The 137,149-nt window shown below is 45.3% G+C and overlaps 2 protein-coding genes and 1 long non-coding RNA gene across 3 annotated transcripts; 1 reads left to right on the top strand and 2 right to left on the bottom strand.

Annotated features, from left to right (window-relative positions):
- Positions 1-8,912: 8,912 nt before the first annotated feature.
- On the bottom strand, positions 8,913-57,917 carry Oprd1 (opioid receptor delta 1). The gene is made up of 3 exons (XM_003471096.5): positions 57,361-57,917; positions 18,859-19,208; positions 8,913-15,533 (listed from the first exon to the last, which is right to left on the bottom strand). Exons 1-3 carry the CDS (start codon positions 57,585-57,587, stop codon positions 15,010-15,012), a joined length of 1,101 nt encoding a protein of 366 aa, XP_003471144.1. The 5' UTR covers positions 57,588-57,917; the 3' UTR covers positions 8,913-15,009.
- Positions 57,918-74,216: 16,299 nt separating this feature from the next.
- On the top strand, positions 74,217-93,746 carry LOC134472977 (uncharacterized). The gene is made up of 3 exons (XR_010043041.1): positions 74,217-74,340; positions 75,280-75,445; positions 92,953-93,746. It is a non-coding gene; the product is annotated as an uncharacterized LOC134472977 (long non-coding RNA).
- Positions 93,747-100,813: 7,067 nt separating this feature from the next.
- Positions 100,814-134,580, bottom strand: Ythdf2 (YTH N6-methyladenosine RNA binding protein F2). Its single transcript, XM_013154154.3, has 5 exons — positions 134,256-134,580; positions 133,740-133,764; positions 133,104-133,183; positions 127,047-128,630; positions 100,814-101,660 (listed from the first exon to the last, which is right to left on the bottom strand). The coding sequence occupies exons 1-5, from the start codon at positions 134,280-134,282 to the stop codon at positions 101,637-101,639; spliced, it is 1,740 nt and encodes a 579-aa protein (XP_013009608.2). The 5' UTR covers positions 134,283-134,580; the 3' UTR covers positions 100,814-101,636.
- Between the last annotated feature and the right edge of the window lie 2,569 nt (positions 134,581-137,149).

Here is a 137,149-nt window from a genome sequence, read left to right as displayed (position 1 = left end):
TACCAGCTTCATGCTTTCAGACAAGCCATTTCCCCTCCAGAGTAAAATGGAATTATTAATAGTACCAACTTTATGTAGCACAGTCATGATGATTAAGTGATAGTATGTAAAAATATATATGCAAATTTTCAATAATGGCTGTTGTAGCATTTTTTAAAATTGTTCCCACAAGTATTCATGCACCCAAGAGATAGCAGGTTGTGAACTCTGGCTTGGCCTCTGCAAACAGAGGCTTCTGCCATGGTCCCCACCTCCATCCCTGAGTCAGTGAAAGGGTGGAGGAGAGGAGAGTCCTGCAGCAAAGGGGTGGCCAGTGTTATTCTAAAGAGCTGCGCAGGCCCCGCCCCCTCTCCGCCTGGCCAGGAGCACGGCTCCATCTCTGATGGGCTGAGCTGAGCTGCCTATGGTGACTCAGCAGTGCCAGCGCCTGCCCCAGTCTGATAAATGTGCAATGATGTGTGTGTGTGTGTGTGTGTGTGTGTGTGTGTGTGTGTGTGTTTGGTGTGTGTGTGCGCGCGCGCACGCGCGGCGCACATATGTGAGTACACGTGTTGGGATGACCAGAGAGGTCTCTGTGTTCCTGACCTTGTGCATGCACCTCTGGGAATGCGTTTGTGATCTTGTGTCTCCAGTCTCTGGATTTTGGGGGATGGGGTGTGTGGTTTGAATCAGTGCCTGTGAGGGTGTGCCCATGTTTGTGAATTTGTGTAGTGGGTGTGACTTTATGTGACCCATAAACAGTGGTCTCCCCACCCACACAGCCCATAGGTCCTGGAACTGGAGAGCTCTGCTGTGCCCAGCCTCTCCCACCCGCACCGCTTGCCTCTGTTTAGACACCTGAGTGTGCTTCCTGTTGAGATGACTTTTGCTGTTCTGTGGGCAAACAGGTCCTTGTGAATCATCTTGTGGCAGTAGGTGGGTTATCACTGTCAAGACTTCAGGCTCGTGTCCCACTGCCTCTGCCAAGGAATTCTTAACGCTCAGAGGGGCTTATTTGGTCATTCCCCAGAGCCTACCTGAGATGCTTCCAGAGAAAGGTGGCCCCTTGAAGAGGCTACTCACATTTAATCATTGGTATTGTGTATTTTAAGTGCATCCTCTCATTTTATCTCATTCCAACCCAAAACATTCTGAAGAGAGTCTGAGGCTCAGAGAACTGCAGCAGTGACACAAGGTCACACAGCCTGTGGAAGACTGATAAGCCTGGGGGCAGGGGAAGGAACCTGTTTGTGTCTCTTTCTCCTTAGAAAAGTTCTGGGCTTCCAGCCGACATCTTATCATGCCAGAGTCTAGGTACGGTCACCAGGGTCAAATGAGCTTGTGTTGCGTGATAAAGAGGCCAGGAGACAGGTGAGAGTGAAGAAGTGGGTATATGCATATATGGGAGCAGCTGTTATTTCATGAGAACTTTATTGAACACATTATTAAAGTTAGACTACAAAATAATATAAAAATAAATGTCTGTAGTTCCAGCTACTCAGGAAGGCTGAAGCAGGAGCATTACTTGAACCCATCAGCTCTTGAAGCCAGCCTGGCAACATAGAAATACCCTGTATTAAAAAGTAAATAAATAAAAATTGACCAGTATCTTCTCGGTCCAAAAGGGGAAGGTCTCAAGCAGGAAAAGGGAAGAAAAACTGGGGCCTGAGGCAGGGGTGTGTGTGAATATCGCCTCTGCATTCAGGCTCAGGCCATTCCTGGGGCGTCTGAGTTCCCCATCTCCTCAGCAGTCAGATGAGGTAATGGCTGGAGCCCTCCCTGCCTTTCCCAACCCTACACACCGAGAGGGAGTTTGTGAAGTATGAGTTGCTGTCCATTGATGATGACCATTTCTACTGTGATTCCCAGCCTGCTTTGAAAAGGCCTTCAAGCTGCCCAGAGAGGCCAATGCTGTTCTACCTGAGGGATAAGCAGAGTCTGCCTGGAGGAGGTGACCTTCCAGCTAGACATTGCAGCATGAATGCACTGCATGGGAAGGGGACAGGTATTTCAGGTGGAGGAATAGCCAGCACAAAGTCTTGGAGGTAGGATCCAAAAGTATGCTCTAGGAACAGAAAACCGGCTAGTATACATGAAGCACAGGCCAAATCACGAGGCCAAACTATAGAAAGCCTCAAAAGCCAGATAAAGCCCCAAAGGCCAGATTTAGGTATAGCCCAAGGACCTTGACAAGGTAGAGCCAGCTATGCTTTAGCTGAGCTGTGGCAGTCATGGAGGTGGGAATTCCTCCCCAGGAAGATCCATTTGGAAGTCTGATTCCCAGGATGGCATCAAATTTGGCAGGAAGCTTCAGACCCTCCTCAAGGAGGAGGATGACTTGGCAGGAAAGGTTAAAAAATTGAGTTTAATATCATAGTCCAACTGGGCATGGTGGTGCACACCTGTGATCCCAGCACTCACAAGACTGAGGCAGGGAGGATCATCAAGCCCAAGCTGGGCAACATAGTGAATTCAAGGCCACCCTGGACTACATAGTGAGACCCCCTATGTCAAAAAAAGAGACAAAACTCAGAAACCAAACAAACCACACATAGTCCAAGGCTGCACTTAGGCACAGAGGGTGCCCACCATCAAACATGGAAGGACTCTGCTAGGCCCACTGTGCAGGATATCCTCTGGCTTATTGCCTCTGTGGGGCAGTGGCCAAGCCCACCAAGAGAAGCCCTTCCCACGGGAGGTGCCTTCTCCAGAGCCCCTGATGTAACAGTGATGGACAGTCCTGTTCCCTGGAGATACCTCACTTCATGGCCAAGTAAAATGAGACTGAGAAAGCTTCAATGTGTGTGGGGAGGTGACCTGCTCACTGTCACAGTCAGTAAGCAGCAAGGCCAGGGCTTGAAAGCAGCACTGCCTGGTGCTAGGAGGGGAGAAAAGAGCTACTAGAGGTGTTTGAGGCTGGTTGGGATTCTGGCTCCTGGAGACCACAACGAAGCGGAAACAGATGCCAAGGAAGAGGGAACAATGGTGTCTGCTGCCACCTCGTGGGCAGAGAGCAGCTCTGGTCAAGGCCCTGAACCCAGCTGTCCAGGCTCCAGGAAGGGGCTGCCCAGGCCTCAGGGCAGAGCGGGAAACTCTGAGCTCCTGGAGGCAGCTATGAGTGCTAGTATTGTAGGAACAGCACCCTAATTTAGCTATCTGTAATTCTAGAGTAGCATATGTAAGGCCCTGGATTCTACCTGTAGTTTAATAAAGGAAAAAGCAAAAGTCTTTTCTGTGAACCCTTCCAAGCTGAAAAAACTAGACCCAATGAGCAGATCCCAGACTGTACGACCAGCAATTTGGGGAACTTCTTGAAAAAGATTATGAAGTTAACATTACCAAATATGCTGGGCATGATATAATCCCAGCTACTCAAAAGGTTGAGGCAAAAGAATTGCAAATTCCAAGCCGTCTGGGCAACTTGGTGAGACTCTGTCAAAAATTTTTTTGAGGGCTGGAGATGAAGCTCATTGATAGAGTGCTTTGGATTCAATCTCCAAACAGGAAAACAAACAAACAAACAAACAAAAACCAAAAAACTGCCTATGGCCACTTGAAGCTGGAGAACGCAATTGGAAAGGAGGGAAAGTCTGAATGGAAAGAGAAAGTAGTCTTGATTCTTAAGTAAAAACATATTCTGCTTCTCCAATCTAGGCAAAAGCAGATGACTTTGGAAGCACAGACCCCTTCCAGGACCCATGCAAGTGTGAGGCCACCTTTGGCCTTTTTTTTTTTTTTTGTCTTTTTGAGGCAGGGTCTCACTATGCAGTTCAGGCTGGCCTTGAGCTCATTTTGTAGCCTAGGTTGGCCTGGACCTCGCAGCAGTCTCTCTGCCTCAGCCTCTGGGAGGGCTAGGATGATGGTATGCACCACCTGGTTCATACCTGGTTCGCCTTTAGCCTATTAGAATCAAGTATGAAGTCTCTAGTAGGAGATTGGGGGCTCACGCCTGTAATCCCAGCACTCAGGAGGCTGAGTTAGGAGAATTGCCATGAGCTCAAGCCTGAGCTACACAAGCAAGATTAAGGCCTGCCTATGCAACATAGTGAGGAATAAGTCTCCAGCAGGAGATCTGGGGACTCAGAAGAAGAGCAAAGCAAACCATGGGTTCATGTCTCCCAGCTCCTGCCCGGACAAGCCTTTCACCCAGATCTCCCAGTGCTTCTGAGCTAGAACTGAATCAAGGCTCCCTGTACCTTCCATGTGGCCACATCCTAAGAGCCAGGCTCCTTGGTTCCACCCTGTTGAAACCTTTGCCTTTTAAGGTTTGGAGGGCCAACCTCTTAAGCTTCAGGCAGATTTTTTTTTTTTTTTTGTAATTTTTTTTTTGTTTTTGTTGTTTTTATCGGTACCGGGGATCGAACTCACGACTGCCTGCTTGCAAGGCAGGCACTTATGCCACTGAGCTAAATCCCCAGCCCCAAGCCTCAGGCAGATTTGGCTGCTTTCCTTTGCCTCCTGAGGCAGTGCCAGTGCTGTGCAGGCCACCCACAGGCCTTTGGCCAGTGTAGAGTTTCAGCCTGAGCTTCTGTAGTCAGCATATGTCACCTGGCTGTAGTCAGAGCAGGTAGTCACCTCCTGAGTCCAGCTCTGAGAGCAGCCAGGCCTGTGCTGGGTACTGTGGGACGTGAGTGGGAGATAGAGCCAGATGCAGTCCCAGCCTTCACTAGGTCAATCTGGGGGGTTAGTGAGACATGGACCAAGACATTTTCACTTTCAAACTCTCACAGATGCCCAGTATGAGGCAGGAAGGAAGCAGGGCAGTTCTGAGTGAAGCAGTGGATGTGGGGCACACAGGGGTGGGTGGTGGAGAGGCCACAGTCCTGTCTCCCCCTTCCCCTCTCCCTGGTTGTCTTCTCCTGAGGAAATGTGAATTGGAGCCCCTGCTCTGTTTTGCTTTAGCAATTGAGAGAACTTGAGAGCTAGCAAGAATGAAAGCCATGGCCCAGGTCATAAGCCAGCGGTGAGGCTGAAGTCTGAGGGTTCCAGACTTCATGCTGAACGGTGGGGGTAAACCAACCCTTCCCACACCTTCCTGCTTCATCGCTGGGATCCTCCATCCACTCAGGAGAGCTGTGGGGACGGGGAGAAGGTCAGATGTGTTCCTGAAGCCCTTAGGTGTGAGACAGCAAAGAAGGAGCCCACGTGCCCCTCCTCGCAATAAGGACTAGGACTAGGCTTTTGTGTGTTTGGTTCACTGCTGATCTTCAGTCTGCACATGCGGCCCGGCACACTAAGCCGCAAGTAGAGTGGAATCAGTGAATCTGAGGCAGAATGTCAGGGAAGGGCAATCCTATCGGGACGCAGGTCCCCTTGCTGCACGGCTGGTATCACCTGAGCCTTGAGGGTGGAGGTCTGGGCTTCCTTGGGTCCCTGTAAATGCGGGCATTAGCTTGGCTGTTTCTTTCTCTTTCTCTTCAGAGCACTTTCCTATCAAAAGGACAGTGCTTCCCTTCTCTGAGCTTTCATTTCCTCAAGTGTAAAAATTACTTGCCAGAGACGCAGGGGCACAGCTACTCAAGAGGCTGAGGCCAGGGGTCCCTCGAACCCACGAGTTTCGGGCCAGCCTGAGCAACTTAGCAAGATCTGATTTTTTTTTTTTTTTTTTTTTTGGTACCAGGATCAAACTCATAACTATGTGCTTGCAAGGCAGGCATTTATGCTGCTGTGCTAATCCCCCAGCCTCAAGAAATCTGATTCTTTTAAAAAAGTGTTTTAAAAATATTTACTTTAAAAGTCTTTTTCTTTTTTTTACCGGTACCAGGGATTAAACTCAAGACCATGCGCTTGCAAGGCAGGTGCTTATGCTGCTGAGCTAAATCCACAGCCCCTTTAAAAGTCTTTTTAAATCCATTTAATTAAAATGGTTATTGGGACTTACCATAAGACACATGGGATTGAAGAAACAAATAAGATAATACTTGGGAAGGACAGCAGTGCATAACACATCATCAGTGACTGTCCCTGGCCCCCACCCAACTCATGTCCCTCTTTCCGGAATCAGCTCCAGGGCACGGCGTTAGGGAAGTTGGGCAAATGAGTGAACCACTGTGAAGATGGTGAAAGAGCAGAAACCAAGTCAGAGTGCTAGTACACAATGTGGCCGGTAGGTGGCGGCAGTGCCCGTGAAATCAGACTGGTCTCTAGACAACCTAAATTTCTTCAGGCAGCGCAAACTGTTCATGTTAATAAAAAAAAAAAAAAAAAAAAAAAAATACACGTGTAAACAAGCATGTGCCCGGGTAGGAAGTCTGCACAGAAAGCGCACCTCAACGCCTGTGTGTGAACACATGTGTGCGTGTATATGTGAACAATGAGCCTGTGTGATAACAGAATATACTATACATATGCAGCTTGTGTGTGGATGTCCTCACACAGTCCTGTGGGTGTCCGTGTGGTCTCCCGGAAAGTGTGGGCCTATTTGCATCTGACCTTGCGGAGCATGTGGACCCAATCACCTCTTTCTTTTCTCAGTACTTGGAACTGAACCCAGGGCTTTTGCACTGAGCTACGATCTGCACACATTTTTTAGTTCTTATTTTTAGATAAGATCTTACTAAGTTGCCCAGGGTAGATTCAGATTCGATATCTTCCTGTCTCAGCCTCCCAGAGTGCTGCGATTACAAATGTTTGCCACCATACCCAAAAAGGACATTTCTTTGAACCTTTGGGGACTAGAGCCCTAGTCCCAAGAAATCCTGACCCTGCAGCAAGGGGCTCAGTTCAGAGGCTCTAAAATCATCTGATAAAGAAGTAACCTGGTTGTTAATAAAGTGCACATATGAGTGTTCTTTTTCCTCCATTTGTCTTTCTTTGGTTTTTATTTTGTTTTATTTGTGATTTGTTTTCTTTTGTTGTTTTTGAGATAGAGTCTCATCGTACAGTGCAGGCTGGCCTTGAACTCACTTGTATAGCACAGGCTGGCCTCATGAGTCCTGGGACTCTAGGTGCGTGCCACCATGCCCAGCTTTTTTCCTTTTCTCTGTGTTTATCAGGTTTCTCAATTCCTATACATTGAGACCAAGAAACCCCACAAACATTATTGAACTTTTAAAAACTCTAATGTTTGTGGGGTCCCATTGTTACAGCAAATAGAAACACCAAAACAATACCCAAGACTTAGAAGCAGATTTATTTTATGTTAAAAGGTACTGATTGGAATCGTTTCCTATATATCAGGCCCTGATCTCTGGTGGGCTCGGGCTTTTATACGATGCACAAGCAGGAGATACAAAGGTGAGACAGAAGAGCTTGGCAGTTCATCTGATTCGCTGGCAGGGTGAGATCATCAGTTACAAGGCTAGATTAACAGTCATGAAGCTTGTACAATCAGGCATCCTTCATGTTCACTAATGCTCTTGGGTTATAGGGGTCAAGAAAGTAATTACAAAGCCATGAAGCAGTTACAGAGCTTGGCAATTTCAAAAGAACAAAGTTTTTATTTGTTTATTTATTGTGTGTGTGTGTGTGGCACCTGGGGTGGAACTCAGGACCTCACGCTTGCCAGGCGGGCATTGTGCCACTGAGCTATATCCCCTGCCTCAGAACAAAGTTTTTAAAAGAACAGTTTCTCTTGTAGTTTTTCCATTTCGTCATAGCCCTGGTGATGTCCTCAGTAGCTGGCTGAGAGAGCAGGTTTTGTTCTGGTAGCGCCCTCTAGCAGTGGGGCCGGTCCTCAGAGGGAGGCAGCTTGCAGCTGAAGCCATCAAGAAGACTTTGCCAGGCAGAGGGAGTTCGGTGATGTTGAAGGGTCATGGAGTAGGCACAGGGCCCTTCTGTCCACCTCTCTGAGGGCCCAGCCTGCACTGGGCTTTGGCGTTCCTCCTCCTGTAGTTTGTCCCTTCATCCTTGAAGGGAGCTTTAGGTAGCAGGCAAGTCTGAACATGGAATGCCCCCATTGGGAAGGGGGCCTGGGGCCATCTGGATTTTGTAGGCAATTGGGAGCTACTGAAGGTTAAAGATAGTGTTTTCCTGTTGATGATAATGTGCCCATTACTGTGCACAGCTGTTGTTTCACTAGATTCTCAGGAACGTGCTGGTTATAACAATTACTTATCCTGTTTTACAAAAGGGGAAGTGAGCCCCAGGGTGGTAGTGCAGATATTATTTTCCTCAGAGTACACACAAAACTGAGTAGAAAAAAAATCTTCACTCTGCAGACATTCACATGCAAACCTGTGTGCACCCATGCACACTCATCTTCACAGCCATTCTTTCCAGCCTCGGTGGGGCTCTGGGAGGAGCTGTGATGTGTGTGACATCTTGACCCAAGCCTGTCTTGAGCAGGGGAAGCTGGGCTGTCAACCCTCCTCTCGACCTAGGGAGCCTGTGGGCCTGCCCACCCTGCTCCCTGCCCATGGTCTGCACTGCACTCGGTGTGTGTGGGGGCAGCTGGGTGTTGTGTCTTCCAGGTCACCTCGGGCCCAGGGTGGGCCCAGGCTTGGGGCTTTGCAGAGGCTGAGGGTGGGGACAAAGAGGGGCCCCGATCCCTGGTGGCCTCTTAAGGATGAGTCACACATGCCATGGAGGGAGAGCCAATCAGAAAACTACTCTCCAGGAAGTTGAAGTAGAGAAGGTCTCCCAGGGAAGATGTCCCAACTCCCACCCTAAAGCCATCTTGATTCTGGGGCCAAAATAAAGGGCATGGAGGAGCTAGGGTAAAAGGAGGGGGATAGGGAAGCAGTGCGGGCCCCACGGATACGTGAGCTGGGAAGCCTGGTTTGGCCAGGGAAGGCTTGGAGCCTGTGGCTCCAAAGGACAAAGCTGCACATGTGTGCGTGCACATGCACGCACGCACACACACACACACACACACGCACACACACGCATGCATGCATGCTCGTACACACTGAGGTCGTGAGCCTCTGCTTCCCTCATGTCTGTCACCTTTCAGGCTCTCTCACTAAGGGACCCAAAAAGATGAACAAAACAGATAAGAATGTGGATGCTTATTTTATTGGGAAAGCAGAGGAAGTAGCACGATGACACCCGGGAGGGGTAAAGCCTGGTGTGTGAGGCAAGCCCAAAGCAGGGCGGTGCCTTGACAGGTGGCAGCTCTTAGGCATACTTTTCCCTATTTCTGGACTAATGCCCAGGGATTTTACCACCAGATGTCAGTTTCTGTGATCAAGGAACATGAGGGGAAAGTCTCAGTTCTCTCCCAGAATGGCACAGCACTCAGAATCCATCATGTACATGGACTTAAAATGTTAGACGACAGTAAAAGGCTCCATTTCTTGAGTATTTGCTGTGCAGTAGGCGTATTGTTCACCTGTGTGGTGTCCACTTGCATTTGCTGGGATCTTTTTTGGGGAAGGAGGATTTCTCCTGACTCAGCTTCCCAAGGGCTGTGATTATTGGTGTGCACCACCATGCCCAGATATTTTCTTTTTTGGTTTTTTGAGACAGAATTTTACTATGTAGTTCATGCTAGCCTTGAACTCATGTAGCCCAGGCTGGCCTTGAACTCACAACAATCCTCCTGCCCTGGCCTCCTAAGTGCAGGAATTACAGACATGCACCACAATGCCCATCATTTCTGGGAATGTCTGTGACCAGAGCAGACAAGGCCCATCCCTCAAAGCCTCCTTCTAAGTCTTAACTTTTTACCAGCTAAGTGTCATCATCCATGCAGGGGAAATGGGCCCAGAGAGTGAAGTGTCTTGCCTAGGGTCACACAGATGACATGGCAGGAAGTCAAAAGTTACGGAACAAACACACTTCCAAAGGAGGGAGAGAAGGATGGGGAGAGGGACCTGCCAAGGTCACAGCAGTGATTTGGGTGGCTAGCATGGAAGCAATGGCAGTGTCTGTGGCCAAGGCACTGAGGCATAGGACCTGGCACAGGAAATGTTCAGTCTGTGGCCTCGAGTTGCATGGGACGGTCTTGCTGGGGCCTTCCACATAATCAGAATGCTTCCCCGTGGGAGGCCAAAGGAGGCAGCGGAGGAAGTGGACTTGACCAACCTTTGACCTTGACGAAGTGGACTTGACCAACCTTTGACCTTGACCAAGCCACTCCCTTCCCTGAGCTTCAGTTTCCTCATCTGCAAAATGGAGGCAATAAAAATAAAGTCTATTTCATACTCTGGCTGGGAAGATTAAAGGGCTCCTCCATGTAATTTGGTACAGGTGAATGCTGTAGGTCACCTGCTGGTAGATGACAGCCTGTCATGAACGCAAAATGTGTGAAAGTGCTGGGCACTTTGGGTAAGCTCATCTCTGGCATGGCAGTGGCGCTGGGGCTGCACCCAAGACGATCCTCCAGCCATGCGCTCCACGGCATCAGCCTGCTGCCCTAGAAGGACCTCAGCAGCTCTCTGGAAGATTGGCTTTGAATTCTCAAGCTGCCTGCAGCCAGAGTCCCAGAGCCACCCAGTCAGCGTCCCGACCTGACCCCCATCAGTAAGCTCTGAGTGGTCTGGCCTCTCCCACTATCCCTGCCAGCTCCCAGCATTACCTGCCTGTTGTGCAGAAGTGAAATAAAGGAATAAATAATAACAAATACATAAATGGTGAAAGAAAGCTCTGTGTGTTTCCTGTTGGAGCTGTGGGACCAGGATCTGTAGGTAGCTGTCACCTCCCAGCATTTCTAGGTCTGATTCCCACTCTAGATCTGTAGTCCCCAGTTCAGGATCTGTCACTGATGCAAAGAAGGGGGGACTGGGCTGGGGGTTTAGCTCAGCGGCACAAGTGCCTGCCTGGCAAGCGCAAGGTCTTGGGTTCGATCAGGAGTTCAAACCCCGGTACCAAAAGAAAAGTGGGGGGGACTGAGACCCAGCAGATGCCTACTCAGGACTCTTGCTGCTCCCAGAACGCTGGCTAAACTTCAGATCCTATTCACCCCCCTCCACCTGGGGGACATTTCAAATTCCAAGCCAAGCACCCTTCCTTCCAGGAGCTCCCTCTGGCATTTGCACAATTATCAGAGATTAACTTTGTACTGGAGCCTACCAGGTGCCAGCATTTTGGCAGGCAGTTGCTGCTTGCTGCTACCAAGTGGCCAAGAATTCATCAACCCCAGGAATCTTATTAGAGACTGTCATTGGAGACTAACCCAGTCCTTTGCGTTAGATCCAGTAGCAAACGATAGGTCACAGAGGGCAAATCCCCTGGCCTGGTTCATGCAGCCACTTAGTTTCAGGTTTGAAATTTGAAATTCGGGAGTTTCCCAGGCCATGCAGGAGACTGAAGTTGAGGAGTTTTATGCCATGGGTTCCTCCCCACCCCCATTCTCTTCTGACACTTGACATTCTCCATCACTCCCTCCTCCTGGCAACGCCCTCCTCCTCCTGTTTCCATGGCAGCACATTCTACCCGGCTGTCCTCCTCCTGCCTCTGCCATGGCTTCTCACTCTCCACCGGGGCTCCTGAGCCTAGGAAGCAGGGGGATCCCCAGGCAGGGTCCCATACTCTTCTCTTTCTGGCTCCCCCTGTGAGCTCACCACTTTGCCTGTGGGTCTGTAGCCCTACTTCGTGTTCCAGCTTAGTAACACTTGCTTAGTATGTGCTAGACCATCCTTACGTGATGGGCCTATAGCTATACACACATTATCTCATTTAATCTGCACAACTACTCCTGAAGGTAGTTCACGCTACCACTGAGGATGCAGAGACCCAGGGAGGGTAAGCCAAGATCTGAGGCTAGCCCTACCTGCTACTTCAAGAACAGACAGGAAAATGTAGGGCATTCTTAAACCAGGGGCAAAAACTTCCCTCCCACTCCTAAAGAGAGGGAGAGAAATGGAAATTATGGAGGAAAGAGCCCTACTCCGCAGTTTTCAGAACCTAGTGATGATCTAGAATTACACTGTCAATTTGGAGCGTTAAAAATGCATCACACACAGTACATTTTGAAATGTGAAGATTTGGAGAGCTTCAAGAGGAACAAAAGTTCATGGAAAATTGGCCCTTTTCCTTCAAATTGCTCTAATTTGTCTTAAATCTTCAAAACCCTCACCCCAGGGTTTCGGCTACTAATGTCTTTCTACTTCACCGATGTCTGGAATTTCCTGCAAACTTGGACTGCAGAATTTCCCCTGGAAATTCACTGACCTCTGTCACTGCCAGCAGGGTTGTGACCCAGAGGCAAGTGGCTCAACCTCTCAGACCCTCAGCGTTCTTGTCCGAAATCGGGATACCACTACTTACCCACGTGGCTGCCACGAGACTCCACTGGGATAATGTACATAACACCTGGCATCCAGCCTGGCACACAGAAGTACTCAGTTAAATCCTCTGTTCTCGCATATAATTTCTTGGATTTGGACATCTCATGCTTTTGCACACACTGTTCCCTCCTGTTGGTGACCAACCTCTGTTTGTACTTTAAGAACACTTGAACATTTCCCACCTCTCATGAAATTGCTACACATGTGTTTTTAGTAAAAAGATAACAAAAGGCTCTTCCTATGACATACTCCCTAGGGCTCTCTGTCCCCGCACTCATCACACTGGGATGCAATCATCTATCTATCCACTGACTGTCTCAGACATTCTGAGGGCAGGGCCATGTGTGCCAGGTGGGTAGAAAGTAGATTTCAAGGACCAGGGATATAGCTCAGCAGTACAAGTGCCTGCCTGGCAAGTGTGAGGTTGTGAGATCGATCTCTAGTAAAAAAAAAAAGAAAAAGGTAGATTTCAATGCAAAATCGCTTTACCTTACATGCATGTGGTTGGGATCCAGGCCCTGCCAAACTCAGGACAACCTTAAATATCTGCTAGCAGGAGCAAGAAGCAGCCAGATGGCAGTGAGTGGGCTTAGAGCGGCTTAAGGACAGGTCTGTGGTGTGTGTATGCGTGTGCGTGTGTGGTGACACAGCGCTTACAAGAATAAACAGTCTCAGGCTGGGGATTTAGCTCAGTGGCATAAGCACCTGCCTTGCAAGCAGGGAATCGTGAGTTGGATCCCCGGTACCGATAAAAAGAAAAAAAAAAAAAAAAAAGGAAAAAAGAATAAACAGTCTTGCTCCCAATTACTTCAAGATTCTCTGGTTCCTAAATTGTCTTCTTTCTCTGCGTTGTCCCCAGAGCATTAGCAGGAGGGCTCCCAGTCCAGGACGTCCTCCTGCCTTGCTGAGGCCCCCTCCACACAGAAGTCTCTATGATTGCTGGGCCCGTCTGGGTGGTGATGACTGAGATATGAGCGGACTGAGCCTCTGGGTCACCATATCTTGGGAGCTGGATCTGAGTGGTGGTCACTGCTGTACATCCGAGGTCCCAGAGGAGGCACTTCCTCGAAGAAAGTCCCCAGGTCCAGGAGAGGGCTGTGCTTTGCCTTTGAAAGGACTCTCACCCCTTAAAATGTGCACGAAGCCCATCTTGGTGCCCCCCTCCCCACTAGTTCAGTCCCTGCTGGAGTGACAGCTCCCAGCTTTTGTTCCCAAAAAATGGCTGTCAAAGGGAAAAGAGGTATATTGTTTCTTTTTTCTTTTTTGGTTTGAGACAAAGGCGTCAATTTCTTCCCCTCTGTCCCAAAAAAGGAAGAAAATTAAATTTGTTTTTACAGGGATGTCAGCACTTGCTTCAATAGGGAGTCAGGGGTGTCTTGCTGAGGCAGGATGGGGGGAGGGTGGGGAGAGGAGCCTGCGAGGAGGGGCTCAGGGGACTAGGACAGACCCTGACACCAAGGGAAGCAAAGATCTGGCTTCTACGCCTGGCTTTGGGTGGACCCCAGAACTCAGCAGCCTGAAGGAGCTGGGCAGGCTGGAGCCGAGGACCTCAGGAGAGGGGAGCACACACCATCTTCCCTCAGTTCCACCAAAATCAGGCTCCACATGGACAGTTTGAGTTTATCCGAGGTAGACACACATGCATGGGGCACAGATGGGTATTGGGAGGAGAGACAATTCTGAGGTTCTTATCAGGGGTCTGGAAATCTGCATGGGTATCTTGGCACCCCCCCTCCCCCAGTTCACTCGCCAAGCATGGGGCTCCATGTAGGTGATTCTCTCTGTGCTCTGATAGCTGAGTACCACAGACACCAGGACCCTGGGGACTCCCCAGAAGTGTCCCTCCTCAGGATGGAGGACCTAACCTCAGAGCAGAAGCATGCTTCCCCGCCTTAGCCCACTACCACCACCTCCACCCCCTGGCACGAAGCCCATGCAGCTGGGGTTTTGGAGCCCCAGGACCTCCTTGCTCCTTCTCGAGCCTCAAGCGCTTGGTTGTAGCGACCCTATTTCAACTGAAGCCTGTCAACCTCCCCACTGGCCCTACTCACTGTCCTGTACCAGGATTCACTGGATACTGCTGTGGACTGTGGACATTGATTCCAATCTTAGGCATCACTTTCCATTCCAAAGAAACGGTTGGAGTGAAAAGATATGCTGTTTCTCTTCCTCTTTTCTGTTTCTTTTGTATTCACTTTACTTATGAAGATGTCAAATTGTACCTAGATTTCAGGGAGTTTCCATATGCTGCTAGAACTCGGGCTGGGACTCTCCCCCAAACATGAGGCCCCACCTCCTGCACACAGCCCCTCTGTCTACTGACAAACCTGAGCCGTCACCAGCCTGCCTGTCCTGATTCTCCATCTTACCCCGGAGGAGGCTCCTCTCCTCCACGCCCGGTCTTGCAGCTCAGTCTTAAGCCACTGCGCACCCCTGCCCCTCCTCGGCCCCCTCCTCAGTGCAGAATCATCAGATTCTAGACCAGATCTTGATGCCTCAAAGCCCTATGGGGTTTAGAACTCAAGGCGGCACCAAGTCGAACTTCTGCCCACTGCACAGGTCCCATTAAGGAGCCCGGTTCTGGTGCTGCAGGTCCCACACCCCTGCAGTCGCTAGCTGTCCCTGCCCAGCCTAGGGCCTTGCTCAGGTACTCTTCCCCCACTGGATCCAGAGCCACCCCACTGCACAGGCCTCATCTCGTGACCACTACCTGGTCCCAAGTACCCAGCTCTTCTCCAAAACAGAGGCCTCATCCAGCGGCCCATGCCTCCTCATCCTTGACTGCCCCTTCCCGGATCGTGGCTCCACCTCCCGGGGGCCTCCGTGGTCACCTTGGAGGTGCCCGGGGGGAGGAGCGTGGTCAGGGGCCATCGGAGGGGGTGCAGGCGGTGACCCGCTCGCGGGCTGTGGCCTCGCGCGCCCGGCTGAAGCTGCTGGGCTCCGGACGGCCGCACGGCGAGCGGCAGAGCTGGCGGAAGCAGCGCTTGAAATTCTCGTCCAGGAAGGCGTAGAGCACTGGGTTGAGGCTGCTGTTGGCGTAGCCCAGGGCGATGCACAGATGCAGCGCCGCCACCACGAATGGGTCGTGCCGGTCGATGTCCACCAGGGTCCAGACGATGACGAAGATGTGAATGGGCGCCCAGCACACCACGAAGGCTCCCACCACCACCAGCACCATGCGCGTGATGCGCCGCAGGCTGCGGTCCTTCTCCTTGGAGCCCGACAGCAGGCGCACACTGCGCAGGCGCAGCAGCATGAGGCCGTAGCACACCGTGATGATGAGGATGGGCACCACGAAGGCGAAGAGGAACACGCAGATCTTGGTCACTGTGTCCCAGTACCAGCTGGGGCTGGGGAACTGGAGCATGCACACCACTGCCCCATCTGGGGAGGGGAGATAAGGAAAGAAGGATGAGAGGCCTGGCCTCTGTGCCTGAGGTCCTGCCTGCTCGGCTCCATCTTGGTGTGGGCCCTTAATTCTTCTGCCTTGAACACCCCCTCACTTTGCACTTGATGAACTCTTGCTCATCCTTAAAAACCCCAGAAGCAAAAACAAAACAAAATAAAAATCAGGACTGACCCTCATCTGAGAAGTCCCCTTTCTGAGTTCTCTCCTAAGCCCTTCATAAGCTTCTGTGTCCATGGGTAATAGTAATAAATCACTTAAAATTAATTTATCCCAGGGTACTAAGTGTGATAACGCACCATTTCCAAACTTATTCCAATGGGATAACACTGCTAAGACGGATTTAAAGAGTGTGACTGGATGGGCATGGTGGTTCACACCTGTAATCCTAGCACTCAGGAGGCTGAGGCAGGAGGATCACACGAGTTGAAGATTAGCTGGGCTATATAGTGAGTTCAAGGCCAGTCTGAACTGCATAGTAAGATCTCATTTCTTTTCTTTTCTTTTCTTTTTTTTTCTTTTTTTTTTTTTTTTTTGTCTTTTTCGTTTTTATCTGTACTAGGGATCGAACTCACGACTGCCTGCTTGCAAGGCAGGTGCTTATGCCGCTGAGCTAAATCCCCAGCCCCAAGATCTCATTTCTTTAAAAAAAAAAGGGGGGGGGGTCACTCAAATTTGGCTTGGTGGCATACTCACTCTGGGAGCCTGAGGCAGGAAGTTCACAAGTCTGAGGCCTGGCTAGGCAACTTAGTGACTTAGCAATGTCTTAAAATTTTAAAAACGGCTGGGTATGTACTAGGTCTTGGATTCAGTTTCCAATCCCAGGAAAGAAAAACAAATAAACTTGATTCAACAGCAGACTCAGACTGTAACTACTGTACATGGTGTGAGTTGGCCAAATCATACCCACTTCAATTCAAGCTTTAAAAAGGTGGGACTCATAACGTACCCACATCCCCAGGGATTGCTGCAAAGACTAAATAGGCCTGGGGGTAGTAAGGCATTTAGCATGGTAAGAGTCAAGGACTTGGTGCACACACAGAAAGAGGAGCCGATACTTAGAAGAATCTAGGTCCCAGGGTTAACCCAGCCTCCCTGGAGGAAGGCTAATGTTGGCCAATATCAAGATCTTTTCAGCTGGAGGAGGTGAGCATGCTGTAATCCCAGCTAATTGGGAGGCTGATGCAGGATGATCCAAGTTCAAATCCAGCCTAGTCAATTTAGTAAGAGGTTGGCTCAAAATAAAAAATAAAAAGAGCAGGGAATGTAGCTCAGTAAGAGAGCACCTCAGGGTTTGAACCCCAATACTGGGGGGAAAAAACAAAAACCTTTTAGTAGCCAGGAGTGGTGGCTCACGCCTGTAATCCCAGCACTTGGGAGGCTGAGGCAGGAGGATCATTGCGAGTTTGAGACCAGCCTGGGCTACAAAGTGAGCTCAAGGCCAGCCTGAACTGCACAGAGAGATCCTGTCTCAAAAAGACAAAAAAAAAAAGCCCTTTTGACAGAGTAGAAGGGTACCCAGGAGAAAATAAGGTCCCCATTCCTGGAATGAAGGCTTGGGCTAGACCAGCACTTTGGGAGGATGTTGTGAGCTTCTTATGCAGGACTGAGGCTGGCCCAGGTGAGTCCTAAGATCTAGAGCCACACAGCAGGCTTGGGGGCCTAGAGTTATGAGAGGAAGCTGGGACCCCACAGACAAGGTGGATTCCAGGACATCAGGCTGGCAGGACTCTTGGGGTTCACTGAGTCCAAGACCTTTGTCCTACAGATGGCAAATAAGGTCACACAGGAAGTAGCACACAGAACAACCAATCTGGAGGTGTGTGTGTGTGTGTGTGTGTGTGTGTGTGTGTGTGTGACAGAGACAGAGACAGAGAGAGAGAGAGAGAGAGAGAGAGAGAGAGAGAGAGAGGAGTGAGGAGCCCATCTGGTCCAGCCCCAGCAGGGCTGCAGCTAATGGTGTGGAAACTGAAGCTGACAGTGAGGAACGGAGCCCTGCTGCTGAGTCAAAACCAAGTGTTCCGCGGCTGCTTAAGGGCACCAGGGATGCTGTCCTTGTGAGAGTCAGAGGTGACCAAGAGGCCTCCCATCAGGCCTGTTCCGGGCTCCACTCGCAGCATCCAGCCTCTGTAGAACTCCTCCCAAAGGGCCAAAAAGAACAACAGATCTGAGGGCAGGAACCTCGGTTTGTAAGCCAGTTGCCACCCACTGCCCAGCTATGTGACGCAGGTAAATCACATGGCCTTTCTGATTCTCGGTTTTCTCATAGTCAAACAGAGGAAGGAGTCATCACCTTTGTCTACCCCACAGGCTTAATTATTTAGCAGCTGCATTTATTAGGCCTTGGCAATGAGCCAGGCCTTTTCCTAAGTGTTTTACACATATCACCTCATTTAACCTTCTCTAGCGTGGCTCCAAGAACTTAATTGTTTCCTCGTGTCTTTGGTGCTCTTCTAGACTATCTTGCCCACTTCCTCACATCAAGGCAGGGCCATGTGAGCAATTATCACTAGGAAGGGATGGACCAGGATATTTAAACGTGGTCATGAAGCTAGGTCTTTAGCTCAGTGGTGGACCATTTTGCCTAGTGTGAGCAAGACCCCGGGTTTGATCCCCAGCATTGCAAAAAAGAAAAGAAAAGAAGCATTATCTGTGCATCCTCCCACTCTCTCTCTATGTTCACACAGGCAGATTCCGGCAGTGAAAGGTTCAGGAACAGTCAGTTGGAGCCTGGGTCCCTAAATGACTGTGCTGTTTGCAATATACATGAGAAATAAACCTTTACCATGTTAATCCCTGGGCTTTGGAGATTGTTATAGCTGCTACAGCACCAAATACATGAAGTCACTAAAATGATTATAGCTTTATTCCAAGGAAATACACCTTTCATTCTCTAAGCTTTGCTTTTGTCATCTGACCAGTGGTTTTCAAAATCTGGTAAAGAAAGTTTGGGGTAGCCATCTTCCAGCCTCCATTTCTCATTGGTCAGTGACACTTTTACCCTGCTGCCTCTCTGTCCATCTCCCTAGAGGTCAGTCAATCCACAGTCCTGGCCAACCATCTACAGGGGCCCAGGCCAGCCACCCATAGTCCACTGACAACTCACGCATCATCATGCAGACTCCCACCCACATCCCCCAGTGGCCAAACATTCCCATCCTGCTGGCTGAACTTCCACACTCTCAGGGGCTCCACCAGTGGACAGCTGCCTCCACGCACCCTGGGAAGTGCCCTGCAAACCCAGAGAGGCTCATGTGCTGCCCGTGGCCTGAGACCTAAGTCATCACCCCTTCTCTCACTCACCCCGGGGACGGGTCACAGCCATGACCATGATAGGGACACCAACACCTGAGGCCAAGACCCAGATGCAGATGTTGATCAGCTTGGCCTTGGCAGGTGTGCGGAAGTCCAGGGCCTTGACAGGGTGGCAGACGGCGATGTAGCGATCAACACTCATCATGGTGAGCGTGAAGATGCTGGTGAACATGTTGTAGTAGTCGATGGAGAGCACAGCCTTGCATAGCAGCTCCCCGAAGGGCCATGTCTCCATCAGGTACTTGGCGCTCTGGAAGGGCAGTGTGCTGGTGGCCAGCGCATCGGCCAAGGCCAGGTTGAAGATGTAGATGTTGGTTGCTGTCTTCAACTTAGTGTACCTTAGAAGGAAGTACATGGGTCATTATCCTATTTTACAGATTTCAGTTTTCATTAAACACAGAGGGTACAGTGACTTGCCTAAGGTCACACAGAAGGTCAAGGGCAGGTCCTGAACCATCTGATTCAGCATCACTCCTGTCCACTACAACAGAGGCAGAAGTATGTCTCTGGTTGTGGGTGACTTTGGCTGAAGGTATTTTAGGAAAAGCCATATAGTCTGAGAGGTACTAAGCAATTGGGTTTAAGAAAAAACTGACTCCAGAGGGAAACAAGTTGGGGTTCTAACCCTGCCTCTACTGTATATTGGCTGAGTGACTCTGGGCTAGTAGTTCGAGGTCTCTGAGCTTCAGCAACTTTAACTATAGAAAGAAGGTTAATACTTGCACCAGCCTCTTGGGATGGGTATGAAAATTTAATGAGGTAATACAGGACTTAGCACTGAGCCCAGCAGTTGGTGAATGTGCAGGACAGGGGTGTAGCTCTGTGGGTGAGCACTTGCCAGCATGGGTGCTGCCCTGGCTTTGATCCCAGAACTGCAAAAGAAAAAACCAAACATGCAGGCCAGTATAACTGTTATTCTTCATCTGTTGGAGAATGAGGCTGGGGGCTAGCCCAGAGTGGTCAGATTCTCCAGCTTCTACCACTGACCTGGCCTTCCGGGAATACAATTGGCCATATCTGAAGAAGGGGCTCTGCCTGGGGCTGTAGACCCTTCGGGTGTCCTCTGTGGCCTTCCTTGGCCCATCCAGACCTTCTGGTCCCTGCAAGCTGGAATCCACTGTCCGGCAGCCTGGGTGCATGCCTCTTCCCACCCCTAGTTGTGTGGGAAAGATGAGCCACTGACAGCGTCACATAGAAACCCCGGGTATGGGCCAGGTATCAAGCCAGATGGGTGTGCCCAAACTGTACCCCACCCTCCCAGCATGCCCCGTGCTCTGTGCTGCACACAGCTGTCTCCATCACAACTGGCCCTTGTTTAGCCAGTATTTACAGTCACGGTCCCTTTTGCAGCAGGGCCTGGGCTGGGCACTGGAAAGCTGGAGAAACTGCCCTGTCCAGTATACTCGTCACGGGAACACAGGTCCACTGAGGCGGGGCTAAGGACTTCCTTCTGGCCTGGACTGATCTGAGAAACCCAGGGAAAGGCCCCACCATATGAGCAATTCCTTGCTTTCCAGAACAGGAAGAGCCTTGGAAGACTGCAGGGAAGCAATTGTTTATTGTTGTTCTGGTGCTGAGAATCGAAGTCACAACCTTGCACTTGCCAGGCAGGTGCTGTGCCACTGAGCTATATCCTCAACCTGGGAAGTGATCTCCTGAGGCGGGATCTGAGGGCTCCCTTCACAATTACTAGCAGAGCCTGTGAAAAATGCAGACACCTGGAACCCAGATCTCCTAACCTATAGATTATGAATCTCTAGAACTGGGCCAAGGAATTTCCATCTTTAGCAAGCATGCCTTCGCCCTAAGTGAGTCTTACCAACTCTAGAGGTTAGAGAATCACTACTCAGAGTGAGGCCCTTACTGGGAAGAGACAGGAAATTGGAAGCCCGAGAGGCTGCACAACCCACCCAAGGTCACATAGCAAAGGTGGCAAAGCCAAGGTGAGAACTTGGACCTCCTGACTCCCCATGTACGCTCTCTACTCTAGCCAACGGGTGATGTCACACTGTGTGCTTCTCTTTACTTCCTTAGAATGCCTCTGATGCTACCCAGGAAGAGGGTACAGTATAGTACTTAATGTTTTTGAAACCACTGAACAATCTCACATCTGCTAAAGCTGTTTCTTCAAGAAGCCATGAGGCTTTTTTTGGTTTAAAACAAATGGACTCACTCATTGTCCTTCACGGCCAGCATCTGTCCCACTCCCTCCCAAAATAGCTGCTATTTGCTCTGGGGCTGGAAAAGCAAAAAGTTTTGCTGGGAGACAGCACAATCACAAGTCTCGGGAAGTCTGTCTTGAGCGAGCGAGCGGATCCCAGCTGCGTGGGAGGCGGTCTCAAGCCCACAGCTGCCTGTCTAATTTCTCTGCTCTTACGCAGAACAATTCAGGGTTGTTCTCTGCATGCTATTTTGATTTGTGAACGATCCTTCATCCCCAGAGGCGGATGGGTCTCAGAGAAACGGGAGAAGCAGCTTCTGAGACTGCGCTGGGTGCCCCCCACCAGCGGCTCAGCGCGGGGTCTGCCAGGCAGCCCCCACCTTGTCCTCTTCTCGCTCCTTCTCATGCCTTGATACCATGCCCTGCGCTGATGGCACCTTCGACCCTTCTCCAGTCCCAGTCATGCGGCAGTCCCTCCTGCACAAGTTGGCCCCGGCCACCTCCAGGCCTCCAGTTCTCCATACCTGTCCCTGGAATGATGTCCCCTGACACCCACTTCCGTTTCTTCTCTGTGTGTCCTTAGACATGTCCAGCCCACTCCAGCTCAGGCCCTCCAGTCTCGCTGCTCCCTCTGCCTCCATCAGGACTCTTCCAATGTCCCCTCCTCAGAGAGGTCCATCCCACACTCCAGCTACCCTGTGCCTCTCCCCAGCAGCACTCTCTGGCTTTTTGCAGGGCGGGGCGGGTGGTCCTGGGGATGGAACCCAAGGCCTCACACATGCACACCTTAGGCAAGAATCTACCACTGAGCTATAGCCTCAGATCTTTTTCTTTTCTTAAATTTTGAGACAGTCTTGCCAAATTACTCAGGCTTGCCTTGAACTTGAGCTCCTCCTATCTCAGTCTCCCAAGCAGCTGGGATTACAGGCCTGTGCCGCCACTTCTGGTGCTCTTTACAGCACTTCTCTTTATAGCAGAAAGTACCCCCTCCTGTGGTCTCTGAAATATCTTCTTTTCTGTCCATGGAACTCTGTCACCCAGAGCTCTCTGAAGGTAGGTGACTCAGTCCATTTTGTTCCCTGCCACCACCAGTGCAAATTTCAGGCTTCTGCGGACATCTGCCATAGCCATGGCCCAGCACACCCTCTGGGTCACTTCCTACCCTCCAGCACCTTCCTCTGATTTCTGTCCATCGAGTCCCCCTCCCAAGAGACAGCTCCTGGGATAGTCTAGTGAGGAGCCTTCCAAAGGACATATACGAATGCAGATTTTTAGAAAATTTCTTTTCTGCCAGTATAATACAGAACATGAAAAGCTATCAAATACTAATAAAAACATTCACCCCCTCTGCCCAGCTTTCCTCTCTCCTCTGCCTGGCTCTGAGGGGCAACCATGGTTAATGTTTTTAATTATCTATTTTAATTATTTTTCTGGGGTGATTACCTCCATAATTCTAAATTTCTTGATTTATCAATTTCAAGTAGTATTTGTTGAAGTTTGTATGTGGCTAGCTAAGGCTTGGTAGTGGCAGTAGCAAGTAATTCCAAAGTTGTAGGGGCTTGGCACATTAAAGGTTCACAGTTGACCCGACTTACAATTGGTTCACGAGGACTGGTTGTAACTCAAGTTCATTGTAAGTCAAGACTGCTTTCCCCATAAGAAATCATGGAAATACCCATAATACATTTCAAACCTCCCAAAGCACCCCTTAACTAACTTTTCATTATTAAAAAAAGGTTGAACAATGCACGTAATTCACCAGAAACACCAATAATTTTCCTAGAGTATTCACCAAAGAGTTATAAAATGCATCTAGTTTACTAGAAACAGCAATGTCATACTGTACTCACCATTCAAGTTTAAATCTTTGGCCTGCAGGAAGGCAGGATGAAATGGGAGGTGGTTATTGTGGGAGGAGAATCTTCTTCCATAAAAACATCAGGAATCTGGCTCTCTGGAGCCCTTTCTCACCTTGGGAGAATCCATAGCCCACTAGGACCTGCTTCTGGCTCATTAGGTCTCAACCGTTTCAGAACTAAACAGTGGTCTAAGGATTTCTGCTTCTGTCTTTTCTTTAACACTGTTCTATTTTATTGTGATTGCTTTCTTTCCCTTCCTTCCCTTAGTGTCTTCTCTAGCTTTTTGGGGGAGGACATTTTGATAGCAATAATCATAGTGCTTATCATGTCAACAAACACAAGTATCTCTGCTCAGACTGAAGCTCACGTACATTTACATACATTTTTCTGGCATCAGCAGTCTTTGTTTACAACTGTGCAAGCACCTGGCATTGGAGTTGTCACTCAAGACTTTGGTTGTGGGCTGGGGATTTAGCTCAGTGGCACAAGCATCCGCCTGGCAAGCACAGCATAAGTTCAATTGCTGGTACCAAAAAACAAAAAACAAACAAAATAAAAAAGGCTTTGGTTGTAAGTCAAATCTAAAATTCTGGTCCTAAGTTGTTTGTACACGAGGTCAGTTATAACTCAAGGGTCTACTGTATTTCTCATTCTTGCAGAATCCATTCAAAATTGCGAGGATTTCACACTCTAGGCGGCTACACTTGTATGGCTCTGTCATCTTAATCCACAGCCTCCTTGATCAGTGCAGAAAGTGGGTCATCTAAGCATATGTCTAGCAGCGATGCATTCTCACAACATAGACTTTTGGTTAAAATTGTGAAGGAAAAAACCCCATAAATTGTGATTCAGGATTAGTGAGGTATCGTGGTCTGTGTCTGTGGTCCCAGCTACGTAGGAGACTGGAACAGGAAGAGCACCTGGGCCCAGAAGTTGGACCCCTTCTTAAAAAAAAGTAAAATCAGGATTTACATTTTTCTTCTCCTTCTCCAATGCCAAAGTCTTACTGTGTTACTCCAGGTTGGTGTCAAACTCACCGTCTCAAGCAATCCTCCCACCTCAGCCTCCCAAACACCTAAGACTACAGGCACCACTGTGCCCAGCTCTCTTTCCTTCTCCCGCTCCCTCTATCTCTTTTCTGAGTTTACATTCTAGTGATTTTGTAGCTATTTCTATTCCTGAGTCAAAGAGCATAATTACATTTATATTTACCATTTTTTATTTGCTTAGTTCTGTGTACATATTGCTAAATCTCCTCAAACAAACACACCAACAGACCTGTAAAACACCTTTTCCTCAGAGTCACATAATTGACCCATTTTTTTTTGCTTTCCTAGACCCTTCCTCCTGGACCCTCCCTCCTGCCCTTTGCACCTGAGATTGATTGCTATTTAGACCAATGGCACACTTAACTCTGTTCAGACGCTTGCTTCCTGCCTCTGAAGTCTCCCTCTATCTTGATTTATGCTTTCCTTCTGCTGGTGCACATCCTCTAGGCACTTTCTTAGAATGGGCATATATATAGGAGGCCAAGTTTTGCTCCCTTTCTTGTCTGAAAATATCTTTATTCTATCTTTACTTCTGATTTTTTGACTGCACATGGAATAGTAGGTGGAAATAATTTTCCATCAGAATTTGATGGCTTCATTTTTTGGATTCCATTGTTGATTCCTGGTATCTATAGGTAATCTCTCCTCTTACTATGGAGCACAGGATGGCCTTGAACTTGCAGAAATTCTCCTGCCTCAGCCTCTCAAAGTCCGAGATAAGCATGTGCCACCACACCAAGCTTCACATCATTTCTCTAATAAGTTTTTTCCTTTGGCTTTTCCTGGGACGCCTGGAAAATCTGTTAAATATTAGGCCTCCAGGACTGAGCCTTTAATTTTCTTTTATTGTCTTTTTGCTACAGCCTCTGGGAAATTTCCTTTTCATTATCTCTCATCCTTTCTATTGACTTTTTAAAAATTATTTTGACTCGTGGTTTATTTTCTCACTGCATTTTCTTCTTATTCCCTTATTGGTTTTTTATATAGATCTTATTTCAGGGACACAATATCTTTTCTTAACTCTCTGAAGACACCAGTGATTTTCACTTTGTATTTCTTGCGGCTTCCTGCATTTTCTGCGTGTTTCAAACATCTTGGCTTGTTTATCCATCTGCTTTGGCCTCCTTCCTTTATCCTGGAGACTCCCTTCAAATACGTGGTGAGAGGCTGCTGAAGAGTGAAATTCTAAATATCTAACTGGCAGCTGTTTGCGTGTGTGGGCGCTGTCAAAGCTGGTGAACCTCAGCGTAAAGGGACTGAGTGTGATCTGGTGTTGACCCGGAGCTCATGTAAATATCACCTCCTGGGCCTTTCCTCTCCTCCCTGGGCTGCACAGTCTTGGTGCCAGGATTCTGGTTACAGAACTGGTAAAGAGGCCACAGTGCCCCCCCATTTTGTATTTGATATTTCACCCTGACCCTCTCAGTGTCTATTGGCCCTGAGTCCAGAGTTCCTCCTGGCTCACTTCGGGGGGGGGGGGAGATAACACGCTGCCTTGCAGGAATCAAGGAGTCACCTGGCAGTGCAGGGTGCAGGGCGGGAAGGGGGTTCGAAAGGTCCCCTGCTCTGCTGACCATCAGTCTTCTGCCCCTGTTTTCGGTACCGCATTTCACCCCTGCTCAGCTTGTTGCTCCTCCGCCTATCGCTTCTCATCTTCCAAGATACATGTTGCTATTTCTTTGAAAAGGTAAACTGAGGCATGAAAAAGGAAGAAATTTCCCAAGGCCGGGTGACTAGAGTAAGAAGCGGAGCTGGTTTTTAGCTCAGACAGTCCGATGCTGACGCCTCCCTCCTTGCATGCTGCCCCTTGGGACTGGTTGCCTTCCCTTCCCTACCTTCACAGTGAAAGCAGCAAATGGTGGGAACTCATTATAAACTCAGCTCTGTCCACATATTCAAAAGGTTTTTACTGAGAACTTGATGTGTGCCAGGTACCGAGTAAGGGACAGAAGAGTCATGATGACAGAGAGTCTCTTAGGCTTAGGCTTTATGGCTGGGGGAGAAAGACAGATATTAACCAAACTGATGTGTTAATTCATATCTAGTTGCCCACTACTGTTTGCTTTTGTGGTGCTGGGGACTGGACCCAGGGCCCTCACACTGAGCTATTGAGCCTCAAGTATTTTTATTTTTTATTAAGTCAGTGTCTGACTAAGCCAATAAATTGTGTATGTTGGGCCCAAACTCATGATCCTCCTGCTGGAATTACAGGCTTGCACCCTCAAGCCCAGCGTTTTGTTTTGTTCTGTTCTGTCTTGCGACAGAGTCTTGTTAAATCACAGAGTGGCCCAGGCTGGGAGCTGCCCATTATTACTATTCTGCCATGATAGGTAAGAACTGTGACTCAGTAATAAAATGCAAAAAACTCAATTAAAAAATGCTAGGCATGATGGTATGTGCCTGCAATCCTAGCACACAGGAGGCAGAGGCAGGAGAATGGACACAAGTTCAAGGCCAGTTTGGGTTACATTGTGAATTCAAGGCCAATCAGGACTATATAGTAAGACCATGTCTCAAAAAACAAAACAAATTAAAAATGAGCAAAAGACTTGAACAGACACTTCTCTAATGAGCATATATGAATGGCTAACAAGTACATGAAAAGACAGTATCACTAATCACTGGGGAAACACAAATTAAAACTACAATGAGATGTAACTTCACTCCTAGTAAGATGACTACTAATTAAAAACAAAATTAGAGTTGGCAACGATGTGGACAAAGTGGAACCCTTGTGTACTGTTGGTGGGAATGTCAAATGTTGCAGCTACTATGAAAAACAGTATAGCAAGTTCTCCAAAAGCTGAAATACAGTTGCCTTGTAATCCAGTAAACCCTCTCCTGTGGAGACAGTGACAAGTACTAAAAGAAAAGTGAACAGAAGGTCCAGGGATACAGCTCAGGAATAAGTGCCTGCCTGGCAAGTGCAAGTTGTGAGTTTGATCCCTGATACCAAAAAAAAAAAAAGAAGAGTGAACAGATACCTGCATGGCTGTGTTCAAGGACAATCATTCACAATAACCAAAAGGTGGCAGCAACCCAAGCATCCTCTGACAGATGATAAGATAAATAAAATGCAGTATAGGCCGGGCATACCCAAAATATTGGGAACCACAAGTATTTCAGATTTCAAAATTTTCTCAGATTTGGGGATATTTGTATATTCATAATGGGATTCTTTGGGGATAGGACCAAAGTCTACACACAAAGTTCACTTATGTCTCATATGTACCATTTATGGCTCACACACAAAGTGCAGAAAATTTTAAACAATATTATGAGTGCAACCTACACTGTGACCATGACCTATCATGTGGGATCAAGTGTGGCAGCACTTTGGCACTAAAAATTCAGGATATTTTATTTTATTTACTTATTATTTATTTTGGAGACAGGATCTCGCTGTGTAGTTCAGGCTGGTTTTGATCTCACTTTGGAGCCCAAGCAGGCCTCCAACTTGCAGCAGTCCTGGCCTGCTGGGCCACCCAAGTGCTGGGATTACAACTGTGTGCCACCATACCCAGATGAATGTAGGATTTTGTAGCCTTTCAGATGTGGAGTTTTCAGATTCGAGCTACTCAACCTGTACACACACAAAGGAATAGTATTCAGTTTTGTAAAGGAAGGAGATGCAGACATGCACGACAATATGGACAAACTTTGCAGCCATTTTCCTGAGTGAAACAAACCAGTCCCAAACAGACAAATACCATATAATTCCACTTCTATTAGGTACCCATAGGAGTCAGATGCATAGAGGTAGAAAGAATGGTGGTTGCCATGGGCTTGGGGAAGGGGAGAATGAGCAGGTTGTTTGATGACTACAGAGTTTTGGTTTGGGAAGATGAAAAAAGCTTTGGAAACAGATGGTGATGTGTGCACATGTCAATGTGCCTAGTGTGTGTAACTTAAAATGGTTAAAATAGTTTTGTCTTTTTATTTTTTTTTTTTGAGATGCCGTCTTACTATGTAGCCCAGGTGGCCTCATATTCTTAGACTCAAGTATTTCTCCTGCCTCAACCTCCCAAATAAGTGGAACTACAGACGTGAGCCACCACGTACAGAAAAAAAAAAAAAAGTATATTATACATGCTGTGTAAGTAAGCACAAAAAAATGGTATTTTATATGTTGCATTGTGGCAGGGCCGTTCCCCTCAAAACGCAGTGAGGCTTTGTCAAAAACCAGAAAGGCAACATGACACAGCACCTAGATACAAATTTGTACTTCTAGTATGGCTCTGTAGAACAGATTGTACTCAATCCGGCTGTACTACGTTAGTGTGTTACCATTTAAGAAAGACAAAGATGCAAAAATTGTATAAAAGGCAAAACTTCACCATGACCAGGGCTCAGTCTTCTGGGTATCAGCTTGTGCTACAGCAAATAAAGTTGCTTCCTGGAAAAATAAGCTTAGGTGTTCCTTCTCTGTTTGGGAAAATCCTGCTACATTTCTTGGGGCTCATCGGGGATTTGTAAAACTGTGTTCCTACCTCTTTTGTTGGTGGGGGGTGACCAGGTGAGGCCAGGAGAAGCAGCCTCACCTGGTGCCAGCAGACCCTATGATTATAGGACGAGCTAACCCCTCCTGGTGTGCAGGGCAAGGACCCCAGACACACAGTAGAACCTGGTGAAGCCCCAGAAACCCCCCTTCAGACTGGGAAGAACCCAGGTTTTAGTAGCTCTGCCCCAAACAGGCCAAAGGAGATTCTGATCACCTCCCAAAGTAGAGGTACCCAAGTAGTTCCACAAAGGACAAAACCACAATTCTATGACACTGGGCCCTGTGCAGGGGTTAGAGTCACTGTGCGGCTGCATGTAAATGAGAGAGACAGTGAAAAGGTTCCAAAAGAGCCTAAGAAAGGCAGTGGTAACCAGACAACTTTGTACATGAATCAAGGTTTAAAAAAAAAAGTTACAGGGCAACTAAATATTGCTTTGGTGCTCAGATTATTCTGTCTTTGTCCCAGAACGACCTCAGGTGAGGTCCAGATGATCTCAGGTGATATCAGGACTGTCTCGGATGAAACCAGCAACCTTGAGTGGGGTTGAGATCATTTCAACTGAAATTGAAATAACCAACAGCAAGGCATCAGTGCATGCTGGAGAAGGAGCCTTGGGCTTTGAGACAAAGAAAATAAAAAATAAATGTGCCTCCCAATGAGCATAGGTTAAGAAATCAAAGGGTCTCAGGGAACAAAATACCCTGTTATCCCCTTGAATGGATGTTAAGGACTTAAAACGACAACTCACAAACAGACAAACAAAAAAATCAGGTGATAAAATGTTGTTTCATTAGGCCACGAACACCCACCCTCATCCCATCCATCTTCTGACCAAAGCTCACTCAGACGAGGACCAGGTATATCAATTATTGATTAAATTGGTTAATAATAAAGACTGGGGTCTCACGACGAGATAGATTATGCCCTAGGTTGCCAAAAGGACCAATCGTACTCTTTCTCCTAAAAAATTGGAGATTTAATAAGAATTAAAAAGTTATCTCTGAGGGGCTGGGGATTTAGCTCAGCGGCATAAGTACCTGCCTTGCAAGCAGGCAGTCATGAGTTCGATCCCCAGTACCGATAAAAAGGAAAAAGACAAAAAAAAAAAAAAAAAAAAGTTATCTCTGGCTGGGCATGACGGCGCACACCTATAATCCCAGCACTTGGGAGGCTAAGGCAGGAGGATTTTTGGAAGTTTGAGACCAGCCTGGGCTACAAAGTGAGCCCAAGGCCAGCCTGAACTGCATAGGAAGACCCTGTCTCAAAAAGACAAAAAAAAAAAAGTTATTTCTGATCACCCCTTCTACATGAGACCCTCTAGAGTTCCTACCCCCAAACTGTGATCCCTGGATAGTGGCTCCAGCCTAGCAAGTGGCTGCAGCCACACAAGGGGAAAAAAAACTAACTTTATCACTGATTCAAAAAGAAAATTTGGCCAGGGATATAGCTCAGTGGCACAGCATCTACCCGGCAAGTGCAAAGTCATGAGTTTGAGCCCCAGTACAAAAAAAAAAAAAGAAAAATTTAAAAGGTGTCAAAAAGATGTTCAAAATCTTCTGTTTCCCCAAAGACTAATGAATGTACTCAATTCCTCCCTCTGAGAGAAGTTCTCCTGGTTACAAGTCTTAGCTAACTGATAAATTTACATTTGGCTTCCAATTTAAGTTGATATTTTTAAATAAATATACTTAAAACATTCCTTATAGATTGTAACTTCTTAAATTACAATTATAGGGTCACTCTTCTGTCTGCTTTCTGCTAGCAATAAGACTACTGATTCAAAGCTACTTAAAAATCTATTGGCAAGCTTCACCATGACCAGGGCTCAGTCTTTTGGGTATCAGCCTGTGCTACAGCAAATAAAGTTGCTTCCTGGAAAAATAAGCTTAGGTGTTCCTTCTCTGTTTGGCTCACACCTATAATCCCAGCACTCTGGAGGCTGAGGTGGGAGGATCGTTGTGAGTTTGAGACCAGCCTGGGCTACAAAGTGAGCTCAAGGCCAGCCTGAACTGCATAGCGAGACCCCGCCTCAAAAAAGACCAAAAAAAAAAAAAAATCTATTGGCAGCCAGTGAAGTTTAAAATTATAACAATCTAAGATCAAGAACGAGAAAAAAATTACAATTACAACAGTTAAGGACATAATCTAATGTTAAAAAATTTTTTTCTTCCAGACAAAAGAAAAATGTTATCTAAGCCCCTCAAGAGAGGCCCTCACGGGGCTGGGGATTTAGCTCAGTGGCATAAGTGTCTGCCTTGCAAGCAGGCAGTCATGAGTTCGATCCCTGGTACCGATAAAAAAGAAAAAGACAAAAAAAAGAAAGAGAGGTCCTCACTCCTCTGGATCCGAGAGGAAGGAGGCAGTTCGCACAATTCCAGTCCTGACAACCCAGCACCAGTACAAAGAGTGCTGCAGGTTTCTGTGAAATCTCGATACCTAACTTCTCAGTCTTGGCAAAATTCCTTTATAAAACCACAAAGCAGGTGGCGGACAAGAACTTCGGTTGTTGAAACAAGTACAACAAAAAGCCTTAAAAAGATCACATAGCTGTGTATCAATGCACGGGGGCCTGGGCTTCCAGACAAGATGAAGCCTTTCTTCCTGTACATCCACGAGTATTAGCACTGCAGTGAGTTTGTTAACCCGGATGTTGAGGTCATGGCACTGACTGATGACACACTTCCCCACGAGGACTCTCCAGGGCCGGCCACCACGTTTGCAAGCACTTGCAACTACATCCTTCTTGGTAGCGAAGGCTGACAAACTTGACTATGAGACTGTCCACGTGCCATGCTGTGTCCTGAAGTACAGAAGACAATACTGGCTGATGAACACCCAGATGGTCAGACATCAGGGGATGTTATATGAGAACCCAGGCATTCACCTAGAAGTAGGGAGGACCCTGAACCTGACAACCCTACTGCTGCTCAGGCCAGGTTGGCCAGATCATGACTGCACTGAGGTCACAGGTGAGGTGTTCTCCAGCGGACCAGACTTGAGGGACCAGCCCCTCACGGGCCCTGGTGCTGAGTATTTTACTGATGGTAGCATGGTGAAAGGGGAGAACACCTTGCAGGGTGCTCCATGGTAACTTTCAATTCTGTCATCGAGGCAGACTCTGCCACAGGGATCTCATCACAAAAGGCAGAACATACTCAGTAACCAGCATTCTCCAGCAGGTGGCAAGGATATGTGTTAACACATACACAGCCTCTAAGTATGTCTTCACCACCCTCCACCTACACAGGGCCTTATACAAAGAAAAAGGCCCAAGGGATGGGGGTTTAGCTTAGTGGCATAAGCACCTGCCTTGCAGGCGCATGGTCGTGAGTTTGGTCCCCTGTACCAAAAAAAAGGGCCTCATAAACTCAAGAAGAAAAGACATAAAATTTAATTTTAAAGACATCTGGGCCTTTAGCTGGACTTGTGGAGAACGCTGCCATGGGCTCTAGGTCTTCAGGGCACTTATGCCGGACACTGCCATACGACCTAGGCCATCAGCTGGATTCTTTGAGTCTCTTGTGTGCGTGGACAGATCTCTTGCACTTCCCTGTGTTTGACTTTTTGGGTGAATATTATAAAATAATCCTATAAATTACATGTCCTGTACTAATCTCTTCCCTTGTAAATCCTGACTACAACAGCCAGCTAACAATCTGTGAGGCCATGGAGCAAGCTGTGGTCAAAAATTTCATCAGGACCCCCAATGGGCCAGAGAGCTCTTAAAAACACTGTGGGCTGGCATTTCTACATCAGCACAGCCCAAATAGCGTGTGAACAATGTGAGATGTGCCTGCAATAACCTGTATTAGGGCCGCTCCTAAGGTACAGAGTGTTGGAGGAGCCCCATGTTTTGGTCATTGTAGACTTACACCGAGCTTCCCTAGGTCTGTGGCTATAAGACTTGTTAGCTTTTGTGTGTACTTTCTCAGGCTGAATACAGGCCTTCCCCCTCACACAGAAAAGGCTTGTGATGCAGCCCAATTCCTTGTGAGGAAAACCATTCCCTGTTTTAAAATTCCCATTATCATAAGATCTGACAACAGGTTGGCATTTGTCATAGAGATGCTACAGCTGGTAGCCAAAGAACTAAAGATCACCTAAAAACCATATCCAGAGTGTAAATAAATAAATCAATAAATAAGACAAATACACCGACTCAAGCTACAGCTGAGCAAAACTGTCAGAAAACTCACCTACACTGAGACCAATCCCTCCCAACAGCTCTGCTGAAGCCTGGATTTAGGTCCACTAACCAGATGGGGTTTTCCCCTTATAAAATTCTGAGAGATCTCCTCCTCTTTTTATCCCCTCCTCTTAGTAAGAGAATAAAGGAGGACTTAAAGGAGCTTTAAAATCTCACCATAAAGCAACAGATACAGGTGTTAGTCTCCATCCTAGTGATTCTACAGCACTATGTTAAATAAAAAAGATTGCCTGTCAGTCTCCCCACAGATGCTCACTCTTTTAAACCAGGAAATGTTGTGTGGTTAAAAAAAAAAAAAAAATGTCCAGCCTTTAAGATCCCTCTAGAGGGGCACACTCACTGCTATCCTATCCACCACCCCCACCACACAGCAAAGCCAGTGTCTCAGAACTACGCACGCATCCCCCGCCCTTAGGTGCCACGTAAGCTGACAATCCAAAAAAAGTGATCTCCACCCAGGAGACACCATCACAGAGGGTAGCTCTGGCTAGTCTTACTCATCTATGCGCAGCAAAAGCCTGAAGATGCCACCAACTGGTGAAACAAACAGACTGCATCCCTGTTGGTAGCTGGCCATCTGTTTTGCACTGCCATCCTTTGTTCCTAACTATGCTTACGTCTCTAGCCCTGATTTTCACCATAGCCTTTGCTGAGACCACCACAGCGGACTAAAAACGTGACAAATGTGCCTGCTAGTCTTCACCTTTCTCTTGTGGATGGGGTGCTTTGTTGGCATTGGTTGTTTTTAGCAGGACCCCGCTGGTACACCTGGGCTCCCCATCATGCTCATATTTAGACTTTACATACTTCTCATGCCAAAAAAAAACCCTCCAAGGGACCTACACACATAACAAGACAACCTGTTCTATCTGCCAACAGGAGAGACAATACATTTGTTTTATCCTCAATACTCCCCCAGTAAAGACTGGTTGGAAGTCCAATCCTACTAAGAAAAGGGGCTTTGGTCAGCCAGACACAAATTACTACCCTAAAACAAACAATGTCAATATTTTTGATGTGTGTGTAGCTACAGGTATTGGCCCAGAGACATCTGTCATACAAAAAAGGCAGGCACCTTTTTGTTTGTTTTGTTTTGAGACAGGGTCTCACTATATAATGCAGGCTGGCCTTGCACTCACTATACAGCCCAAGCTGGCCTTGAACTCACAATCCTTCTGCCTCAGCCTCCCCAGTGCTGAAATTACAAGCATGTGCCAACGTGCCTGGCTAGTACTTGTGATAAAAAGTCCATGGACTCTTTTTTTTTTTTTTTTTTGAGACGAGGGGCTCATTCTGTAGTTCAGTCTGGGCTGGCTTCAAACTCACAGTGACCCTTCTGCCTCAGCCTCCTGAGTGCTGGGGGTCTGGCTCAAGGTGATCTGGGGACCCCCACCATCGGGTTTCTCATTGTTACAAGGCTTGTAGGGATCTGATTTTTAAGCCTCTGGTAGCTATTGATCTTCTTTTATGCACCACATGTCCATATCCAACCCAAGACTCAATATACTGTGCCTAAGCTGGGAGCAAAAATACTGACTCAATGATAAATACGTATTTTTTTAAAAAGTAGTTTATGTGCCTGTACACATTTTTATGCCCCAAAGCTATGTTTCAGGAGCTACAAACATGCGTGCCTGCACACATACAACACAACAGCTCTCCTTCAACATCAGGCTGCCCATCAAAGGCACGCAACCCTGCTAATCTTCCCATCCTTAACCCAAGAGATTCCAAATGCCAATGGGGTATCCGAATGGGCGTTCGGATACATGGATGGGGCAAAGACCCAGAAACTGTGGTATATTTTCACCGTCACCACCACCCATACAGCCACATCTCATCAGGTCTTTCATTCCTTTTATGAGACAGTAAACAGCAGCCCTCCTCCTATCCCTGCCACAACCAGAAACTTGCTTCTAGACGAGCAGAGACCATGCTGCCAGCCCCAAAGATCTCTCCTTGCTCTATATGTGGGGAAAACAACATAGAAGATCAATAGCCGGGCTGGGGATTTAGCTCAGCAGCATAAGCACCTGCCTTGCAAGCAGGCAGTCGTGAGTTCGATCCCCGGTACCAATAAAAAGAAAAAAGCCAAAAAAAAAAAAAAGAAGATCAATAGCCACAAGAGGCTTAAAAATCAGATCCCTACAAGCCTTGTAACAATGAGAAACCTGATGGTGGGGGTCCCCAGATCACCTTGAGCCAGACCCCATCCCTTGTCTCACTTCTTCCATCTTTGAAAAGCTTGAGACAGCCATCAAATGGCGGCCCCGGGGAGACTACACTATTTATATAAGAGAACAGCCTACATTATACTCCCCCAAACTGGTCAGGGTCATGTGTGTTAGGAACAATCTGCTCATCTCTCTTCCTACTTCCATTTGCCAGTGAAGAACACCTGAGAGTCCAGGAATGTGGAGACAGACCACCACCACCGCTCCCCACAAAAAAATGACACGCTCTATAAATCGGCAATTGAAAAGATAGTAAGTGGTCTTTCCAATATTAATCAATACTATGGCCCTGTCACCTGGGCAGAAGATGGGTCTTGGAGCTACCATATCCCCATTTACATACTAAAGCACATAATCAGACTACAAATAGTTATAAAAATTTTAACCAATAAAATTGCCAAAGCTCTTAATTTACTAGACAAAGAGCAAGGCAAAATGCATAATTCTATTTGAAAAAAACAGTTGGCCTTAAATTACTGGCTTGTCTCTAAGAGAAGAGTTTATAGAAAGTTTAACTTTAACTGCCTATAGATAGTTTTTTGTTTTTTGGTTTTTTTTTTTTTTTGTTTGTTTGTTTTTTTGGTCTTTTTCTTTTTTATCGGTACCAGGGATCGAACTCACGACTGCCTGCTTGCAAGGCAGGTGCTTAAGCCGCTGAGCTAAATCCCCAGCCCCGATAGATTTTTTTAAGTCACAGAAGAGATCAAAGATCAGATAAAAAGATTGCTTGTCTCTAAGAGAAGAGTTTATAGAAAGTTAACTTTAACTGCCTATAGATAGTTTTTTTTTGTTGTTTTTTTGGTTTTTTTGGTCTTTTTCTTTTTTATCGGTACCAGGGATCGAACTCACGACTGCCTGCTTGCAAGGGAGGTGCTTAAGCCGCTGAGCTAAATCCCCAGCCCTGATAGATTTTTTTTAAGTCACAGAAGAGATCAAAGATCAGATAAAAAGATTGCTCAGTCCAGATCTCAAAAGTTGGGACCCCAAAGGAGTTGTTTAGAGAATGGTTTTCCACTTTCAAGAGATTCAAAACCCTCACAGGTATTACAGTTTTGATCTTAGGGGTTCGCTTACTCCTGCTGTGCCCATCTTCCCTGATTATACAGTCTGTCTCCAGACTGATCTTATAGAAATAAAAACCTTCAAACCAAGATAATGCTCTTTGACCCATGCATCAGAGTGGGCAATCTGGCAGGGCCTCTCCCCAAAAAATTCAGTGAGGGCCTTCTCAAAACCCAGAAAGGCAACATGATACAATTAGTTTCTAGACACACATGAGTATGTAGTTCCAGTACAGCCCTATAACATAGATTGTACCCAAGCAGGCTGCAGCATGTTAGTGTGTTAGTATTTAAGAAAGACACAGACACAAAAATTGTATAAAAGGCAGAACTCCACCATGATCGGGACTCAGCCTTTTGGGTATTTGCCCACTGAACCTGTGCTGGCACAAATAAGGTTGCTTCCTGGAAAGATAAGCTTCTCTGTCCCTTCTCTCTGCAGGAAAACACTGCTGCAGTATATATTTTGAGTATCTGTACTAGGTAATGAGCAAAGAGCACATGCTATTAGAGAGAAAGTCTCTGTGACACAGGTACTGAAGGCATAACAAAGTTAGAAGAGAAAAACCAAGTTTGGGACCATCATGTACAAAGTACAGAATAGAGCAAGGACAGCTATTTAAAACTGGCAGCATGGGCTGGGGATTTAGCTCAGCGGCATAAGCGCCTGCCTTGCAAGCAGGCAGTCATGAGTTCAATCCCCGGTACCGATAAAAAGGAAAAAGACAAAAAAAAAAAAAAACTGGCAGCAAGAGGAGGCCCGTTACCATGACAATAGAGGTCAGCATTTCCAGGTACAAAGTTGGAAGGACAGGAGAGGTAACCAACCCAACAAAATGGCAAAGTTCCTTTCTTCCTCCCACTGAACAGACAGCTCAACAGACACCCTTTTCTCATTGTCTTCTGACAGATTTTCTTTCTTCAACCCAGTCACAAACCCCCAAGGCAGCTGGAGAGCCCACAGTCCCCCACAGCTAGGGTTTATAGCTCCTTCCAGCCTAAGAAGCTATGGAAGACCTGTGGTTCTAGCTACTCGGAATGCTGAGGCAGGAGAATCCCTGGAGCACAGGAGTTCAGCACCAGTCTGGGGAACACAGCAAGGCCTCATCTCATAAAGCAAATCCAACAGATCTTGGCTTCTCAACACACACAGCTGAGTGATCTTAAGCAAATCATTTGGCCTTCTTCACCTTTGGTCTCGTTGGAAATTTCAGTGTAATGAATGATGCTATTTAGGAACCAACATATGTGAAAATGTCTCGCTTATGGGCCATCACATGGATGAGGCTTGGCAGCCCTTTTGATTTTTTCCTCTTGATACTTTTCCGCTTTACTGAACCCAACCTAGGGGGTGAGGACGGGAAGCTCTGGCTGAGTGGCTATTGCTCAGAAATGCTTTTAGGAAACCCTTTGGTTTTTTTCCTAATTCAAAATCCCCATTAACTCCTCTTGAATTATGCAGCTACTGGGGAACTTGCTCCCATCCATCTATCTCAGCTCTCTTTCTTTATTTAAAGCACCAGTAGCCAAACATTTTCCATTTCTGAGCTCTGAATTCCTTCCACAGTCTGTCAAACCAGCCCCAGGGCAGGAGGATCAGCTCTATCTCTATTCCCTCTCTTTCACTTTGATGGAGATTGGGTACCCTGTGTGAGCAAAAAGCCTCCCTCCCCAACTTGGGATGCAAAGGCTGGGCCACATTCAATCCACACAGTTCTCCTGGTCTCTGGAGAGCCAGGCTTCTCAGCTGAAAACCCAGAGCAGAGTGGTAAGCAGTGTCTCCTAAAGAGTTTCTCCCCAGGTAGAGCCACAGCAGTGGATCAGAATGGTTGATGTCTTGATGCCCAGAGCCCAGAAGCAGATCGATATATTCCCTCCTTTGGACAAGGGATCGATGGAACTAATTGGCAGGTCTGGTGGATTGGATGAGATGTTTGTTTTCTTTAAGCAATATTCTGAATGCCTTTTCTTTCATGTGCCAATGCTATACGCCAAAAGCAGCAAACACAAGATCTCATATCCTCTCCACTAGAGCCCCAAGTATGAAATTGTGAAACACCATCTTCCTGCTACAGATGAACTAAGAAGATGGCTCAAAGATACACAGCTAGAATGCAATCCCAGGTACTGCTAGGCTGAGGCAGGAGGATCCCAAGTTAGAGCCCAGCCTGGACAACTTAGTGACTTAGTGAGATCCTACCTCAAAATAAAAAAAAATAAAAATGGATTGGAGATGTTGCTCAGTGCAAAGGCCCTAGATTCAATCCCTAGTACTGAAAAAGGAGGAGGGAGGGGCTGGGGATTTAGCTCAGCAGCATAAGCACCTGCCTTGCAAGCAGGCAGTTGTGAGTTCGATCCCCGGTACCAATAAAAATGAAAAAGACAAAAAAAAAAAAAAGGGGAGGAGGGAAAAAAGATACACAACTAGTAAGGGAGAGTGACAGGATCCGAGATTGGATCTGTCTGGCTTCTGGAGTGCAAGCTCATAACCACTAGGTTACTGGTAGGGGGGGCCCAGGCTGGAGGCCAGGACCTTGTGGTGCAGAGGTGAGTCTGTGAACAGCATCGTGCTCTTTCTCACGCATTCCTCCACCCTGTAGTGGTCCTGGGATTTGGACATAGCTGCTCACAGATGGTTCAGAATGAAACAGACTTCTAAACATCAGGATGTCGCGGGGCCAAAAGAGGAGAGGTTGTCTCAGGACAAAACATCACCTCTGTCCCAGTACGGATGGGCAGTAACTGTGCCAGGGCTTTCTCAGACATGATTTATGTACTCCTTATACTGTTTTGATGTTTTTAAATAGCTCATAGACCTTTGTAGGATATTCACTGTATGCCTGGCACTGGAATATCCATCCTGCATTATTTAACCCTCCCAGCACATCTCAGGGGAGACAGCATTTAATAGAGATTTACAGAGAACATTAAAGGAAATTTCCTGGAGTTGCAGAATCAGAAAGATGTAGAGATTTAGACCAGTGCTCTTCCTCCAGACCTAGCATCTGCCTCTTGACTGCTCTCACAGCCTCTCTCCTGGGGGGCTCAAGGTGCTGTGTGTGTCCCTCATCTAAATATCAGCTCCCCAAGGGCAGGGATGGCCTTCATCACTGTACTGTAAGCCTAGAAGACACTGCCTTGCCTGGCACGGCGCAGGTGCTCAGCACACATCTGTGGCACAAACTTGTATTGACATGTGTCTTCACACTGGACAGGACAGCTTCAGACATTCGGGGTCCCAACATCAGCACGAGGCCAGGCACCCAGGGCACAGCACTCACCCACAGATCCCTGTGTGAAGGGGTTAAGGAGTCCTGATCCTTGAAGACCTCAAATCAAGACAACTCTTCCTCCTTTCCTTCTCTCTTCCCTCTCTCATGGTCACCCCAGACCAACCCAGGTCCCCCCAAGGAAGCCTGGCCTGACCTGGTTTGCTCTGAGCACAAAGTATCTGAGCTCTGCAGGCAGCGAGAGGAAATGCTCACTTGAATCACTTAGCCAAGGGAACTAATTTGTTTTTAACTACACTGAAGATTTTTTTTTAATTTATGCACAACAGCTGATGGAATCAAAGTAGGAGCAATCGACCTAAAATAAAAAACAACAACACAAAGACTCAGTCTGATCAGCCATGTGGCACCACAGGATTCAAACAGAACAAAATGACTTCAGCCTGGATCGAAACTCATTTGATCCCCAACCAAACCCAGTGTGGGTTCTGGAATATTTAGAATTCATTTTACTCCTAAGTGCTTTTTGAGGTCTCACAAATAGCAGTTTCTCGCTATGAAATGTTCAAACAATATAGAATCATTTCATAAAGAGTTTAAAGACTACTATTAATATTGCAACCATCATTATGGAAATAGCATTTTATATAAATGGGAGCTCACTCTAACACTGTTAGGTAACTATTTTTCTCCCTCAAAAAATATGCTGCAACCATCTTTCCATATCCACAGATACAAATCAATATAATTTGAGGGTACTGGAATTCTAGTCTGTACACTCTAGTCAACAAGAGCCAGAGAATAAATATTAGAATTTTTCAAGCCACCTCAAGATCTCTGCCACATATTCTTCTTTGCTTCTGTTTTTGTTGTTGTTTATTATTATTATTTTTTTCTTTTTGAGATAGAGTCTCACTATGCAGTTCAGACTGGCCTGGAACTAAGTTTGTAGTCCAGGCTAGCCTCGAATTCACAGCAGTCCTCCTGCCTCAGCCTCCCAAGTGCTGGGATTACAGGCGTGTGCCACCACACCCAGCCTCTTCTTTTTAAAAGTCTGTAAATGTATAAGAAAAAAGCATAGCTCAAGGATCATACAAAACCAGACTGTGGGAGGAATCTGGTCTTGTCTGCAGCTCCTGAGTCATGTCACACATTCCCTACTCTATCTACTTTTCAATCATAAATAATGCTACGATAAACATCTCTGTGCACATAGCTATCTAACAGTTTCCTTAGGAAAAAGTTTCTAGAATTCCAGAGCTAGAAGGTTCCATAAGGACATCTCTACAGCACTCAGACAAGCCCAGCAACAGGGGGCTCAACCCCCACAGGCCGCTCCACCCCACCACAGGAACAACGCACAGAATAAACATAGTGCTTCTCTTTTTTAAGCTAAAGGCTGCTTTTTTAACCTAGGGCTTTCGCATGTGCAAGGCCCTAGGTTTGGTCCCTAGCTACTCACCAATACACATCTCCTCCCTCCCTCTTACCTGCCAATATTTTTTCTTGTTCTGCTCGTGGAATCACAGAATCTAAACTTAACACCTTTCCTCAGAGGGCGAACTGGTTTCTGGGAAACATGGATATTAATAGTATCTGCGTGGCCAGACACAACAGCACAAACCAGTAATCCTAGCACTTGAGGGGCAAAGGCAGGAGCATTGCCTTGAGTTCAAGGCCAGCTAGCAAGAGTCTGTCTCCAAAAAGTTCAAACCAAAACAAAACAAAACCAAAAGAGTACCTACATGCCAGATGTGGTAGTACTCACTGTAACCACAGCACTGGGAGGCTGAAGCAGGAGGATCACCACCAGTTTGAATCCATCCTGGGCTATGTAGTGAGTTCAGGGCCAGCCTAAACTGTATCAAGATCTTGTCTCCAAAAAACAAATAAACAAACACCAGAGTCCCCACCTGACCGGCTGGCAGCTGCCTTCCCCACACCAGGCAGCCATCCCCTAAGAACCCCAGCTCAGGCTGTTCTGTGGGATCATGTGTGACTATCCCCCTGAGGTTAATGCTGTGGGTGACCTCCCTACAGGCTGGCAGTTGCAGTTGATGTGCAGCACCTTCCTGGACTCTGCAGGCCAAGTCCATTTCCCTGGGATCCGGGAGCCCCGCCAGGGTGGCCCATGTCCTGATTTCTGCCTCAAGGGGGCTGCCTCACTCATCCCTGCCTGTGGTTTGCAACGTGCCAGCCCCTTCTGATGCTGCTGCCGGGCAGCATCAGTCCCAGGCTGCCCTGTCTCACCCCCTCAGGTAGGGCTCGGCTACACGTCCGGCCCTGTTCGTTTCTATCCAGAAACCTTTAGAGATTCCTTGCTCCTTGTGCCTCAACATCCTGGGCCAGCCAGGGACTCCACAGACACTGTCACAACCACGGCCTGTGCCCTGTAGTGGCTGAACTGAGGACATCAGACACCACCACACGGACAAGGACAAACTCCTGGGTTCTTACTCTGTCGCAACTTAAAACACGGTTTGCGTCTTCTTCTGAGGTAGTCAGGGACTTACAAGCCGGGTTTTAGTTTGTTTGTTTGTTTGTTTGTCCGGCTGTTTTTGCTAAAGCCCATGGCTCTTCCCTTAGGCCCACAAATGCCCACTAGGATAATAAAAATAGAACAAAGCCTGACCTTCACCACCTTGAAATACTAACTACAAATATGTTAGTCCTTTAGGAAAAGTTGGCAATGCCAGGCTTATGAGCCCCAATTTACCTAAGCCTGTCTTCTTAGGGAAGAATCAGTGAAGTAATTCTCAGGGACAGTGAATTGCCAGCTGTCACAAGGTCCAGCTCCAGGCGCCTATGGAGCAAAGCCTCCAAGTCTCCAGCTATCATCCTAAAGCTGGGGTCACTCTGGAAACCAGGAAATCAGCCCAGAAAACTGGTCTGGTCTCCATTCTTTTGTACAGGGCCCAGTGGGCTCTACCTCCTCAGACCTGAGCCTCCTTCCCTGTCAAACCAAGCCTGCCGGCCCATCTGCTCTTCCTTACCTTTGTTAAGGGGCCAGCTTGGTTTTTGTCTGTGCTCCCCTTATATTTTCTTATTTCCCAACTAAAATTCACACCGTAAATTCACGCTATTGCTTGTAAATTCACACTATTGCTTTACTTTTAATTTCCATTATCATTAAAGCAAGGACCCATGCTAGCCTGAGACAGAATAGTGTCCCCTAAAGAGACCTGTCCATCTCCCAACCGCCACACCCCATGAATGTAGCCTCATTTGGGGGATAAAGTCTTTGAAGACAAAATAAGGATATTGAGATGAGGTCACCTGATGACCCGTGTGAGCCTCAACTCCAGTGACAAGTCTTCTCTTGGGAGACACACAGAAGAGGAGAAGGTCACTCGGAGAAGGACACAGCAGTTACCGCAATGTGGCCACAAGCTACTGAGTTCCTGGGGCCTCCAGAAATCAGAAGAGACAGAGGGATCCTCCCAAAGGGCTCCAGAGGGGACACAAATTTTGGACTTCAGACCTCAGAATGGAGACAATTATTAGACACAGAGCCCTGTCTTAGACCTTCAGCCCTAGAAGAAGCCTTGATCTATAATAATGAAGTCAAACCTCCCCTCCCACTTTACAAATGGGGAAACTGAGGCCCGAAGAGGGTGCACGGTCAGAGAATCAGTTTTCCTGACTTCTGGGAGATCTAGGAGTTCTTTCTGTTTCTCCAAACTACCTACCCAGGGGCTACGGTGCAAGGTGACTAAGGCCAAAGCAAAAGAGGGGCTCGTAACCAAGATTCCTGACCAGGCCCACGGATCTTAGTAGATGTTCCAGTCTAGGAACCCATGTCCAGTGACCAACCAAGGCAGGGGAGGTCAATGGGTAGAGTCATCTCCATCTCCACCTCCATCACCATCTTCATCACAACTCGGCCTCACTGCCTGGCACCCAGAGGTGCCTAACACACACTCTACTGAATTCTACTACACCATTACTTAGATCATCTCATTTACCCACTCCAGAGCCCTATGAAACTGTTCATAGTACTCCCCTCACTTTATAGATGAGGAGAATGAGCCTTAGTATGTGGACTGGATTGAACACTATGCCCCCAAAACCCATGTCCAGCTGGAGCCTCAGAGTGTGACCGTTTGAAAATAGGGCTTTGTCGATGTAATTAGTTACATGCGGTCACATTAGATTAGGATCCAAAGCACTAGTATTATTGTTTTCATTTGTGGTACTGAGGATTGAACCCTTCATACTAGGCTACATTCTCAGCCCTTTTAAAGTTTTTATTCTTGTTTACTTTGAGACAGGGTCTAAGTCACTAAATTACCTAGGCTGGGCTAGAATTTGTGATCTTCCTGACTCAGCCTCCCAGGGTGCTGGGATTATAGGTATGAGTCACCACACCAAGCTATTTTTATAAGAAGAGGTAAAGACACAGACACAGATGAACACAGAGGGAACCTAGCCATGTGAAAGAGAGGGAAATGAGAGTGATGTGGCTACAAGCCAAGGAATGCTGAGGATTGTCAGCAATCACCAGAAGCAAGCCAAGGAGGGGTTCTTCACTAGAGCCTGGCCCTGCAGATACCCTAAGCTCGGACTTCAGTCTTCTGAACCATGTCGAGAATAAATTTCTGTTGTTTCAAGTCAGCCAGTTTTTAATAACTTATTATAGCAGCCCTAAGGAGAGTTTACCATGTCACCAGGTGTGGCCTAAAACTCAAAAGCAATGTCTGTTAAAGTTGTTCCCTTGGGCTGGGGCTATAGCTTGGTGAAACAGCATGCCCAGGTCCTGGGTTCCATGCTCAGCACTAAATAAATGCATAAATAGCTCACCTCTGCCACTTTGTCCACAAAAGGTCTTTTTTTCTTTAGGAATATAGCATGTCAGCTCTGAAAGGGAGGGTGGCCGCCAAGAGTATTTACAAGCACTTACTCTGTGCCAGTCTTCCAGATAGGTGGCATGAGTAATTCCCACTCAATCTGCCCAACCACCACAGGAGGCGAACACTATTATTATTCCCATTTTACACTGTGGAAATGTTGAGGCTCAGGGAGGAAAGAAGCAGCAAGGTGTGAACCAAGCCTCAGGTTCCTCAGATGTCATAACAGACACTGCTCCCACTTCCCCTATCTTTCCCGCAAAGGTCAAGTTCAATCCCTTTATTTTATGAATGGAAGAGCCAAGGCACAGCTACAGCAGTGATCACAAAGCCTCTGCCCACTTGGGAAGGGAGATAATCACTTAAACAAAGCAACTGCCAGCCGCTGGGGTACAGCTGAGGCTCCTTCTATTTGCAGACAAAGGGTGATTGCTCTCCTGTTGAGCAAAACAAGCCTGGCTGGACAGCAAGGGCTGCAAGCTGTATCCCTGCCCACTATTTAACACGGGTGGCAAGTGGCCAGAAATTAATTAGCTGTCACAGTTTTGGCAAAGCCTGAGGAAGGAAAGTGGTTAATTATAGCAAAGCCCAAGGAACTTGTCACTTGTCGAGCATGTTGCAGGGGAAGATAAAGGACTGGAGCATGGAAGGAAAGTGTCCCTGAGCTGAACAGGAATGAGGAGGCCCTGCGGGCCGCAATCAGCAATACCCAGGCCAGATGCCTTGACAGAACCGCAACACACTCAAGGAGTTCTCTATCTCCCTGGCCCCACCTCAAGCCTGCGGACAGCCTGGCCATGGGGTACACCTACCTGAGCCTCGGACACTGTTCCCCCACCCCACGCCCACTCAAGATGGGCCAGAGCACTGAAGCAGCTGAGTAACCGGGTGTTTGAAACAGTGTGTGGTCCCTGCTCTGATGAGGGACACGCAGACACTGTGGGGACACAGAGGGAGGAAGGTGTCTGAGGGCCGCGGCCATCAGAGAGGGATCCCTGGAAGAAAGATTTACCAAGCTAAAAAGTCAGAGTTACTCTGGAGCCAGTGGTGCCCAAGGGTTCCTGCTCACTTTATTTCCCTCTTGTCTCAGAGTGGGGGAATTTTTATTACAGATCTTAACAATTCCACACAGAGAATCTCAATAGCAAAGTGTCAATTAGGCAGTTAAGAAGCACTTAGTGATACCTCCTGAGGGTCAAGGGCTGAGCTAGGAAACAGGAGAGAGGATGAACAGAACACAGTTCCAGCCTCTGTGAGCAACCAGGACAAGGAAAAGAAACCCAGAAACAAGCAACAGCACCCCATGACGAAGCACTGCTCATGATCATCTGAGTATCTTGAATATGGCTTGAGTGTGTCCAATGGTTCATGTGTTCTGTGGTTAAAAACACTTCTAAGGTATTAAGAGGACAGAAATTCAGTCTGAATATAGTGTTTAGGAACAAGAATCTGGATGTGGCAGTACACACCTGTAGTAGTCCTAGCTACTCAGGAGGCTGACATAGGGATAATTTAGACCAGGAGTTCCAGGATCTGGGAAACACAGAGGAAATCTCAATTAAAAGAGGAGAAAAAAGAAAAAAAAGGGACCAGGCATGGTGGTGCATGCCTGTCCTACCACTGGAGAGGCTGAGGCAGGAGGCCAGGCTGGACTACATCGTGAGCTCAAGGCCAGCCTGAGCTACATACAGAGACCCTGTCTCAGAAATAAATAAGTAAATGGAGAAGCACAAGACACACATTTGTGTTCTCTTTCTCTTTCCACTCAATGCCCTGCACCACCTCAGGACTCTGCCAGCAGATGTGGCCTCTCAGCCTTGGACCTTCAGAGCCATTAACCAAAATAAACCTGTTTTCTTTATAACTCACCTAGTCTGTAGCATTGTGTTATTAGCAATAGAAAATGAATACAGTCTCAGACAATGGCACTTGATTCACATAGCTGTGCTTACTCCTGACAATAACTGGCCATGGGGAGCATCAGTATGGCCTCTGGCAGATGAGGTGACTGAGGCTCCGAGACACTTGTCTGAATCACACACACACACACACACGCCCATAAGCTGCAGTACCAGGACTCAAGCACACACTTGAATGACTCTGTGATGTCAGTTTTACACGCCAGCTCAGCCACGCTGCAGTACCTGTTATTTAATCAAGCACTGATCCAGGGGAAGGGATTCTGTAGACGTGTGGTTAACATATGGAATCAGGACATATCATAATCTGTGTTGGCCTCTTCCAATCAGTTGGTGATGTCTATTTAGCTACACTACAACTGCAGGAGCCAAGGCCTTGAACTATGCCCATGGTCCCTCTTCTCTGTTGGGACCATGACAGATGTAGTCCTGAAGGCCACACTCCAGGGTGAGACTAGTGCCAAGGAGCCACACTGTCTTCACCCAGAAAAGAGCAATGACAACCACAGGGCTGGGCTGTTGGTGGGGTCACTGTGACGAGTGACAGTGTGATAGGACAACGAGAGGGCACGCTCTACAATCAGACACTCAAAGACCAGGAGTCCTAGGACAAAACCTCGGCTTATAACATGGGTGCACTGAACTGCTCCCACCTCACGGGAGTTCTGTGCAGACACGGAGATTTTGCACGCAAGGCCTCCTGCCTGCAACACAGCTTTCCAGGCTCATAAGACACAAACCCACTTTTGCAATGTCTATAATTTCTAGGTTCAACAGGATTTTTAGTCCTTATTGTCTGTCACAATTCTGTGTATGAATCATGCAGACAAGCTCATCATTTTTGGTGGCTGACAGGTGGCAGTGTGCCTAGCCCATCCCCTAAAAGGGACACTTTTGAAGATGAAGAGCAGGCAGTACCTATGAATCACACCCACCCCTGCCTGCAAAGTGGGCCTCATATATTCCCATCTCATTCATGAAAGGAAACTGATTCAGAGAGCCAAGCTGCTCAGCCAGGGGTGGACACTGGACAGAACAAGATGGAACTCTGGTGCTCCCCAAAACCTGAGAGGCTCCAGGCCTCGGCTGCACTGTGTGTTACCTCTAACGACATTTCTCTCTCCCTGGCACCCAGTGGTGGCTGTCATTTTCACTTCATCCAATAACAGTTTATTATTTTAATCACTTTGCAAATGATTAATCACTGTGCTCCATTCCCTCCCCTGATCTTTTCTCCAGTGGAAACTGAAGAGTATCAGCTTCCCCCCCCCCCGTATTGGTGATTGAACCCAGGGCATTTAAACTGAGCTACATTTTCACCCCCCCCCCACTTTTTTTTTATTTCAAGACAGAATCTTCCCAAGTTACGGACTTGCCCAGGCTGGACTCAAAGTTGAGATCTGCCTGCCTCAGCCTGCCAGAGTGCTGGGGTGACAGGCAAGCACCACCACATCTGGCTCCAGTTCAGCTTTCTTTATGGATATTGCTCTACAGACATTTTGCATTCCTGGGCTCTGGAAGTCAGGGGGCCTCAATTCAAAGGCCTGTGTTGCCCCTTCCTATCTGTGGCCCCAGGCAAGTAGGTTACCCCTGAGTCTTGGGAATTTCATCTCGAAGACTTGGGAGAATCTGATGGCCCAGAGCTTGGCCCAGAGCTCGACAGCAATCTGGCCAAGTGGTCAGTGACGGGGAAAGCCCTGCAGTTCCATTTTTGGTCTGAACTTGGGCCTATCCGCTGCGCCTGGCTCTGCTGGGTGCCTTCTCTTCCCAGGAGGCTGCAGCTGGACAGGTGAAGGAGCTGTCCCTGACCACCCGGCCCTCCCAGCACCGCAGCTCCACTTGCTCACCCAGGGAGCAACGGAAAAATCACAGGATGTGCGCACTTCCCAACACATGGGGACATGATCTCCATCTGTCCTGCAGGGCATCTGGCCTGGCCAGGAAAGCAGCTTCCCTCGTCTTAATCCCTGTCCCTGGTCCCCAGGCGCTGGGCAACCAGCCTAAAGACATCATTAGCACCAACAGCTTCCTGCTGGGAACCGGGCCCTGTGCTCTGGCCAGACAGGCATCATCTCCCTTACCCTCTGCCCTGGCCGCTCGCCCCCTCTCCTAAACCACTCTTCCTCCCACAGCAGGGCTCTGCTCCTTGGTCTCCTCCCCGATGCCCCCATTCACAGATCCAACCCTGTCAACCTCTCTCTCTCTCTCTCTCTCTCTTTTTTTTTTTTTTTTTGGTACCGGGGATTGAACTCACAACCTCACACTTGCCAGGCAGGCACTTAGGCCTCTGAGCTAAATCCCAGGCCCACCCTCTCTCCTCTTGCCGGCTTTGGTCTCCTCCATTGCCCACGCCCCTAGCCTTAATTTACTTGTTTACTGTCTCTCTTTGCCCCATGGAGTATCAGCTCCCGAGGACAGGGGCTGCGTCTTCATCCGGGTACCTCCCCTGCACCTGACTGTGCCTGCTCCCAGGGAGTTGCTGGGCACGTGTCGCCACAACCTCGTGCTGCAGGTGTTTTTTCCATCAGCTCTGTTTCACAGATGAGACATGAGACTCAGCTCACTGAGCCCCAAAGACCTGGATTTGAACCTCAGTCTTCTGTCTGTCTCTGGAGGACAGGACTGTGGCCCCAGCTCCCGGCCCTCCCCCGGGGACCTGGGAGCTCTGTGGGTCTGGGATTATGAGTGGCCCCAGGCCAGCCTGTCCATGCAAGAACCCACTTCTCCTTCTGCCAAACCCCTCCACCACCCTGTGGCCCTCCCTTGCCTCAGACAATGCCAAGTACACAAGGACGGAGCAAGATGTTAAGAAAAGTAAGATCCAGCCTCAAACTCAAAATACTCAAAATGTCTCCAGAGAACAGGACAACAGTTAAACACTGTAACCTGGACCAGGCACGCTGGCACATACCTGTAATCCCAAATGCTTCGGAGGCTGAGACAGGAGGCTCACAAATTTGAGGCCAGCCTAGGCCACTTAGCAAAATTCTGTCTCAAAGCATAAAATTAAAATTGGATGTAGGTCTGTAGGAGGGCCTGGGTCCAACACTGATCACTACAAAGTGAAACACAAAAAGTGTGGGCCATGGGCTCAGAACAGTCCTCCGAGTTCAATTGACCCTGGAACTCTGGGCATGTTATGTCTTCCCTCTGAGCTGCCAGATGTCTCATCTATAAATGAGGACAACAAATACTCACCCTCCAGGGGCTCTGTGACAATGAAGTGAGAGAACATACATAGTATATCGCTAAGCGGAGTGCTTCGCCCAAAATCAGTGTCAAATAAAGTATTTATAGATAAACCACCATCCATAATTCAAAGCTCTGTGCCTTGGTGACGAGGTTACTTCTGCAGAGGAGGCGAGCTCTGCCTCTGGCTGAGTGGGGTTTTTGAAGAAGGCTTTTTTTGGCCTCACAGAACTTTGAAGTTCAAGTTCTTTCCACTTATCAAGAAAGACTGGGAAAGTTATAGAGGCCAAGATTCTCTTCATGCCCACCCTTCCCAGCCAGAGACAAAGCCACTGATTTTTGCAGCTGTGCTGCAAGCTGTAAATCAGCAGATCACAGCCCAGACATCCCGGCCCGGCCCACACCTCCCCACTGGTACTGGCTGGGCCCGCTACAGCCCTCGCGATGGTAGCTTGCTAATTTAAGCCAGGGTTTCTGTTCTACCCTGCGATTATCCTTCTTCCTGTGCATGTTATGATATTCTGGGTAGTCAATTTGATTTTGATAACCCAGGATGCAGAGGTTAATGAAATCATTCCTCGGCCTCCCACAGCCCCCTGCCTCCCAAAGTCCGGACAGCTGCTAGGGTACCGAGAGGGTTTCAGAGGTCACAGCGTCTGAGGCTTTTTTCACATCTCAGCTGTGATGAGAGGGACGTGAAATGATGCTTCTTTTCTCTGCTCTCTACCTGCATCTCCAGCACTAAACCTCCACCCTGTGGTTTCCCAGTAGCTGCTTGTTGAACGCCATTAGCACCAGGAAGCTTCCCATGTTACACAGCAGCCCCACACCTTAGGTTTGACTGTAGGAGGATTTCTTATGGAAGGAACAGGAGATGCACAAACATGTACACCAAAATGGCCTGCAGCAACCTTATTCAGGCTGGCATAACCCTGGAAATAATGTAAGCTCCCCTAAATAGAACACACTCATAGAAGGTAGTTGTCAAAAATCATGTTTTCAAAACTGGTGTACGTGTGCATGGGGTTGTGTATATGTGGTGTTTCTGAGACGGTTTTACTCTGTAGCCGAGGCTGGCCTTGAATCCACGGTGACTGTCCTGCCTCAGCCTCCCAAATGCTGGGATCACAGGTGTGTACCACCACACCCAGCCTCAAAGAATGTTTAATAGCATAAGAGTATGTTCATGGTATAGTGAAAAGGCTTCCCATATGATACATATTCTTTTTTTTAAGATATATATTCTATGATCCTTATTTCATTAAAAGTAGGAGAGGGCAGAAAAATGGGAAGGAAACATTTAAGTAATGAAACTTCTCTGTGGCGGGACTGTGAGTAACATCCATTTCTGCTTAAACTGCATGCTGAAATAACTACCCTGCTATCTTTATTAAAAAGAAAATTTCTAATATTGAGCTGATAAAGTTTCCCAATTGCATCTATCCAATAATTCTAGTTCCTCTGGAGCTCCATAAATGTCGGCCAAATGAATGAGAAGCAAGCCTTGTTCCTCTCCCAAACAGTTGTAATTACAGAAAACAATCTTGGAATACTTGCCAGATGCTGGGTATAGGGCTGAAGTTTTTCACATCACACTCATGAACACCTCATAACCATCCTGTAAGACTATCACTGCTCCCATTTCACAGACAAGAAAAGTGAGGCTCTGGAGAGTGATTTATGTATTGCTAAAGCTCACTTTAATAAATGTCATCATGGCTGGGTAGTGAATCCAAGTCAGTCTGTTTCCAGTGCCGGGGAGGCCTCAGGGATCTGCAGACAGTTATCCTGCCTCTTCCCCTGGGAGAGGGAGGCCTGTGCTCATCTTTTTTGCCTAAATCCCCTCACCTCTGGCCTCCCTTCCCCATGCATCACCTGGCCAGTAGAGGCCAAGAAGATTTGGAGTGGTTTGAGGGCTTGAGTCTCAACTCCACCGCTCTTGCCTTGAGAGGCAGCTCCTCCTGAGCCTCATGTCCTCATCTGCGAGTGACAGCAAAGCCCCCACTGCAGGCAGAGGTGCAGCTCAGCAAAGCCTCTGGCATGAGGCAGATGCTCAGCAAGAGGCCTTTCAAGTGTCCTTCATGACTCCTCCATGACTCACCTGCTCCCCAGGAAATGAACCCGAGACCTAGGAAGTGGCGGGCCAGCCAAGGCTGCCACTTGCTCCCACACCGCTCAGCCTCACCTGAGGTCACCTCGCCCAGCCTCCTGCCTTCATGCTAGGTCTTCAGGCACTGAGTTGCAGAGAGAGGACACAGAGGCCAGACTTTCAAAGACCTATCCAAGGTCACATGGCAACCACCACTGCCCTCAGCCAGCCTGTCTGGTTTCCCCACATTGAGTCTCTCTCTGTACAACTCACTCCCCAGGGCACATTCATCCTCTTGAACACCATTCTGCACAGACTGCTCCCAGTTCCTTTTTCCCTGGCCTGGAACTCAGAGCTCCCTACTTCCCAGCCTGGCTGGCCATCCTGTGGAACCCAAGGACCTGTCCAGCCTCATCTCCCACGTCCAGACTGGCATGGGGGCCTCAGCACAGCCCCTGGCCCCTAACAGACTCTCTCCTCAGTGCCCCCTCCCCGCCTACACTTGACAGACTCCCCCCACATAGCCGGGGCTGTCTGTAGAGTTGCTCTGACACCTACACCTCCTGAGGGAGTCCAGATCAGAGGGACTAAGCTCACAGATTCATCCCAGCTCCCAGGCCCTGCAGGTCTCAGTACGTAGCAGGTGCTTGACAACCATGGTAAAAAGGACACCTGCTTCCAAGGCCTTTCCGATCTGTCCTGCAGCCTCCCATCCTGATAGTCACCAGTGCCCTGGTACTGGGTTTGGCTGCAGGGAACCTCACCGCCCTCCATCATCTGCTGGGACTTTCACTGCCTGTGTTGCTCCCTCCGTCCAGAGGGCTCTGCCCCAGTTCCCCACATAGCTAGCCACAGCTCCTCACACATGACTTAGCCCAGGCACCACCTCCTCTGGCTTGGTCCTGCACTTGTCCCTGAAGCTGTAAGTGAGCAGGGGTTCCCCAGGCATGGTCACATTCACAGCCGGAGGCTTGTGTGAGGCCCCCACTGACAGTGACCAACAGGAGCTGCAGCTGACAGGCTTGGGCAGAGAATAGCAATCACACCTGCAGCTCCTGCAAGGTATGGGGCAGGACTGAGGGAAGGGTAGCAGCTAGAGGTATGCTGCTTCATCACAGTGCTCACCCAGATGCTGGGCTTCTAGGGCCAGCAAGGATAGAATATGAACTTAGTGCTCCCAATTCTGCAAAGCTGACATTTCAGTGCTTTCCCAGCAGCTCCTGACTGCAGTCATAGACAGAGAAGACAACCAGAGCCCCTCATTCACCTGTCATGACTCTGCCCCAGCCCACACTGCCTGCCTTGACCCTGCCCGGCTGTTGCACACTGCAGCCATCTTACATGGTACGGAAAACACGATGCTTTATCAGTATCGCCTCATCCAGGCTTTAAGAGGTGGTTAGGAGGTGAACACCAGCATCCACACTTCACAGTCAAACACACAAGGTACAGAGAGTGCAGCCAACCCACTGAAGACCATAGGAGGTGGCAGAGCCAGCAGCTGACAGGAAGAAGCAGAAGACACAGGGGCTCAGAGGACAGTGAGGGCAGAGAGGCCCACAGCATAAAGCAGTCTCGAAGAGGCAGAGGCACTGGGAGGGCTCAGAGACACAGTGAGGTGCAAATGAAACCAAGATCCCCACAGGCTAAGGTGAAGAAAAGGGAGACTTCGGAACAGACAAGCATCTGGGTGAAAAAGCCTGGCTCCATTCTCTTGCCCTGAGAAACCTGGCAGCCTTGGGCCATGTGGAGGGAAGCGGGGTCACCAGCTGAAGGGGGGCCTGCTAAACTCTCATGCTCCACCCTACCCAGAGGGTGTCCATAGGCTTTCTCTGAGATGCCCGCCTGGGCACAGGCTCTGCCCAGGACGGGTTGTCAGGGTCTACTCAGGCACTGCCAAGGTCTCACACTGCAAGAGCTGGCAGTGACGCTTTGCCTTGGACTCCCAACGTCCTGCTCAGACTTTGCAGAAGCCCCACGCCCAGGAAGCAAGGCCATCTGCAATTTCCAGAGCCCCGATTTCATGTCTGGAAGGATGAGTGGGCTTTGCAGGGAGGGGGTAGGTGTATCAGGAGTGAAGAGAGGAATGGACAGTGCATTGGGTTCTGGCTTTCTGAGATCCCTTTCTGGTTCTGGCTTCTGGTTCTGGTTCTGGTTCTGGCTTCTGAGATCCCTTTCTGGTTCTTTTTCTCAAGCCTTCATTAGTGCCATGCTTCCCCTTCAGCTTTTTTTTTTTTTTTTAAATGCAGTATGGGGATCAAACCCTGGGAGTGCCAGTCCTTTTTTTTTTTTTTTATTTTAAAACCAAAATATCCAGCTGCCCTTGAATTTGTAATCTTTCTGTCTTAGCCTCCAGAGGAGCTGGGTTTGCAGGTGTGCCCGCCATACCTGGTTTGCCCTCAGCTTTTGACTTAGCTGTCCCCTCCTCATCCTTCCCTTTATAGAGGCCACTTCTGATCTCCGAAACCAGGTAAGACTCTCACCCACCCTCATGGCTTCCAAGCCCTCTGAACACAGCTGCGAATTTCAGCTTTTGGGAGGACAAGCTGATGAATACCTGTTTCTCCCACCACAACCAAGGGTCCAGGAGGTCCAGCAGAATGAGGGAAGGGCGGTGCTACTAGAGACTGAATCAAGGGCCTTTTCACTGAGCTACAACCCAAGCCTTTTCTGTTTTTTATTTTGAGACAAGTTCTCGCTAAGTCTCTAAATTGCCTAGGCTGAGCTAGAATTTGCAATCCTCCTGTCTTAGCTTCCCGGAGTGCCACGGTTGAACACTGAGTCATGAGCCCACCTCTTACTGTGCATGTCCACAGAACTTGATGAATGCATGAAGTCTTCTCACTTCTTCATAAGAGCTCCTCCATTTTCAGAGTCTAAAAGGCCCAGATTTCACATCTGATCGCATTAAAGCCTCAGCCCAGCCCTGGATGTATGGTTGTTATTCCCACTTTATAGATGGGGAAATGAACTTCAGAAGGCAAAGTGGCTCTGTAGCCCACATTCACAGCATGTAAGTGACTTCCAATTCATGGCTGGCTTCAGAACCCACCTCTGACAACTATACTACCCTCCTCTGTTGCCCCACAGACCCTCAGGATCTTCCCTTGCAAACTTTCCCCCACCCCTTCCTAAGCTTCCTTAGCTCTGGACTCATCCATTCATTCATTCATTTATCAATCCACCAACTCATTTATTTGAGTACTAGGGAGTCACAGACCAGAACTCAAGGAGCCCTTATGGGCAACAAGAGTTTTCTCTCCATCCTTTGCTGCCCACTCCCCATTGCTCTGGGGACTTTTCCAGCAGTAGTTAGGGCCAAATGGTTGCCCTGTTGGGAGCTGGCTTCCGAGCCTCACCCCCTCCACTCCCCAGGACACCAGCCTAAAATGTACCACCTGAATAACAGAAGTATCACAGTCTTCGGGTCTCCATCAAGCTCTGAGAAGCCTAGGACAAGAGACAGGGCAGGATTCTGCCATCCTTCTTCATGTAGTGATTCCCCTGAGCCTCACCCTAGGCAGCTCTGGGAAAAAGTTCTGAACCTGGAATCATAAGACCAGGGTTCTAGCTTTGGCTCTGGTGCTGGTCCCTCTTGCCTCTTTCTGAGCCATAGATTCCTTGTTCTAGCTGTAAAATGGAAGGAATCATGATGATGATGACCCTAAAGGTTGCTGTACAGGTTGTGGCTGAGGATTACATCCTGCAGATCCAGGTAGTTCTCCTGCAGACAGTTGGTCAGGGAAATGTCTAAGCAACTGGGGACCTATGTAGCCAGCTACACTTGCATTTATTTGACACTGTGATTTTCAGAAGGTCGGGAATGCACCTAGCAAGCTGAGCCCAGAGCCTCTCCAGAGAGGACGCTGAAAAATGAGAGGCTCTCACTTTGCTCGGTGCTAATGGGGAAGCTGTGCTCATCAACCAGCACGGGGGGGCCTGGGGAGAAGGCTGAAAATGGGCACACACTGGTGGTCAGTTTCTCCCAGATTGGCGTTCCCAGAGCTCCCCTGGAGACAGTTCAGGCCAGGAACCTGAAACTCTCTGAATCAGGAGGATTCTTGGGTCCACTTTAGGACAAGTGCCTCCTCATACTCCCTGCTTTCATCGGCCCTGGGCTCTGCAGAATTTGGAAAATTCCTCTTCCTTACTGCATAAACAGCTTCTGCTTATGGGGTCCTGGCACCACAGACCAGCTGGTCTGCATATGTTCTCTCACCGGCACCTCAGGATTACCTTTCTGAAGAGGGTTCTGTTGACCACTCCATTCTACAGATGAAAGTAACTGAGGTTCATTGAGGTTGTGATTTGCCCAATCACAGAGCCAGTTCATGACAGAGCAGAGATGAATATTCAGGCTGGCTCAACTCTAAGCCTACAGAGTGGGGAAACATTGATGAATACACAAGGCAAAGATCAATCCTTCTGCTTTGGGAAATTTCTCCACTGTAGCAGCAATGAGTCACCGAAGGCCCAGGAAAATCTTGTATCCTGTGCTCCTTTTTTTTCCCCTCTCTTTTGATGCTGGGGATGGATCTCAGAGCCTTGCACAAAATAGACAAGTGCTGTGTCACTAAACTACACCTCAGTCCCCTCTACTCTTTCTGGGGAAGCAAACAGGACATTGATACCAAAGCCTCCTGAGACCTACACACTCCATTCCACCACCCAACACGCCAGATTCTGCCTCCATTAACCCCACACTGTGGAACTCACACTTTCTAATCAAGATTGGTTCTCTATTCTTCAACAGAGAAACTGAGGCAGAAAGGAGGTGGAACATAGGGCACCTCAGTGACCGGGATGTGACCAAAGCTCACAGCTCACATCTCCGATCTCTGAGTCCATAAGCTGCCCTCTACCCTATCTGATGGTACCACAGCCAGGAGAACTTTGGGACTCTGTCCTTGGTCAACCAGCATGCAAGACCTATTTTCAACAAGCAGCAGATACCCAGGCCTCCTTCTTGCTGAAGGTTGTCAGTTTCCTCTCAAGCCTTTCAGCCCACATCTGAGGCGGTGGGTATGTGTGAAGGAGGGACAAGGAGGACAAGTCGAGCACTGTCCACAGACACCAAGAAGAGAACCTCACTACAAAGACTGAAAGCACATGCCCACTCCTCCCAAACCGACCACTGCTATCTAGCAGTGGGTAAAAAAAAAAAAAAGGTTTGGGGCTGGGGTTTTAGCTTAGTGGCATAAGCGCCTGCCTTGCAAGCAGGCAGTCGTGAGTTTGATCCCTGGTACCGATAAAAATGAAAAAGACAAAAAAAAAAAAAAAAAAAGGGTTTACAAGGTGAGAGAAAGCTGGAGGGAGGGGGCATTTGTGAGGAGGACCTGAGCCTCCTGCGAATCGTATCCTCGTATCCAGTTCCTGACCAGATTGGCCACTAGGGAAAGGAGCAGAGGACTGACTCACTGACCCAGACCTATTGCCCACTGTATCCAGAAACCCAGGGCTCTCAGCAACCATTACCTAGAGACATGTGCCCAAAGCCACTCTGGAAGTCGCTTTCTACTGCGGTCTCAGAGATCTGACCAAAAGAAAAAAAAAAAAAAAAAACAGCAGTCATATTTTCACATTCTCATACAGAGAAAATTACAAAATGACAGTAGGGAAGAAGCATATGCCAACAGAGATCCCAAGCATATGCCAACAGATGATTACCATATGTGACTTGCTAAGTGCCCTAAGGCTTGCTGCAGACAAACAACTCTATACTGTTCGGGATGCCTCCTCAGTGCCCCCCTCAGCTGTCTCCTTCAAATCCCCAAGACACTGGAGAGCTTTCCTCTTCTGTCGGTGTGAGCACCACACACATGTACTGTCACAAACAACTCCCAGTGACAGACACAGAACTGTTGCCAAAGTGTCCCACGACCCGGATGAAGACACAAGGGGATGCCAATGCCAACAGATGATTAAATGTTACTCAGGCTAGCTCAAGCATCAATATACATACACCCAGCCCAGGCGCACATTCCTGTGTCCCCCTCTCAAAGGAAGTGGCCTTCAGGCTAGATCCTTGGCAACCTACCAGTAGTGCAGGGGCCCAGAGAGGTCGGGGGTCCAGGTGCCAAATCCATGCTCCCCACCCTCACCTTGGGGTCCAGACCCGCGGTGTCAGCCCGCAGCGGACTCACCGGACGATGCCAAACATGACAAGCACGTTGCCCAGCAGCCCCACGGCGCACACTGCGGAGTAGAGAGCGGTGATGGCGATGGCCAGAGCGAGGGACGACGCGCTCCGCGTCCCCGGCGGCCCCGACGCATTGGCGCCCGCGCTGGGGAAGGTGCTGGGGTAGGCGTCCGAGGCGTTGGGGAGGAACGAGGGCTGCAGCTCGGCGCCCGCAGAAGGGGCCGGCTCCATGGCGGCCCGCGGCGATGTGTCCCTCTCCACCGTGCGCCCTGGGCGCAGGGACCCGGCGCGAGAGGCGCTCGAAGGGCCGAGGCCGCGGCCCCGACGCCACCGGCCTCAAAGGTCCGGCCGCCGAGCTCTCTCCACGCGTCCTCCCCGTGCCTTGTCGCCTGCACCGGCCTTGCCCACAGCGTCCTCCCGCTCTCCAAGCCGGAGCAGTGTAAGCCTGGAGCCGCTGCGGTCTCCTCGGACGCGCCCGCTGCGCGCACCACGTGGTCCGGAGGCGGCCGCCAGTCTGCGCCCGCGACCGGGGGCGCGCGCTGCACCACCGGCTTGGAGCGGGGCCAGGAAGGCTCCGGCTCCCTCTCTCGTTCCACTCCGCAGGCTCAGGCTTGAAAGCGCCCCCATCCCAACCTGGACTCACCTCCCCGCCCCCTCCCCCCTTTGGAGTCAGGGGAACCTGGATGCGAATTCCACCTCCCGCCTCCTAGTGAGAGATAACCTTGAGCGAGGCACTTAGCCTCGCTCAAATGCAGTCTCCGTTTTCCTACAAGGAAAACCTCCCCACCTCTCTCCGAGGGCTACTGGGGAGAGTAACAACGCGAGTCAAGAACTCAGCTACCTTCTCTATCCTTTTCTGCACTGACGTGGTGTGTGCGCCCTGTTCTTCACCAGGTTTTCTCACAGGACTTTCAGAATCAAGTGATGCCAAGACCCCAAAGCAAAATTGTCCCATTTCCCCCAACGGATTCGGATGAACTCTTACGAAGTCAGGATCTACTCCAAGACGAGAGCCAGGAAGAGAACTAAACTGGGTAATAAGGAATCGCGCAGGTGCTGGACCAAGGTTACTTCCAGTTCACTGTATCAGGCTCAGAAAAAGGCCACCGCTGTCTGCACAGCTGGACTTGTTTTATTGGGAATCAGTCTTTCCCTTTTGTTTCTAAGCTCCGGATCATTAGGTTGGTTCAATAATAAATATATAAACCGCCCCCCCCAAAAAAACCTTAGTACTGTATACATAGTAAGTGCTCTATAAAGATCCCTCGAGAGTTATGCTTTTTTGTACCCCATTCATTCACTGCACAAATGGTCCTACTGCGGTCCACCGGTGCCCAAAACCTGATGAAGCCCCTGCTGTCTGGGGTTCACATTCTGGTAGGGGAAAAAACTAGGAAATAATAGTTCAAGGTGCGAAAAGGGGCAGGGTCCATGAAACCCAGAGGGCAGGACAACTCCCTGAGGAAATGACACTTAAGGTTAGGTATGAAGCTGGGAAGGGACTGACTTAGAGAAGGAACAAGGAAAAAGTCTTCCGGAGGAAAGAATCACATCTACAAAGTCCTTGTGACCCAAGGGACTGAAGAAGGAAGCCAGACAGAGGAGAAGGCAGGTGTGGAGGGAGAACAGGATAAGGCAAGGTCTTGAAGACCACCTTTAGACTGCTCTGGCTGCCAAGGAGCAGATGAGGGGGAGTCACAACTTGCAACTTAGCTAATTTATTCTCCGAATGTGTTCTTGACCTGGCCAGAACCATAGCCAGCTCCGTGGGGTGCCCAACCAGTCCAGAACATTCTCTCTACCAAGCAAGTATGGCTGTCTTCCAGGCACTGTGACAAATACTTTATACAAGCATGGACACATTGGAGTAAATCCTGTTATCACTGTCAAATTTTCCAGACAAGAAAAATGCAGCTCGGCACTGTATGGTAACTATTTCTATCTGAACTGGACTCCTTCTTGGAGGAGCCAGGCCTAATGAGTCCCTGTACCCAGAGGAGGGCTAGGGTCATAGTGGGTGCTAAAGGGATACTGTTTGAATGGCAGAGATCCCCAGGGGGATGGGAGTGGGCCAACACTGGGATTCCCAAGATTTGGATTCTGAGACAATGCACTTGGCTCTTCAAGTGGCTCTAATTCACATCACACTCTGGCATGGTCACCTACCAAGGCTCTTAATCTTTCCCAGGAAGAGCAAGGCCAGAATTTCCAAGCTCAACCTCCTCTCCTTTCCTTTTTTTTTTTTTTTTTTTATCAGTACCAGGGATTGAACTCACGACCACGCGCTTGCAAGACAGGTGCTTATGCTGCTGAGCTAAATCCTCAGCCCCAACCTCCTCTCCATTCACTCCACTCTCCTCAACAGCTATTCCAGCCTTCCTACCCACACCAGCCAACCCCACCCCCACTCAAAGATATCTCAGAACTCATCAGACCCAAGAGCTTTGCTGTGGAAAGCTGGGAAGATACTCCCCCATGGTTGAATTTCCAGTGCCAGGGATGGGAAATTTGGGAAATTTGGACAGGACAATTTTTTTTGGAACTCTGGTCCCCTTCCTACCCCTTAACAAGCAAGTATTTTCCTACCTCAAGACATTTGCACATCTATTCCTTCCACTTGGAAGGTCCAGCCACTTCCGCAGGCTAAATGCTACTTTTGTCCCTGAAGTTTTAGCTTAAATATCAATTACCCCTAAAACCTTCACTGACCCCCCATACTACCTCCAACTAAGCCAGATTTCTTGTTACTCGTTCTCACAGCATCCTGCAACTCTGCTTCCCATACTCCCCACATGTAGCTTGTCAGAACTGGAGTTTGCACATCAATCACTTTACGACTGCCCTTGTGCACTTCTGAACCCCAGCTCACAATAGTCCCTGACATGCAGGTGCTCAGTTGATGAGCAATGAATACAGAAGCTCGATTCAAACCTGGTTAACTCACATGTTAATGAAGGAGACAGAGCAAGGGCACCATAATAGTGGCCTGAGAATTCTTCTAAACTAATAAAGCGCTTTGCACAATATGAAGTGTCATTGCAGAATATGGTGTGTATTTTTCCAAGCTATTTTTCTTTTGCTGGGACAAAATACCCAACATCTCAATTGAAGGAGAAAAGGTTTATTTCAGCTTAAAGTTTGTAGAAGTTCAGTCCATAGTCAGCCGGCTCCAAGGCAGGGCAGCCTGGCAGAGGAGCATTGTGGCAGGCAGGCAGGAGACAGTGAAACAGTAAGCAGCAGCGGCAAGGCTGCCTTCCTCTCTACATATATGCTTCATCCAGGAGGCCAGGGTATAGCTCAGCGGCATAAGCACCCACCTGGCAAGTGCAAAAAAAAATCTATATTTCATCCAGGATATAAACCACACCCAGAAATACACTAACTCCAATCAGTGGGCTAATTTAGTACTACACAGCCTTGATCCCTGGATCACACGCTTAATCCACATTCACACACTCATGACCCAGCTACCTCCAAAAAGCCCCACCTATGAGCACATGAGGTTTTGAGGGACATCTAGATACAAACCATAACAGTGTTTAATTTTAAAATTTATAACAGTAAAAGACACATAGCCAATTATCTCCCTTAAAATACTCCCTTCATCTCCCAGACATTTATCTCATTTTTCTTGCCATTTTAAAGCAGTACTAAAAGTCCTCTTTCATGAGTGTCTTTAGATGTGTCATTGTGACTGCCTTGATATCTTTTTTTTTTTTTTTTGTCTTTTGTCTTTTTTTTTATTGGTACCAGGGATCGAACTTACGGCCGCACACTTGCAAGGCAGGCACTTATGCCGCTGAGCTAAATCCCCAGCCCCCTGCCTTGATATCTTGAATCGATTAAAAAAGGCTTACCGGAGCTGGGGATTTAGCTCAGCGGCATAAACGCCTGCCTTGCAAGCAGGCAGTCGTGAATTCGAGTTTGATCTCCGGTACCAATAAAAAGGAAAAAGACAAAAAAAAAAAAAAAAAAAGGTTTACCTTTCTTTGTCATTTTGACTTTGGGGAAGTACCAGAAGTTTCATGGTGCCACGTCCTGTGAACAGGAGGACACACCGCAAAGTTTTTAGGAACCTGCCTCTCTGGTGAATGGGACTCGGAGCAGCATTCACTGTATTTTATCATAACTCATAAAGACATTCATGAAAGGGACTTGCAGAATTGCTTCAGAAAGTGGTGAGAATGATGGGATGAATGTTCAGAATGAGGGGGAATATTTTAGAGGGAATTAATGCCAATGTGTCCTTTACCATAATAAATTTTAAAAATTCAAATATTCACCATGTTTTTAGATCACCTCTAGGAGATTCTAAAATCACATTTTATTATGAAATGAAATGTTAATTCTCACCTCTACCACTTCCTGCACCTTGGCTTTTGGTGATCACCTAGCAAAATCCTTGGCATTACAGCTGGGGTCTCCCCCTACTTGGTTCCAAGCTACCATCCAGATCTTACTGCTTAATCTGCCTCTATCTCCTCCCCGAACCCAGTCCCATGATTCCGAAAAGTTTCAGGGTCTGTTGTCATTATTGTGTGATTTTTTAAAATCCTTCCTTGATAAATATTTTATTTAAAATTTTTTATTTTTAAAATTTTTTATTTTATTTTATTTTTTTCTTTTTTTTAAATTTTATTTTGAAAGTAGTAAAAATGCAACAGCACAAGACAGAACAAAGCCAATGGAGACAATGCAGTGAAACTGGTGCAGCATTTCACCATAGGATACTGGGATAGTAGTAATAGGTACTATGGTATATCTCTTTAACTTCACAATAGTTGTCCAGTCAATTAGGTATAGCAAAATCAAACCAAAAATAGAACATTATAAAACCAATTGAGAATACTGAATAGAGCAAAAGAAACATAACAAAACAAAACAGTGAAAACAACCTTTGCCTTCAAACAGAAGATAGAAGGAAATCCCCCATATTTGCTATACTGCATATGGTCATCCTCCCAGGAGATGCTGAGACATCTATCCCCAGTAGCTATGGGGGGCGGGGGAGTGCTTGATTTTCAGCCCGATTGGGAGTGGGCTCACAGGTAATGGTTTTCTTTCTGGCCCTTGCCGGGGCGCTTATCAAGAGGGCAGGTGAATAAGCTGCCTGAGTCCCACTATGGCTGGATCTTGGGAGCTCTGTTCTCCTCCTGGCCCATGCCGCAGGTGCTTAAAATTTTTTTATTTTAAAGAGAATAAAACAAAACAATAAAATGAGAACAACCTTGGGTTTCAAAAACAAGAGAGTGGGAAATCAACAGTAGGTACTATAGTCCAAATAGTTGCTCAGACTACTAGATACAGGCATGCAAAGTCAAACAATTTAAGAACTGAGTTGTTTCTTTACTTCAGATGCTATCATTTCAGAAATTTCAGGTGTGTCACTTCCAATTTCTTTTGTTCTGTGTCTCCTGGACTTGTTCTGGGTGGGGCTCATGGTGCGGGGACCTCTTCTCTGGGCCTCCCAAGGCTGGCTCACTCTGGGGGTGTGGCTTCCTCTCCAGGCTTGGCAGCTGGATCACCAGGGAGCGTGGCTTCTCCTCTTCAGGGTTGCAGCCGCGGGCCTGGTTTTCTCATTTTTATTGGATTCCTGGATTATCTCTCTTCATGGGCTTCAAGTTTCAAGTTTAACTTTAGATCCTTCCTGGGTCCAGGGGACTCACCTCCCTCCTTTTTCTCTTCCTCAAGTTGCTACATTCCAGTTCCTGGACACCAAATCATGGAGAGGCTGTTTCTCTGCTGCCCACTGCTCAGCCATCTTCCCGGAAGTCAGGGTCAAAAATTTGAGCCTAGGGGCTGGGGATTTAGCTCAGCGGCATAAGTGCCTGCCTTGCAAGCAGGCAGTCGTGAGTTCGATCCCCGGTACTGATAAAAAGGAAAAAGACAAAAAAAAAAAAATTTGAGCCCAACCTATGCAATTAGTGATTTACAAAGACCTTGTCCAAAAAAAAAAACCAAAAGGCTGGGTATATAGCTTAGTGCAAAGGCCCTGAGTTCAGTCCCAAATGCCACACACACACACACACACACACACAGCAGGTGGAGAGGGTCCCTAACCTCTCTGACCTTTCTATGATGTGGAAAGCCACTACACTGGTACCAGAACTGGTGAGAAAATAGATTTCTGCCAATCAGGAAAGGCTCGATGGGCATGAGCTGCTACACCATGAGATACGTAAAACCATTGCTCCCTGAAATCACTCACAAATCAAGAAATTATGAGCTGGGCATCGTGATACACACCTGTAATCCTAGCCCTTTAGGAAACTGAGACAGAGGATTGTAAATTCAAGCCTTGACTGTGTGATCTAGCACTTTAAGCAAGACTCTGCTCAAAAAATAAAAAGGAAGTCAGAGGCGGTAGTAGTACATGCCTGTAATCTCAGCACATGGGAGGCTGAGGCAGGAGGATCAGCATGATTTTAAGGCCAGCCTGGGCTACATGGGACTATCTAAATCAGGGGCAGTGACTCACAAGGGCAGCCTAAACAACGCAACAGGATCTTGTCTCAAAAAAAAAAGAAGAAGGACAAGGAGGAGGAGGAGGAGGAGGAGGAGGAGGAGGAGGAGGAGGAGGGAGTTCTGGGGATGTGAAGGTCCTGATTTAAATCCTCAGTACTTGAAAAAAAGCAGGGTGGGGGGTGGCTGGGAAAGTAGCTCAGTGTGAGGACTCTAGATTCAATCCCTAGTATTAAAAAAAATCTGAAAGAGATATAAATGGCCAAGGACATGAATGAAATCATTGCTGAGGAAACAAGCCACGTTCACATGAACTGCTGTCTTGTCGGACGTCTCAAGGGGCCACTGCAGAGGCTTCCACAGTGGCTTTTCCAAGTGAGGACAGTCAGGGCAGAGCATCGCTCAGCGACAGAGCGCTTGGTTCACATGCACAGGACCCAGGTTCAATCCCCAGCCCTCCACCCCCAAAGAAAACATTCAGATCCATTCCATAGGTTCTAAATCCTTGGATCCAACCAGCTGTGGGTCAAAACTATCTTTAAAAAGAAATGTACCAAAGCCGTGCGTGGTAATGATGCCTGTATTCCCAGCACACTGTGAGGCTGAGGCAGGAGTGCCACAAGATGAGCTCAACTGGGTAATTTAGAGACTTAGTGAGACTCTGTCTCAAAATTTAAAAAAAAAAAAAAAATGAAGAAAGGATTGGAGATGCAGGTCAGTGTGGAGGCCCTGAGCAAAAAGAAAACGCATCTGTACTGAACATGTACAGACCTTTTTCTCATCAATATTTCCTAAATGATACAGTATAACAACTATTTAGGTAGCACTTACACTGTATTAAGTATTATAAGTAAATCTAGAGGTGATTTAAGGAGTACAGGAGACTGGGTGTGATGGTGCACACCTATGATCCCAGCACTCAAGAGGCTGAGGCAGGAGGATCACTATGAGTTCAACGGCAGCCTGGGCTACATAGCGAGTCTTCGAAAAAATAAAAACAAAAAAAAATACAGGAGAACATGCAGAGGTTACAGGCAAGCATTACTCCGTCTTGTACATGGGTGTGCGTGAATGGAGCTGTCTGAGGGAGATCCTGGAGTCACTCCTCTGCGAGGGAGAGGGCACCGTGTGAAGTGGTCATTCTCCCATGGGTCTGAGCATTTCAGCCCATTTATCTTTAAAGGGAATCTCGCGTTTGAGGTCACAAACTTACAGAAGATCCTGTTGGTGACTGTGGTGAGTAGCCCTGGGCCAGACGTATGCAGGGTTATTCGGTCTGTCCCAAGCAGCCCTGTAGGCACTAGTTTCTCTAGTCTTCCACTTGGCAGAGGTCAGCTGGCCCTGGGGTGCAGTGCCTGTGTGACTCTCTCAGCCAGTGCCTTGACTATCGCACTGCATGCATCTCTGGACAAAGACGACAAAGTTCCCTGAGCCACATTCACTATCTCGGGGTGACAGTTTCTCCCCTCTGCCGAGCGAGCGATGTCCCCTGGAGCTCAGGAGAGTCGTGGATCCCACCCCACTCCAGCACACACTAGATCCAGCTGTCAAGGCCTGATTACTGAAGTTTGGGCTCTACTTGGGGCTCGTTCCCATCCCTGACTTTAGGGGAAAAAACAAAACCGGATGGGAACTCCTGGGCCAACCCAGGGCATGAGAAGGCGTCAGCAGTAGAGCATCAGAAATCACTGAACGAGTCAGAGCAGAAAGGAACTCCCTGGGGAAGCTATTAACAATTTAGTACGTGGGACTGTGGCTCCCACCTGCCAAAGAGACAGAGCTGCCTGATGGAAATTAAGAGCTGCCTTGCCTGGCAGCTCAGCTCCCTTGGGCTGACTCTCAATCTGCAGCCATCTGCAAGCTCCAGAAGGGAGGAGGATCGGAAAGATAACCATAAAATAATAACCACTTACATTCGCAAAGCACTTGTGACTTTGCAAAGCAATCCCAGATTGATGACTTCATCTTGTCTTGACACCATGCGGATGCACGGGGAGGTCAGGTTTCATTATCTTCATTTTATGGCTGAGGAAGGCGGCCCTCTAGAGAGCTGGGGTGCGATCTCCAAGGAGGCCCAGCAAACGGGCAAGAGGAACAGGGCTGGTACCGTACATCCACTTGTTCAAGGTGCAAATCCAAGAATCGTTTTCCACTCCTCCCGCTCTCTCTTTCTCCACTTCTAGTCACCAAGGCCTGTCTGTTTGTCCTTTAGCCCGTGAATTCTCCTGTTGTTTTGATTCTCACCCCCGCCTCCTCATCTGACATGCCATCATTTTCTTGCTGAAACTACAGAGCTACAGGGGACTCTGCTCTCACCTCTGTCTGTCCGCTGGGCTTCCCCTACCCACACCATTGTCCAGCCAGAATAAACACTTAGTGATTTTCCAAATAACTGGCTTCTCTCACCTCCGGGGATCAAGAAGAGGACTTTGTCATCAGATTGGTTGGATTTGCAATCATGGCTCAGCCACTTGCTAATTACACGACCTCAGGCAGGAGCTACTTCTGTCAGTTTTATGAATCTACTTTCATTCACAAAATGGGGATGAGGCTGACACCTGCCTTACAGCACCAGGTGTACAATGGTGCTCAATATGTGTTAGCTGTGACTATGACAATGGGTTCTCTGTGCATAACATGCCACCGCGCCTCCACGGCCCTTTGTCCCCTAGCCCACTTCAGCACTGCCACTCAACTGAGGTGCCACTTCCTTCCCTGCTCCTCCAGATTAGTTTCATCCCCTAGGGGCATAGCTCTCCCCTGGGAGCAAAGTCATGCCCTGAACATCACCTGGACCAAGAGTCCCTAGACCATCACCTCACCCAGGCATTGCCGGGAGGCCTGTGACTGCCCAAAGGAGAAGGAGATGAATGGGAGAAGGGTGACCAAAGGCAGGCCAGACAATCGGCCTGAGAACCAGAGGACAGAGAAAGTGCTAAGTTCCTTGGAGGAAGATTTTGATAGATGGGAAAGTTCCGGAAAAGTCTACCACAATTTTGGGTCAGTGCAGCAGAGCCTCCTGCTTTTGAATGGACCCTGGACAAATCACTCAAAGATGACCTTGATGGGTGGAATACTGAAACTCTTCCTTCCATGTTTCCTGGAATGAAGCAGAAGGATTGGATCGACTCCCACTCCACTCTCCGGTGACCGAGGTTGGTTTTTCCCACTGCTCTGATTAATGGAGCAAAGGCAGAGTCCAAGTAATTTATTTTTAATTTTACATCTGGGCACCATGGAGAAAAATGCATATACTCATTAGAGGAACAATTTTAACGCCTAGAACAGCATCAGTAAAAGAAGAAGAATGGAGACTTGGTAACAATTGAAGGTGCAAAACTTCTCGTCACCTCTGTCTCTGGGGTTTATAGGACTGGCCCTGTATGTATAGACACTTGACGGTTTTCCAAATAACTGGCTTCTCTCACCTCCGGGGATCAAGAAGAGGACTTTGGCATCAGATTGGTTGGATTTGAAATCCCAAGAGCAGCAAACACACCTGGTCCTCTCACCAAATTTTTTTTGCCTCAGTCTAATGCATTACTACTACAACAAAATACCCAAAGCAAGCTCCTTATTAGGGAAAAAAGGCTGGGGAATAGATCAGTTGTAGAAGGTTGTCTACTATGTGTAAATTCCTGAGCTCAATCCCCAGTGCTGCAAAAATAAATTAAAGATTGATAGATCAATAGATGATAGATAAAGGAAGTTTATTGGCCTGTGGAGGTAGCTCGGTGGTACTGCACTCTCCTAGTATGCATGAGGCCTTGGATTTCATGTGAACAGAGAAAGAAAGAGACACATTTATTTAGCCTGAAGGTTCAGTGGCGTGGCTTTCGCACTGGCTTACTCTGGTGAGGACCCTCTGCTGTGTCACATCATGACAGACAGCAATGGCAGGAGCAAGCAATTACATCTCAACGCAGGAAGCTGGAGAGTTGTGTAGGACCAGGATTTCATAACAACTCTCTTGTGGTGGGGAGCCAGCACCCCCAGCTGACCTAAGAACCTCCCACTAGGTCCTACTTCTTCAAGGTCCCACCCCACCTCCTAGTACACTACCTGGGGACTGATCCTCCAACACAGGACCTTTGGGGCATACTAAAACCATATCCAGCCAAGCACATCCTCAGTCCCTACAACTGTACCCCCCTAATCATGGGACAGGGTGTTCCCTTGGTTTGGGGAAGGGGAGACCCTTCTTTGATTCTTGAAGTGAATTGATCTAAATAAACCATGAAGATGTCTTTTTCATTGCTCTCTGAATTGTGCACTTCATCGTGTGACTTTGCGACCCCTCCTATCAGGTGGAGTGTCTCCTACTTTGTTTCTGGGACAGACTGACTTGCTTTGGCCAATGGAATGAGATGGAAGATGGCAGTGTGCTAGTTCAGACCTAGGCCTGAGGCCTTGCATTCTCTACTCAGTCCCTAAGAACCCTGCTGCTGCCATGGAAACAAGCCTGAGTTAATCTGCTGGATGAGAGATGCCGTCACCTCAGCACCCCAGCTTCCAGCCTGCCAACACCAGACATGTGAGCAATAAAGCCATGGAAATGAAACATTCCCCCACAGAGCCAGCAGCTGACCACAGGCACCCCCAGCTTGGCCAAGCCTAGCTTAGACCAGTGATCTACCCAGCTACTCACAGACTCATAGCAACAATAAATGGAGGTCATTTCAGGAGGTCTGGGGTGATTTGTGAAGCAGGAATCATGATGCTATCTATCTTGTACATGAGTGACTTGTCCAGAAGTAGATATGTGATTAACTCTAGTAGGAGTTTTTCTAGTATAAGAACCAAAGTCCATCAGGCATAGTGGCACATGTCTGTATTCCCATCTACTTGGTAGGCTGAGTCAGGAAAATTGCAAATTCAATCCCAGCTTGGGCAGTTTAGCAAGACCTTGTTAATTCAGTGTGAAGGCCTGGTTTGAATCTTCATTATGGTGAAAAATAATTAATTAATTAAAATTAAAATATTAGGAAAGCTACCATTCACAGTAGCCTCAAGAAAAGCCAAATACTTCAGAATTAACCTAACCAAGGAATTAAAAAAAAATTGGGACAACAAAAACTACACTACTTGGAAAAAGTAGATCAAAGAGGACATCAGAAAATGCAAAGATGTCTCCTGGACAGGCAGAACCAATACTGTCCAAATGACCACACTTCCAAAACTGACATACAGATTTAACACAATCCTAATAATAATATCAGTAGTATTCCTTACAGAACTAGAGAAAACAACCCTAAAATTCATATGGAACTAGAAGACACCCAGAATAGCTGACTATTAACTCTGGACAACAAGAACAAAGCAGTAGGCATCACAATCGCAAATTTAAAATTATATTACAAAGCTACAGTGATGAAAGCAGTGTGGTAATGGCAAAAACATACATGAGGATAACTGAACAGAATAGAGGGTGCAGGAACAACTCCACGAACATTCAGTCATCTGACCTTTGACAGAGGGGCTTTAGCCAATGGCGTGGGAGAAACTGGCGGCCCACACGCAGAGGCTGCATCCAGATCCATGTCTCTTATCACGAGCTAAACTAAAACCAAAAATGGGTCAAAGAACTAAATGTTGAAATAGAAACACTTTTGAAATTTTGGGGTTTTTTTTCTTCTTTTTCTATTTCTCCTTTGATTAAAATGGATTTGGAAAAAATAAATAAATAACAGTCAAAAAAAAAAAAAACAGAAACACTTAACATGCTGGGAGATAAAATAGGAAAAACTCCTGAAGTCACATGCATAGGCAAGGACTTTCTGAATAGAACCACAGTTACCCAGGAAACAGTACCAAGAATCAACAAATGCGGCCATGTCAATTTAAGAAGTTTTGACACAATAAAAAAAAATTCTTCTGTACAGAAAAAAAACAAAACAGTAAAAAGACAATCTACAAAATAGGAGGAAATTGCCAGCTGTTCTTCAGACAGAGGGCTAACATATATAATATAGAAAGAATTCAAAATAATTAGATCTTCCCCCAAATAAAAGACTCAGTCAAAAATGGCAAGGGAAATGAATTGCCAGTTCACAGAGGAAGAAGTATAAGTGGCCAATAAATACATGAAAAAATGAGCAACATCTCTGTTGAGAAATGCGTCATGAGAGAACTGTTTGCTCCTGCCCTTTGGGATGCTGGTGTGATGCCTGGAGCTACAGAAGCCATCTTGCAAACATAAAGCAATAAGCATGACAATGGAAAGCCAAGAGAGTGAGACTGTGAGAGTGGAGAGGCAGGGCAGCCTCTGGTGTGGTGATGCTGCGGAGCTGCCCGAGGACCCCTCTTGAACCTTGAGCATAGTGTCTCTAACTTACCACTCCAGTGTCTCTTGTTGAAGCCATTTCTTGTTATGTTTCGCGTTACTTGCAGCTAAAGCCATTTATAAAGAATGCACTAGAGGGCTGGGGATTTAGCCCAATGGCACAGGCACCTGCCTGGCAAGTGCGAGGTCACGAGTTTGACCCCCAGTATAAAAAAAAAAGCACTAGCATGTAAATAACATTCCAAGAAAAATGGCAGGAATATGTCTTTGGGGACAAGGAGGTAGAATCCTGGGCTTAAAATTTATGCAGACTTTATATAGACTTTAAGGTGCAAACATTGGGTTTGTTATGCAATATATGACCTTGGATAAGAATCTCAAGTTTTCTAAGTCTCAGTTTCCTCATCTGTTAAGAAGTAATGCTAATTATGCTTATTATTCTGAAGGAGATAAATGAGGCAATGCAACTACAGAGCTTGTTACAGTGTCTCACATATAGGGAACATTCAATAATATCTCACCCAAGCTATTACTGTTACGGACAATAAGCAAGTCTACTATTACTAACAATAATCAGCTTTACGGCAGTTCTTTCTTCTTTATTTTTTATGTTATTTATTTTGTATTTTAAAGAGAATGAAACAGAACAATAAAATGAAACAAAACAAAACAGTGATAAGACAATAGGAAAACCACAATAGTTACTGTAGTGCTCATTGTTATCCTCTAGATAGTTGCTCAGACTGCCGGCTTCAGGCTTGCAAAGTCAATCAAACAATGCAAGTGTTAGGTTGTTTCTTTGTTTCAGTTGTCATCATCTCAACCTATGTTCCTTCAAAAAAGCGGTTGCCTGGGGGGGCCCAGCCCAGGGTGCCAGCTGGCTCATAGTGGGGGGCTGAGTAGCTTCCTCCAGTTTCTCCCCAGCCTGCAGGGCAGCCCCTGGTGCACCTTCCTTTTCCTTGGTCTTGTGGCTTAGAGTAAGTCCATCCCAAACCAATCCATCCCAGATTCTTGCCAGTGTTGACTGCATGTCTGTGTGGTACGCTGGCTCCTGCCTGGAGTTAATTCTCTTGCACCAAATTGCCATATTTAAGGCGGAAGGTGTTGGGGCAAAGATCAGAAGGGACTTGGTGGATGAGGAAGCAGCAGGAGAGGGACAGTGGCCAAGAGTGGGGAGCAGGATAGGCTCAGGGTTCCCCAGCCTAGCGCCAGCTGGAGGATTTAGTGCTATGGCAGAAGACAAGGGGGACTGAGGACAGGCCCTGCAGCCCAGGCCATTAGTGTGACCGACCAGGGAGGGGCCTCCCACAGGCTGCTCCTCAGAGTACTCCTGGGGGGGTGAGCAAACAGAAGTCAGTAGCTTTGACAGCCTCCATCTGGCTTCTGTTCGATCAAGCTGTCATTTTCCTTCGTGAAAACTCAGGGTTTTTTCCTTTCTTTTCTCGGTTTTTTCTTCTCTGCTCATCTCTGCAGCTTCCTGCCACACCAACCCCGCTCCCTAGCCCTCCCCAGCATCCTGCCACCTTCCCAGCTCTCTCTCTCTCCCTCTTTCTCTCTGTGACTGTCTAAAGCATCCGATCAGCCCATTCTTTTTTTTTTTTTTTTTTTTTTTTTTTTTGTCTTTTTCCTTTTTATTGGTACCAGAGATCGAACTCACACTCTGATGCTAAGGGTACCAATAATCACTTTCAGTTGACTTTGTCAGCTGGCTTCTGCCACTGGCAAGTCCCAAGTCCCCTCCCAAGATATCTTTCCCTGTCCCTGTCTCCTTCCACGAAGCGAGGACACGGATCTGAGCCTGTGGCGGGGACCAAGGAGCCAAACTGCACCAACACCCAGCCCATGGGTGGCTCCTCACCCGAAGAGTCATCTCGCCTCTCTCGGCCCAGGCTCGAGTGCTGGCCTCTGGCTGGGTCCCAGGGCCATTCTGGCTGTGACAGGCAGTGTGATAAAACTAATACAGTTCTAGGAGCCCCGGGATTTGCATCTTGTCACCCGAAGCACAGAATTTTTTTTTTTTTTTTTTTTTTTTTTGTCTTTCCTGTTTTTATTGGTACCAGGGATTGAATTGTCAAGCTGGAAAGAAAGCAAAGAAAGCTCAGATATCATCTCCCTCTGAGTTTATTGAAAAAGATGCTGAGTGAGCCGGGTGTGGTGGCTCACGCCTGTAATCCCAGCAATCAGGAGGCTGAGGTGGGAGGATCATTGCGAGTTTGAGACCAGCCTGGACTACAAAGTGAGCTCAAGGCCAGCCTGAACTGCATAGTGAGACCCTGTCTTTAAAAAGACAAAAAACAAAAAAAAAAAGAAAAGAAAAAAAAGATGCCGAGGTCCAGAGTGGTGGGGAAGTCCCAAGCAGAGGCGAGATTGGAGCCTGCATCCCCAGCGGCCTTTCTCACTACCTGGGCCGGGTGGACAGCTGCATCCCTTACACACCAGGCACTTTGTGAGACACTTCCCTTGGTGAGATGGTTTCCTCTCATCCTTCGGGGAGCTCAGGGACAGAAGTTATGGTCTCTGTTTACAGATAAGGAATCCTAGGCTCAGGGGAGTTCGGGTCATGTCTCATGTCACATGACACACGAAGGGTCTAGATTGGAACCCAGATCTCCCTGGCTACAGTGACCCACCCCAGACCAAGCAAGGCATAAAACCTCTTTGTGAACTGCTAAGCACCCTGGGCCTCAGTTTCCTCACCTGCAACATGGAGACACCGGCCTTGGGACACACCTGCAAAGCACTGAGATACCTTTTCAGGACAGCCTGGCTGCTTGCTGTGGGAGAATTTTCTCTCTGTTTTTCTCCAGCTCGCCCCCAGGTTTCCACAGAGAGGGGCCCAAGAAGCGCCATGACAATGGGAATGACTCCAGAGAGCCCAATTCTCCTGACTTGGCCAGGCTGGCAAAGCAAATGACCAGCGGCCTGCCCTCTCAGTGAGACCAGGCCCAGCCAAAAGGACAAAAATCAGCCCACAGGGCAGCTGGGAGAAGGACTGAGTCATCTGCACTCTGCACCCCTATCCCAGAGGGGCAAAGAAAACACAGCTTTGCAGCCTGAAAAATAAAACTGTGGTCAGCTCTGTGCCAGATAAAGTGGGAGATCTCGCCAGATCACTGGCTCTGAGCCTCAAGGGTATTTCCCCCACACCTAGCACGTCAAACACAAAATAAATAGCAGCTGGTATCGTGATTACTAAAATCCAAATTCTGAAGAATTGTTGCCCATCAAGCAACAAACCTGAAAATGCTTTATGCACTGTAGCACCCATCTATGAGAGGTTTTATTACCCAGTAAAACATTCACACGCCCGCCGGTGTGTAAAACCTCTTATACGCAGGTAATGATTGACCTGAGCACTCTATAAAAAGGACATATTAGGCACTATGAGCTGTACACTCTGAAAGCTGGCATATCACACATAGAGGAGTGTCACGAGAGAGGCGGTTAAAGCTGCTTGGCAGTGAGAGACCACTGACTAAGCCTGGGGAAGACATTCCTGGGGACACAGCCAAGTGGGTAGGCCACTTCCTCCCAGCCACAGCTGTATCCCAGGCAGCAGACACCTCAGGGAAGGCGCACAATTCCTAAGTTGTTGTTATTTATAGTATGGACGTTGTCCACGTTAATTATTACTCTGTGTTTGCAAGTAATGGAAACCTATGCAGCTAACTGAAACAAACTGACTTACCGTAAGCAAACTAGCAACGATGTCTGAGAATTCGCAGTCAGAGCTATAGACTGACTCTAGGAAGGCTCTGGGGCTGAGCATTGCACCCGAGGGCCTTGCTCTGTGCTTTCCATCCCTCCTCCACCCAGCTCTCGGCTCTCTCTCCACACCCACGTGATGTCCAGCGCTGACCATCCCCGGGCCCTGTGTTCTTAGGTTTCACCTTTGGCCTGGTGTGCAGGAGCAAGGGTGACCGAGGATCCTGGTGTGCATGTGGCTGTTGCTGCAGCCCTGCAAAACTGGAATGGTTGTTCACCCTAACAGCAGGTGCTGCAGATGAGTTTATCAGATAATGTTCTAGTACCAGCCATAAGCCGGGTAGCATGCGAACCCACATTTAGCATTCCCGAGCTCCAGTGTAAATCACTTCCGCCTCCACTGTCTTTCACGTCAACCTGTTTACGACCCGTCATTACTTCCTGGTTTTCTTCTCAGCTCTGGTTACCACCTGAAATTATCTTGCTCAATTACTGGCTTGAGTTCTGTCTGTTTTCTCAATACTAGAACATGAGGTGAGCCCCAAAAGACAAAACCTATTTGTCTCCCTCTCCTCCCCTCCCCTTTCCTCTCCTCTCCTCCCCTCCCCTCCCCTCCTCTCTTCCCTTCTCTTCTCTCTCTTTCTCTCTCTGTCTCTCAGATATGATCTTGCTATGCAGCCCAACCTGGCCTCAAACTCATGGTGACCCTCCTATCTCAGCTTCCTGAATGCTAGGATTATAGATGTGCACCGTCACACTGGACTAAGAACCTTATCTGTATTGTTCATCACTGTATCCTCAGTGTAAGAATAGTGCCTCCGCCTTGTAGGTACTTCAGAAATATTGTAGGGCTGGGGACACAGCTCAGTGGTAGAACACTTACCTGCTATCCACAAGACCCTGGGTTTGATCTCCAGCACAGAAAAAAAAAAAAATTGTTAAATGAGTGAACAGGCAAAATGTAGGAGAGGGACAGGTCTGTTCCACAGGCAAGAGAAAAACAAGAGGAGGGAAGTCCCTGCAGGGTCTGTACTGGGAACAGGAAGCAGTCCAGCTGAGCGGGAGAGTAGAAAGCACAAAGAGAAAGAGTCGGCAGTGATTTGATGAATTGTTTATTTAGGGCCAAGTCTCCGCACCAGAGCCGGAGCCTTGCTGTTAGCGTCTTTAAACCTCTGGGAGAAGGTCTCAAGCCAGGCGCTCTCCTTGCGGTTGCTTCCAGTCACACAGGTAGTGAACGTTTCTGTGCAACGGTCTGCTTTGCAGCAGTGCCAGGCAGGAGCGTCCTGTGATGACGCCAGGCGCAAGTGTAGGCTCTCAAGCGTGTGAAGTGCTCACAGGAGAGCATTTTCCCTGCTCCGACGTGGCCCAGGCTGGCTCTGGTCCCTTTCTGCTCACCACCCGAAACCTTCACTGAGTGAAGAAGACAGCTGACTGCCTGCATCGAATTCACTAAGCCTGGGACTTCATTTTCAGGCCTCATCTAATCCATGAAGGCCTGACTGGAGCAAAAGATTGGTCTTCCCTGAGCAAGAGCGCAGTGCTGTAGACATCTTCCAACTCCAATCGTCTCTTGGCTCTTCTCTGGGCTTCCAGCCTGCTGATCCATCCTAGAATTTGGACTTGCCAGCCTCCATGGCAGGTGAGTCAGTTCCTTAGAATAAACCCTTATCCATACCCACACCTGCTGGCTTTGCTTCCCTGGGAACCCTGCCCAGGAGAACCTACTGAGCGCTGAATTCTGCAGGCAGCAGTGAGCAGAGCAGCCGTGGTCCGTGGTCTCACTGTGTTCACACTAGAGCTGCGGAGAGGGGCTGTCAGAAGCCCACAGTGCACACACCGGAAAGCTCTTAGCCAGCTGCGGGAGGGCTGGGCTTTGTGTGGCCTGAGGCCCAGTGCAATTGGGAAAAGCCAGCATGCAGACCAAATTCTGGCAAAGGCCAAGGCTTCTGCCTCAGTTTCCTCTTCCTAAAATGAAGACAAGAACATCCATTTGTTGTCATGCAGAATATGTAGAATGAGCTCATTTGTGGTTTAGTTTTTAAAAGGAAGCTAAGTAGTTGGGCATGGTGACACATGTCTATGGGAGGCTGAGACAGGAGGGTCATAAGTTCAAGCCCAGCCTGGGCCAGGTAGCCAAATTCTTAATTCTTTCTCAAATTAAATATTACAGAAACAGACTGGGAACAGAGCTGAGTGCAAAGGCCCTGAATTCAATTTCCCATACCAAAAAAAAGCAGTGGAAACTGGGCCTGGTGGGCTAGGCTTCTTACCAGAGGGTCAGTAGTTTCACACCAGCCTGTGTCAACTTAGTGCGACTTGTGTCCAAACAAAAAACAAAAATAGCCAGGAGTGAAGGTCAGTAATGGAGGGCTTGCATAGCACACACCAGGCCTTGGATTCAATGACCATCATAACAAAAAAAAAAAAAAAAAAAAAAAAAAAAAGGCTATTGTCTAACAGGATAAAAGAAATGGTATGGGTTTTTTTTGGGGGGGTTGTTTGTTTTGGTTTATCTTTTTGGGGGGGAGGGAATCAAACTGATGACTGTGTGCTTGCAAGATAGGCACTTATACCACTGAGCTAAATCCCTAGCCCATTTGTCTTTTTGAATCAGGGTTTCACTATGCAATTCAGGCTGACCTTGAACTCACTTTGTAGCCCAGGCTGGCCTTGAACTTGCTGCAATCCTCCTGCCCCAGCCCCCCAAGTGCTGGGGATGGTGTGTGTTGTACTCTAAGAAAATAGCTTCGTTATATGTGTATTATAGCAAACCTGTAAAGTGGCTTACTAAATGTGTTTGTTTTATCCTTTTTCCCTAACTGATATGTTAAGTGACCTAATTGATATGTTGAGCAACACTCTCCTCTGTAAAGAATTGCAAGAATCTCACCTAATTGATATGTTAACCATTGTTGCCCTCTACAAACTACAGAAGCTGTGCTAAAACAAGCTAACAAGGGTTGTTAATCACTGCTAGGTGCCTCTATTCTCCGCTAAAGAGCTAAGGAAAACTAGAATGGCCCATTAATTTACATTTGTTTAAAGTAACCTGGTTGTGTACAGAGAGATTTGCGTATGAGTTTAACCCTTTACCCTGACCTTGACACATAACCGCCGTTTTCTGTTCTGTATGGCGCCTTATTGCCTCCCCCTCCCCTCACCTATCTATCTAGGCCATAAAGAATTTGGGTTTCTGGTGACCTCTTCCCGACCCGGTGATGATCTGTCATAAAATGAGCCTGCCCCAATTTTAAGAACTGCTTAGCTTAAAGAAATTACCGGGTAATACTATGGCCCAAACCCCAATCGGTGCTTTCCTTTTGTTCTGTATGTATCAAATGAGTTAGATATCAGATCTTTGTAAAACTTAAGTTCCAACATCTCATAACTCGTGACCCCTTCGCACTCACTAGCGAAGACAAGCTGTCCTGAGATAATTAACTCTCCACTTTCTTCTCTAAATATTGCTGCAGACGTGCCACTCTGAGATAATGTCAGTCTGCAGGATGGGAGTAATTTAAAAAACACCAGGAACTCCCTAGATTGTCAGAGCTAAGTGGACAGCAATACAGTTTCCAGACTCGGGTCAACAAGTTTGATGGCTCTGCAGGTTTCTTTGTTTCTCTCCCCCCGCCTTTTCCTCCAGCCCCTTTTTAAAGTCCTCCTTTCAGTCTCTGGGGGACAGTCTCCAAATTGGCTCCCGGAGACTGGTTGCCAGGCCTGGAAATAAAGCCTTTGCCACCTAAATTTTCGGTCTCTTGCCTCCTTGGATTTTATACCAGGGCCCAAGTTATAACAGTGTGATCCGAAAAGATGGCAGCAGAGTCATCACTTTCAGAGAGCACTGATAAACTACTTGAGGGGCAAAGAGCCAGCCCAGAGGCCCCAGCACTGGCCTGAACCAGTAGGAGAGATCACTGAGAAGTAACAGCTCCAGGGGTGGGCGCCATGGGGAAGGGAAGAAAAGGAGGAAGTTGGGGTGGAGAAGCCACCATGCAGAGACCTGAGGGCTTCTCCAGCAGTGAGGAACCATTTTAAATCATTAGTCACCTAATCTCCCTCTCTATCCCTCTGTACATGGGTGTGTTTGCTTTCTTGTGGAAGTAGACTTTTCTGGAAATGGAGGAAAAGAGCTCAGTCCTAGGTCTCGGGTCACCCCAGGTTGTATGGCCGCAGGAGTTCCACACCAGAACAGCCCACAGGCGGGAGAGCAGAGACCAAGGGTCCAGGGGTTAGGATGTAGGGACCAAGGGCGACTGTGCCCATTCACTAATCCCCCAGAAACACATGTGAATTCTGAGGGAGGAACTGGAGTTTCCACGAGGTTCAAGCTCATCTTTTTGCAATCCAAAGACCTCCAGCTGACCTCTGGGTACCCTGCATATGAGTATGCAAGAAAAGAAGATGTAGAGACACACACGGTGGGCCACACCTGTAACCTCAGCACTCGGGGAGGCTGAGGCAAAAGGATTAAAAATTTGAACCCAGCCTGGGCAAATTCATGAGAATTTGTCTCAAACTAAAATACAAAAAAGGTCTGGGGAGACAGCAAAGCAAAGGGGCATGGAAGAGAAGGGAAGCGGGGTGAAGGCTGCGGAATCTAGAAAGTGTGACTCTGTACTTCTAATAGGGTGGGTAGCAGAATGACGTAATTTTATTTACTTTTCAAAATATCTTTTCACAAAGACTTTTAAGTCTTTTTAAAAAGGTAACTGAGTCATGATACATGAAAAAAAAGCGAACAGAGTTATGTCTATTTAAAAAAAAGTCTTGCCAGGGATTTGGCTCAGCAGGCATAAGCACCTGCCTGCCAAGTGCAAGGTTGTGAGTTCGATCCCCGGTGCCAACTGATCCCCTGCCATCAGTTCTGCAGAGGGGACCAGAGACAGGGGACAAGGCTGAGGTGACAGGCTGGGCCCCTCTTGTCTACATGGGTGAACATGACTCATTCCACCCATTGAGCTGCTGTGAAAATGAAAGGCAAGCTCCCAACTCCGTGGCAAATTGCATCCCTCCCCTGGCTCCTCAGTGAGAGTGGGAGAAGCCTGAGTGGTCCTGTGCTTGCCTCCCAGAGAGCCCTCCGGCCTCCGCTGGGCTGACCCCAGCTGCCTTCCTCTTGCCCCCGCAGCAGTAGGGTAAGAAGCAGTGGCCCTCTCTGTCTCCCCCTCCAGAGAAGGCCGCCTCCCTCTGCAGCCTCCAGCGTCCTCCTGAAGCACCCAGTCCCTGCTGCCCATCAGAGGTCAGAGAGAGCTGAGGCCTCAGGAGAAAGCAGGGCCTCCCTCTGTCTTCCTCCGGAGATGCCAGCCTGACCCCAGGAGGTCCCTCCTCCCTTGTCCACAGGACCCGTCTCCTCCATTCAAGGTCCCCGTGAAACCTGCCTTACGCCAGGTGTGGTGGCACACAACTGTAGTCCTTGTACTAGGGAGGCTGAGGCAAGAGGGTCATCGCCAAGTCAAGGCCAGCCTGGGCTACATAGCAAAAAAAGAAAGAAAGAAAGAAAGAAAGAAAGAAAGAAAGAAAGAAAGAAAGAAAGAAAGAAAGAAAGAAAGAAAGAAAGAAACTTGCATTAGGAGGGATTGAGAGGGAAATGAAGGTCGCAGGAACACAGAGCTAACTGCAAGTGTGTTTGGTAAATGCTGCAGGTGAGAGAAGGCATCATGGAGAGGATCATAATTGGTGATCATAGCCTGAGAGTCTTCCCTTCCTAACTTCCCCTCCCGATCTGCAATACGGGACCCCAAGAACTCAGTCCACCACATTGAGTGTGACTGCAGGGAGTCCAGACTTCCTGCCAGTTTCCAATGGGAGAAGAGCTCTTTTTTTCTTTTTTTTTTGAGACAGGGTTTCACTATGCAGTTCAGTCTGCCCTTGAACTCACTTTGAGTTTTTGCAGTTCATGCTGACTTTGAACTTACAGTCATCTTCCTGCCTCAGCCTCCCAAATGCTGGGTTTACAGACATGTGCCACCATGCCTGGCTTGAATTTTGAATTTGATTTTCTTAACTTTTTGGGGTGGGGGAGGGGGGTGGAGATCAAGTGCAGTACCTCATGCTTGCAGGACAAGTGCTTGCACCACTGAGCTACATCCCCAGCCCTCTGCTCCTATTTTTAGTTCACCAAACAGTTTCATAGGAACCAGCTGGATTTTATGTGAGAGACATTACCTAAGTGATACACACAGAATGTGTGTATGTCAGATTTATGTAGTACAGACTGTTATGGTCACATAACAGTGAAATTGCAGCTCAGGGAAGCTAATTAATTTGCTCAAGGTCACAGAGCTTGTAAGGTAGACCTAGGCATCAAAACTAAATTGCCAGGGGCCCAGGATATAGTTCAGCAGCATAGGCACCTTCCTGGCAAGTACAAAGTCCCAAGTTTGAGCCCCAATTAAAAAAAAAAAAAAATTAAACTGTCAGATTCCAAAATCCACAGTGTACAACTCAGTGGTAGAATGCTTTTCCAGCATGCATGCAGCCCTGAGTCCAATCCCCAGCTCTAAAACAAACCAATAAAAACCCTCATAACAACACAGCCACTGAACCGCAGTCACATACCTTTTCTGCTCAGAAACAGTGGTTATGGTTTCTTCTAGGCCATCCCAGCTGTCTGACAAGGCCACTGCTCTTCCTCTTTGTCTCTGACGCGTAGGTCATGGCCAGTGCCACTCATGGCTGCTTCTAGGTTTGCCCACAACTTGGGTAAGTCAAGAGGATCTTGCAAATCTGTAAGGGAAAACTTAAAACTGCGTCCCACAGGAAAGCCTAAGTGTGAGTCTCCAAAGGCACCTTGGCCCCTCAGTCCCCCACAAAAACGATAAATCCAGCCAAGCCAAGGCAAGAGGATCACAAGTTTGAGCTCAACCTGGACCACTTAGTAAATTAGCAAGATCCTGCCTCAAAATTTAAAAAAAATTTAAAGGGCTAGAAATGCATCTCAGTGAGAAAACCCATGGTTTAATCTCCAGTACCCCCCAAAATTAAATGGAAAATTCTAGAGTAACTATATTCATATGGCTTTTATTACAGTATATTGCTATAATTGTTCTATTCACCATTAGCTGTTTATGCTCAAAGCCTGAGTTCAATTCCCAGTGCCACCAAAATAGATAAATATTATCTATTATTGTTATTTTCTTATGGTGCCTAATTTTAAGAGTAAACCTTATTATAGTACATGTGCATAGAAAAAACATATGTAGAGTCCAGGACTATCCTTGTTTTGGTGTCTACAGGGGTCTTTAGAACATACTCCCTGTGTTGGATGCACGCACAAGACGTTGGCATCAAAAGCCGATGAGTAGGGGCTGGAAGTTTAGCTCAGCAGCATAAGCACCTGCCTTGCAAGCAGGCAGTCATGAGTTCAATCCCCAGTACTGATAAAAAGGAAAAAGACAAAAAAAAAAAAAAAAAGCCGATGAATTCACACAAGGCACTTTTGTCAGCCTGCTTTGGACAGACACACAGCATTCACCTGGGGAGTTACGAGGATCCAAGCAGCAGGAAGCTGGCTGGCGCCTTTGGTCTGTGTTCTTGGTGATCTCGCGCTGGGCGCTGTGTAGCACCTTTGGGGTCAGGCCGAGGGCCACAGGCTGTGTGGTCAGCACTGTCCCCAGGGTGAGAGCTCTTGCAGTGCCCTGCTCTGTGCAGCCCCGCCAGTTGCTCCTCCTACAGAACCCTGGGAAAGTTCCAGGGGAGAAACCCAGAATGAGACGCTAGCCCTCAAGCCTCTGTGAATGGGGGCCGGGGAAATAGCTTAGTGGCACAGAGCCTGCCTGGCAAGCACAAGGTCGTGAGTTTGATTCCTGATACCAAAAATAAAGAAATAAATGAGCCTCTGTGAACCACAACAAATGAGGAAATAAAACCAGACATTGGGACAGAGGGCTCAGCTCAGTGGGAGGGTCCTTGCCTAGCATGCATAAAGCCCTGGGTTTGAGCCCCAGTAATGCAGAAATAAAAAAAAGTAAAACCAGTCATGGAAGAGGCAATATAGCTGAATACATGCTGTTGTAGTTAGGGGTTGTGCAGAGAACAATTAGAATCAGGACATGGAGTTTATAATATTTTTATAATGGTTACCCAGAGTTAACACAAGAAAATGCAGGAAAACTATCTGCAACATCAAAAACAGAATATTTAGTCAAGGGCCTAAATCCCACAGCGATGTCCCACACGAGTCCAGATGAAAACCCAGAGCTCAAGACAATGCCTCCCACGAGTCCAGCTGGGGGTCCAGAGCCCACAAGAAGGACTCACGCCAGTCTTTTTTATGGATCCGTGCAGGGAAGGCCCAAAGGTCAGCAGTAGAAGCCAGAAAGTCCATGCCAGTGGGGAAGGAGCTGTGCTGATGGGATGAGGGTTCTACGCTGGAGCCAAGAAATCACACTCACAACAAAGACCAGGGCTGTCCTGAAAGGTACCACAGCCATCCTCAGCGACACAAAGGCCCCGAGCTCCTCCGATGACAGGTACGGTCGAGTACATGCTAGGAAGCTAGCGTGACGAGTTCATCCTGGAGACCAAGCAGCACACGTCTTCCCCTCCGGAGCCAGGAAGCAATGCTCGATGCGCGGACCAGAGCTTCTCCAGGAGAACCAACGGCTCAAACAGCAACTCGTAGAATCCACAGTGCCTCAATGCTTCAATGCAACAACACATTAATGCCCTCCTTCTCCTTCTCCACCTACTGATGCTGGCAACTTTCCTCAGATGGAGCATTCTACGCTCAGTGCCATGCTGATATAATCCAGCTGGCGTCAAGTCGACCACCAGTTCTTAATCCATAACACATGCACACCATGAGGCTGTGAAATAGCTATGAAGGCTTTTCAAAGATATGTCTACCCCAGTGCTGAGGAGATGAGCCTGGCACAGGGCTCTGATATTTGCACGGCCTCTTCCTGGCTGCATCCCTGGCAGGTCCCTCCCTTGCCCCACACTTCCTCTTTCCCATCCAAGGTCCCTTCACATGCTGGATTTGGCCCCAGCCAGGGGTTAGGCTGGAGGAGAGGGCTCCAGAGGCAAGCTCAGCCCTGAGGATGAGGCGTCTTTGGCTGGGTGGGGACCAGAGGCATTGAAGGCAGTGACCTCCCAGGGCAGGGGAAGAGCACTAGGGCTCGACATCTTGCTCTCACTGGAACGTCACTTCCTCAGTGCCCCTTAGTGCAAACTGGCCTGGGCCCCAGGACACCCAAATCTGCTCCCTCTGTAGTTACCCATGAGGCAGGCACCAAAGCCCCTTCCTGATTCTCATTCCCATCAGTCTCTCAGGAGAGCTGAAACTGCTGCTCACTTTGTCACCTGGTCCCAAGGCTTCCTGCTTAGTGCATACTTTTCACAGGTACCAGGTGATTCTTCCAAATGCACAAATAGAAAATCTCATTTTCTTGTTCCAAAAGTCCAGATTATATGGACTACCTAACTCTTTCTTCCTTTCTTTGATTTTCTTTCTTTGACTTTCTTTCTTTCTTTCTTTGACTTTCTTTCTTTCTTTCTTTCTTTCTTTCTTTCTTTCTTTCTTTCTTTCTTTCTTTCTTTCAATACTGGTGATTGAATCCAGAACCTTTGCACTGAGCCCTTTCTATGTTTTATTATCTGAGACAGAGTGTTGCTAAATTGCCCAGGCAGGACTTGAACTCGGCATCCTTCTGCCTCAGACTGCTAGGATTACAGGGCAGCCACCACCCCTAGCTCTGCTCACGGCTTTAAATGCAGACTCATCACAGAAGCAAGCACAGCTCCCCACAATAGCAGAACCCCCAGCTTCCCAGCTTTCTCACTGCTCCTCGGCAGACTGTGTCCCATCTACAGCCTTGGCCATCTCCCTACTTCCCTGCATTTGCTCAGCCAGACCTCTGAAATCGCAGCACTCTGCTGCCCAGGCTACTTTCACCATGCAGGTCCAAGCTACCGCTTTCTTAAAAGTCAGTCATGGATGGAGCTCAGTGGCAGAGCACTTGCCTGATACGCACAAGACCCTGGGCTCAAACCTTAGCACTGTGCACACCACAATCAGTCTGGATCATTCCCACATTTGATAAAAATCATTGTGCTACAGAGACAAAGACATCTTGCAGTCCAGGGGCTTAAATAAGCCTTCCTTGATTCCTGCCAGCTTCCTGTCCTACTTCTCTGGCTTGCCTTTTGATTCTATGACTGGCAACCTCCTGGTACATATACTCTCTCTCTGCTCAAGCTTCCCAGAGTCAGTTTCTGTTGCTTGCCATTAATTACCTTGACTGATACCCCTGCCTGCCTCTTGGATCGCTATCCAGTGAGATGCTGTGTACTCAGGTGCTTCGTGAACAGCTGAGCCATGCAGGAATGTGATTTATCATTCCCTGCTGCATCCCCCCTTGCCTCGCCTCCCAGCATCCAGCCACCTCCGACAGAAGAGAACCAGCAAAACAACTCCCAGTCACATTAGCAGAGGGAATGAAGGGCCAGAGAGCTAGCAATAAGGCCCCAAAATAGAACACTCATGTGACACTTGATAGTTACCTCCCTGACCATGACTTTTGCAATTATATAATTCCCAACTTTTTTTACATTGTAAAAAGATAGCAAATAATCTCCAAAACCACTTACTGAAGATGCCCGGTTCCATTAAGGGAAGTTTAAATGCTTTGTTTCAGTCTTCTGTCACTTAGCCACCACAGGAGAGACAGCGACCTTTTCTCCCCTGTAGCTGAGAGAAACCATACCTTTCTAGAAATACTAGAAAAATCCTCTGGCATTTTTTAAACAATATAATTTACATATAATAAAGTACACACATCTTATGTTTACTGTTAGATGAACTTTTTAATTTTATTTTTAGGAGCTGAGGATGAAGTGTACGTTGGAGGAATTTTGACATATTTTGCATAATGCCAGGCGTCTGCTATTGAAACAAAAAGGCCCCTCTGGGGCTGGAGATTTAGCTTAGCGGCATAAGTGCCTGTCTTGCAAGCAGGCAGTCGTGAGTTCGATCCCCAGTACCGATAAAAAGAAAAAAGACAAACACTCCCCACCCCGCCAAAAAAAGGCCCCTCTGTCTCTCCCAGCAACCACTCCTCTGACTTTTGTTGCCACAGATTGACAGCTCGGGTGCTTCATCAGAAGGGAAGCCTGAGCTGCACATGGCTCATGCCTGCAATCCCAGCTACTCAGGAGCCAGAGATATCCTGCAAAAGATCATTAAGCTCAGGTGACATTTTTTGGCTAGCCAGCATTTCTCTGTGGATAATACCATGCACAGACTCACATCCAGAAGCAACCAAATAGTGATGCCAGAAGGGCCAGGGATTTAGCTCAGTGGCCTAAGCACCTTCCTAGCAAGTGCAAGGTTGTGAGTTCAATCCCTGGTACCAAAAGAAAACAAAAATAGTGACGCCAGAAATACATCCAGCTATGGTAGCTACTCTCTCCCTGCACATAAAGACACAAAATGACTGATTCAGTTTTACTGATATGTAATCATTCAAAGACTTGGATGGGCTGGGTGTGAAAATGCATGACCATAATCCCAGAACTTGGGAGGCTGAGGCAGGAGGATTGCCCAGAGTTTGAGGCCAGCCTGAGCTACAAAGTGAACTCAAGGCCAGCCTTAACCGCATAGAAAATCCCTGTATCAAAATAAAAAAATAGGGGGCTGGAGGTTTAGCTCAGCAGCATAAGTGCCTGACTTGCAAGCAGGCAGTCGTGAGTTCGATCCCCGGTACCGACAAAAAGGAAAAAGACAAAATAAATAAATTAATGTAAAAAAATAAAAGTTGACTGGTTCTTCAGCTGTGGTATTAGTTAGCAGCAAAAATGCACATAGAAAAAATTGCATATAGAATATCCTCATACACATCTTCCTGAAAATGCATCATACATTTGTATGTTGCTTTGTTGTTAACATCAGTAGACTCATACACCTTGCAGACGACAGCAACTCGTTAGTCCTCTCTAACAAATGTGCCTCAATATCTTCTGCTATCTCATCTGTTCATCTAGTTATGGTACTTAGAGGAACGTGTGCCACTTTTTGAACTGCAGCCTCTCCTAAGTAGAAGGCAGGGTTAGCTCTTCACCAATAGTAAAGACTCCTTAGCTTTAGCAACACAGTAGCCACAAAGAATGACACTCCGAGTGTACACACGTATGATGAAGTGGTGACCTTCAATAACTGCTTCTTTTTTTTCTTCTGAGAAACTAAAAACTTGCCTTTTAATGGAGGATGCTTAGTCTCAATGTGGTGCAGCAGCTTTGAAGACTTCATATCTTCATTGGCTAGCTGACCACTATGAATTATACAAAGTGGGCATAGAGAATGTGAATCACCTTGTTGCAATGAACTCATAATTTAAGTAGAACTTTTTGTATTTCCTTTTAAATGCAGGTTTGTTTTTGTTGACAGTCTGATAGTCTTCTGCTATCTCATTATTGAGTCTTTCCCCCTTTCAAAGACTGTCCCTAGTGATGTTTTGTTTTTTTTTTTTTACTCACTATAGCTAAGGTTAGCTGTGGGCTCATCAATAGCCTGACTGAGACAACTGTTCAGGTTAGGAACAAGGTGTAGATGAAAGTGGTAAATAAAATAATGGGCAGCTGGGCGTGGTGGCTTACGCCTGTAATCCCAGCACTCGGGAGGCTGAGGTAGGAGGATTGTTGTGAGTTCGAGACCAGCCTGGGCTACAAAGTGAGCTCAAGGCCAGCCTGAACTGCATAGCAAGACCCCTTCTCAAAAAAGACCAAAAATAAAATAAAAGGCAAGTCATGCATGGGCTAAAATGAGTATCAGATTCTGACTTAAATCCTGCCACCAGATGCAGCTTAACTGTCACTTGCCACAAATTAATTGGGGTTTGCTCTGAGTCTGCAAGCAACTGATTCACTAGGGCTCAGTCAAACCTCTCTGCTGATGTTAGTCTGTATTTGCAGTCACTCCTCTGTGCTAGCATCACTGACTCAGCTCCACCTCAGCTCCTCAGGCATCAGGTTCTCCTAGAGAGCCTCAGCCTAGATCCCTCACATGCACAGTTCACAATAAGGTTTAAGCTCCTACGAGAATCTAATGCCACATGGATCTGACAGGAGATGGAGCTCAGGTAATAATGTGAGTGAAGTTGTTGGTAGAGATGAGGCTTCGCTCGTTTTTCCACACCTCAGCCCCTACTGTGTGTTCCAGCTCCTGCCAAGTCACAGACAATCACAGACCCATGGCCAGGGCATTGAAGGGCCCTGCTTTAATAACAGCACTGAGTCAGGCATGGTGGTACACAGCTGTAATTCCACCATACAAGGAGGTTGAGGCAGGAGGATCACAAATCATAGTTCAGCCTGGGCAACTTAGCAACTTAGTGAGAGCTTGTCTTACAATAAAGTACTTAAGAAGAGCTGGAGAGCTAGTATGGTGGTGCATGCCTATAATCCCAGCACTACAGGCTTAGGCAGGAGGATAATCACAAATTCAAGGCCAGTCTGGACTACAGAGTGAGTTCAGGAACAGCCTGTAATACATAGCAAGACCCTATCACAAAAAAGAGAAGAGATGGACCAAAGATATAACTCAGTGGTTAAAGTGCCTGCCTGGCAAGTGCAAAGTCCTGAGTTTGATTCCCAGTTCCAAAACAAGACCGTAGAAATGCTGGGGATGAAATTCAGTGTGAAGGCCTTGGATTCAATTTTCTATATTGAAATAAATAAATAAACAAATATCCAGAGCACTAGAGTAGGAAAGACTGTTGTTTTGGGTGTGTAAACTTTTAGTTTTATTCTAACAATGCAATCTGTACACTTTATTTATGTATGTATGTATGTAGGTATGTATTTATTTCTGGTACCAGGGATTGAAGTCGTGGTCTCACACTTGCTAGGCAGACGCTTGTGCTGTCCTACACTTTAACATTTAAAGCTGAACATTTTCTCTCCTTGAAAACAAAAATTAAAATTTTAAAATAAATAAGACTACAATGGAGAGTGTCACTTTCAAATAAGATTCTACAGGTTCTGCTGGTTCTCCCATCAAGTGGAAAGGTTCACACCATTATTAGAAGACAATTTGGTTTCAAAAGTGTCATCTTAAAAGATGTCCATTAAACATCATGGTTAGCTAGCTATAGAGGGTCATGCCTGTAATCCCAGCACTTTGGGAGGCTAAGGCAGGGGGATCTCAAGTTTAAGCCCAATTGGGCAACTTAGCAACTTAGAACTTGTCTCAAAATAAAAATAAAAAAAACTGGGATGTAGCTCAGCAGTAGAAACTCCCCAGGTTCAACCCCCGTTACCTCAAAAAAGAGAAAATGTCAAGCAGAGCAGGCAGTGTGTTGCAAGCCCAGCACACAGGATGCTAAGGCAGGAAAATTGCCAAGAATCTGAAGCCAGTTTGGGCTATGGAGTGAGTTTGAGGCTAGCCTGAATGGTGTAGTGAGACCCTGTCTCAAAACACATATGGAGCCCATGACACAAGGCAGGCATAGGGCCAGCCCTAGTGACCATAGCAGATCTGGTTTGTCATCTCATGAGTCCTCTGGTCTGGGGAGGAAGTCCGATCTGAAAGAGAGCAAGTTCACAAGCATGGGGGGGGGGGGGACTACAGGGATGGTTCAGAGGGGAAACGCCATTTAATTGCCACCTGAGTGGTGAGCAGGTTCTGGGAGGTGATGGCACCAAACATGTGTCGGAGGAGGAAGTTCAGCCAGAGGAGGCAGCACGTGAGAAGGTCCTGAGGCCGGAGAGAAAACACAGGAGGCTTCACAAGAGTAAAGATATTCACACCGTCCACATCTGAGCTCCTGAAAATACCACATCTGAGAATATCTAGCTGCCTGAATGAATGCGTGCTCAAATGAAATTTAAGTCAGCTCAAGTAGAAAGAGGAAAAGAACAGCATGAAAGGCAACTTGAGATGTGGGCATCGGGCAGATCACATAGGCATGACTATCTTGATTAATGAGTTTAAAGAAGGTTCTGTTATGCTCTATGCTTATCGCCCTAGTAACCATGTACCTGGAGCACCAACCACACTGTTATAAATTTGTTACAAATTAACTGACCGCGTCATCATGCTGTTCTGTATGCATCATTCCCCCCACCTTAGTAACCTGTTTGCTGTGTCAACTTATGTTCCCCTTGTAAGAGACAAATGATGCTGTGTCAACCACTGAGAGACAAATGTTCCTGGAGTCGGCAGACCAAGGGCCATGAATTGGCTAACCACCCACTGTGAAACGCCTCTGACCTCAAGCAAAGGGGAACAAAGGCCCACCTTCTTTCTGTTTCTCATCACTATGTACTTAATGATCAATGAGTAATCATAAATGAACTATAAAAATCAGTCAAAATGGCTGGCCCGAGTGCAGTGGTATTTACAACTAATTGATCACAACCAGTTACAGATTTCTTTGTTCCTTCTCCACTCCCACTGCTTCACTTGACTAGCCTTAGGGAAAAAAAAAATCAGTCAAAATCCTGACTCAATTGCACAGCTTTGCAAATTCCATCTGCACTGTGTCGCTGGGCCAGCTAAAATAAAAGCGCTTCTTTCAAAAAGATGTTGTCATCTTGCCCCATTTATCATCTCAGGGGTCTTGCCCTGTTTTTCATCATGGGGCCTTGGTTTTTTTTTTTGGGGGGGGCGGTTACAACAGGTTCTTATTTGCTCCTTTTTTTCCTTTTGTATTGGGAATTGAACCCAGAACACTTACACGGAGCTCCATTCCTAGTTCTGAAAACTCTCTTTAAAATTTTTTGAGATGAGGGGGTCTCACTAAATCACCTAAGCTGGAGTCCATTTTGAATTCCTCCTGCCTCAGCCTCCCAGAGTGCTGAGACTACAAGTATTACCATTCCTGGCTCTGATATCTTTTCTTTTTCTTTCTTTCTTTCTTTCTTTTTTTTTTTTTTTTTTTTTTTTTTTGGTCTTTGTCTTTTTGAGACAAGTTCTCCCTATGCAGTTCAGGCTGGCCTTGAACTCACTTTGTAGCCCAGGCTGGTCTCGAACTTGCAAGGATCCTCCTGCCTCAGCCTCCTGAGTGCTGGGATTACAGGTGTGAGCCACCACACCTGGTTTCTGTTTTCATTTTAAAAGGTCACTTTGAGCTGGGTGTGGTGGTGCATACTTGTAATCCCAACACACAAGAGGCTGAGGCAGAAAGATCACAAGTTCAAGGCCAGCCTAGGGCACATGATGAGTTCAAGGCCAGCGTGGATGACATAGCGAGGCCCTGTCTCAAAAAAAAAAATCAGTTTGACTATGGAAGACAGAATGGTGGCAGAAGAAGCAGCCTGAGGAGCTGGCAGTGGTGAGGATGACAGTAGCAGAGAGAAACTGAGGGGCTGGGATGATCAGGACACGAATCAAGATGACTGACACGGGCTCCTGGATCACCAAGTGCAGCCTTTCACCACAACGCAGACCCTGGCACACAACAGATCCTGCAGGGAAGAGAAGGGGACTTCAGAAACGTTGGATTTAAGTTGCCTTCATAAAGATCCAAGTGAAAAAGCCCACCAGGCTGTTGAATGTTTGGCTGGAGCCCCGCGGACTGTGATATCCAGATGGTCACAGAACCCTCAGGGAACAAGGAGAAGACTCCAGCGACAGGAAAGCGTAAGCAGAGGCCAGGGCTGGGACTCAACCTTGAAGGGCTACAGAGACGATGAAGAAGAGATGCTGGTAACGGAAACCAAGCAGACAGTCAGACAGCGGAGGACGCGCACAGGGTCACACATGAGGGAGGAGCAGTGCGGGGCAGGGTGAGCCTCTGGGCACAGAAAGGAGGACAGCGGGGGTCAGTGGATTTATCACCGTGGAAGTGACGGCAGCATCAGCTGCTATAAAATATAAGCGACGCTCACTATCGTTTCAGGCTTGAGGAGAGGGGAGACTGTGTTCCAGGGATGGAATTTGGGAATCCTGGAACAAGGGCCTGGATCCCAGGGACCTTAGAGGTTATTGCAAGGTCATGATTTCTTATCTATAGAGGAAAGAAAAACTCTCACACAAGTGAAAAAAAATCTTACAAAACACAACTTTTGTGTGTGTATGTGTGTGTGTGTCATTTTTTTGAGACTGTAGTTCAGTCCGGCTTTGAACTCACTGTGATGCCAACTCAGCAATCCTCCTGCCTCAGCCTTCCCGGGGGTGAGACTACACAAGTGCATCACTGTGCTGGACTGGAAAACGAACTCTTAGAACATCAGCCAGGACCTAGCATTTAGCCAAGAAACTGCCCAAAGTTTTAGAATGCACTCATTCAACAAGCTTACTGCGTGGGGTACACTGGTGCATACCTCTAATCCCAGCTATTCAGGAGGCTCAGGCTGAGGATCACGAGTTTGAGCCCAGCCTAGGCAACTTAGCAAGACCTTGTCTCAAAATAATACCTTTTAGTATGGGGATTTAGCTCAGCGGCATAAGCGCCTGCCTTGCAAGCAGGCAGTCATGAGTTCGATCCCTGGTACTGATAAAAACGAAAAAGACAAAATAATAATAATAATAATACCTTTTAAAATGGCCTAAGAAAGCTGGGCAAGGTGGCTCACGGCTGTAATCTCAGCACTTGAGAGGCTGAAGCAGGAAGAGCGTTGTGAGTTTGAGACCAGACAGGGCTACAAAGGGAGCTCAAGGCCAGCTTTAACTGCATAGCAAGACCCTGTCTCAAAAAGACACTAAATAAATAAATAAATAGATAAAATGGCCTACGGATGTAGCTCTTTGATAGAGTACTTTCTTAGCATGTACAAGGTTCTAGGTTCAATCTCCAGTTCTACAAAAACAAACAAAATAGCAAGTTTATTGGGCTCCACACTGTATTTTCTGCTTGACATAGGTCAATGCAGTGACATTTTCCCCCCAGTACTGCAGGTGGGACCAAGTGCATTCTACCACTGAGCTGTATCCAGCCTATTTTAAATTTTTTTTAATTTTGAGACAGAATCTCAGGAAGTTGTCCAGACTGGCCCAGAACTTGCCATCTGGCCTCAGCCTCCAGAGTCACTAGATGCACAGGTGTAGCCCATGATGCCCGGCCCAGTGACTGTTTCTGGAGCATCTTCTGTGTACATGGGTTAAGTCACAAGACTTCCTCTTCATCGTAAACTAACCCCATGAGCAGGGGAGAAGCACAGTGATTAGAGTACACATTGCATGGAAGAGGCCCAGGCTCAGGTCTCAAGAAAAAATAACCCTCAAATAGCAGAACTTTTCCTCTACCCTTTTATCTCCCACCAAACACAGGCCACCCCAGCCATTTTTCACTGTTTCCCATGAATCTGTTCCCTTAATCCATAATGTCCTTCAACAAGGGAGAAACATTTTGAAAATTAATTAATTAACTTGTCTTTTTGAAAGAGGGTTTTGCTATGCATTTCAGCTGGCCTTGAACTCACTTTGTAGCCCAGGGTGGCCTCGAACTTGTGGCAATCCTCCTGCCTCAGCCTACCATGTACTGGGATTACAGGCCACCATGCCTGGCCCTTTTTATTTATTTATTTATTTTTGATACACAGGAATCGAACTCACGACCTCAGGCTTATCAGGCAGCCCTGCACCGCTGAGCTATATCTCTGGCCTTTTTTTTTTCCTTTAGAAGCAGTGCAAAAATGTCCCAAACAGGCTTAATACTTCTGTACTAGGGTTCCTAAGAATCACAATAGCACTTGTCTTTCTATATAGTATTATCTCTGCATGGGGACTCCAGGCTTCCTGGCCCACGTGTGGCTTTTTTTTTTTTTTTTTTTTTTTTTTGGTCTTTTTTGAGGCAGGGTTTTCACAATATGGTTTGTGTTGACCGCCACCGCACCTGGCTTTTCCAGATGTGCCTCTTAAAAATCACCTAAATGAGGGGCTGGGGATTTAGCTCAGCGGGATAAGTGCCTGCCTTGCAAGCAGGCAGTCGTGAGTTCGATCCCTGGTACCGATAAAAAGACAAAATACAGAAAAAAAAAAAATCACCTAAATGGCACCTGCTTCCCTTGGTCAAAAATGGGACTCTGCACCCCTGGACTCTGGCTCAAGCTGCGACTTGTTTTAGAAATGTTCCTCTAGTGCCACCTCCTGGTCAGATGGTGTATGACAGCTCCTGGCTAGGGTCTTTCCCCATTCAGCAACTCCTCAGGTTCATCAATCCGTCCTTCATCTGTCCACCCACCCATATTTTGTCCTTTCTGTTCCAGGCTCGAAGCACGCTCGTGAGCAAGACGACTCAGTTCCTGACCTCAGGGAGTTTAAAATCTGCTGCGGATGGCAACCTTGGAATTGCCCTGTTACAGGAATAACAATCGGGAATAGACTACCGCAGAGGGCTCTGTCTCCAGAAGTCGCCTCCCTCAGAGGCCACTGCAGGACACGGTCTTTTCGGCACACAGACTCTGGCTTGGCGGCCGGCTGAGGCCAGGCCTGGTTTCCACGTCCACTCTCCCTAGGCTTCTTTTTTGCTTGTCTTTGTTTCACTCTTTTTTTAAGCTTAATGATAAAGTAAAACAGTATGACACACCATAAAACAATTGGGCATCTCCGTTCCTCTGAAGATTGTCCTGAAATTATTTTACTCTCCTCCTCCCCCTCCTTGTAGATGAGGTCTCTCTCCTTGTGTACCCCAAGCCTCCGACTTGCATCACCTATCTCAGCTGAGTGGGTGACTGCGTGGCATGTGCTCTACAGCTCTCTTTTAGAGAAGGGCTCCCCCAGCCCTTGTCGTGGTCACAGAGCTTAGCAGGTGTGGATCCAGGCCGGGCTGAGGCTGCTGACTCCCACAGCACTGCTTCTCACTCTAGTAAACCAGGAGCTGGGACCTGAGACTTAGAAGCTGTATCTCTGAAACTCTGCCAACAAGTAATTACTAATAGATTCAGTTTTTAAAAATTGACAGCTTTTTGTTGTTTTTTGGCCTCTCAAGAGGACAGACCGAGTGGGAGCCGGGGACAGAGAATGTCGACAGGAAAGTTAGGGAGACCTCTGACAAGGCGCGGGCTCTGCCAAAAACCTCCAGGCAGGAAGGCGTGGGCCTGGCAGGAGCGGGCCTTCAGTGGCAGCGGGTCTCTGGCAGAAGCTGGTGAAGGGGGAGGAGGCTGCGGGGAGTCCTTGGCTTAGGGCTTCAGTTGTGGGAGCCCAGAGAGGGTGAGAGCCAGAAAGACAAGCCCGATCCCTGTGGTCCCTGTGCGTGGTGGTGGGGAGGAGGCCGCTGCAGCTGGCCAGGGGCGGTAGTGCAGTGAGGACCAGCCAGTGAGACACAAGGATGAACATGACATGGGATGTGAGAGCACCTAACTTTCCTCTCACAATTCAGTCTGCGCAGATGAAAGGACAGCTTGTTACTACTGCAACGGAGCAGATGAGCAAGGGTTCGACTCTGGGCTGGGCATGGGTAAGATGGCTTTGGTGGTACACACTTGCTGTTCCAGTTACTCAGGAGGCTGAGGCAGGAAGACCTCTGGAGCCCAGGAATATGGAGCCAGCCTGAATAATGAGATCCTGTCACTGGGAGGAAGGAAAGGAGAGAGGAGAGAGGGAGGGAGAAACAGGTGGTAGCTGGTGGAAGAAATGGGAGAAACAGCAGCATGTTTGTATGTCAAGATGCTCTCATATGGGTAAACTAGTGTGGCTGAGGGAGAATCGATGGAGCCCCTTTCCTCAGCTGAATGGACAAGTCAGGTCACAGCAGAGGGGCTGCTGGGGACAGAAGTGAGGAGAGGGAGAGCACGGGTTCTATGCACTGAGGAGAGTCAAAAGCACGGCTTGCTGGGCTCCACCTATAGAATTTCCGACTCTCCAGGTCTGGCTGGGTTGGGGCCCAAAGCTGTACATGCCGGACAGGTGCCCCAGAGTGCTGCACTGTCGGTGAATCCATCTGTCTGTAAGGGGTGAGAAGACAATGCACAAAGGGAACGGACACTCCGGAGATTAGTCAGCGATTCATTCTGACTGCTTGGATTTCCCATAGTCAAGTAGGACGCCATTAGCTGAAAGGAGAGATGGGAAAAGAGGTGCTGGGATGTCTGAACAAAGGGAGAAAGAATGAAACAGCTATCTTGACATTGAGACTGAATCAACACAGGGAAGGATTTTCCTCCTGTGATTTTAAGTTTAAAATGAGACCCTGGGGGCTAGAAACGTATCTCAGTAAAGTGTGTTTAGCATGCCCAAGGCCCTAGGTTCAATCCCCAGCACCACCCAAGATAATAAAAAGAGGCACTGGAGGGGGCTGGGGATTTAGCTCAGCGGCATAAGCGCCTGCCTTGCAAGCAGGCAGCCCTGAGTTTGATCCCCAGTACCGATAAAAAGGAAAAAGACCAAAAAAAAAGAGGCACTGGAAACTGCACACCTTCAGCTGGGTGGACATTAGATGTAACTAGGATGGAGACTGGTTAATTAAATTCAATGCAGCAAGACAAAGGGCCCAGAGAGTTGAGGAAGAACACAAAGTAGGAGATGGGGTTATGCTGAGTCATGAAACTTAAACTGGGTAAGGAGAAACAGGTTTGGGAGAGAAAGGATCTACTTCTCTTAAAAGCGGGTGCTTTCTTCTCACCGCCTTGGCCAACTGCCTTCACCCAGTCTGGGTTCTGGGAGCCTGGGCTCCTGCCCTGCCTTTCACGCCGGTCTCTGCTTGTGTTACTCTTCTCTACGTTGTTCACCACCTGACGATGTTTGTCTCTGCACTGCAATTTGAGTCCCGTGGAACACAGGCTTTTACTTTTTTGCTGTAGTCTATGCCTAAAACTGTGCCTGGCAGGGAGGGGCCCTCTCCTACCCTCCATCCCTCTCCAGTCTGGGTCAGTGGACAACCTGATAGGATTTGTCCGATCCTTCGGCATCAAACAAGTGCCTCAGGCTGGGGCTGTGGCACAGAGGTAGAGCATTTGTCTAGCAGGTCTGAAGACCCACGTTCAATCCCCAGCGCTGCAAAAGAAAAAAAGACTAACCTGCTACCATAGGGCAGTTACCAGGGATTTAGCTCAGTGGCATAAGCACCTGCCTGGCAAGTGTGAGTTCGTGAGTTTGATCCCCAGTACCAAAAGAATATAAATATTTAAAAAACCTGCTATCACAGAAGCACTCTATTGTCAGTGGAACACAACAAGAAACTGCAAATGACTAAACTAGGGGAATCATGACTAAAGGGAGTTGGAGGTGCAGTAGAATGCAGAAGGAATCTCATTTCCATAAAGTAACTTAAATGTGTTTATGTATTTAGGAACACACATACATTATATGCCAAATAATTGTATGTCAGTCTTTTTAATATTAAAAAGAATAACCTATGTAAATAAAAACTTAATTACCAAATTGTACATAGACACTTTTTACTTTGTCACTTTTCTTTTTAAATCAGGTCTATGTCAGTGCTGGGATTAGAGGTGTGCCTCACCACATCTGGCTGCTTATTAGAAAAGCTTTACTCTTCCATTTAAAATCCCAGTAAACAGCACACAATCAAGTGGTTTCAGAGGTGATCTCCTTTGTCCAGTAAAAAGTGCACAGACCCTCAGCCAGCATCACAGCTCCTACGCACACCCAGTGAAAGCTGGACTGTGAAGGACGAAAGGCCTAACAAAAGCCACACAGAAAAATCCAATAATGAACAAGAGTTCTTACGGCATTCTTGTTATCTCACACAACACCGAACTCTACTAGAGTACTGTTTGAATTGAATTCTGTGAAGCCTTTTTTTCTGCCCAACAGTAACACTGACAGCTCACAGATTATAGGCTCAAAGGCTGAACAGATGGGGATAACAGATGGACACACAAAACAGGACAAGCAGCAAAATCGGGAGTTCCATCAGGTGTTGCCCCTTAACGGGCAATGCCAACTTTTCTTCTGCGTCTGTGAACCGCCTCTGGCCAGCAGGTGGGACTAATAACTTCTCAACTGTTTGCCGGCACTACTTCTGAACATTATTGAAAAGGCTGAAGAAAGCAATAAACATGCATGATATGAATGTCTTCTTTGCCCCCACTAGCAGGGTGGCACAAACCCATTTCCATCTCTCACCCAACCCAGGTCACCTGGAAAAGCAAGGGTTTGGTGCAGGAAAGCTTCTGCACAGGCACAGAAGCAATGCTTAAACCCAGCATTCCTCACAGCACAAGAGCTGCTTAACTAGAAGAGGCTGGGGCGGGTCCAGGAACCAAATGGAGGAGGAACACGGTTTGTCCTCCTCCATGTGCCAGGAGCCAAGCTAGGCCACGGGCAGGGCCTAGTGGGTACCCAGATCTTCACTGCCACAGTAAGGCAGAGCCCGGCCCAGGTCAGGCCTCAGACACCCAAACCACGGAGCTCAAAGTGTGGAAGGGATTTCTCTAGTTCCCTCAGCCTTGCTCTGGAGCCTCCACCTGTAGCAGTCTCCTTCCACGTGCAAACCCCAAACTGCAACGTGTGCTGCACTTCACAGAACCCCTTAGTGACAAACGTCAATTGTAGTCACATGGCATTGCTTCCCAGTGCATGAAATAATTATAAATGGATTGATCAGGTACATGACTATTTACTGTCTCACAAGGAAACACCTGCATCTTCTGGACTGTGTGGGAACCAGGATTCCCAGTGTTTGGGGATTCTTAAATTACAGGGTCAAGCGTAGAAACTACGTAAGAATGCAAGCCAACCCATCTTCACTGAGGCCCAATCTAGGTGAAGCACTAGGCCAAGTAGACATGCTCTCCCTAACTCCTGAAAGCCATTCATACAAATCCTTACAGAAGGAAAGAAATAAAGCCATTAAAAGCTTTGATTAAGGGGCTGGGGATTTAGCTCAGCGGAAGTGTGCGGTCTTGAGTTCGATCCCTGGTACTGATAAAAACGAAAAAGACAAAAAAAAAAAAAAAAAAAAAAAAAAAGAGCTTTGACTAGGTTAATTCTACACTTAAACCAACAGTAATTCTTTCTTTCTGGTACCACGGATCTAACTCATGACCTTGCATTTGCCAGGCAAGTGCTTGTGCCACAGTAAGTGCTGAGCTAAATCCCTAGCCCACTAATAATTTTTATAAAAAAAAAAAGCTTAATATGTCATTGCAATGTGAAAAACTTCTTAAAAAAAAAAAATACGTATCAATGAATGGTTTCCGAAGGTGGGGAAAAGAGGCTGAAGCAACCGCAAGATCAATCATATACAAATCTCCTATGATGAATGGTATCATCACAGATATCTAAAATGTACCAATAAAATTTTTAGAAATTTAAATGAAAAGGAATGGTTTTGAAATATTCTCCAATAAAAGAAGCCACAGTTCCTTAGGAAAATGGGGCTCAGGCAGGGAACATAAACTAGCCAAGGGGATTTTGTAGTATTACAAAAAGCAAAATGTCAAGCTGAAGGCTGGGTCCCCAGCACTGTCCAAAACAAAAACAAAAACAAAACCTAATGGTTAAAAGCTAGGCCAATCTAAGCAACAAAATAAATGATTGCACTGACATGGGTCCATACTGATATAATTAATAAATGGGGAGCACGACACATTTTATAGGAGAGCTCTAATTAGTATATGTTGAGGGAAAAGAAATAGTTAAAACATTGGCAAACACCACAATAATTATTGTTGCAGGCAAAAGCAGTCCATAGATGCCAACATTAGCAAGTTAAAGAATGATAGTTGCATAGTATACCCCTAAGTTACTTATTCATTACAAAGGGAAAATTAATACCTTTACAGTGGAGAATTCTGGCAGATATCACCTTAAGCAAGTGATCAAAGTTAACATCAGTAACAAGTCATATCGACATCAAGTAATTGGATATAATGCACTGAATACAATGCTTTTGTGACACTCTTGCTGACGATAATACCAGATGAACAAAATTCAAAGGGCACCCTACCAAATAACTCACCAGTAGTCTCAAGTTTCAGATGAAGAATGAATTGTCATAGGCTAAAGGAAACTAAACACAGCTAAATGCAATATGGGAACCTGGACAGCTAAATGCAACGTGGGATGCACACTGAGCCAGAAAAAAATGTGTGAGAGCTGGCAAAACTCAAGTGTTCATAAATTAGTTAATAGTACTATGTCAATATTTACTGGTTTTGATAATTCTACTATGGTTATGCAAATGTTAACATTTGAAGGAAAGTGAGTGAACGGTGTATGAGGACTCTCCATTACTATTTTTGCAAAAGTTTACATTTCAAAGTAAATTTTAAAAAGCACAACATTAAAGGTGGGCATGGCAGCGCACCCCTGTAATCCCAGCACTCAGAAGGATGAGGCAGGAGGATCACTGGGAGTTCAAGGCCAGTCTGAACTGCATAGTGAAACTTTCAAAAAGTCAGGAGAAAAAAAAAAAGGATTGCTATGAGTTCAAGGCCAGCCTTGGCTACATCGTAAGCTGAAGGTTGGCTTGGACTGTAAAACGAGGCCCTTTCTCAAAAAAACAAAAAATAAAACGTACAACCTGTTAAGAGAAGACAGTCAACCAAATGTAGCTAAAATTAACTGAATGTGAAAATAACACATCTTGATTTGGGGGGATTTTTGAGGGGAGGGGAATAAACTAGCTGTGTAACTCAAAACTACAGCTGATTTAAAAGCGTATTTGAAAGTTTTAAAATTATTTGAATTGTCACTAATATGAACTAAGACTGTTCAATTCTCCCTCATCTTCAACAAAGGAAAAAAGTAAATAACAGCTAGTCAGTTACTACGTTCACAAATAACAGTCGAGAAATAGTCAAAAGTTAAAATTTCCCAGTGGCAAAGTTGTCTTTAGTAAATAACAGACCTACTTTAGCTGCATTCTGTGGTCTTCACTAAAATTAAGTTTTATACCTACCTCTTTAACAGTCTAATTTTTAAAATGTTGTGTACCATAAAAGACAATGGAGTATTCTTTCTGTTTTAATATAAGTCTAAGATCCTGAACCCCTCAATACTAGGGATGGTTAGATAAGCAATAGGAGAGCCAATTCCATCCAATCTATTTCCAAACTAATAGTATTTTCTGCATCTATTATGAAAATGGGAAAGCACCACCTTAAATTACTGAGGCGCTACCATTTCAAACTGCAAAAAATCCTTAAATCATCTTTTACTCCCCTTGATTCAACATGGAAAATCCTAGGTAAAATTACTTTTGAATTTCCTTTTGTCTGGGTATTTTCCCTTGTGAAGGCAAAATACTCAACAGTGTACCCCAAAGGTATTCTGTAGACGGCATAGAGGTTGGAACTAAAAATGAAAATATCGAATGCTGTATTTCTTATTGAGAAATCTCACATATTCAAATTAATGAAAACACAAAGGAACTCTCAATTTGGGGAAATGTATTTCGAAAACTGGCAGACAGAAATGTCCAGAAATACTGTACTACACCTCTGATATGCAAGGGTTCTTAACTGACAGTGTTTACTATGCTGCTAACTAGAAATCCACACAGATTTATTTTATTGGCATCCTTAACGTAGTAGGCAGGGCTGTGTAAATAAGACAAGTCAGTCATCTGAGGGCATAAGTGTCCCACAGTATTAAAACACATTTTCTTACTACAAATGTTTTCACAAAGGTTTAACACTCCAAAACTGGGACATCTTAAGAGCTAGAATTCTGAGAAGCCCTTCAAACCTTGGTGAATAAACAAGAAAGCATCAAATGCCACTGTAGTTTTAAGATTCACAGAAACAAACTTGCTGGAATTTCCTTTTCTGGAATTTGCATCCATTTGGAATACTGTCTAAATAAACTATATTTTGGATTAAATCCTGTGTGCTACCTTCTTTATATTAAAGATACAGTAAAATTTCAGTAGTTAGCAAAGTGCTTGGCACCTAAAAACACAAACATTCGTTCATACTGAATGACTGAGCAGTGGTTTTATCTTCTTCTCCAGGAGGTATCCAGAAATAAAGCACTATGAATATTGGTCCACCTTCCTTTACAGGTTGTGGCCATTCAGCCCTGGTACAAAGCAAGTCTCAACTATTTCATCTTGATACAAACTTTAAAAAATAGTTGCGACCTCACCTCTTGAACTCCTTACACTCAAAAACTTTTCACAAAATATAGCAGAGTCAAATAACACTAAGTGGTACTAGAAGCAATGCTCAACAGGATCTCACGTTTATTGAGAAGTGATTAATGGTAAAAAGAAAGGCGATGCCCTTTCCTCATTGGTTGAACAAGAAACATTCACTACACGTTTTACAATATTTTTCTCTTCCAAAATGCATTTCTGAAAACGAGTTTTTATCATTGTTCTTAACTTTGAAATCAAATTAATCTTGACTTAATCAGTATAATGTACAAGAACAGAACGTTTCTTAGGACTCCTAGTACTTTACTTTGAGTAACAAAGGGTCAGAGAAAATGAACCACCCTTAAAGACACAACCTTGGGTAACACTGTTAAATTTTCTTAAGACAAAAATTCTTCATAAAAATGCTCTTCCAGTTCGGAAGGGAAAAATCAAATTCCCACTTTCTGGGGTAGAAACCCAAAACCTTCACAACTCGTGTTCTCCAAGTGCAAATGTCAAAATGGGAGGAGGAAAGGGTTTAAAAATTAGAGAAAATTGTATGCACTTACGGACTTAAAAATCCGAAAAACATAGTAAAAAGACAAAAAAACAAAGCATTATGCTCTGAAATCACAACCAAAGCCAAAATAAGAGGGACATTTTTCACCTAAACTACCTAGAGGGTTTTTGTTTAGTTTTTTCCTTTTCTTTTCTTTTTTTCTTTTTTTTTTCCATTTTCCAGTTAAGTCCTATGTCTTTTGTGAAATTCCAATACTTAAACTGCAAGACTGCAATCGTCTCTGAAGTCAATGAGATTAAGAAAAAAGTCCTAATTCTCTTGAAGGTCATTTTTCCTCTTAGGATTTGCAGATGCAACCGTTGCTGCAGTCTATGCAGAACTGCGTTTTACTTCCCACGACCTTGACGCTCCTAGAGGAAACAAAAAAAAAATTGAAATGGTTAAAACTTATCTGAACATGTTTAAGAATTCAAACTTCACACAATAAAAATTTGGTTATGTGTGCTAGACAGAATATTTACACAAGTAAAATGACTTCTATTTAGATCGTGTAAGCCGTAACACTTAAACATCCCAAACAGTACTTCTTACATTAAAATCCATTACAACTAGGCATGATGGTGCCATGCCTGTAGCCTCAGCACTTGAGAAGCTAAGGGAGGATAGCTGTTGATAGTGAATTCAAGGCCAACAAACTATATAGTGAGACCCTATCTCAAAAAAACAAAACAACAAAAAAAACCACAATCAAACAAGCAAATAAGTTAAAAATGTATTACACATTACTCAACAGATTAAATTTTTCTACTATACTTGCTCTAGGGCTTAAGTTAGTAATTAGCCTGAAGTACGGCCCAGTGCAGTGATGGCAAACCTTTTAAGAGCTTTCAATGATACAAACTGTCTGCTGAGGCACATGTACCATAGATTCACCTCTACCAGCCTAGTAGAAATAATGTCAAACATACATCAATGGTCTGAAAATAGGACAGCATACATAGTACAAAATCTAAGAGCAAAGTCAGACAATCTACATTCAAATCCTATACCAATCCCAATGCTTTAAACACATTCACGGGCCTCAGGTACCTTTTCTGTAAAGATAAGTATTTCACAAGGCTATGGAAAAATTAATGAGCTGACATACAGAAAGCTGTTAAATCTATGGTAAGCAAGAAAACTACTCTTCCCCTACGAAGTTTAAAATACACTTAGGGATGGACTTTGAAAACTGACTATAACATGGCTTTCAAAATAAGAAGTATGAAGTGGTTAAATGTACGCAAGACCTAAACCTCATGTATTTGCTCTCATTTACCATATGAAAACTATGGTTCTAATGTCTGATTCCTTCCAAAAAGAACAGCACTTATGGGCTTTTCTGCTATAGGCAGAAAACTGTAAAACCTTTATAATCATCCTGCAAGGACTATTATTCCTGTTTTAGATAAGAAAACAAGTTACGGGGCTGGGGATTTAGCTCAGCAGCATAAGCGCCTGCCTTGCAAGCAGGCAGTCGTGAGTTCGATCCCTGGTACCGACAAAAATGAAAAAGACAAAAAAAAAAAAAAAAAAGAAAACAAGTTACTAGCTGGGCATGGTGGCATATGCCTGAATCCCAGCACCATGTGTTCCTGAGCTACATAATGAGTTCAAGGTCAGCCTGAACTTCATAGAAAGACCTTGTCTCAAAAAAAAAAAAAAAAAAAAAAAAACCACCTCGTAGAGCTGGGGATTTAGTTCAGCAGCCTAAGTGCCTGCCTTTCAAGTGTGCAGCCCTGAGTTCAATCCCCAGTACCGAAAAACAAAAAACAAAAAAACAAAAAAACAAAAACCTTTATAGAGGACCAGGGATATAGCTCAGTGGCACAGTGCCTACCTGGCAAGCGCAAGATCCTGACTTCAATTCTTGGTAGCAAAAAAAAAAAAAAAAAAAAAAAAAAAACAACCTCTAGAAGACACAGGGCATTTGCCTAGCATACATGTGACCCTGGATTCATTCCCTGATACTACAAAAGCAAAGACCTCCTAGAAAATCTCTTAAAGTAATTCCAGAAATACAGATTTTCTTGAGTAGGTGAGGTAGTTTGTCTTTATCTTTTTGAGACAGGGCTTCTGCCATGTAGTTCAAGCTGATCTTGACCACTAACTTATAGGCATCCTCTTGCCTCAGCCTCCTGAGTACTGGGATTACAGGTATGTATCACCACATCTAGTTTACAGACAAAATTTATTTGCCGTGATGCTATATTAGAAAACCTAAACTCTGTATCACTGGTATACCAGATTTAAGAAAAATATATCAGCATTCTTACCAACAACATTTTAAACAGAAAAAAATTTTATTAGCACTGTGTAATCATACTAATTGCTGCATCTCATCTTTTCTTTTTGGTAGTGTTAGGGACTGAACCATGGCCTTGCACATTAGATGAGTGCTATACTACTCAGCTACAAAACCAAACCTTATTTTGTTTTGAGAAAAAGTCTTGCTAAATTGCCCAGGCTACATGCAACCTCTAATTTTCCTGCCTCAGCCTCCTAGAGTGCTGAGATTACAAGCCTGCATCACCAGGCCCGTCCAAAAGCCTTACTTCAAATTTTTAAATGATGCAAACTATACAAATAACTGGCATTAGTCAGGTGTGTGGCATACACTTACAATCTCAACACTTGGGAAGATGAGGCAGGAGGATCACCCTCAGTTTTAAGGCCAGTCTGAACTAGACAACGCAGAAAAAGAAGAAAAAAAAAAAACCTCTGACATTAGCTGTTTTAAAACCCTCATCAAAAGTCAGGCATGGTGGCTCACGCCTGTAATTCTAGCACTCGGGAGGCTGAGGCAGGAGGATTTGTTGCGAGTTCGAGACCAGCTCAGGCTACAAAGTGAACTCAAGGCCCGCCTGAACTGCACAGACAGACTCTGTCTCAAAAAGACACACACACACACACACACACACACACACACACAAAACCTTCATCAACATCAAGAAAGCACTTCAAATCATGCGTGGTGTGGTATATGCCTATAATCAGCACTCAGAGACTGAAGCAGGTACATAAAAAGCTATCCAGCCTAGGCAATTTATATTAGTGATTTAGAAGTGCCCCATCTCAGAATAATAAAAAAAGAGGTCGAGGATATAGCTAAGTAAAAGGCCCTGGGAGACTGAGACAGGAGAATCCAAAACAAAACCAAAAAAAAAAAAAAAAAAAAAAAAAAAAAAGATTTAGGAAGATAACAAATTAGAGCCTAGCCTGGGCAACTCAGATCCTATCTCAAAATAAAACAGAAGGCTGGACATGTAGCTTAGTGCAAAGTCCCTGGGTACATTCCTCAGTACCATGCACAATGGTGGGGGGTAGGGGTAGAGTTAAAAAACAAATCAATTTTTAAAGTATTTTTACTTAAAAAATTCAGACTTGGAAATAGTAAGCATCACTAGGCTTCTGATTAAAGGTCCTTCCACTGGCCAAATATGCAACTTGAACACTATATAAAGTTAATATTAAGTAAACATCTATTATAGTAATATCTTAGTTGGATGAGATTTATCAATATATTTTAAAATAAAGACAGTGGAAAGCTGATGAGCAAGACATTTATATAATCTTCTCGTCTATTAATAGGAAAAAAACAGTAACTACAGTAAAGAGCCTGGTGGATGATCAAAATCAGCATTACCAATAATGGCATAAACTGAAACTCTTAACTGATCCACTAAGAAGCACATACTGTTTCTTTGAGGAGCAGCAGGGTTTATCTGAGATCAAACTCAGGATCTCAGGCTTGACAGGTAGGCTCTGCACCTCTGAGCTATATCCCTGGCTCTGCTTCTTAAAACCATTAAAGACAAGGCTGAGGATTTAGCTCAACGGCATAAGTGTCTGCCTTGCAAGCAGGCAGTCGTGAGTTTGATCCCTAGTACCAATAAAAACGAAAAAGACGCCCCCCCCCAAAAAAAAAAAACTTGAGATAAGAAATATGATCCCTAAGACCCTAAACCGTTAAAAAAAAAAAAAATCTGCTATCCCAGAAAACTGGAAGCTAGGCAGCACAGATAATATCTGCAATCCCAGCTGTGTAAGACAACTGAAGCAGGAGTACCAAATGAGCCAAAGAGTTTTAGGCCAGCCTGGGCAACAATGTGACCAGTGAGGGGGATGGATCTAGACCTATCATAGTACAGCAGTACTATGTCAGATTTATATTTTCTAATTTTGATCACTCACTATGATTCCATAAATGCAAGAGGCATAATATCTTGGTCTTTAACTGTCAAGTGGCTTGAGAAAAATTACTACACAGCTCCAAGAGGAATGATAAGGCAATTATGGCAAAATACTACACTGGAGATAGGGTTTTACATAGCTCAATGGTACAGCACATGCTCAGTGTATGACTTACTCAATTGCCAGCAAAATTCCAGGTTACAGCAATGATTCTAGGTTAAAGGTATAAGGGATTCTTTTGCATTTTGTTTTTTGGTACCCTGAATCGAATTCAGGAACTCACACTTGCCACGCAGGCACTGTCACTGAGCCACATCCCTTGCCCTTTGGCACTATTACTGACAGTTCTCTAAGTTTAAAGATATTTCAAAAATAAAATGGGAGAGGAAGCAGCAACACCCTTCCTTGTGCAGGCAGTGCTCCACCCACAACAACTGGCTGATTTAGAAGAATGCAGGCTGAGATGATAGCAATAAAAGAACTTACTGTTTAAACTGTTTGACTGTGTAGACCTAAAGCTAGTAGTTTGAGCATCTACTTAAAGGATAACAATATGCAATATAGTAATTTTTGTGGATTTCCTATTGTCTGTTTTTTGCCAATATCGTTCTCATTGTTTTGTTCTATTGCTTTTATTAGCTTTTAAATAAATTTTAAAAAATGAGAAGAGGGAAGAAATGAGTTTTCGTTTATTTCTTCTGATTAAAACAAAATCAGAAAAAAAAATAACCAATTGCCAGACGTGGTAGTACACACCTGTATCCCAGCACTCAGGAGGCTGAGGCAGGAGGACTGTGCAAGTTCAAGGTCAGCCTAGAATACATACAAGATCCTATCTCGGGGCTGGGGATTTAGCTCAGTGGCATAAGCACCTGCCTTGCAAGCAGGCAGTCATGAGTTCAATCCCTGGTACCGATAAAAAGGAAAAAGACAAAAAAAAAAAAAAAAAAAAAAAAAGATCCTATCTCAAAACACACACACACCAGAGTATACCTGGAGTGGTAGAACAAATGCTTAGCATGTACAAGGCACTGGGTTTGGGCTGGGGATTTAGCTCAGTGGCGTAAGCACCTGCCTGGCAAATGCAAGGTCATGAGTTCAATCCCCTGTACCAAAAAAAAAAAGGCACTGGGTTTGATCCCCAATACCAAAAAGTATACCAAAAGTTGCTTACCAATTAAAATTGAAATGCATTTCCTCAAACTTACACTAAAAATTATCAAAGTAAGAGTAAAGTATTTTAGAATAAAAAGTTTTGTCAGCTGCTTTCACAAATCTTAGAATGAAAAAGAATGACAAGGAGATGGTACAAACAAGGATCATTATTTATTAACTACTTACATTAAACCCTTTTGGGTTTCTATAAAAGACTTTTCCCACAAACACAGCAGGTTTTCTGTCATTTTTATGATTATTTGCCATTGCTACTAGGACAACTCTTAAGGAATTAACTCTGACAATTTATAGTGAAAGATTTTATGGGTAGGTCTTTGGGACTTACTGGCATTTCTCAGTTAAGTATACCTTGGCGTTACTTAACAAAGAAGACGTAAGGCGGAAAGGAAGAAAGGTGAAGAATATACAATAAGGGGGTAAGAGCTGGAGAGTACAAATGGCAGAATTGGTGCAGGTATTAACAGACACTTATATACAGACAGATGTACACCAGAACAATGAAAATGATGCAATAGAAAACTGATTTTCCCTTTAATGTTGTCATGTAGACCCTATCTATCATTACTTCCTCCTAAATTTAAAATGAAACTGCTAGGAGGTGATTTAGCTCAGCAGCACAAGCGTCTGCCTGGCAAGCCCAAGTTTGTAAGTTTGATCTCCAGTACAAGAAAAAAAAAAAATTGTTACAATAAAATGAAGCTCTCGGGGCTGGGGATTTAGCTCAGTGGCATAAGCACCTGCCTTGCAAGCAGGCGGTCATGAGTTCAATCCCCGGTACCAATAAAAATAAAAAAGACCAAAAAAAAAAAAAAAAAAAAAAAAAAAAAAAGAAGGTCTCTTTTTTCTACTGTTTAATTTTCCTTTCTTTTTTTCTTTAAATAAAAAAAAAATGAATTGCCCTCACTATCTTGTTTTGACTGATTTTCCTCTATTCTGCTTTGCTTGATAGTACCAAGTTCGAAAGTATAGGCATAACTATGAAGACAATAAGAATCATTATGGCGCCCATTCCGGTTGACAATTATTTTCTTTTAAAATCCTGTAATGTCTCCAATGCTTTGGTTTTATTCTTTACTGTTTAGTTCAATTTTGTTATAACTGCCAATTCTTCTTAAAATAGCAAGAGGCAGTATGGTAACCATTGTTGATCACCTTATATTTTGTTTTTACATTATCTATTATGTCCATCCTTTTGGTTTGACTGACTCTGTTCTGGTATGTCCCATTTGGTTTTACTCTCTTCAAAAAAAGTAATAAAAACTGTGGGAGTAATAAAACCCAAAATGTGCAATTGTCATGGTACAAAAGAAAAGAAAGTGCTCTAAAGGTTACAACTGCATATATGTTTAAGTGTTTAAGATAGATAACCATATTACTGTTTTTTGGATCATTGAACAAAACTGTTTGCACTCTCACTGTTTGAAAGCCCACTTTATATGCTTCAACTTTGTAACTTGAACAACTATTACTAAGATGAGAATATGTAATCTATTAACTAGTGATTTCTTACTGTTTATTTTTTTAAATTTTGTATTACTTGTACCCTTTGTGTTTTTCCTTTTTCTCCTTAAATAAAAATTTTTAAAAAATTAAAAAGACAAAAAAAAAAAGAAGCTCTCTTTTTTCTACTGTTTTTTAAAATTTTCTTTTCTTTTTTTCTCTAAATAAAAAAAAATGAAGCTGCTGTGTTGGACTAAGTATGCAGAACTATGGGCATTACTTGTAGTTATTTTAACTACAGGGCTGGGTGTGTTAGTGCACATTTCTGATCACACCACTTGAGAGGCTGAGGCAGGAGGATCATCTCAAATTGGTATTCAGCTCGGACTACATTAAATGACTTCAAAGTCAGACTAGGTTACACAGCCAAGTCTTTGTCTCAAAACAAAACAAACAAAAATAATAAATTTAGGAATGAAGACTGGCTTAGTTGTAGAGCACTTGCCTAACAGGCACATTGTCCTGGGTTTATCCTCAGAACTACAAGCAAAACAAAAACGATTATAAAAATAGAAAATTTGGGAGGGGATAAAAAATTGAAAATTTGGTCTGTAGTTCCTCATATTGGCACACACAAAATCTCTTCATATATACTACAGACTAGTTCTCTCATTTAGTGGCTATCTTTCTAGCCCCTAGTGGATGCCTGAAACAAATCTTGTATGTATTATGTCTCTTCCTGTATGAACAGGCCTATGAAAAAACTAGGCACAGTAAGACATTAACAACAACAAGTAGCTGGGGACGGTGAGGCATTTCCTCTTAGGTTAAGGAAGGAGGATCTCAAGTTTCAGCCCCCACTGAACTACATAATGAGGCCCTATACCAAATAAAAAGTGGCAGGCATACTAATAAATACAACAATCAGGCAAAGAGGAGGGAGAGGGAGATGAAAGAAATAAAATACACCATAAATAGATCACAGAGCTGGGAGTTGTGGTGTGCGCCTATGATCCCAGCACCAGGACTGCCTCACAGTAAGTTCAAGAACAGCCGAAACTATACAACAAGAATCTGTTAAAATAAAAAAATAAAAAAGTTGAACTGAAATGCACAAAGCAAAACTGACGGGTTAGGTTATGGGATGTGAGACACCAGAAGTCCTTCAGAGAAACCCGAAAGGTATTTGGTTTTCTTCTGTTTGGGTTAATACCCTTTCTCCTTTTTCCTACCATCCCAATGTTTCTGTACTTTTTCTCCTTTGCAGTGCTGAGATCAAATGTGAGGCATTATACACACTAAGTAAGTACACTACTATTAATCTGTATACCCCCTAGTCCTCCCTCTTCTTTCTTTCTTTTTGTACCAGGGATCAGACTCACAACCTCATACTTGCCAGGCAGGCAGTTGTGCCACTGAGCTATAGCCCCAGGCCAATTCTTTCACTTTTTTTTTTGTCTTTTTCGTTTTTATCGGTACCAGGAATCGAACTCACAGGACTGCCTGCTTGCAAGGCAGGCGCTTATGCCACTGAGCTAAACCCCCAGGCCCCATTCTTTCACTTTTAAGTGGACTCTAAAACATAATTAGGCATGTTCATATGTATTTACTATTGGTACTAGGGACTGAACTCAGACTTTTCACAATAAGCTACATCTCCCATCTATCTGACACAGGACATCATTAAATTGTACCACCACACCCAGGTATTTACTGGATATAATTTTATTCTCTAGCATCTTGGGGCAGAGGTGGGTACTGGAAATCGAACTCATAACCTCACATTTGCCAGGCAAGTGCTATGCCACTGATACTGGATCTATACTTTTAAAATCTGATGTTTGCCTGGGATGACAGCAAAAATCCATAATCCCAACACTTGGGAATCTGAGGCAGGAGGATCACTATGAGTCTGAGGCCAACCTGGGCTACATAAGTAAGCTCAAAGGCCAGCCTGTTTATGAGGCCCTGCCTCAAAAAAAATAAAATAAATTAAATTTAAAAAAATAAAACCTGGGGGCTGGGGATTTAGCTCAGCAGCATAAGCACCTGCCTTGTAAGCAGGCGGTCATGAGTTTGATCCCCAGAACCGATAAAAAGAAAAATAAATAAATAAATAAATAAAACCTGATATTTATACCTTCTCATATAAATTTATATAACCTTCAACCCATCAATCTTGAGTATCCAATGCTGTGAATAGTGGTTAAATGAGTCTAACGTAAAGAGTTACACTAAATATTCTTCATAGACAAAAGAATAAAGTATCAGTTCTCTATTATGTACTGCCATTAACCTGTATAACCAATATGTACTAATAAAAAAATTTGAAAAAGAAAAAAAATTTTAGCAAACATTGCTTTAAAAAGAATAGCCAGCTTCTGAAAAAATTTACCTGCTCAAATCAATATAAAGTCACGTCTTTCTCCAGAGCTCCCAGTCTCTCCGCTACCATACATGATAGTAATAAGAACATAAAATCTATAATTCATGTTTGATTGATAACACTCTTTTAAAAAGGACCCACCAAAAAATAAATTAAAAAAAAAAAGACCTACCATATATAATATACTCAACAAGAGTCTCTCTCCCCACACTCCAAAACTTGATCACCTTTTTATCAATAAAAGATGACAGTTTATTTGAAGATGGAGATGGAGTAAAAAAAAAATGACAGAAAGTTCTTCGGGATAGTAGGGAATTCAAAAGTCAATTGCTCCTTGATCATCTTTTAAAACCACTTAATATAGTTAAAACTACTTAACATAGTTTCACAGCAACTTCAGGATGGCCAGTGGCCATTACATTTCGTGGTTGAAAGTTACCAATTTTCTAAAAAAAAAAAAAAAAAAAAAAAAAAATACTATGCTCACAGGAAGACACAATAGAAGGCAAGCACTAAAGCTCTGTAGCTCAAATTACAGAGTACACACTTACCATACACAAGGTCTTGGATTCAATCACCAATACAAGAAAGATGTGGTGGAGGGATATTAAATAATGTAAACTAAACCTTAGGGCCAGAGATTTAGCTCACCAGCACAGTGCCAGCCTGGCATGCACAAGGCCCTGAATTTTACTCCCTTAGAAGGCTTTGAAGTAGGAGGATCACAAGTTCAGAGCCAGTACTACTAGACTACAAACCAAATATAAGGTCACCCTGAACTACAAAACTGTCTCCAAAAAAAAAATTGTAACATGAGGTAACAAAGTCAAACATTCTGCCACATTTTAATGGACAAGCAGTAAACTCATTAGAGTATCTTAACATCCTAGTGATTAAAAAAATAGGAAACTACTCCAAAACAAGTTATTTTACAACCAGATTTATCAGAAACGATTTTTTACCTTTTTTCTAAATTGTTTTGCAAGAGAAACTCCCTGTGTTTCCCAGGCTTGCCTCAAACTCAATTCTCTTGCCTCAGTCTTTCAAGTAACTGGGATTACAGGTATATATCACTACAAGGATTTTCTTTTTGTTTCTGATGACTACGACTTGAGGTTACAGTAGTTAACAGAACTAAGACTAATTACTTTGAATGGGACATACAAAGAAACTAGACCTGCATGAAATCCAAACCTGCATGAAATATAAGAGGAAGGGCCAGGGACATAGCTCAGCAGCACAGTGCCAGCATGGCACACAAAAGTTTGAGATTTCTTAAAAAAAAAAAAAAAGAAGAAGAAGAAAAAAAAAGTTTGATTTCTAGTACCCCACCACCACCAAAAAAAAGAGGATTCTGAGGTGAGAAAATGGGAGGAGGTGGGCACAAAACACATGACACTAATTATACAGTCCAATTCTCAAATTTCAAGAGGCAGATTATAAAGCCTTGCCTTGTTCATTCAGTAGGTGAGGAACAATAAGAATTACAATATTATCACTAATTTGTACAAAGAAACCTCTCTTCAATCATTCTCCCAGGTGATGTTTTTTGCAAGACACATGGTGGTCTCAGAGGCAGGCACAAACTCTAACCCAGCTGCTCAAGAAGTTAAGGGAAGAGGATTGCTTGAGTCTAGGGCAACACAGCAAGACCCAAATAGGCTCACCCCATGTTGTATAAGCTAGACCCCATCTCTTGGGTTTAACAAGTTCACAGAGGTGCCGTATTTGTATGTTTTGCTGCCGGGCAGTACATCAGCAATACATGCATAACTGTCCCATTTGGCACAAAGGGACTAATCACTTTTATTGATCATTTTACTAATAAAATTATTAAAAAAAAAAAGCTGCCCAATGGGACAGTAGTTTATGTACCGCTGAGCCAGCAAGAATATGCTGAGTTCAGGATATCTTTTTAGGGCAGTGTTTAGTTCAGTGGCACAAGCAACTAAGCATGAGGTCGTGAGTTCAATTCCCAGTACAAAAAAATAATATACTTTTTAAATATATCTTTTTAACTCAACTTCCCAAGTGACTGGGACTACAGGCATACCACTATGCCCAGCTTTTCAGTAATTTCTAATCCTATAAATAATAAAGGTTTACTAAATACAAATTGTTTAATTCACTAACTCTGGAAGTAGCACCTAAATATATAGGGGAAAAGTTTGCTGGGAATCTTGAATCCAGGGCCTTTGTATATGCTAAGAAGGCAATCTACCACCAAGACTAATATTAACATTTTTTTAAAAATTTTCTAGATAACTGAATATTATCTTAAAATCAGTAGTATTTCCTGGAATTTATACTGACCCTAAATAACTTTTTCCATCAATGACTCCCATCAGTCACAAACCTGTCTAGATTCTAAACTCCAGTGCTGCAAATAAATTGAGGTACCCATGCAGTTTGTTTATAAAATTATACATTAGTTTTTCTTTGTTTTTGTTTTGGTACCAAGGATCAAACTCACAGCCTAGCGCTTGCCAGACAGGTGCTTATGCAGCTGAGCCAAATCTTCAGCCCCATTTATAAAACTAGAATGGAGTACTAAAATCTTTCCGATTATTATTCAGAACCATTCCTGTTCTTTCTTACATTGTTATTAACCACAACTTTTGGCAAAGGATCATGGAGACTACGTAGAGTAGATCTAATTTGCTCTATTTTGATTTCAATGCTTAAAGACTGGCCTCAAGTACCAACAAAAAACACTATTAGCATTTTAAGTGATAAATGTGAAAAATGCCCAATGACACAAGAACAAATCGCTGTAACAAAAAAAAAAAAAAAAAAAGTATTTCCTAGCTTGAGAAAGTTATTCCTTTTTGAATCTTAGGTCTCCTACTGTAGAAGGCACTATTTTGCAAGATCACTGCAAGAGACTGCAGACATCTTAAACAGACCTGTTACACAGATGTCCAAAAAATGTCTAAATATGAATACATAAAATGTGTTTTACCTGGTTTTTGTTTTTTGTTTTTGTTTTTTTTTTAAACCAGTACCAGGGATCCAACTCACAACCACGCGCTTGCAAGGCAGGCGCTTATGCCACTGAGCTAAATCCCCAGCCCCATAAAATGTGTTTTAAAAAAAGAACAACACTATGTTCATTCAGCTGAGAGTATGGCACTCTGGGAAGCTGAAGGAGAAGGATCTCAAATTCAAGCTCAGTTTAAAACATTTAGTAAAACTTTGTCTCCAAATAAAAACTAAAAAGGATGTCTAGTTTAGTCATAAGGTACTGAGCTCAATCCCAATTACCAAAAATATGCCAGTGACTATTATATACATTTGCAATCCCAGCACTCTGGGAAACTGGACAGGAAAATTCCAAGTTTGAGTCCAGCCTGGGCAATTTAGCAAGAATCTATCTCAAAAATTAAAAACATGAAACAGGAATTGGGTGTGGCAGAGGATATAGCTCAGAGTGAAGGCCCTGCTTTAAATCACCAGTACTAAAGGGTAAGCAGGCACTAAAAGTTATATGAGGTTGGAGTATAGCTCAGCAGTAATCTACCTCTGAGCTAATACTCCCAGCCCTTAGATATTTTTGATCCACAATAGTCAAAAGTAACCCCAGCACTCAGGAGACTGAGACAGGAGGATCACCTGGAGTTCAAAGCCAGCCTGGACTACAGAGAGTTTAAGGCCAGCCTACACAACATATTGAGACCCTACTGTTAGGTCTGAGAAGGCGAGGAAGAGGAAGGAGTGGAGTGGGAAGGAGTGGACTGAGGAGTGGAGTGGCCGGCAGTGGCTGCAAAGATAAGAAGTATAAAATACAAGTAGCCTTTATTTCGGGAATGCGGGGAGAGACCCCCTGGCCCCCAGGGCACAGCATCTCCACCCTGGGGCCGGCGAACTCTCTCTGGAACACACTCTCTCAAACAGGTGAACTGAGGCCCATAAGTAGCCTCTGTCTGGGGTGGACCCTAAGGGGTATTAGGGATGCACAGGTAGCCCATTGGCACACATTTGGCGCCAGAGATAGGTTACTAAGTGCAGGGGTATAGGGTTACAGGTAAATCTCTAAGGGGCGGGGAGGCAGGAGCTCCCTAATTTGGCTGATGCTTTTCCTGGTTAAAGTGTCCGGTCTGGGCCAGCAACCCTTTCACTTACCTCTCACAAAAAAAAAAGAAAGAAAGAAAGAGAGAACCTGTGGATACATAGATAGAGGCTGATTGTGCAAAAGAGATGGAGGTGGTAAGGGCAATTTTAGCTATACATGGTGTCATACACCTGTAATCAAGCTACTGGGGAGGCTTGAGAGCTAGAAGATTATCCAGTTTAAGGCAAGCCTGGGTAATATGAATCCCTATTTGAAAGAAATAAAGAGGCAGAGGCAGAGGGAGAGTGGGGCACCAGGAGGGAGACGGAAAGGGAGAACAAAAGCAACTGCCTGCCTTTATATCTAACAGTTCAAACTTGTAGATTGACCATTATAATTCTATTCTCTTTCCCTAACCATCATTCCAGATCCAACTCAATTAACTCTTACACAAAATTGTTCTGATGACATTAGCTAGTCCCCACTGGTCTTTTTATTTTCTTTTGTAGTTGGCCTCAAAGTGTAAAACTGGCACTTTAATATATACTATTTATCTGTCCTCCATTGTTCTTTCTGCTAAGTCATACAGTAAATCCCAATATAGTCCCTCTACAGCTAACCAAAATTAAATCTGTTCAACTAGGAAATTTTTATTCTGCAAGGATGAAAAACATTAAGGCACTTACTTGAGCTAGTTTTGTTAAAACTAGAATTTCATCCAGAAGGTGGCAGCAGCATGCAAACTTAAACTGTTACCTGCTTCGGAAAGGAGACTGAAGTGCCACATGCAGACCCTTTCTCCTTGATCATCTGTGTACTATACTCACAGAATTCAATGGTAAATGTAAAAAAGTAAACAGTGATCACATTTTTTGCCCCAATTTAAGAATGGCTCTTTCCTGCAGGATAATTCTTTATCACACTGTGCTTTAAAATAGGTCATTCAAAGCAAATGCTGCAGACTTCCTGGTGGTCTCTTCTCCCAAGTAAATCTTTTCTTACTCCTAGGCATTCTACTGACACACTAATAACTGAGCACACCTACAAGAGATGCTAAACTTGCAGAATTCACACACTCCCCAAATTTCAAAACAAACAGCCCTACCTCAACTTGTAAGCACTATTACATTTTTGTTTTGGTGGGCATGGGTGTAGGTGTGAAACAAAGTTTCCCTTTGCAGCACAGACTGCCCTTGAACCTATGATCCCACACATCAGCCTATGAACCCATGATCCCAGCTCTCACTCTCTACATTTTTGAATGCACGTCATCCAGTGAATTCTCAAGTGTGCCTCACGAATGTTTCAAGCATCTCTCAGGGGAGACACGTGTGGTGGTGCATGCTTATAATCCCACCACTTCTGACGCTGAGGTAGGAAGATCCAAATTCAAGCAAAAGCACAATTTCATAAAACCATCTCTCAAAATAAAAAAGTAAAAAGAGCTGAGGTGTGGTTCAGGGAAAAGGCACCAAGTTCAATCCTCAGTACTAAGTAAAAGGAAAGAAGTATCTCTCACAAGGAAAAGAAGCTAACCATGTAAAATCAGCCATTTATTTATTTTTCCAGTACGGGAGCTTGAACCCAGGCATTCACACTGAGATTTATTGCCAGCCTTTTTTTGGTAAGAAAATGGACTTTCTAAGTTACCTAGGGAAAAAAAAATCTCCAGATGTTTTCCCCTACACAAAGCTGAAAAAGCCCCTAGTTTTTAATCAACAGATCTCTGCTCTAAGACCCAAAACCCTGTTGCTCTCCCTCTACCCTGAACCCAAGAGTAGGGACTGAACCCAGAGTAGGGTAGGGTTGTATCTTCACCTAAATCCTGGACCTCTGCACTTAACTACATCCCCTGCGGTTTTTATTATGGTTCCTTCAAACAGTGTCTTGTTGAGACCCCAAATTGCCCAGGCTGAGCTCAAAACTGTGATATTCCTGCCTCAGTCTCCCAAGCATTAGGATTACAGGCATGCACCACCAGACCTGGCAGTATCCTTTTACGTTCTTCTGGCTCTTGAACATTCTTTTCAAAACACCAAGACAGCCAGAAATGGTGGCATATGCCTGTAACCTCAGCACTTGGGGAGGTTCAGGCAGGAGGATCCCTGTGAGTTCAAGGCTAGCCTGGATAATGCAGTGAGTTCATGATCTACTTGAACTATACAACAAGACCCTATGACCCTATCTCCAAAAACAAAACAAAACAAAAAAAAAAAGGGCAGGGACAGGAAGGGGAGGCGGAGGGCAACAGAACCAACGCACCTCAAAATCCTAAACCTAAATCACTATTATATTCTCGTAATTTTTAAAAAAGCAGCTACAAGCCGCATGTGGTGGCTCACGCCTGTAATCCCAGCACTTGGGAGGCTGAGGCAGGAGGATCATTGCAAGTTCAAGACCAGCCTGGGCTACAGTGAGCTCAAGGCCAACCCAAACTGCATAGTGAGACCCTGTCTCAAAAAGACCAAAAAAAGAAAAAAAAAAGCAGCTACATGGGCACTATGGCCTAAGCCTATGATCCTAGCTACTCAGAGGCTAGAACAGGATTATCACAAGTTCAAGGCCATCTTAAGGCAATTCACTGAAACCTATCTCAAAATAAAAAACATCTATATTCTCAGCACTTGGGGAGCTGAGGCATTAAGAGTTTGAGGTCAGCCTAGGTTACAACAGTGAGTTTAAGATCAGCCTGGAATACATAGCAAGGCCCTATGTCTCAAAAAGATAAAAAAAAAATTAAACGGAAATGGACTAGGATATAGCTGTGGTACAGTACACTACTAGACTTAATTCAGAGCAAATATGTTAATAAATTCTTCATTATCTTTATCTTGGTTCAGGCCCTCCCATCCTTTACTTCAAAACTTGGTAAAGTGTCTCATTTACTCTGAGCCATCTCCTACCTATGACAGCAGTAAATTTCCTTGAATTACTAACTTGAGTACTCACTTTCCTGTAAATATGTGACACTACCTCCTAGGGTTAGTAATGTAATTAAAGAAAGACTACAGAAGTGCCTAGCAAGGTACCTAACAAAGTCAATTTTCAAACCTCCCAGCCTCCAAACTTTCAACAATTACTACTTTTTCATATAACTCAACTAAAAAGCATGATTAAAAAAAGTAAGCCCTGGGGCTGGGGATTTAGCTCAGCTGCATAAGCGCCTGCCTTGCAAGCAGGCAGTCGTGAGTTCGATCCCTGGTACCGATAAAAACGAAAAAGACCAAAAAAAAAAAAAAAAAAAAAAAAAAGTAAGCCCTTTTAATGTGAAGACTTTGCGAGAAAAAAAAAAGTAAACTTTTCATATATAACTAACCTTTCCTTTGTCAATTATCATGCCATACCACACTGAACTTATTACAAAAATACACCATAACCATCACCATTTATAATCTTTCTGAGATGCGGGGCTCAGTATGTGGCCCAGGCTCCCCTTGACCTCATGGGCTCAAATGGTCATCATATAGAGATATGTAGCTGGACTACAGGCATGTTCCACCACACCAAGTTCATGACTGTTTTTTGAACATGCTATCCCTCGTCTCAAAAATGCTCTGATCCAAAGAGTTAGGGATATTGCTCAGCAGGACAGCACCTGCCTGGCAAAGTGCCAGGTCCCAACTTCAATTCCCAGTACCCCCCACCAAAATGCTCTGATCCCCACTTTTTTTAGCAGGGGTGGGTTGTGAAGGTCTCACTTTGTAGTTCAGGTTGACCTCAAACTCATGGCACTCCTCCCTCAGCCTCCTGGGTGCTACGATTATAAGTGTGTGTCACTCTGCCTGGTTTCAACTCCACTTTTCTATCTGGCAAACTGTACCACACAGTGCTCTGCTGGCTTTGGGGTTAGACTCAGCAGCTCTTAAAATATAGTTCCAATGTATTTTTACTTATCACTTACTAAAACAGAAGTGACACAATGACATTTAAGAACTAGTTCATCCCTAGCACTCAGGAGGCTGAAGGAGGAAGGAACACCGTGGGTTCTAGATCAGCCTGGACTACAAAGCAAGATCCTGTCTCAAAAAAACAAAAAAAAGGGGAGGGGGGGCTGGGGATTTAGCTCAGCAGCATAAGTGCCTGCCTTGGAAGCAGGCAGTCGTGAGTTCGATCCCTGGTACCCATAAAAAGGAAAAAGACAAAAAAAAAAAAACTAGTTCATCAACCTTTGGAGCAACTTCTTTGTTAAAGGGAGGATGATTTTCAATACTAAGAGGAAAAAATTTTTTTGCACTGTTGGGGATTGAACCTAGGGTCCACCAACTGAGGTGTATCCCCAGGCCTTTGTATTTTTGAGACAAGATTTCACTAAATCAATGAATTCCCTGGGCTGAATAGAAACTTTGGATCCTCCTGCCTCAGTCTCCCAAAGTGCTGGTGTTATAGGCTGGCCCCAAACAATTGTCTTGCCTCTTGATATAGCCCAGGCTGGCCTCAAACTCCTAGTGATCCTCCTGCATCTGCCTCTCCGGTGCTACGATTACAGGCATTCTTCACACCATGCCCAGTTCTAGGACTACAGATATGCCACTGCGCCCACTTGGTTCTCAAATTTTTCTGCAGATATGGCATACTTAAATATAATCTACATTAACATTTTATCCATCCAGGGGCTGGGGATTTAGCTCAGCGGCCTAATGCCTGCCTTGCAAGCAGGTAGTCGTGAGTTCGATCCCCGGTACCGATAAAAAGGAAAAAGACCAAAAAAAATTTTATCCATCCTTTTAATAAATCTAGACACTCAACAAACAATAAATTCCATTTCCCATTGGGTAAAATAACACTTAGTCTTAAATTTCCAATATAGGATCATTAAATGTGGAATTGAGATGTGTAGTAGCACAGTATATACTGATACAACAGATGTAAATAACCTCAAGAATAAATACGTATTTCTGCTTAATACAATGGTATTTAAATTTATGTAAAATTTATTATAAACTAGTTTCATAATATAACATTACACAGTAAAGTATATACAATATCTTTTGTGGGGAGGTACTAGGGATTGAACTCACGACCTAGAGTTTGCCAGGCAGGCACTTATGCCGCTAAGCTAAATCCTTGGCCCCTAAAATACCTTTTAATATAATTTATTTAATTACAAGTTTATTTAATTCATTTAATTATGATGTTTAAGAACCAGCTTGTTAAAATTCTTGAAACCTAAACAGCTAGTTTACATCTCCCAGCTGCAGAACACTACTACAGAAACTCAGGTTAAAATCCACATCCTCAGGCTGGGTGTGGTGGTGCATGCCTATAATCCCAACATTCAGGAGACTGAGGCAGGAGGGTCACTGCCAAGTTCAAGACCAATCTAGGTTACAAAGTAAATTCAAGACCAACCTGAATTCCAGTGAAACCCTGTCTCAATAAAGACCAAAAAAATACAAGATCCATACCTTTAGCCCCAAGACACCGACATGCACTATGTACCAAGCACTTTGCTACCATTTCAATGCTATTTAGTCTTATTTTTTTGAGGTAGGACCTCACTATGTAGTTCACACTGCTCTTGAACTCACTATGTAGCCCAAGCTGGCCTCAAATTTGTACCAATCTTCTTCCCTCAGTCTCCCAAGTGTTGGTATTACATGCTAGTCTATTCTCTGAGATGGGTTAACGTTATCTCCTCCATAATACCTTCCTTAATTTTCCCAAATTTACATTACTCTAGAAAATCTAAATGTCTTTATTTCTCTATTACAGCTCTTATCTCATGTTTTTATCCATTTTGTTGTCTTCACTATGTCTGTTTCTAAGGCAAAGATGTGCTTTATCAGCATTTATTGATAGATTCAAAGGGGATGGGCTCTTGTAAGAAGCTGCAGAAAAAGCCATTTTATCCACAAAATACTAGAGACAGTAATACAATTTCCTCAACCCTTTTGTCAAGAAGGCAACTTTATCTGCAAAACAGCAAGAGAGACAACCTCAGGATTTACAAAACTATTCCATTTGCCACCCTGATTAAAACAGTATACCCCCATAAATATGTACAATTAGTATGCATCAATTAAATATATGTGCTGAGGCATTCTTTCTCTCCATTAGCTTTCCAGTCATCCAAAAAAAAAAAAAACTTCCTCATATGCCTAACAGAATCTAACATGCTAGAAGACTAACAGAATTATAGTCCTTAATCCCCAATACTAGAGTACTTACCTGATTCTTACTTGTAGTTAAAGGACTAAAAATACTTTTTAAAAATCAACTATAACATTTCTAAAAGACCATTACTAATGGACAGAGTAATTCTCCCTTTCTGCCTGTTCCAGAGCTGAGTCATAAGAGAAAGGTAAGTGGGATTTAACATAGCTCAGCAGTGCTGCATCTGCCTGGCAAGCACAATGTCCTGAGTTCAATTCTCAGTACCAAAAATAAAAAAGACAGAAAGGTTATCTCCTTTGTTTTTGCAGTGTCAGGGCTTGAACCCAAGGTCTCGAACAAATTAGGCAAATACTCTAGCACCAAGTTATATTTCCAGTCTTTTTTTAATACATCATTGTTTTGAAACAAGGTCTCACTCAAACTCAGCTCTCAGTCTCCCAAGCAGGAAGGATTGCAGGCATGACAACAGTACACTACCAAGCCTAACTCAAGGGAAGTTTTGTAGCCAGACACAGTGGCACATGCCTGTGAGCGCAACACTCTGGGTTCCTGAGGTACATGAAACACAAGTTTAAGCCTAGCCTGGGAAACTTAGCGAGACCCTCCGGTCTCAAAAATTTTTAAAAAGTAAATACAAAAGGGCTGAGACTGTAACTCAGTGGGAAAGCCCTGAATTCAATATCAATACAGGGGTTAAAAAAAGGCAGAAAGAGCAAAAGATTTAGCTTAGCAGCATAAGGGCCTGCCTGGTAAGCATGAGGTCATGAATTCAATCCCCAGTACCAAAGGAAAAAAAAAAAACGTTGAGTGAGACCAAGGGGACTGAGTTTTTAACTAGCTATTCTCCTTTTCTGGGTAATAATATCACACTAATTCACTAAACAAAACTTTTTTTTTTTTTGTCTTCTTCAGACAGGGTCTCACTATGCAGTTCAGGCTGGCCTTGAACTCACTTTGTACTCGCAAGGCTCCTCCTGCCTCAACCTCTCGGGGAGTGCTAGAATTATAGGAAGCGTGTGCCACCATGCCTGGCTGAGCAAAAACATTTTTAATTTTTAGAACCAGGCAAGGTGACACACACCTATAATCCCAGATACTCACAAGGTTGAAGCAGAAAGGTCACAAGTTCAAGGCGAACATGAAAAATTTAACAAGAACACCTCAAAAACAATTCTTTAAAAAAACAGCTAGGGTATTAGATGTGGTGGCACACACCTGTAATCCCAGCACTTGGGCAGGTGAGGCAGGTGGATCACTGGGGGAGTTATGGTTAGCCTGGGCTACAACGTGAGCTCAAAGCCAGCCCAAACTCCTGTCTCAAAAAAAAAAAATCATAGGGGGCTGGGGATTTAGCTCAGCGGCATAAGCGCCTGCCTTGCAAGCAGGCAGTCGTGAGTTTGATCCCTGGTACCAATAAAAAGGAAAAAGACAAAAAAAAATCATAATAAATAATAAAATAAAATTGGCTGGGGAGACAGGCATCGTCTCAAACTCGCAAGGCTCCTCCTGCCTCAACCTCTCAGGGAGTGCTAGTTTCCCAGCACTCTGGGAAACTAAAAAAGGACCCTGGGCAACACAGCAAAACCATGTCTCAAAGTAAAAAGGCTGGAGATGTAGATCAGTGCAAACATCTAGGGCTCTAGGGTTCAATCCTCAAGACACACACTAAGGATTAGTTGACAATTGTCTACCATGAAATGAGGACATGGGTTCAAGCTGCAGAACTGAAAAAAAAATTTTTAATGTAAAAATGAAAGAGCCCATATGCCAAAACTTTCAAAAAGCATATACTCCTGGGCCGTTAAATACTGAGAACATATGAAAATAAATTTTTATATAAAAAGATGATCCCTGTTCTGCTATTCTAATTGGAAAAGGTTATAAAATATGAATGCTGACATTCAACAATCAGGGACTGGTAAATCAGACATCAAAAATGATGTCTCAAAGCAGGAGTGGTAGCTCACACCTGTAAACCCAGCACTCAGGAGGCTGAGGCAGGAAAACTGCTTTGAGTTTGAGGTCAGCCAGGGTTACACAGTGAATTCAAGGCCAGCCTGGACTACACAGGAGACTCCATCAAGAGAACAGAAGAGAAGAGTAAGAGGAAAAGGAAGCGGGAGGGGAGAGAAGAGGGAAAAAGAAAAGTTCACTAAAATGTGCTGAAAATCAAGCTACATAGATACAATGTTTGAAGGGTCTACAATATTAAATTAGACTGCATGAAAGAATAACCCAACAAGAAAACTGGACAAAAATGGTGCTGCCACTGCTACAAGGGTGTTCTGCAAAAATACAGACCCCATCATGAAACTTCAAAAGAGCTATGACATGACATCTTCAGAATGCTAAGGTGGCACTTTATGCCACTGAGCTAAACCCCCAGCTTCTCTACTTATTATTTGCTTACAATGCTGTAAACACAAAGACCACATGCAAACTCCCCACCTAAGCCAAAGCCTCAATGAGCTGTGTCCTGTTCTCATGAAGCTTACTGTTGGAAACCTAATAAAGGCATCAGAGTACTTTACAGTCAGTTACATAAGGTTGCTAAGGAAAGTCATACCCAACAGGAGTAAGGCAATACTGACTGAACTGGTAACCAACCTTAGAAACAATTATAAAGAGCTTCCTGAAACCTCAACAGCTCTTCTTACAGAAAATAAACTAAAAAACAATCTGACGGGGCTGGGGATTTAGCTCAGTGGCATACGCACCTACCTTGCAAGCAGTCGGTCGTGAGTTCAATCCCCAGTACCGATAAAAAGTTAAAAAGTTAAAAAAAAAGGGGGGGGGGGCTGGGGATTTAGCTTAGCGGCATAAGCGCCTGCCTTGCAAGCACGCAGTCGCGTGTTCGATCCCCAGTACCGATAAAAAAGAAAAAGACGGGAAAAAAAAAACCAATCTGACACAAGTATAAAAAATAACTACCAGGTAGTTTGTTCACTACCCTGAAAACAGGGTACCTATCAGAAGTTTATGGACCAGTTTCAGAAAAATACCCTGGTTGTTATTTTTAGCAGTGCTAGGTATCAAACCTTGCAGGGCTTGGCAAATGCTTGGCAAACACTAGCATTACAGTACATCCTCAGTCCTAACCATCAGTTGTAACAATGGCTTTAAACTGGTACAATTATTACACTCATACTATGAAAATATTAAAAGATTGGTCAATTCCAAGAAATGACTCTTACACTTACTTATAAAGTTCAACTATTATTTTTTATTTAAGTTTAATTATCATTCACTGAGTCACTCTGGTGAATTTAGTTCAAATATATCCTTGATAAGAGTCAACACAGTGGCACACACTGAGAGCTGAGTGAGGACTGCCTTAAATTTTGGACCATCCTAGGCTACAATGAGTCCAAGGCCAGCCTGAATTACATAACAAGACCTAGTCTTATTAAGGAGGGGAAAAAAAGTCAACATAGGAGCCAGGTGTGGTGGTGCACATTTGTAATCCCAGGGCTCTGGGAGGCTGATACAGGAGGATCACAAATTTAAGCAAAACCTAGGTAACTTGGAAGACTTAGTGAGAGTTTCACCTCAAAATTAAAGTACCAATTCTCCATAATGAATAATGTACTATAAACATGTACTAATACAGCTGGGCATAGTGATATATGCCTGTAATTTCAGCAACTGGGAGGCTGAATTGGTAGGATCAGCATGACTTTGAGGCCAGCGTGGGCTACACAGTGAGTTCAAGGACAGGCTGGATTAATTAATTTTTTTTACAGTATTAATAAAAGGGCTGGAGATTTAGCTGAGTGGCATAAGTACCTGCCTGGCAACCACGAGGTCATTGAGTTTGATCCCCAGTACCAAAAAATAAATAAATAATAAAGTAAAGAATAAAAATCAAGGGGCCAGGCATGGTGGCATTCTCCTGTAATCCCAGCACTCTAGAGGCTGAGGATCGTTGCAAATTCAAGACTAACCTAAACTACAAAGTAAGTCCAAGGCCAGCCTAAACTGTATAGTGAGACCCTGTCTCAAAAAGACTCAAAAAAGAATAGAAATCAAAATATGAAGAAAAAAGTAAGTGAAAAGAGAGATGCTGTTCAGTCTTCAGACCCTGGGCTCTAACTCCAGGACCACACCAAAAAAAAAATGTCTACAAGAGGACTAGAGATATACCTCAGTAGCACAGCATTTACCTAGCATAAGGTCATCAACTAGGTCACCAGTGCAGCTAGTCATTATAGGCCTGGGAATATAGTATTCACTACCCATGTGTCAGGCCATACATTTAATCCCAAGCACCACAAAAAATAAATGTCAAAATAATGTAACAATTTGTTACTTCATTTCTTACTGGTTTTGGTTTTTCTTACTTTATTTTAAAACACTTTCTCCACTGGGTTCTAACACAGAGAAGTTTATCTTAACATCTATACTGTGTATTCCTAAAAAATTTCATTTTTCCCTTCCTGGTTTTACAAAATTTTGCAAAAAAAAAGGAAAGCAGATTTGTAACAAGGCCAAGTTTTAAGTCCAGTTAAGCCAAGCAGAAGTTCCTTGCACATATTCATAAATCTGCTATACCACTACCTGACGCCTACGAAGACCAGTCTCCTTTCTTATTGTACTAGAGACAGCAGCCTGAGAAAAAGTATAAAAGTCCTTCAGAACTGGGCATGGTAGTGCACATCTGTAATTCCAGAATTCTGAGGGTTGAGGCAGAAGAATCTTGCTAGTTCCAGACCAGCGCTGGGGTGTGTGTGTGGGGGGAGGTGAATCCCTTTGTCCTTCAAGTAGAATCAGTAAGCACTATCATTTAATACAAGTTTATGGCAAATTCTAAATCAATCTAGTAAACTCTGGAGGAAAATAATTTAATGGACTATCAAAGCTGGGTGTGGTGACACACACCTATAATCCAAGCACTCTGGCAAGCTTGGAAGATTGCAAATTCACACCCAGCTTGGGCAATTTACCCAGACATTTTTAAAATTAAAAAAAAAAAAAAAAAAAAGACTGAGAATATAGCTCAATGAAGAGGGGCTACCAAAGAGAATACTTTTTCCTGTTAGTCAACTTTTCAATAATCTGGCACTCATCCCAATGCTTTTATCATCACTAACAAATTCTACCTTTACCTCTGTTTCTTACTCATCTGTATATACTTGAATGGAAGATGGCAACTATTCCTACTTTAAATAACTATGCACCTACAAGCATAATCTGCAAAATAGCCTTCCTCCTACTGCTCAAAGGAATTAAGTTTTCATAAAGGAATGATGAATGCCTCAGATCCCTAATCACAAGATCCTTTATGCATTCATGACAATTTAAGTAATATACTGTTACATAAACTTGGTAAGTACTTTATATTGGAAGCTAACCAGCTCCGGATTCTGTCAAACTGTTAACACACAGATCTTCAAAGAAAAATGTCCTTCTTGTCCATGATCATCAACAGAGCAAACACTTATAAACTCTTGGAAATAAATGCAACTATCTCATTCTGATCCATCTTCCAACACTATGTCTAAGATTCCAAATTGTTACAGAGTAATCAGTAAGTCTTTAGAATACATGTTAAAATCAACAGATCAGACTTTCCTGATGCTTTCCACATTTTATAAAATAAACAGTAGCCAGACATGGTGGCACATGCCACTAAACCCAGCATTTGGAATGCTAAGGCAGGATTGCCATGAGTCTGAGACCAGCAACATAGTGAGCTTTTGCCATTGGACTCTTGTCAACCCAAGTTCCTGCACTACATTAGCAAGACCCCTATCTCAAAAAGTCATACTAACAGTAAATCTTCTATGGCTCAGGATGTGGCTCAGTGGAAGGGACACTTGCCTAGCTTGTATGGGACCTCTGGGCTCGATTCTCAGCACCACGAAAAAAAAAGTGTATTAACCATGAAAAATAGAACAAGGCAGTTCTGCAAAACACTCAGCACTGCCTACTGCCCGATTTCAGGATTAACAGTATACCAATTTTTTTTGGGGGGGGGGGTCAACCATAAAATCCTACACTAAGTCTAAAATTTAATTCTAACAGAACTTTCATGTTTTTCTCTGCCATACTATAGCCTCAGTATTTTCCTACTTTAATTTCTATTACCTCAAGAATTCCCTCAGCATTGCTTTCATTCTCTTTTTCTTTTTTTTTTTCATTCTCTTTTTCAATCATGTAATCATGCAACCTCACTTTCTCTATTGTTCCTGCTTTAATCCCCGTATTTCTGTCCTCCACTACTGTTCTCACATTCCTTCAGGCTAGAATTTAAATATTAAGACCAATTACACGTCATCTATAAAACCTTAAACTGTTAAGTGACACTTACTTTACAGAGTCCTTATTAAATGTTCACTGTAATACTTCTAATCTAATTCTTATTCTGTAAGTTTTAAAGAATGGTAAGCTGGTTACCTTTTTAACACTTTCTTCTTCCTCTTGGCGTTTCTCATAGTGTGAGAAGTCATCGAAAATGGAAGTGGTGTGCTTGTAGCTGGCTATGATTTTCAACACCTGCTTAGCTTTTTCCAGAGGCACTTCCTGAGTGTCCCTCGAGTTGGTCACTGGTTTATTCTCGTTGTTCTCTAGACGAATGTGTCGCAGTTGGCTATTGGGAACGTCCTTCACAAAAATCCATCTGACATCAAAACGACCCTTCCATTTGTCCTGGGACCAAACACCTGCACATGTGTTGTAGTCCACAGCAGATTTCATTTCTGCAACGCCACAGAAGTGTCCACTGCCGTTGACACTGAAAAGTAAGTAAACGGGGCCTTTCCCATTCATGGAACGGTAAGCAGCATCCAGTCTCTTATTACCATGCTCTGTGCTGCACCAGATATTATACTTAATGGATCGGTGGATATCGTCCTCAGAGTAGCTCTTGATAATGAAAACCCGGCCATGTTTCAGATTCCAGTCAAAATCCTTGGGGTTGTAATTATTAATGGACCGTAGCTTCTCCAGCACTGGATGTGGTTCTGAAGGAGTAGATCCAGAACCAGCCTGGGACTGTCCTACTCCATTACCATCCACCCCATTATGACCGAACCCACTGCCACGGTTCCGAGGTGCTACCCAGCGGGTGGGCTGAGCTGCCTGTTGTTGAACTGAGAGTTGGGCAGGTTGTGGTGGAGGTGGAGGCAATGGCTGTGTCTGTTGTCCTACTGATGACTGAGCCACTGGTGGGCTATTGTTAGCCTGCTGACCTACAGGCTGGGGAGACCCTTGAGTTGGCTGACCTATATTCTGAACCAAAGCCTGTGAAGGGGCTTTTGCCATTGGACCCTTGTTATCCCAAGTTCCAATATCCATGTTATGCTTTATTGGGGGTGGTGGAAGACTTGAACCTGCAATGCCATTCTTTGTCTTCAGCTTGGGTTGCTGTTTTGCAGGCTTGCTAGCAATATCAGCCCAAGATGCTGGTTTTGGAGGCGCAATGGTAGCTGGAGGCAAGCTATTGGAAGCCACGATGTTACTAGTAATGGACCCACTACCAACAGCAGAACCCACAACTTTTGGAACACTGCTTGCAACTTCTGTGCTACCCAGCTTCAGTGCTGCCATCCCTTGGTCTATGGTATTCATGCCAGGAGCCTTATTGAGGGTCTCATTGGCAAAAGCTGACTGTCCATCAATCATGGCTCCACCTAAGGAGCTAGGTGCATAAGCATAATTGCTACTATATCCAGAGCTCTGTGTAGACTGTCCCTGAGAACTGTTATTTCCCCAGGCTGAGAAGTCAATCCCACTGGGAAAGAAATTAAAACCATGCTGACCAAGAAATGGAGTGCTACCTAGGGCTCCTGGTTGCCCAAACATTGCATCTGGTAGGAAGTGGGGCTCTCCGTTGCTCAGCTGTCCGTAAGAAGTTAGATATGGCATGGCTGTGTCACCCCCAGTAGACCAAGCAGCTTCACCCAAAGAATAGGAAAAGCCAATGGAGGGGCTGTAGTAACTGGGTAAGTATGAGTCTGACATGGCAGTATAAGCATTATTCTGTGAAAGGAAAAAAAAAAAAGACAAATGAATCACAACACAAGAATCACATCACATTTCTTCCCCATTAATCACACAATTCAACTATTTCAGTCATTACTCCAAAAAGGAAAGCACAATCAAATGATCATTCTAAACTGTTGCAGGGTAAGCCTGGGAACATAGATGTAAGTCCTGTATCAAAAGGGAAGGGGGAACTGGGCATGGTGGTGCACACCTGAAATGCCAGCACTTGGGAAGCTGAGGCAGAAGTATCACTCAGAGTTTCAGGCCAGCCTGAACTACATAGTAAGACTGTCTCAAAAAAAAAAAAAAAAAGAGTAAAGTGATGGTCACACTGAGGATAGATAATAGCACGGTGTGATGGCCCTGTGCTCAATCCTCAGTACTGGGGGGAGGGAATTCATTCTATAAATGTACTGGCATTTTGTATGTGTGTCTGTGCGTGTGATGTTGTTTTTTGAGCTATAAGAAATTTGGCATAGCCGGGCGTGGTGGCTCATGCCTGTAATCCCAGCAGTCGGGAGGATTGTTGCAAATTCAAGACTAGCCTGGACTACAAAGTAAGCTCAAGGCCAGCCTGAACTGCGTAGCGAGACCCAAAAAGACCAAAAAAAAAATTTTTTTTTTGCATAATGATCAAAATATTTAAAACTTTGTCTTTTTGAGACAGGGTCTCTTTATCAAGTCCAAGTTAGCCTTAAACTCACCATATAGCACACACTGGTCTCAAATTTGAGGCAATCTTCCTGCCTCAGCCTCCCATGTGCTGGGATTATAGGTGTGTGCACACCAAGCCTGGCCTCAAAATGTTTGAACATTTAAAATTAAGCTAACATATGCAGCAAATATGGCTCTTTAGTAGTATAATTTTTAAAAATGAAAACATTTTACCAAAGGTATTTTTTTTCTTCACCAACAGTATATCTTATTCCATATTAAATGTAGATATGATGTTTCAAGGTATGGTAATTTTGGAAGATCAGAAATGTGTTCCAAGAGTTTTCACACTGGATATGGTCAGGGTATATCCATTCCCAGCTCTAGAGAGGCTGACACAGGAGGACAGACAGTTTGAGGCCAGCCTGGTCTAGCCAAGTTCAAAGCTGGCCAGAATTCCATGGCAAGACTCAACTCCAAGTTTCCTACCAAAATCAGGTAATAGGTTAAAAAAAAAAAAGAAAGAAAGAAATTTCAAGAACTAGCCCTAGGGGGCTGGGGATTTAGCTCAGTGGCATAAGCGCCTGTCTTGCAAGCAGGCAGTCGTGAGTTCGATACCTGGTACGCATAAAAACGAAAAAAGACAAAAAAAAAAAAAAAAAAAAAAAAAGAACTAGCCCAAATATCTATAGCCATTCCTCAATCACAACAAAAAAATTCTATACATAGTTTACAATGCTAGTTTCTAGAAAAATCATACAAAAATGTCGCCAGATAACACAAATTATAACTTGAAAATGAAATGTTTGGTGGATTCCACATAATTTAAAATGAGGTTTTTCTTAAACTATAAAACTAATGACTATAAATTAAAATGCACCTAAGTTTTCCATTAGAAAAAATGAAGTATAGCAAGGCAGTGGCACATGCCTTATAATCTCAACACTCTGGGAGACTAAGGTGGGATCAAGACAGTTTGAGCCAACGCTGGTCAATCTAGTGACAGTGACACTTGATCTCAAAATAAAGATAGGGAAGAGGGATGAATGGAGGAAAAGGAAGGGAGGGAAAAAAGTGAGGGAAGGAGGGAAAACAGGTAGGCAATCTGCAATTTAAGTATTTAGAATTGTATAGCTCTGTTGGGGGCTGAGGATTTAGCTCAGCAGCATAAGCTCCTGCCTTGCAAGCAGGCAATTGTGAGTTTGATCCCTGGTACCAATAAAAAGGAAAAAAGACAAAGAAAAAAAAAAAAAAAACATATATACATATATATATATATATATATATATATATAGCTCTGTTGCACAAGCACCTGCCTGGCTGGCAAGTGTAAGATCCTGAATTTGATTCCTGATCCACTCCCCTAACCCCAAAAAACCTTACATAATTGGAACCAGTGGCATAATGCCTGCCTGACAAACATGACTTCATGAGTTTAATTCCTGATACCCAAAAAAAGTTAATAGACAGCTTTGACTTAGATAAACATAACTACCTTAGGCCCTACACTATTATCAAGGCTAACAGTAATTTTTAGTCACTAAATTTTTCAATTTAATAGGATTTCACAAACTGGATATACTTTTCTTTGCCAATTTTCCTTAAAAGCTAAATTTAAACCACATATGGTGGAACACATCTATATTCCCAGCTACTGGGTACACTGAGGCAGTTCACATTTAAGGCCAGCCTGGGCAGACTTGCAAGACCTTACCTTAAAATAAGGTAAAAAGGGCTAGGAATGAAGTTTAGCATTCCCTGGGTTCAAGCCCTAGTACTACAAAATAAAAATCTTTCTATACATACCCTTTCAAGTCTAAAAGTTCTCAAAATTTACCAGTGTTAAAGTTCATTATAGTCAAAAATTAAGCTTGAAATATTAGGGCAGTAAATAACTTGGTTTAAAGGTACACAAACTGCCAGGCACAATGGAATATGCTTATAACCCCAGCACTTGGAAGGCTGAGGCAGGAAGATCACTGAGAGTTAAGAGGCTAGCCTGGGTTCACAGTGAGTTCATATGGAGAACCTATCTCAAAAAAAAAGAAAATTTTCGTATGTGAGTCCCTGGGTTCACTCTCCAGCACTACACCAAAATAAATAAATAGTACTGTATGTGAATTACTCTTGATGACAAACTACAAAAAAAAAAAAAAAAAAAAAAAAAAAGCTTCTCAGGTTACCTTTCCTCATCCAAGATTTATATTTTCCTCCACATTTGTTTAAACAGTTAAGATTTGGCTTGAAAAAGAAAACCAAGTGCACTTAATATCTCAGATCATGCCAAGATAAAGCTGAATCCCCCACACAAGAACTGGCAAGTTCCCACAAGCCCTTGAGCTCAAAAATTTGAATTACACAATGTTTTACAAAAACTACTTAGAATTACATTTCTAAATGTTCACACTCTGTTATGATTATGTAAGCAAACTACTTCAATAGTAGGAATCCATTAATAGTTCATTTCTCTACTTCCTTCTCTACTTTTCCTGAATAACTGGTTGTCTTCTGTGAAACCATTTCCAATCACTTAAGTGTTTCTATATTTCCAATGCAGAAAACTTGACAGTGGGAATCTGAAAGTTTTACATAAAAAACAGGCCCAAATATGGATATACATTAATGTCAACTGTATTTCATATATCACATACTCAGAATTTATGCAAATGTTTCATGATCCTGATCTTTTAGAATATCCTAGAAGAGATACTGTCAATTCTCTGGACTTCTTCATTTTAATGACTTTTACTAGGTATAATTTTGTGACACTCTTTTGGGATGAGATAATACAGAAAAATTGATGACCTAAACAAGTTTCGATAGGTCATATGAAACAATATTCAAATCTACAATCAACTAACTTTAAAATTAAATGGCATTATATGACAATTTCTTCAGCCACCTTTTTCGGGGGGGGGTGGGGGGGTGGGTTTAATGCTGTGGTTGTAACCTGCAGACTCACCAACAGGTCCTCTACCACTAAGTTATCCCTAACCCTATCTCAATAATTCTTACCCCTATCTCAATAATGATTTTAAGTCTGTGCCAGACAGTATTTTTAACTATACTTCCAAGTCCCATAGTTCTTTTAGTGAGAAGCCAGAGGTATACAAAGTTGATTTCTATAGACACTAAACACAGCTCAACTCAAATTGGGATGTAATTTCAGGCACTCATTCGAGAAGCTCACGCAAGAGGATCAAGAGTTCGAGGCCAGCATGGACCACAAAGGAGTTCAAGGTCAGACTGAACTACATAACAGGACCCTGACTCAAAAAAGGAAAAAAAAAAACTAAATTCCTCTAAAAACAGCTCAGCTCCAATAGCAAATACTCAACTCCAAAATAATTCTGATAAACTAACAGCCCATTAACTAGTGACCAAATAGAAGAACAGCTAGTTTTGTAGCACTGAACGAAGTTCACATGGTTTTATATCAAAATATTTCTCACTGCACTAACATAGTTTTCGTAAGTTTTCTGAGGCAGAAATTCCAGAATATTTAATTCTGGAAAGTATTCTTAAATTGTGTATTGCAATACTCTTGGTAAAGGAAGAACAATTATACTGGTATTACTATTGGTATACAGTAAAATGTTATCAAGTAGTCCTGTTTCAGAGTAAACAATTTCCTGACAACAGAGACCTGGTAATCTTAACAGCCTGTTAACACTTGTAATAATTGTTTTAAAACACATTAAGAAGTACTAAGAAAGTGACCCACCAAAAAAACCGAGATTTACAGAAAGGGCAGACAAAGACTAATACTATACTTCATTCTTTGATCAGACATGTAAATGGCCAGCTACTCACGGGTCTTGCCTGTGGACTCAAGTAAGGTTCAAAATCATCATCATTTAATCCATCCTTTTGATGTACGGATCCATTTTGTACTGAAGAAAAAAATTCAAATTAGCAGGATACCAATCCTAAATTCAGACAAATATATCCTAACCGGAGAAAAACCTTACTAGTTTAAACAGCAAGTTAAGTATGAACTTCAAAAGGCTAAAGATGAAAGTGAAGGCTGGACCAACATTCATCAGTGAAAATATTTCCCTCCACCCAGACCAAGACGATTTAAAAAGGTCATTTTATTGGCTCCTCTAGATAGCAATTCCCTCCCGCTTCCCCTCCCCCATCGCATGTGAGTTACTTCCAGAAAGTGATCCACGAGGATGAAAAACAAAGGCCTTCTAAGACCTACAGGAAACTAAGGACCTGGGGCATTTCAAAACTGAATCCACCCCCACCCTTAATGAATTAGCCCTTGTTAGCTAAAAAGCTGTTCGCCAGCTGCAAGAACACACCGAAAGGGTCAAACCCTCAAAGCGGGAGGCACCTGCGAGTGGAGCGGCTCCCGAAAGGTCCCCTCCCCGGGCGCTCCCCGCAGACCCCACCCTCGTCCCCTCCCGGAGGGCCCGGGGCCACCGGCGGAGTGGGGCTTACCTTTGTTCCCTTGACCTTTAGGTCTCTGCGGGCCAAGGCAATGTCGCCGAGCAGCAAGTTGTCCGGGAAGAAACGGAAAAGGGAAAAGACAAATGAAAGTAGGGCCCGAAAAGGAAATAAAGGACCAGGCCTAAGGGGTGGCGTCAGGAATGGTGGTGGTGAGGGGGAGGCTGGAAACGGGAGGCGGGGGAAAGCGATAGGCCGGCAGGCCCGGGAAAAAAAGCAGGGGACGCGCCAGCGGCGACGAGGGAGCCGGGCTTCAAGGAAGGGGAAGGAAACGAGGAAGAAAACCAGGCCCGCGGAGGGGAGGGAGCGCGGCGAGGCTGGTGGGCTCCGGAGCCCGGGAGGAGCGGGCCGGGTTGGAGGTGGGGTGCGGCTAGCCGGAGAAGCCCGAAACCCGGCCCGAGGGAGGCGCTGCCGCGGCCCGGCCCGGCCCGACCTGGGGCGGCGGGCCCAGGCCTAGTCGGGCTCCTCTCGCCTCACACAATGGCCGAGGCATGCGGGTTGGGCCTGTACCTGCTCCAAGAGGCTGCTGGCCGACATGGCTCTCGGATCCTGACGGGTAGCGGCGACGGCAGACTCTCCTCAGGGCGGCGGCGGCGGCGGCGAATGAGCCCTGGTGGTGGGAGCGAGCGGCGCGGTGGCGGCTTTTGTCCCTGACACTCGGAGCCTCGGCGGACGCAGCGGAGACACAGCGCGCGGCTCGGGCTCCGGCTCCGACTCGGCGACGCTCTAGCCCGACAGCTCAACGCCCGTCTCTATGCTTTTACGCGCGCGCCCGCCCCTCGCAGCCGAAATAAGGGCGCCGAGCGGCGAAGGCGGACCGCGCGCGCAGCGCGAGCGCTGACTCTCACATTCAGTCACCCACGCGGAAGGGGCTCGGCGCGAAGCACCGCGGGAAGGCGGAGGCGGTGCCGCAGCGCCCTCTAGTGGATTGGAGGAGCGGAAGCGGCGCGCGCGCGCTCAGCCTTCCCGCCCCCACCGCCTCGCGACTGGGGCCTAGGACGGTGCGGGCGGCCGGGGTCTTAGCTGGAGATTTTGACTAACACCTAGAGAGAAAAGATTGAGCCTGAGGAAATCCACAGATTCCTGTTTCTCAGCAAGACAGCTGCCTCGGCAGCCCGAGAGACCTTAAAATAAGCCGCCTCCTCAGCTGCCAATGACACCCCCACCCCCATTCGGAAGCGAACCCGAACAGAGATCCCAGAACCTCCAAGGAAACGAAAACGTTGGGAGCCCTGCCCACGAGCGTGGTCATTCTCTTCTGCGAGAGGACCGCAGAGTGCCCAGCGAGCAATACAGCCACTGCAAAAACAACAAAATACCACGGCCCCTCCGCGAAAGAAAGTCACACCTTAGCTTTGGATGGAGAACCTATAGTCTTTTTTTTTTTTAAGGAAGCCGCTGACCCCAAAGTAATTTATTAAATTCTGGGTTTTGTCTCCAAGAAAAAGATACTTCACTCATCACAAATTTTTATATATACTGTACTTCCAAGTTTAGTAGACCTATAAATCTGTGGATCTCGGGAGGGAATGTTCTTGAACTAGAAGAGGATGAAAATTAATGCTGTTTGGGATACCTGCTGTGGGTCAGCCTTTGTCCTTAAGTGCTTCAAAACAAATGAAAGGCTTTCAACTGCTGCAGAATAGCTATCAGTCTCCATTTCACAATGGGGGAAACAGAAAGGTTAAGTAATCTGCCCACGGTTACAAAGCTATTAAATAGATGCATCTGACCCTACAGCTGGCTACTCATCCCCATAAGTGTATTTGTGTATTCAGGAATCAGTCTAAAGGAGATGCATGAGATACGCAAAAACTTTTTTCTTTTTTCTTGTACCGGGAATCAAACTCAGGACCTCGTGCTTGCCAGGCAGGCACTGTGCCACTAAGCTGTATGCCCGGCTGGTAAAAACACTTTTTGTTTTGTTTTTTTGTGTTTTTCGTTTTTAGCAGTACCAGGGATCGAACTCACGACTGCCTACTTGCAAGGCAGGTGCTTATGCCGCTGAGCTAAATCCCCAGCCCTGGTAAAAACATTTTTAATCAGAGAAGGTCGTTTGACTCTAGGAAAGCTATCTTCTGGTAACTTTTGTTATTGCAAATATTAGTAATGTACTATTCATTGTTTCACAGGATATGGGAGCTCTGGTGAACTCCGAAGTAAAATAAATAGCGTCTTAAGTTTTACATCATAATTTTGCTCAAATTGTTCAAAGCACGTTTTTTCTGCCCATGATCACATTGATAGATAAATGAACAAGGTTAAGTACCAGAGATGAAAGATTTCTGGTGGAGATGTTAAAATGTCAAGTGTCAGAGTGTAGATCCCACTAATAGAGTGAAAGAAACCTGGTAATACTTTTTATTAATTAATCACCCAGTTAACTCCATGGCCCATATTTATATATAAACTGTGTAAGCAGTTGTCTACACTTACTGTAGGAGGCAACATGATATTGTAAACAGAGAATTAGACAAAGAATCATCCTAGGAGGGGAGAGCCTAACTACTGGCTTCCCCACTTCCCCACCAGAGATGGGGAAAATTAAATACACAGAATAATACCTACCATACAGGATTGAGAGTTTTTGTTTGTTTGTTTGTTGTTCTTTTGGAGAGACGTCTGACTATGCAGTTCAGGCTGGCCTTGAGCTCACTTTGTAGCCCAAGGTCTCGAACTCGCAACAATCCTCTTGCCTCAGCCTCCTGAGTGCTGGAATTACAGGTGTAAGCCACCACACCCGGCTCTGTTTTTTGTTTTTTGTACCTGGGATCAAAGTCAGGACCATGTGCTCGCCAGGCAGGCACTTATGCTGCTGAGCTAAATCCCCGGCAGCTAACATACAGGTTTTGTTGCAAAATTAAAAAAACAAACAGACATTAGACTATGTCTGGCACATTGTAGGTTTTATTCCTGTGATCTCGTTAAGGGATATAAGTAAAAATTCTTCCCTTCCAATAATCTCATGGTGCAAGAAATTTTGATTAGTTCCCCTAGGATTACCTTCTTTTCTCCAGGAGTTCCTAGTTAAAGGCATTTATCCTGGGGCAGGGTAATCTCTAAAGGTCGATTAGTTTACCAGATTGACTTTAATAGGCTCCTGAAAAAAACAGTATACACAGATGTGTATTTAAACACTGGGAAAAGGAAAAGGAAGTCTGGACTGTGTGATATCATTTTATGGCTTGGCAAAAAGAATACTGGAAATGAATTCATATTCTTCTTTTAGCTCTGCCACTGGATGGTTTCAGCTTCTCCATTAACAAGTATTGAGTGCCAGGCAATGTGTAGAGTAGTTCAGTTTATGCCAGGCATAGTAGCACACACCTATGATACCAGCGCTTGGGAGGCGGAGGCAGGAGAATCATTTCCAAGTTTAAGACCTGGGCTACAAAGTGAGTTTA

This window comes from Cavia porcellus, unplaced genomic scaffold (assembly GCF_034190915.1).
Source record: "Cavia porcellus strain 051 isolate PalLab524CR breed Dunkin Hartley unplaced genomic scaffold, mCavPor4.1 scaffold_25, whole genome shotgun sequence".
NCBI classification, from domain to species: domain Eukaryota; kingdom Metazoa; phylum Chordata; class Mammalia; order Rodentia; family Caviidae; genus Cavia; species Cavia porcellus.
This window is presented reverse-complemented; position numbering and strand designations above follow the sequence as displayed.

What these genes read in the sequence shown, in the direction of transcription:
- Ythdf2 (XM_013154154.3), bottom strand. Translation starts at nt 134,282, where the DNA reads ATGTCGGCCAGCAGCCTCTTGGAGCAG. An exon ending in CCAGCAGCCTCTTGGAGCAG is followed by an intron (nt 133,765 to 134,255) that starts GTACAGGCCCAA and finishes CTTGGCCCGCAG; the next exon opens with AGACCTAAAGGTCAAGGGAA. An exon ending in TGAGTCCACAGGCAAGACCC is followed by an intron (nt 128,631 to 133,103) that starts GTGAGTAGCTGG and finishes TTCCTTTCACAG; the next exon opens with AATAATGCTTATACTGCCAT.
- Oprd1 (XM_003471096.5), bottom strand. Translation starts at nt 57,587, where the DNA reads ATGGAGCCGGCCCCTTCTGCGGGCGCCGAGCTGCAGCCCTCGTTCCTC. An exon ending in GTCATGTTTGGCATCGTCCG is followed by an intron (nt 19,209 to 57,360) that starts GTGAGTCCGCTG and finishes CTTCCTTCTAAG; the next exon opens with GTACACTAAGTTGAAGACAG. An exon ending in GGCTGTGACCCGTCCCCGGG is followed by an intron (nt 15,534 to 18,858) that starts GTGAGTGAGAGA and finishes TCCCCTCCCCAG; the next exon opens with ATGGGGCAGTGGTGTGCATG.